Source organism: Ixodes scapularis, unplaced genomic scaffold (assembly GCF_016920785.2).
Source record: "Ixodes scapularis isolate PalLabHiFi unplaced genomic scaffold, ASM1692078v2 PGA_scaffold8__174_contigs__length_109621045, whole genome shotgun sequence".
In the NCBI taxonomy this organism is placed as follows: Eukaryota; Metazoa; Arthropoda; class Arachnida; order Ixodida; family Ixodidae; genus Ixodes; species Ixodes scapularis.
This window is the reverse complement of record NW_024609883.1, coordinates 53,885,247-54,029,425: the sequence shown is the minus strand read 5'-3', so window position 1 is coordinate 54,029,425 and position 144,179 is coordinate 53,885,247. Positions and strand designations below refer to the sequence as shown.

General features: G+C 45.7%; 1 protein-coding gene and 2 pseudogenes across 1 annotated transcript; all 3 read left to right on the top strand.

The window, feature by feature from the left end:
- Positions 1 to 58,753: 58,753 nt before the first annotated feature.
- LOC115322049 lies at positions 58,754 to 60,480 on the top strand (annotated as a pseudogene).
- Positions 60,481 to 98,355: 37,875 nt separating this feature from the next.
- LOC115332303 lies at positions 98,356 to 110,130 on the top strand (annotated as a pseudogene).
- A 22,288-nt stretch (positions 110,131 to 132,418) lies between these two features.
- On the top strand, positions 132,419 to 141,189 carry LOC121045531. Its single transcript, XM_042286987.1, has 6 exons — positions 132,419 to 132,425; positions 133,012 to 133,232; positions 135,522 to 135,588; positions 136,691 to 136,853; positions 140,486 to 140,609; positions 141,099 to 141,189. Exons 1-6 carry the CDS (start codon positions 132,419 to 132,421, stop codon positions 141,105 to 141,107), a joined length of 591 nt encoding a protein of 196 aa, XP_042142921.1. The 3' UTR covers positions 141,108 to 141,189.
- The last annotated feature ends 2,990 nt before the right edge of the window (positions 141,190 to 144,179 follow it).

Sequence of the window (144,179 nt, the reverse complement as noted above, 5' to 3'; positions counted from 1 at the left end):
CATTGAAGGCAGCGGAAGAAGGAACGAGTTAACTCTCCTGCTGCCTCGTTGGCTATCTCGTTGCCCTCGATCCCTTCGTGACCCGGGATCCAGCGTACCGAAGCTCGGATGTCGCGCATCCTTAGCTTGATGGCCGTTGTCGTAATATTTCTAATCGCCTTGCACGTTTCTTGATGCGTCTTCAGTGAACGAATGGCGTCTTGGGAGTCTGTGAACATGATGATGCTCGTGACGCATTGGGCTCCTTGTCCTAGTGCATTCAGGGCCTCTTCAATGGCCGTGATCTCAGCCTCTTGCGCTGTTCTGCAGTACGGTGCATGTTTTGTGCGAGTAGTTTTCGGGTTTTCGACGTACCACGCAAGAGCAGCATTTCCTCGTTCACTGAAGGCTGCGTCGGTGTAGCAGACGATGGTATGTGAGTCGTTACATTCGATGATGCCTTTTACTTCCTCGGCGTGCTTCATTGCCTTGTGTCGCCGTCTTCGTTTTTTTCGCCGTTCATTTTTCATGGTATAGGGGCCGATTGGGCTATGTGGATCGTTTCCCATGGTGGTAGTGGGTCTGGTATTGGTGCATTGTTTTGGAGTTTCCAACCAAGTAGTTTGGCGATTTCTCTGCCTTGCTTGCTGTGTTGCATCTCGACTCTTCGTGCTTGTTCTCGCGTGGAGGCCAAGTCTTTCAGCGACAGAAATGGCACGCATTTGTGTAGTTCTTCCCTACTTGTCTAGCACTGTCGTCGACAGCATTCTTTTTTTCTTTCAGAGCTAGTCGTAAAAAAGAAATGTCGTAAATATCGCCAAATGCCCCAACGAAACAAAATGTTCAAAAAAAAAAAAAAAAGTAAGCCTCCACTGCAGATTGAACCCACGACCGCTTGCGTATGAGGCAGACATTTTAACCGCTAAGCCACGCTACAGCTTTTTTTTTTTTTTTTTGTCTTTTAAATCTAAGCCACGCTACAGCTTCGGAAATCGCGTTTTGACAATTCGTTTTATACGAGACTTTCGGACGGCACCTAACGCGGAGTACCGTTGGTGGAGTACCGTCGGACGGCACTTGAACGCTCTGCGAAAGTGCCGTCGGATGGTACTGTAGTCACTACGAATCTTCTTTTGCAACAGGAGTGAGCGACGGCACCGGGCGAACGAAATTGGAAATCACTGTTTCGGGATGTCGACAAGGGGGATCGGTGGCCGAGTGGTCTAGCGCACGCCAGCTCGGAGCACGTGGAGCGAAAGCTCGCGCTGCAGAACCTAGGGATCCTGGGTTCGAGCCCCACCCCTGCCCGTTTCGATCTGGATGAGCATCGTACCGGCGTGCGGTCGTGTATCACTACTGCGTGGTGCACGTTAAAGACCCCAGGCTAGCGGTTGCACCGCACTGGCTAAATTTCTCATCTACAGCTGGGAGACTCGTCGCCCCTGTGAGGCAGACCAAGTTCTAGGCTGTATAAACACACACACAACCCCCAAAAATGTCGGCAATTGATACCCGACGAGCACAGGTGGCACGTGAACACAGACCAGCGACTACACCACCGAGCCGCCGAGCACCCGACCGCGTGCACACACTCGCCGACCGACCGACGTTTCAAAATGCAGTCGGCGACATCCAAAATAAAACGTGCTTACATCAAAGAACACCAAATAGAATCTGGACGTCCGTGACGTCACTGGCCACGCCCCTCTAAACTCCAAATCGATGCCGAAAATATGCACCCGTCCATTGCGCGGAGGAAAGGCCGCCGCTGTGTCTCACTAAAAGTGAGACACAGCGTCGACCAATCAGCAGTCCGCGACGTCACTCTATTGGAAACGACATTTAAAGCGTGAAATAGAAGCGTTCAATCTCGGCGTCTCGGTGACAATGAGGTCAATGGCAAATCAGTAGTAATTATCGCCACCGCGCAGTTTGCTCTGGTTTGAAGTGAACGTTCGTTTATTCTATCGTTGAATAAGGACGTGACGAAAACCTCACATTCGCCAAGTGTTATGTCACCAAGAGTTATACATTTGTACTCTAGCGACGCTTGAACGGCTTAAATAAGTCGAGTTGCATTTTTAGAGCTCACGACTAACGCTAGGGGTTTCGCGGCCTGTGGTTGGCCACGGGATGCTCGCCCATTCAAAAACCAATGATTGGCCAAACTCTTCCCAATGACCTTCGCAAAAATCGCCTTTTGCGCGCTGCCATCCTTGTCTGCTGGGCTGTGGAACGCCTTCTGAGCATGCGCTGTTGTTCTGCTGTGCGAAATATAGACCCTGGGCATACGTCCACAGTTCAGTGACTCAGCAATTTTTTGCCCGGGTCATAAGCGATGCAAAGGTCGATAATTACACGGCTCCGATGTGGCTCTGAACCTAGCGCCCCCACGCTGTGGTAGCAGCCGCGTGCTAGAGTTTTTTAGATGTCAGTCTATCCCGGCGAATGAAACATCCGAAGGAGAGTTTTGAAACATCCGAAGGAGAGAGCGCGCCAAGAATCTCGGAGGCCATGGATAGACGGAAGCGGAATAGGTGACCGGCGTTTGGCAGCAGCCGCAAGGCACTATGGGCATTTTCACTTCCGGTTCGTATCTAGCAGCCGACGCAGCACCATGGCGGCTATGTGTGTGTGAGTGTTGAACCCGATCTATTCGAGTCACCTCCAGCTACTGCTGGGTGAGTTACGAAGTTCTGAGCGTCTGATGTTACTTCTGCGGATATAAAGCATCGAGAACGGCCACGAAAGCGCGGAGCGAGTGCGGCCGGCGGCAAGCTGCACTAGCGCTGCGCTTTCCGGATCTTCGCATGTTTACTCAGGCTAGGTTAGCTATTTTGCTCTTCATTGGGTTTTGCTTATTTTTGGTGGTAATACGTTAGATCACATCGCCTACTGAAATAGGTGTGGATGTACGCCGTTGGACGCGGCTAGCTGAAATGCCCGATCGGAGCTTTAGCGTGCTTTTTACTCGCGCAATGGAAACGTCACTTCTGTACAGAAGTTAGTTTCGACGACATCGGATTACGCGATATTCTTTACTTTTGAATGCTCACATCTTTTTGGTACTTCAACTGAGTTGTCTCCCTGTATCGTAGCTGTCCCCCAAAAAGATTTTTTTTTTTTTTTATGATGTCGAATAAGAGAATGTGCATAAACGCGAACTGATCTTGATGTGGGTTCCGCAGGGTCGCACGACCGCTTCATTATCCGTCAAGATGTGGGTACTGCCGGCTTGCTTTTGTTTATTTGTATCATAGCATGCTGAGGATCAGGTTTATGTTGTTAATATCCTGTGGCCGAGTTTCAATGAGTGCTCTCAAGTTCTTCCACATTTTGAAAGGCGACCAAGCTATCAATCTTGAGAGTCCATACTCAGGGATACCTTCCAGAGACGCCGCTGTTGTTTGCCGCTCCACCTTTTCTATTTCGGTGGCCCCTTCTCATTGCGATTTGCCAGGCTTTTTCAGTATATAGAAGGCTACGGTTCTACTCGATTGCCTGACATACGATCAGGTACCTGTAAACGCGGTGCGCAAGTTCGTCTGCTTCTTTTGCGGGGGGTTGTGGTGACGTCAGGACGGCGAGCTCTGATTGGCTCCGATTGGAAGGATAGTGGGTAAGCCTCAATGCTATCATCTCGAGGTCTACCCACTATCCTTCAAATTGGAACCAATCAGAGCTCGGCGTTCTGACGTCACCGCAACAGGAGCAGACGGACTTGCGCTCCGCATAGCAACCTATAGCGCCATCAGAGGCGCCCACGGTCCGGGCGACGCAGAAGGACTGTTTTTGAACGACACCCATTTTGCGCAAACGTTTCCACAAGCCATATGTTCACCATAAAAACCACAATAGAATAATCACTTTCTACCGCAGGCAATGTGCATATACAATGTTCCATTGATTCCGACGATTCTGCTCACAGGAAAGCGCATCGAGCGCCACCACGCGGGTGCGACACGAAAAGGTGCTAGGCGTTCTAGGAAGCTTGTTGACTTGCTTTGATCTAGTAGTAACATTGGTTTTCTCAGAGAGGAACGCTCGTCCCATGACGTGTGGAAAATTTTAGGAGGAAATGCGTTGCATTCGGACTGAGCCAGCTTTGCTGCCGAACGACCAGTACGTTCTTATACTTTCAAGTTCCGTTGCTTCGATCGCCAAATTGCCATTCTTCTCGTTGGGAAAGCGTAAAGAGGCTGGTGTTAATTCTCAAAACACATTTTGCCTTAATGTCTCCTAATTAAACAGTAGGTAGGAAGAGCCACCGCCCGATTAAAATGGTTCAGTCCATGTATTCGTCCATCTGTTTCATCATTTCACTCCACCGAGCGTAGTTTGCGCTCGGTTGAAACAGCGGATTTCGCGATAACACAAATTGGCGTTACTTCTTTGTCTTGTTTGTTCCTGAGAAATCGCATAGAGTTCCTATGAGTCGGAGCCACAAAATGGCGGACGGAAGTAGTCATCCCCCGGTTGTCAGACTACGCTGCTGCTGTTGCCAGGCTGTCAAAATCTCCTTAGAAGGCCAAACTCTCTCAGTACACTCTAAGAAAAAAAGGTGTCGTCTTACACCCTTTTATCCCATATAATGCACCCCAAAACTTCAGTCCGACGTACAGAGCACTATAGCCGAACAGACGGCCCCAAATTTTACGAGGGGCTTGATGACGGTGCCATATAACTTATTAAATAGCTAAAGTACGTATCAAAGACCACAGAAAGAAAACACTGAGATTTTGCAGTAAAACAAAAAAAAAAAAAAAACGATTGTTTTTTGTTTTTTTTTTTTGTAGTCAGCAACACGTACACTAGCCATTATAATAAGTTGCACCACACGGCTATCAAGCTTCCCGTGAACGTTAGTATCGTCAGGTCGACGTCAGTGCGCTGTACGTTGAACTGAAGTTTTGTGGTGTCTTACGTGGGACAAAGGGTGTAAGGGTACACCCTTTTTTCTTAGAGTGTATAAACGGCTCTGGGTTAGGTGGTCGGGTGTGTTAGCGCGACGCAACGCGGAGCACGAGAAGCGGAAGGTCGAGCTGCAGAACCCAACGATCCTGGGTTTCCTTCCTGGGCCTTAGCCGTTTCGATCTGACGAGCATCGCATAACCGGCGCCGTGTATCACCACCGCGTAATGAAAGCTAAAGAGTTCAGGTTAACAGTGATACTGCACTGGCAGAACTTCTCATCTACCGCCGCGACACAAGACACCCGTTGCGGATGACTTACTTTCGGCTGTCTGAACGTACAGACCAAACGATAACATTAATTCTAAGCGCTTCGGCGAATTGTATGTGTTTCTAGTACATTTTTACTGCGTTCTTGTTTACACCTGTGAATTCAACGCGGAAGCCCCGGAGGCGAGCAACAGCGCAGTTACAGCTTTCCCATAAAAAAAAGTAGGCCGAATGGTAGAGGGGGAGACCGCGCGTAATTTTTACTCCTCTCCGCTTTTCCCTCTCTTCAACCATTATCGCTCCTGCACGCGATGGTCGTCTGCACAAATACAGCAGCGTCAAAGCTGCTTTAGCTTTGACAGTGCTGTATTTGGGCCGAACGCAATCGAAAGTCCAGAAATATTACACCGGTCCGTCGGCCTAGGAACATTTCCTTCGTATAAACTTGAGTCATAATAAGGTGGCCATTAGATAACAATTTACTGGCAACGTCGCAATTACGTGGCCATTAGAGAAAATTTAACTGACAATTTTACATTACTCAGAGCGCACTCATGAAACAGCCAGCACAAACATCTGGCTTATAATCGTCACGACTGCCAAACTGAAGAATTTTAACCAAAAGCAAAAGCATATAGAGTACTTGGTATGAAGTCAAGGTACCAAATTAAAGAAGGCACGTGACAGTGACATTAAAGATACCTTGGAACGTTTATTTATTGGCTTTTGCTAGATATCTGTTCAAAATGAATGCCCCAAGTTCATAATAGACAGCACGTCTGTGTTTTCGTATCGCACGCTGCAGGAAGTGTCGGACGAACAGTCATGCGCTTTCCTGCTGGCACGTGACGTCGTGTTCATCGCAAACACAAACATGGGCCGATGACGCTAGAGCACTTGCTGTGCTCTGGACATTTTCAGAGTTCGGTGATTTCAGTCAGCTTACTGATTGACTGCCAATAAACGTGAACTCAAATTTCTGCCTGCATTGTCTGAGAGGGGGGGGGGGGGGAATTGTAGAATTTACAAAATTTACAAAAAGTTGTCAGATTTAGCTATTTTAATGCAACAGTCTGACCAGCTAGACTGCAGGTGTGGCCAGGCTGACTCAGCCTAAGAGCCGCAAACAAAACCACAAAACTTCAAAGAGCCGGGGGAGGGGGCAACTTGTCCAGAGCAATAAATGAAACTCGAACTACTTTTATTGAATCCGATTCAAAAGCAGTCCGAATGTACGTAAGGTATACCAGTAGCACAAGACTACCAAACCGCTACCTGCCTTTCGATTTAAAACTCGTTTCAATTTTCTTTTTTGGGGAAGTGCTCATATGACCAATGACCGGGAGGGAGGCGGGGAAGGGGGGGGGGGGGGGGGGGGGAGGGAGCCGCGAGCCGCTCTTTCACACGCGAAGAACCGCATGCGGCTCGCGAGCCGCAGCTTGGCCACCCCTGAGCTAGAGTTTAACACAAACAAACACAATTTATTACATTTAGATAAAAAAAAAATTTAGCATTAGCTCTGTTTTTTTAGATTAAAAAATAGAGTATCATGCGGCGCACAAATTTCTTACGGGTTTGGTTAGACGGAATATTAGATTGGACGAGTCACGTAGCCAGCATTGGATCTAATTTACGCATATCGCGCTTAATTGGACTACTGAACAAACTCAAACGTGTATTACTAACTGGCTCTGATCGCAACTGTACTGCATAATTAATTTTCTAATTTCGGTCCTTTGCATCTGGCGAGCAGAAAACCTCGAAGGAATTATGACGTAACTTGCCCAGAGTTGCATCATGATATCCACGAACCAAGTGATTGGAATCACGCAGCCGAACGCTCCTTCATACTGGGCTTCTCCGCAATCGCCACGCTCACATGGCTGCGCGGCTATTGGCGACTCTAGGGAGCCTTCATGTGCGCTTTGCTAGGGTGATGCCACCCTTTGTAATACCACTCGCCGACAAACCAGCAGCCATTTTGGTTCTCGGCGATAATCCATGGAGCTTATAAGTTATAACCCTCCCGGAAACAAGCACCTTATCTCACAAGTTCGGAGCGGCGTTGTGGAACCCACGGAGGGAGGATCATTTTCCCCCTCGGATGGGAGGACCAATGGACACAAAGGCCACTTTCCGGCGCACGGGGAAACAATGAGAGGAACAAAATGGCGGTTGAAGAGGGTGTGGGAAAGGGAAACAGGCAGTTGGCATCACCATAGCCTCCTCTATACGGAGAAAGCCTGGCACATCGACGACGGAACAATAGGGCGCGCGGCCGCAGGAAAAAGGAGAGGAGGAGCGCGCCGAACGGTGACCAATATGGTAGCGCAGAGCAGAAAAAGGAAACCTAGACAGCGAGCGCTTGGGTCATGAGCGGCCGCTCCCCGAACCACGCTTGTTTTTGTGTTTTCGTCACTGTCGTTTTCGTACTCCGGGAGAAACGGGTCGCGGCGATTCGAAAGGGCGCAGGGAGAAACGGGAAAGGGTGGACGTTGAGTTTCTCCTCTCCACGATAGCGACAAGAAAAGAGAGAGAAAAAGAAAAGATTGTTTCTGCGTTTGGTCGCTCGCTCTTTTGTGGCGCTAGAAGCAAAGGTTCTCTCCGCTCCCGTTTCTCCACCCCTCCTTTCCCATTTACGGCGGCCGTCTTCTCACGCGACGCGCCAGGCTTTCTCCGTATAGAGGAGGCTATGGCATCACTTTATGCGAAGCGCACATGAAGACACCCTAGACGACTCCGGCGAGATCAACGCCGCGTAGCGGCCTCGCCCAGAAGTTAAAAAGAGGAGGTCGTTTCGACTCCGTCTGCTAGCGCTGCTTGGTTCTCGTAAACAGCATATAAACAAACTTAGTTTCCAGTAATTACTTTGATGCTTGCGCCGTGTCATTCCTACGCTCTGACTAGAAGGTTTCTACCGGCGAAAGATCGCTTTGCTTTCATATGTAACGCCGATTTTACGCTGCAGTGCAAGCAATTTTTAGTAAATCGCGTGCTGAACGACAAAAACGACCACCTTTCGTCCGCCATTTTGCCTGACCAGCGCGCCCCCTATCGTTCGCTGGAGTCGCGAATACTCTCATTCCCTCGCCTTCTAACTGCTCCATTGCTCATAGTCTGTCGAAACAAATGATCCAGACGACGCGAGCAACGCCGTAGACTTCATCGGTTCGAAACACGGGTTTGAAATCGAGGAAGTTGAAAACCAAAGCAGCTCAACCTATAGGCAGCAGAGACACGTTGAAAAGATGTCAAAAGAACGTCGGTAGCGTCAGTGACCACATGTCGAACTGGGAACGTCGAAAGTTTGGACGTTACGTTCCTTCGACGCAAAAAGGAATGCTTAATGTCCGGAAAAAAAAATCGATTGAACGTCGACACAACGTTCACTCAACGACCACGAAACGTCGAGTGTACGTCTTCATAGGATCGAGGAGCGTCTGACATGGACGAGATGTCTATCGATAATGTCATGCCAACGTTTGAAAGACGTAGAAGTTCCGTGTCACGTCATTAAAAAAAGGAAAATGCCGTAGGACGTCAAACTGACTGACGTAATATGAGTACGCCTGGTTGAATATGAAACGTACACCCAAAGTCTAGAAAATGTCTGAAACATACGTTACGTTTGCCGAAAACGTTACATCAACATACAAGGAACGCACACCCTAAAAGGGCCGTAGAAGGCCAGACCGACGTTTCACCCAAAACGTATACAGTAGATGTCTCGTTAATATGGACTCCGTTAATATGAATACCCCGCTGTATGGACACCTTTTTCCGGGACAAACTGGGTAAGTGCAGACATTATTGTGTCGTTGATATGAACAGCTCACATTATGGACGATTTTGTGGGAGAACGGAGGCGTCCATATTAATCGCTATATTTCATCCAGTACGTCGACTGAGGACAGTATACCAACGTGTTGCTAATATTTCCGCCACGTCCTATAAATCAAATGTGTGAAACAGGAAATCGACGTTTTAGTTTCCCAGCGTGATCCACGCGCAACTTAAATACAGCATCCTGGAAACATCATAATTTTTTTTATGGACGTAGCGAACCTATTTTCACGACATAAATTACACCCATTTCGTCCGGGAAAAGATACATTTTTTTTAAGGCAGCATAGAGGAGATACACGAGCAAAATGAGAAGCACAGAAGGAGCCAGGAACACCAAATGTTTTCGTGTCCTAACCTATTCAGAGATGATTGGATAAACCTAATTATTTCGTCGTCCTTGGCAGGGCGCGTGCCGATCCAACCCTGGGCCGATCAGACAGCGTCAAACGCGCACCATCATGGCGTCCACCATGTTTCTGTACATGTTCTGCCATCGCTGAACCAATCATAAGCAGACAAGGCGCTGCGTCAGCGCTCAGCTGGGCCTCGTGTCCAATCAGCGCGTCGAGGGAAGTTCTGCATCGGGTTCGGGTCCAATCGCTGAGTCGACGCCCTCCGAGTGCGATGTCGTCCCATGGCGCAAGAGCAGGTCGTCCACAGCCATACTCCATTTCACTTTGAGCCCGACCGCATCCGCGATCCGATCAAGACAACCGAGCAGTGGCAAAAGGGGATCGTCACTGTACTCATCGGAGAGTACGGAGTTTTAGGGAACCGTTTCTGGGCAGATCCGATACGGTTCGTTGGGCCCTCCGGCACAAACTGCGCATATGGGAGTCTTCTCCGGTAGCTCATGCGCAGTTGATACCGGACGGCCCAGAGTATCGCATCGGGTGCGCAAAAACGGTTCCCTAAAACTCTCTTTGGTACACGTTTGTAGCGAAAGCGCCGCGATTCTGCGCGATTTCTTTGTGCGTGATTAATTTAGATGGGAATAGCGAACCCATATATATATATATATATATATATATATATATATATATATATATAAAGAACGATCGGACTTAATGTGAAACGGAGAACACATATAGGCTTTGATTCTTTTAGGTGGTGTAAAGTTTAACCCGCGTCTTTGGATTGACACGTATCTACAAACAACCGAAATTTCGTTTTATCTCAAGTGAAAAGTGACAAAACTACTAAAGCATTATCAGAAAAAAGAGTAATTGAGTAAAAGCAATTTGATGGCTCCTGGTAGGTAGTATGTGTTACAGAAAGGGAAGATCTGATTACCGGATCGCCGAGAAGTTTACGTCGATCTTGCCGGCTTGGTAAGTTGCACTGAGCAGTGGCGCGTAATCACGTTCGTGTGCTCGCGACGTTTTGGGCGGAATAAAACCCAGGCTGCGTCGCTGCATGGTAGTGCCGACGAATCGGTCAACAGCTGCCGTGCTTTAACAGCTGGCGTGGCTGACAACATTAGAGAAACACGGGAATATGGAAACGCGTGCGTCAGGATATAGCCAGGTTCCCCCGGGCTAGAACACTGACGAAGAGCGCGTTGCCGTATTCTTGTGTTTCTTATGGGGCTTTAGCCACGCCCCGAAATCCAGCCTATACTCTATTATAAGATACACGTACATTTTGGCCTCCTTCGGGCCCCACCCCCGAACCCGATATCAGAAACAACCCCCCCCCCCCCAAAAAAAAAAAATATATATATACACACATATATATATATATATATATATATATATATATATATATATATATATATTACTTTTGGTTTAGTCACTGGCGTGAATTAATCTCGACCAAAACAATTACAGGCATGCGGCTCGTGCGGTTTTGAGGAGGCCTTTTTCCCGTGAAAGTCAATTGAGTGTTGAAATATCACGCACGCGAGGCATCACCATGGAGTTACCTTCTGCGGTTAATTTTTGAGCTGGATGCATATAGGTTCAGCAAAGGAAGTGTTGGTACGGTATCGCGTAACTAGCTACCGAGGCATGTCCTACTTCAACCTGTGTCGGCGTTTGTACCACCGTCTCGCCGTCACCTCAGAATAAATGGAACATACTCGACAAAAATTAGGTGTACGTATGGCGAGGGTAATCCATACCGTGTTTATTTGAGCCGAACGTCAAAGAAAGCAGCAAATAGAATCGACGAGTGTGTCACTGCGACGAGACCCTGTTGGAAAATATCGATGATGGAAAGATGATGGAAAAGGCTCATACAAGCGTAACCGTAATATGGGACATCCTATACAAGCGAAAAGGCAGCTCCAGTATAGTGGATTACGACGGAACGATACAGGTAGGCGGAACCATACAAGCGTGTCGTATTATGGGACGTCCTATACCGGCGTAGTGGATTATGGCGGAACCACATAGGCGGACGGAACCATACATGGACAACGTAATATGGGACATCCTATACCAGCGAAAAGGCGATACCGGCATGTTGGAGCCATATGGCTCCAACATGGTGGTTTCGCCTTTTCACTGTTGTACACGGCAATTTAGTTTTAAGCTTTACATATATGTTTAGAAAGGTCGTGAAAGCTAAATTAATGCGATTTGTGCAGGCGAGTTATATGGCCAGGCGTACGTAGTATAGGGACCTAGTCGTAACGATCAGTCAGATAATTAAATACAATTTGTTAATTAACTTTTTAATTAGTGAAAATGAAACTATGGTTTCTATTGGAAACTTGCTGAGTCACTGAAAACCACAAAATCAACTCTTTTTAGAAGGATATAATGCAGGGGTAGCATTTTACGCGTTCTGTAAAAATGCTTTATTTGGACGAGTTTCTAGGTTTCAGTTTCTTATCAGAGCTCATCTTTGCGCCCACGGTCCTGTTCCCCAGGGGCTTAGACGCGCAACACACGTGCGCCTTGCTTCCCTCCATCCTACGAGGGAGGCGAGGGGGCGGCTTCGCACTGCGGCCACCGGGCAGCAGGACCGTAGGTGCAAAGATGCGCTCTGGTAAGAAACCGAAGTCTGGAAACGCGTCCAAATTGACCATTTTTTTAGAACACCATAAAAAGCTGCTCTTGTCTTATATCTTCACAAAGAAAATTGATTTAGTGTGTTTTGATGATGCTTAGAAGTTTCTAATTGGAACCATGGGTCTATTTTCACTGATTAAAAATTTCAGGAACATACTATACTTAGAGAGAGGCTGAAGCGGTTTTGTATTTGAGAAAACACTTTTAAATCTTCTTCATTTGACCTCCAGAATCTCAAATATCAAAATTATTTGCCAATTTAATTAATCGAGGCTGCATAGAGTCATTTTTAAAGCGCTTTGAAAGCACTTCCCTAGAGAGCGACATCACAAGAGCAGCTTTCAAAATCTTTGTTCATGCATCTTCAGCGCCTATGAAAGCTATGCACGCACATGCTATTTTTTAAAGGGGCAGAAAAATGTGTCACGACTGGTGCCAATGCGGGAGAATATACCTAGAAAACTTGCGACTGGACGCGCGGCCCTTAAGCGACACACACTTGGCGGCTGAAAGGTCTTCTTGCGATGTCACTATTGGTAGGATGTTTTTTTTGTGTTTTCTCACGTTTAGTTATATCTTTGTGGAAAACGAACGGGATATTCAGATTCGCGGGATAAAACCACGCGAGAATGAACCTCCATCTAGTTTTCTGAAAGAAGTCTGGCACATCTCTGTAATAAGCCGACTGATCATTACAAATTAGCCTTTTATACCATGCCGCCCTGGCCATATAACTCACATGTACAGACTGCGTAAATGTAGCTTTTACAGCTTTTTTTTAAAAATCTGTAAAATATACAAAAAAAAACACTCTGTAGAATGTCCCCCAATACAATATGATTGTATGCTTCCTTTCTCGCTTGCATTGTTCAAGAAAGACTTGTGGATATCCAGCGTTTCATTGGAATGCCGGATGTCAATGAGTCTCTACATCAGTGAGTGGTTTCAAACAATTATGATGTTTGCACACCAGTAAGCTCTTATCTGAGGCTCACCAGGAGCACTAAGAGCAGAGGCAAAATGTCGTGACCTGGTAAATTTGGTTGCAGGTATTTATTTTTAGAAGAACTGCATGCAGCAAAGCTTAACTTTTCTCAAAAGAAGATAATTAAAAATTCAATACTGAACAATGGTGTCCCTTGAGCTGTCAGACCAAACTCCCACTCTTGTCACTCAAGAGTTCCTAACTTGTGCGTAGAGGATCAGCACAACCCAGATTTGTGCTGCAAGCGCACCTGCAATATAAAAGTTGAAAAAACATGAGATGAAATATGAGACGTTTACAATTCTCTGTAATGAGAAAATACAGTACAGCTCTCGAAGAGGAAGATGGGAGGGTATACCCCTCCTTCCCCTCCCCTCCTTCTCTTCTGCTCCCTCCGATTTAGGGGGAAATTTCCCCACTAAATTTAGCGGGTTAAGTTTCCCAATAAATTTAGCGCGGAAATTGATGTCACATAACCTCAACACAAATGCAGTTTTTCCGCTAAAAGTAGCGGGGAAAATGACGTCGCATGACCGTGTCACGTCATCCATAAAAACATTCAGTTTCTCAGCTAGACTTAGCGGAAATATTAACGTCACATCACCACAACATTAATTCAATTTCCTGCCAAGTTTAGTTAAACGGTTACGCCGACAGCGACGCCGCGATACGCGGAAACGGGTGCTAACAGCTGCGCTAAAAACTAAATGCATCAGGTGAAATAAAGTGAACATTAGATATACTGTAAGAAAAAGAAGAGAATCTAAGATACCGTTCTCAGATCCTTCCTTTTGTCCGTTCTCAAATGTTTTGATATCAAGAAATGTTTATCTCTTTATTCATACCCAGAGAACCCGTCCCAGTTTCAGCATGAATGCAATAAATCAATGCAGACCAGACCTAGTAAACTATAATGCACATAAAAATGAATGTTTGCCACATAGTCATGTATCAGTCAGTGGCTCAGATCTCAAAATACATTTGTATTGAGGAACATTCCTGAATAAAACTTCTGGGCTTCGAATTCAACAGTTTGTACTTCCATAAGGAACACTGTATGGCACTGATTTTTTTTTGTTTTTTGTGACACATCAGAAACAGCACAACACTGTCATCCTTGCATACCTAACAAGAATTTGTATTTTTTTTTTTATAGCATGGCATGTGCTATTCTAATGCCCATACAGCCTCCTTTAACAAAATTTCCTTTGTATAGCTTTTTATTGGTTCTTATTTAGCTCGCACGACAGATTCGGTACCTTGAATTCTCACTCGGCATCAACAGTTTTATATATTAATGTAATAGCGAAAGACAAGATGTATGGACTTGAGTACGGTTCAACAAGCACAGATGTTGAGAAAAGTACTGAGGAAAACTCAAATGTCAAAATAAAAATAAGCTGGAATGTGGATACAATTATGGACATGGTCATGAATACAGTTAGCAGATTCAATATAAAGAATATGTGTTAGACGCACGCTCAAAGAAACCTGTTGCATCATTATTCATTCAAATTACTTTGCAGAACCCAGCGCTGCAGTCTCAGGTGGAAGTTCGCTGGATGAGTCTACTGAAAATGAGTGTAGACGGAAAAAGCAGTTTGATCTGCGATAATGAGCATTACATAAGTGACATGTCATTATTACTGTTACAGTGCCGAATGTTCCAAACTGTCAGTCGCATCATTCTGTGAATTCCCTCCGTACATTACAGGGTTTGGCTCTTTCGAATGCTTTGCGAGAAAAATGATTAACTGGAAATATCTAGAGTAGTTCTAGAAAAACTATTTCCAGAATCTTATCTCAGCATTGCAAAGAATATAAAAAGTTTCTAAAGACAAGGTTAGTGCAGGAGTTGAATAAACTAAATACTTTGTTTTTCGAAACCATCTTGCCGTAGTAAACGTATGAAGTTCCCCTAGGTAGAGCTAGTCATTACGGATGATTGTGCCCATTGCATACCATAAAAATTTAATTTGCGACCTACAATATTTACAAACTCAATTAACTCTGAATAAGTGGACCACTTGGCATTAAAGATTGGCCTCACCATGACTGTCTGCCAACATCTACATAATAATTTTCATGAACCTATGTATTTCAAGAAAATATTTGGTGCGAGCTGCTTAAAACACAATAGCACTTTTTAACGAGTGCTGATTGTTGGGCAAGTTGGTACGGTACGTTAGAAAACATAATTGCGCTTTGAAGACGGGGACATAGGAAAGACAGACACCACCGAGTGCTAACTTTCAACTGATTTAATTCAAGAACCTCAGCGTAAAAACACACTGCGTCACCGCACCACATCTCAACCAATCCGTGGCCCTCCCACGGACCGCAAGTACGCCAACTCCTTATCCGCCAAGTCAATTGACGCCACACTGACACAACACGTGCCAGAACTATTTATAGCATCAGCCTCCATAATCTCTCTAACAGTCATATCTTTGTGCCTAGCAAGAACAGTAGACAAAGCAAATAATGGTTTGCACTCGCAGTGATGATCTGTCGTGTCACTGTCATGACTGAGGGTGCAAACAATTATTTGCTTCGTCTACCGTTCTTGAGAGGCACAAAGATAGGACTGTTAGCGAGATTATGGAGGCTGACACTATAAATAGTTCCGGCACAAGTTGTGTCAGTATGGCGTCAATTGACTTGGCGGATAAGGAGTTGGCATACTTGCAGTCCGTGGCAGAACGGATTGGTTGAGATGTGGTGTGGTGACAAAGTTCGTTTCTACGCTGAGGTTCTTGAATTAAATCAGTTGAATGTTAGCGCTCTGTTGTGTCTGTCCTTCCTATGTCCCCATCTTCCAAGCGCAATCATGTTTTCTATCACACTTTTTAACACTAATAGAAAGCCTGTAGTGGGCCACAACTTAAGCAGTTTTCACTTCATTATGAAGAGCAATTACACATATGTGAACCATGAATATAGGCCTGCACTGAATTTTTTTCTTAAGCTGAACGTGCAAGTTCCTGTTTTTTTATATTTCACATGTCCCGACTGCTGGGTGTGGTAGGGACATAAGATTGATGACACCAACGAAACACAATGATTATTTTAAGAATTTGTTTGGGTAAAGCACGAACAAGGCGATCTGCGGGAAGTTATTTCTGTGACACCGTCGAACCTACATCCGCGGGCTTTAAGTTCACATGTTAATCATGTCTGCAGACTCCTTTTTGTAATTGGAACTCCATCCAACCCAATATTTGAATATGTTTTTTTGCATTTTAGGCTTAGTAGTGCTTTTGCTGTTCTAGTAATAGGTAAGAAAAATGCTTATTTCAAGTGGCATACCTAACACCTGGTGGCACGAGGACTCCCCTGTCGTGACGCTGATCGAAAGTCATAGGCGGGGAGATACTGCGATGCTCTTGTTGCTGGGATTATCTCCCCCATGGCCCTGGCCAGACCACAGAAAAAGATTGAGTCCAAGCTTGTGGCCACTAGGATCTCCAGATCTTGAGGCACCCAAGTAGCTCAAAATAAAAACAAATCACAATCAAGTACTTGGCAGAGCTACATTAGAATGGCTAGCATATTCTTTCGTGATCAGCACATAGATCCTCTTATCTTAGTCACAGTCACCCCCAGGACAAGGCCACGTAGGCGTTAAAATGATGGGCACCGAATTAAGGCGAATGATCAAATGCATTCATTTAACCCTCTTTCGCCCCAACCTGAGAGACTTCTGTCAAATATTCACATTCAACTGTAAAGACTACAAATAAAACTACTACTGCAATGCAGAGCCGTATAGTCTGTTCTCAAATGTTTTGATTTTAAGAAATGTTTATATCTTTATTCATACCCAGAGAACCCCTCCCAGTTTCAGCATGAATGCAATAAATCAATGCAGACTTGACCTTGTAAACTATAATGCACATGAAAATGAAGGTTTGCCACATAGTCATGTATGAGTCAGTGGCTCAGATCTCTAAATACATTTGTATTGAGGAACATTCTTGAATAAAACTTCTGGGCTTTGAATTCGACAGTTTGTACTTCCATAAGGAACACTGTATGGCACTGATTTTTTTTGTGACACATCAGAAACAGCACAGCAGTGTCATCCTTGCATACCTAACAAGAATTAGTATTTTTTTTTTTTAGCATGGCATGTGCTATTTTAATGCTTATACAGCCTCCTTTAACAAAATTTCCTTTGTAGAGCTTTCTATTGGTTCTTATTTAACTCGCACGACAGATTCGGTACCTTGAATTCTCACTCGGCATCAACAGTTTTATATATTAATGTAATAGGAAAAGACAAGATGTATGGTCTTGAGTACGGCTCAACAAGCACAGATGTTGAGAAAAGTACTGAAGAAAACTCAAACGTCAAAATAAAAATAAGCTGGAATGTGGATACATTTAAGGACACGGTCATAAATACAGTAGCAGATTCAATGTGAAGAATATGTGTTAGACGCACACTCAAAGAAACCTGTTGCATCTATATTCATTCAAATTACTTCGCAGAACCCAGCGCTGCAGTCTCGGGTGCGAGTTCGCTGAATGAGTCCACTGAAAATGAGTGCAGACGGAAAAAGCAGTTTGATCTGCGAAAATGAGCATTACATAGGCAAATGACATGGCATTATTACTGTTACAGTGCCGAATGTTTCAAACTGCCAGTCGCATCATTCTGGAACTCCATCCGTATATTATAGGGTTTGGCTCTCTCGAATGCTTTGCGAGAAAAATTATCAACTGGAAATGTCTAGCGTAGTTCTAGAAAAACTACTTCCAGAATCCTAACTCAGCATCGTAAAGAATATAAAAAGTTTCTAGAGATAAGGTTAGTGCAGGAGTTGAATAAACTAAATACTTAGTTTTGCGAAACCATCTTGCCGTAGTAAACGTATAAAGTTCCCCTAGGTAGAGCTAGTCATTACGTATGATTGTGCCCATTGCATACCATAAAAATTTAATTTGCGACCTACAATATTTACAGACTCAACCAACTCTGAATAAGTGGAACACTTGGCACTAAAGATTGGTCTCACCATGACTGTCTGCAAACATCCACATAATAATTTCCATAAACCTATGCATTTCTAGAAAATATTTGGAGCGAGCTGTTTAAACTGCCATAACACTTTTTAACACTAATAGAAAGCCTGTAGTGGGCCACAACTTCAGCAGTTTTTACTTCATTATGAAGGGCAGTAACAAATATGTGAACCTTAAAACTAGGCCTGCACTGAATTGCTTTCTTAAGTTGAACGTGCTATGCTCGGTTCAATATATTATCTTTGCAGAGCTGACAATGTGCAAGTTCCCATTTTTTTATATTTCAAATCTCCCGACTGCTGGGTGGGGTAGGTACATAAGATTGATGACACCAACGTAACACAATGATTCTTTTAAGAATTTGTTTGGGTATGGCACTAGCGAAGCCATCTGCGGGAAGTTATTTCTGTGACTCCGTCGAACCTACATCCGTGGGCTTTAAGTTCACATGTGAATCATGTCTGCAGACGCCTTTTTGTAATTGGAACTCCATCCAACCCGAGATTTGAATGTTTTTTGCATTTTAGGCTTATCAGGGCTTTTGCTGTTTCACTTCAAGAATAGGTAAGAATGCTTATTTCGAGTAGCATACCTAACACTTGGTGGCATGAGCACGCCCTTGTCGTGATGCTAATCGAAAGTCACAGGCAGGGAGATACTGTGATGCTCTTGTTGCTGGGATTACCTCCCCCATGGTCCTGGCCGGACCACAGAAGAAGATTGAGTCCAAGCTTGTGGCCACTAGGATCCCCAGATCTTGAGGCAACCAAGTAGCTGGAAATAAAAACAAATCACAATCAAGTACTTGGCAGAGCTACATTAGAATGGCTAGCATATTCTTTCGTGATCAGCACATAGATCCTTTTGCTTTTATACTTTGTACTTGTACCTATTAAAAAACTGCTCCTTCACAGCCACAGTCATAGACACACCCCAGGACAAGGCCACACAGGCCTTGAAATGATGGGTACTGAATTAAGGCGAATGATCAAATGCATTCATTTAACCCTCTTTCACCCCAACCTGGGAGATTTCTGTCAAATATTCACATTTAACTCTAAAGACTATAAAAAAAACTACTATTGCAATGCAGAGCCGTATAGTGGGAGAGTTTAGCGAGTGGGTGTGGTGACAAAGGTGGCGGAAAGGAGGAAAGGGAGGAGAGCGCCGAAGGAGGGAGAGAGAAGGCAGCAAAAAGGAGACGACCACTATTTTGACGCAACGCTGTTGGCGCGGAGCACTGTTGAGGCTATGTGCAGTCTGCTACTGGCTTAATTCATTTTTGCCTTTATAAAACTTTGCGTTTAAACATGGAGAAACTTGTTTCTTTAGGTTTTTAAGCCACCGAGGAATAACACTATATTATTTTATTGCCAGAGCCTGCCAAATAAAAGCAAAGGGCAGGTGTCTGGATAGAAAGAGTTTAGTTGGCGCACCAAGAGGCTAACCAATAAAAATGGGTACCACTCTGCGCAAAATGCCTAAAAAGCGTGCATCTCAACTTGACACTAACAGCGGCACACAATATCTATTTTACTGACTAAAGGGTACTAGATCATTATTTCCAGCTAACTAGTCGAACTAGATATTCTTGCCGACTTGCTTTTTAGGAAAATTTTTAAATTTACAAGAACTATTAAGACAACAGCTAAAAAAAAGCAATGGCAAAACCAACAATCGAATTCGCCTGCTCTCCAGTAGCACGACATCTATAGAAGGCAGACCTGCAGAATGAGCAAGCAGTCTAAAAAAGAGTATGTCCCATGTATAATTTGTTTCCATGCTGCAAAGCAAGTGCTGGAAAGAGGTTTCACGACATTAACAAAATTTCTTGCAATCAGTTGAGAACAAGTTAGAGCAGCGAACTTGTCCTTGCCCTTGGCATAACGTCTTAGTGTTGCCCATGGAAACTCAAATAAATTTGTAAATAAAAACAAAAAAAAACTAACCTTTATAAAAAAAATCTAGCTTTCGCAAAGAAAAGTTATTTTGAACAAAATATGCGGGATACGGTTGTACAGCATCCATTTCTGTGCTGAACCAATTTTGAGGCAAATCTGCGACAATGAAAAGAAAACGCCCGAGTACATTAGGGAAAGACAGAAAGGATGCATACCTACAAGAAAAAAATTTAGAACGACCACGGGCAGGAACCTCTGGTGAGGCTCTCGGAGTGACTCCCTGCAATGGGCCTGTGCAGACCAGAGAACAAGATCGGTCAGAGCTTGCAGCCATAAGGTGCTTCATACCATGAAGTTCCAGAAGTAGCTGCAATTGGAAGCAAAGTGCATTTCATTTCTCTGCAGAATGGAGAGTTTAATAGCTAGTATGCATTCATAAGGTGATACAGTCACGAATGCAGATTTTTCAATGCAGCACTATATCACCAAATTGTTAACCGTGCCGGGCAACACTAAAAACCGAGAGCATTATTCCAAACTACCTCAGTTTAAAGTTAACCACGGCAGAAGCGGCAAGCCATGTGACCTTCAAGTTGGACGCCATGGTACGTCGAGCTTATAATCATGTGTCACACTGTTTTTGCTGCAATGGCTTGTAGTGTAAAAAGTGGTCCAGCTTAAAGAGATGCAAAGTATAGACGTTTGTGAGTGGGGCCCTGACCTAGTCTTGAGCTACATTGCGAGGAAGGACGTTTCAACCGGGATGTTTGCTGCCTGTATCCACACAACCAGCTTGTGGACAGCGATTGCTCGAGCCGAGTACATGTCCTCGACAGTGCCATTATTTGACAAGCAGTTTTATGAATGTTAAACATGACTGACTTACAGAGAGACTGCATCTCAACGACTAATGACTTGGGATACCTAACTGAATACTGATATATTAACTGAATGCAAAACAAATTACCTGGCAGGCATTAAATTTATCAACAAGGTGGGTCGACTCCGCATTAAGTTGGAGTCCATGCGTCAGGCACGTAGCCAGGATTTTGTTTCAGGGGGGGCCCACTCATAACAAAATGCTGTATGAGGGGGAGGGGGGAGAGGAGGACCCATGCAAAATGGAAGATATCGGGGGGGGGGGGGGGGGCCGGGCCTCATAAGCCTCCCCCTGGCTACGTGCCTGCGATACGTAATAGGACAATACAAACAAAGATATGCCTTACAATTCCTCTTGCACCCCCAAAATGATGTGTTTTTGAAGGTAAGATACACAATGTTCTTGATTCAGAAAGTGCCTCAGCTGTACAAATGCATATGCAGTAAGGGCACTCGCCAAGCCTATTCTCCTCAGCTCTGTGCAGGTTAAGCTAAGTTAGAGTATAGAGGTACACGCTCACTGACAGCATGAGGAAGGCAGGGAGAAGTCTCCGTTGTTCCACCACCAGCCCGTCTGCTACCTTCGATGACGTTTCAGCGCCTCATGAGCCTGGAGCGAGCACATCTGTCCAAAGTGGGGTAAAAAGCACAAGCACGTGCTGGAGGACGCCCAGCCATTCTCTTTTTGTCATCGGCTATTCTACATATTTTAGTATGACATATTTTTAAGTGAGAAAAAGTATTGCAAATATGCAGTCCAACTCTGACCATAATACAGAAGTCTGATAAAGATAACAGTTGCCATTCACCATTTTCCAAATAAGTGGTCCCATGTATTGGAACATCTACACATGTGGTGCGTGAGTGGGTTCAGGACTGAGACGCTAGAAAACGAAGCGCTCACAAGGCTTGTCTGGCCCTTCCAACCATGCGGGTACATTCATCGCAAATCCCCGATTTTTAGACAAAATGATTTAGAATGAGCAAATCTTGTCTACGCCCGAGGTAGAACATTGAATTGTGATTCCCCCATATTGTGCCAACCATCCTTCAACCTGCGGTACCACCTGCAAATGAACTATGTTGCGCTGCGGCACGCGTCCATGCTGCCTACTTCAGGGAAAACCACTGCTCGTGTTGAAGACAACATCCCACAGTGTACAGGCAACAATGTTTAACGAACTAAAACAAAATTGATATCATTCAATAGACACAGATAGGCTCACAAAGTGTCGACACCATGATTGTTGTTGTTGGTTTTACTCTTGCATACAAACAAAAGTGACTTCCTCTTTCCTCCGATGTACAGTAAAACCCCCTTATCTTCGTGGCCCCTATTTCTTCTCGAATCGGTCACAGAGCACATAATCGCAGCCACTGAGTTCTGCAAAATTAAAGGCCGCGAAAATTAAAGGTTTGCCAACATTAAAGAGTTTACTGTTCTTCCGTGTGTCACATGATGTTAACATTTCAAGGAGGCTGAAGGTATTAATTTAAGAAAAAATTGACCTATAAAAAAATGCCCTTCTCCAGGTTAGGCACGCGAGGTTCTTTTGCACTACCTATAAGGTGGCAAGTTTGTTTCGGCAGAGCTTTTGGTTAAACGGAGTCACAAAAGTAGCTATACTTGGAGTCAACTATTTTGTGCTGCATTATAAAGCTAGAGTAAATTCCACTGTGCTTCTGCACAGCACTGCTTGTTGCGAGAGCATATGTGGTTTAGTGTTGCATCCCATTTGCATGATCTAGAGAAACTAGCACTAGCAGAGTTGGAGCACTCAAAAAAAAAAAAAAAACACACAGCCGACTGTGGAAACATTAGAGATGCACACATGCGAACTGTGCATTTCTTAAAAGTGGATTCCAGCAAAGGTAAAGACAATATGTATACTTACGGCGGCCATACTTGCCTTTCCCAAGCATGACCACTTTTCCCTCGGTAGCACCATCCAGTAAGCAACAGCAACACGCCCATGAGACGCCGCCGACTCATGGATTGAATGACGACCCGCCTGAGGTCTTGGAAGGAGATCCGGAACACTGCTTTAGGCCAGATGTGGTATCTGGAGGGGGCAGGGACTAAAAGTAAAAATTAACAAATTTATCTGAAGCGCTACATTCCTATAGCATAAACTCTAGGATAGCAGTATCATTTTTTTTTTTGAGGTCAGTGATGCATTTTAATTAAACACAAATGGTTGGTTTATATGATGAACCAGCAGCCCCTATTTTCCTTAAGTGTAACGGAGTGTCTAACGTTACGTCCGACGGAACCCGAAATAAAAATTAAAGTTACGCCCAACGTAACTGTCAAGCATTCGAGTTGCGTCCGACGTAAACCAAAATAAAAATTAAAGTTACCGTATTTACTCGAAAATAGGTCGAAACCTATTTACTGGGTCCATAGAGAATTAAAAAAAAAGTAATTCAAATATAGGTCGACTTTTTTTTTATTTTTAAGAACAGGTGAAATTTTGGGCAAAAGAAAGAAACAAACCTTTATTTACATCACTCTCAGCTAAATCACGGGGCGATGCCAAAAACTTAATCACCGTCAGAACTTCTGGACATGTCATCGTCGTCCGAAGCTTCTTCAGCTGGGTAGACATCCTCGCGTATTCGCAGCAATACTTCACTGACACCGTTGTAAAATGACGACAGGAAACGAAAGAAGGTGCGAAGCGACGGAAGACAAACTACAAAGACGCAAGCAAAGCCGTCGTGTCGCCATGAGCAACACGCGAGCCGAGCCGCCTCAAGCAACTAACAAAACTTTTTTTTTTTTTTTTTTTTTTTTTTGTGTGCGCGTTTGCAAGGATGGAGGGTAAAGTGCGTGGCGCATCGCGTTCCTCTCCTTCCCCGTTGCCCAGCAAGGGCAACGCTAGAGGCGCGATGTCGACATCCGACGCCCGAGGAGCGGCACGGGCCACCGCGGGCGGCGAGCCATTTTGGTTACCAAAAGCTTTTTGAAACAAGAAGCGGCGCGGCTCTACGGCAACGCCGGCTCGGTGACTCGATAGCTTCATGCCTCCGGTAGGGTCGCAAAATTTGGTCGCGAATACAGGTGTCGAAATTCTTTAGTCACAATTTCCGAAAAAAAGAAAAAAAAAGGTCGACTTATATTCGAATAAACACGGCCGCGCGACGACACACATATTATGAAAGCGATTGGTGCGAGCGACCAAGGCGATGAGCGACGTTTTCTAGAAGCCCAAGAACCGAGCGGCGCAAGCAGCGGGAGTGAGAAATCTTCGTCGCTCGGCGCCGGCACTCGTAGCTTCTCGCCGTCGCTCGTCTCGTTGATCGCTATATTGCTTACATGCCGTTCAGAAAGGCGCTCTAAGTGCTTAACATTGCATTGGGACCAGCCTCGCATCCAACCGTAACCAGTCTTGACTTTCTTTAAAGCCGCACAGGTAGAAGTTAACATCGTACATACATCGTTTTCAAGCATGGCTCCTCGTTCATTGCTCGATTTACTCCTCGTTCATTGCTCGATTTACATTTGCGGTAAATGACAAACCGCAATGAAGCACAATTATTCTAGTTCAAAATTGTCACGAACACTTGGCACGCATGCTTACACAGTAGCGCACCAAACGTAATTTAAAAGTAGAACGAAAACGGGACGAGATTCGCTTACCGTTTCACGGAGACAGACGCCTTCGGATCCCAGGCCTAAAGAACTCGGAAGTCGCCGGCGATCCGGAGATCGGACGAGGCGAGCCGACCGCGCTGACCCAGGCCGACCACACCTGGTTGAACTATGAGAGGCGCCGTCGAGTTTAGAACCAGAGACGCAGTAGAAACGGACCGCAAAACATCTGTCCCGTAACCGTAAACGAGCCAACGAACCACATCGCGCTATCTTCGCCATTGTTCGCCATCTCCGCGACGACCGGAAGTGGAAGCCGCGAACATAGAAAAGCCGCGGCAGCGGAAGCACCGAAGCCACTGGGCGGAAGCCTTAAGTTTCGGTTTCGGTTTCGGTTTTCTCCAACGCCGGCTACGGTCGCTACGGTTGCGGGCTGGTGAGTTTGTGGCTGGTTGCGAGGACGCGAGGGGCCACGAAAAGACGCCGAGTTTGCCGAGTACGAGCAACGGGCCGTTTGCCGCTGTCGACCGGCGATGCGGTATCCGCGGCTTGGTGTTACGATCGGTTTCTTGCCGTGCACGTTAACTCAAAGCTCGAAGTTCCGCAGCTCCGTTCCGGCACCAGCCGCACCACGTTTTCCGGTGCATCGCACGTGGAGTCCTTTCGACGCATTCAGTGAAAGTAAAGATCGTGTCCGCTGTCTTCGGTGCTGTGGAAGAAGTTGCGAGACGGAAGAAGCATCAAAACCAAGGCGTTTAGGACTCCAGGCCGGGCCGCCGGTTCACTCTGAACGAGAGGCGGCGTGTGTGCCCACGCTTTGAGGAAGCCTCCGCGTTTCGCCGCGCCAGACCTCGCCGATCGCGACAGGACCAACCGGACCCCGAGTCCGAGAGGCTCTTGCGCAGCCAGGAACGGCATCGAAGTAGGAGCTGCTCGTTCTGCGCTACCATGCAGTGCTCTACAGTGCTCGGAGCTCTCGGGTGTCATTCGTGCTTGCACTAAAGCCATTGTGACCCCTTCGGACGCGCAAGTCGTACTTCGCAAAGGTTTGGACGGGGCCTACCTCACCGAGCAGCTCCGCTATATTCCGCTTACTTATGATCGCAACAAAAGCTTGCGTTTGTTCTCGGGAAAAAAAATTGCGGGACCGCTCTCCGCGCCGCTGACGAGGTTGGCCGCCGCCATGTTCTCAGCTGTTCACTCGCTCCTGCAGCGAGCGCCTTGCGATTATCCTTCCCGTTCCAAAATGCGATGCGCTTTGCGCATTATGCCGTTTACATGATCATATATTGAATGCGGCAACTGGATTCAGTGCGACTAAGTCGCATTCATGTAAACGCGGCTTATGTTCTTTTTCGACATACATGGTGTATGTACGATACCGGTGGTGAACGATGGACGTTTTTGGTGGAAGATGGCGGTCGTCTTTCTGCATGTATGATTTAGTTATACCGGTGGTCCTGTGGTGTAAGCGTTTTGTTGGAAAGAAGGCGGTCGCCTACGTCATCGGACGCAAAATCATACCAGCCACACGGAATCATATCGGCAAGCAAACTGGCTGCCAGTATAGACAGACCCGGAGCCATAGCGGTGCCGGTATCTCCAGTTATGCAGAACGCCAAACCAAACTAGCTGCATACATAATACCAAGAAATTATGGTGGTGTCATACCAGAATTGTAAAAGCGGCAGGTTTGTTTCTTGTACGTTTTTCCAATAGGGGAGCGTCCGCTACCGCAGCACAACACTTCGAAAATGACATCGGGAAGACGACAAGACAAGACTCACCTTCAGACCGTACAATCTAGGCCGAGGTTCAAGTTATCCATACTGAAAGGGTCGCTCCAACTAACAAGGCAGTCGGTCGTGGGCAGCCAGTGACGAGCGCCTCTTGCTCGTTGAGCTTGTCTACGGCCGTTGAAGTCAGTCGGATTGGTGTCGCATGCCTCCGGAGTTCGTCAACCCAGCGGTCTTCACCCAGCATTGTAGTTTCGAGTACGCATTTCTTTCCTTCCCTTCTTGAAGCCAGGAAGCGCTCGAAGAACATGTCGAAGCATGCCCGTTGTTTTCCACGTAGTCTACTACTGGCACACATCCTCAAGAAGCACACTTTGAAAAGAGAGAAGGGAAAACTTTCAGTTTCGCACCGCCCATGTCCGGGCAGTGGGCACTGGGGACTGGAGGACGAGATCCCTCAGGACTGTCTCGGGGCGGGGGGGGGGGGGGGGGGGGGGGGGGGGCACCGGTGGAATTAGCGGGAGCCTGGTGGGATGTCATTGTCGTGAATGCCTGAGACCCGCACGTGGAAGAATTGCAGCACTAGGCGAGGCCAAACCAAAGGGTAGGGCAGAGATGGGTGGGGGGAGCGGACCAGGTCTCTCAGGTGACAGTTTGAAGAGTGCGGAACTATCGGCTTGTTCAAAAATTAGTCTCTTTAGAAGGCTAGAAAGGCACATTATTACGTTGTTTTTTTTTTGTCTTGACACTAATGCCGCCGAAAACCAATTCATAATTCTAATTGAAACAAACTGCTTTAATTCTACCCTCTAACTGTAATGTAAATGACTCGATAATAGAGCGGTATCATCTGCATATTCAAAGATCTTACAGTATATCACTACCTGGGAAAAGTCATTAACATAGATATATTTATATAAAAAAGAGGCGAGAGCACAGAACCCTGGAGGTACGTCGGATTTCAAAGATAATTTAGCACTGCGCTGTCCAGATATCGAAGCCTGCTGCGTTCGGTTTGACAGTAGGTTTTTAAGCACGGAGTAAAATGGACCCCTGGCACCTAAGCTGAAGAGTTCACTCAAGAAACTTTATGTTGCACAGAGTCAAAAGTTTTGGAAACATCCAAGAAAAGAGCACACGTAACAGGATCAATTTCAAATGCAGTGTTTAGCTAATCGGAAAAATCCTAAAACAATTGTGTATTATTCGGGTGTTTCATATATTGAAATTGCGAGCAGGAAGTGTGCGTTGCTTTTATCGAAACGCGAGTTCCCGCGACAAGATGGAACGCAACAGACCGGCATTGAACGCCGAAACCTCGCCGTCGGAACGAGAGCGGTGAGCGCTCCCTAGCCCTAACGAGGATTAGCGGCGTAGTCCGAGGCTCCGAGCGCACGACCGGCGAGTGTGACAAAATGGTCGACGAAAACAGCGGAGGTTGCCATGGTGACGAGGTAGGCAACACTGGTTTGTCGGCAACAGGTATCACAAACGTTGTCGCCACCCTAAACAGCGGAGCGGCGGAAACATGTAGGCACCCTAGGTACACCCCTTGTGGCATATGTAACACCCAAGACAACAATTCGACGTTCAGTCCCCTGACGTGAACCGACGGTACCAACTTTCACGAGTGGCTTGGTAGTCGAGCGATACAACCTATTAAAATAGGTAATGTACGCATTAAAGGTTACAGTAAGACAATCAAGTTTTTTCTGGCCCTGCTGCAAAACCATACTGTTTTTTTTTTGTAGTCTTTGATACGACCATTAACTATTTAGTAGGTTACATCCAACAGCTATCAAGCCGTTCGTAAAAGTTGGTATCGCCAGCTCGACGTCAGTAGACTGAACGTCAAAATGTAGTTTTGGGGTGTTACATGTGGGACCAGGGGTGTACCCCTATGCACCCCCTTCAGCGCCTATCACTCGAGGCTCGCCTCAATCTCTACCAACGCCGTCCTTCTCTCGTGACCTGAACTGCTTCCTCCACATCCCGCACGTCACATAGACGTGGTGGGAGATGTCTACCAGTTTTTCATGGCCGACGGCAAATGTACGCAGGTGCCAAAATTGTACAAGGCGGAATGGGCTCAAGATGTCGCCGTTCATGCTGAAGATAACGCCAAATCTTGCCCCCTTCTACGAGACAATGAAATTCAAATTACGCCGTCAGTCGATATCTGTGACGCTTGTGGCTGTGTCAACAAGTTGGTCGCGGCTTTGTGTGAAAAGGTTGACGTTCTTTGCGGAAGAGCTTACGTGCGTGAAGGCAGATAACGCCTTGCTGGTACGTCTCGCCAGGAACACGAAGCTGCTGCGTGGCTTGACTGCTGAAAATGTAAATCAGGCACAATTATCTTCGAGGGTTTCCCAACAAAAGCGTGTCCTTGCAAGCTTCTCTATTGTCCGCAAAGATGTGATCGCACCATGAACGCTGCTCCGCAGGACACTCATGGTGCGACTGGGAGCTTAAACGGACATAATGGCGGGCCAGAACAGCCCTACCCGTCCGAAATTGCCTCAGCCAATCACCAATCATCGCGCCAAACGTTCGCGGATAACAGCAACAGAGGCTGATGGCTTCAGACTGGTCAAGCCTTCATCGGGATCGTGCAAGAAGTGTAAACTGGTTTCGGTTCAAAGACCGCAAAGGCGCAGAACACTTTTTTTCGCGCCTTCACCCGACCACCACGTGCAGTGATCTTGAAATTGTGCTTGCTCCCATTGTACAAGATAATATAAATTGACGGCGAAGCATGAAAGTTACTCGTCATTTCACATTTCTGTGAACAAAGATGATTTTAAAAAAAGAAAAAGAAAAGAATATTAACAACGTTTGTTCGATGGGTTCGTTTTTGAGACAATTCTTTGGTCTATTGTTGGCTAATGGAAATAATTCTACTGCAGTGCTCACATAAAAAAAAAGATCATCTATGAAGTGTTTCTTATTTTATCAAAACGTTCGTGGACTTCGTACGGAGGCCAATACATGTTTGAGCAATGTTGCAGTAAGTGATAATGACGTCATTTCAAAGAGCGAAACATGGTTAGACTGCTCCTTATCATCTGATTTCTGATGTCGGTGAACATCTGATGTCGGTGAACTTTGGAGGTGGTGCACTTATAGCCGTTACAAGAAATCTGCACGCTATATGACGTTTTGACCTCGAATGCAGCGGTGAATCAGTGGGTGGAAATAGCTTGTCAGGATGATTCCAGCTTGCTCGTTGGCGCATCTTAATTACTACCCACCGAGCCTCGATGTGAGTGACTTTTCGGAGCATATGCCTGCTTCGTGATAAACTTGACGTAGACAAATACCGTATTTTTATTCTGGGACATTTTAATGTCCCCGATATAAACTGGGGTTTAGGGCATCCTTCCTCATTTTCGGGTTGTGGCACATCCAAGGCAAATACACTACTCTATTTTGGGAACTGTCTAGGATTGAAGCAGTTAAATAGTTTTCAGAATACGGCGGGAAGTGCACTGAATCTCGCTCTAGTTAACTTTAATGTTGATAACCGCGTTCCGGTTGCTAACCCTCTTGTTCCTCCTAATGAGTGGTGCGTCCCATTCTTCGTTTCTCTCGAGGCTTCGTGCAAGAACGCAAAGGTTAAAAGTTATGACTCGTTCGCTTTTGATCGGGGTGATTATCTTGGTCTTTTTTTATTCTTGATTGGCGTTAATTGGGCACCAGCATATGAAGCTACAGACGTAGATTGCGCTGTGCAATTACTAACTAACGCCATTACAGAAGCGCTCGAACTGTTTGTTCCAAAAGAAGTCGTCATTCATCCCCTATCCCTATTGGTTCTCACACGAGCTTAGGTGTGGCTATCATAGGAAATGTAAGGTTATGTAAGCACAGTTCTGGTATATCAAGTTTTCGAAATCCCGGGCGTTAGCTAAGTTGTTAATAGAGCGGGATAAGAAATATTTATCGTAAGTCACTTGAGCGCCGCTTAAATTCCGTCCCCAAATGTCTCTGGCGGTATGTCAAACATCACGTAACAACGTCAACTTCTGCGATAAGCCTATGTGATGCATCCGGTAAAGTGCTGAATAAACTTTAATGCGTGTCTAATGCGGTCGCTCATTATTTTGAATCTACCTATACGTACTCGCAAAATCAAGCCACGCCACGCACGTCGGATGACAGAACCATGTTTTATGATAGCCGTATACGGTAGCATCTTTTCAATACACTAAAGTTTAAACTGCTATCAGGAGACTAAAGCCGAAGCTATCAGTGGCATTTGATGGTGTTCCAAACTTTATTTTTAAAGGTTGCTCCTCAATTTATACGCCATTATTAACACACATTTTTAATTTGTTCCTCCCAAACTTTATTTTTCCTAAGCTTTGGAAACATTCTGTCATTGCGCCTGTTCCCAAAGGTGGCAAGGATGGTGATGTAAAAATTACAGGCCGGTGCCCTTGCTCTGTGCGTTTGTGAAAGTTTTTCAAAATGGTCTTATTTGAGCATTTGACACATTTTTTAAACGTAAAATTAGCATTTCACAACATGGTTTCTTCGCTGGCAGGTCTGTTTAAACCAATTTGGTATCTTTTTTTTTTAATTGTGTTTCGTGTTTCGCCAATTGTCAATCAACGTGGGCAGGTTGACACTGTATTCTTGGATTTATCGAAGGCATTTGAATTAATTAATTTTTCAATTTTTGTTGTACATGCTGAAAACAGCTCAAACAACGAAGACGAAGTGAAGAAACATACACGACAGGACAAAGCTGTCGTGTATGTTTGAGCTGTTTTCATCATGTGTAACCTTTGCCAACTCGTCCAAATCGCTACCTTAGTACAACTCTTGTTCATAAATTACGACTATATAAAGTAAATAAACAGCTTTGCACACGTTTAGATAACTATATTACAGATAGAAAGAACTTTGTTCGAATATTGGGACATTGTCCTAGAACTTATGTATCATATTCGGGTGTGTCGCAGGGGTCCATATGTGGACCAGTTTTATTCAATGTATTTATTAATTCTCTCGGCTCTTCTGTCCGCCATTCAAATATTTTGCAATATGCGGATGATATCAAATTGTATAGACAAGTGTCATCAAAGCATCACTGTGAAATTATAAATAATTATGTCAATGCTGTGCATCAATGGTGCGACCGCAATTGGTTAAAACTGAATCCCATGAAAACTGTAGTTGTGTCTTATTCTAAGAAATCTTAAATTGTTATTATTTGTTACTTTCTTGACAACCTACCCCTGCGAAGGGTTGAGAGCACGAGATCTAGGTGTACGTATTGACTCAACTTCTTTCAATTATCATGTTTCTAACATTACGAATGCTGACTATCGAACACTATAGGTGTCATTTCCAGGATGACGCGTGAATTCTCTTCGTTAACTTGCATATTAATTTTATATTATTCTTTAATACGTAGAAAACTTGAGTTTAGTTAATTTTGGAATTGTATTGGTTCGGGAAACCAAGCAAAAATAAAAAAAGCGCGAAGACGTTTTTTTTTTTTCATTGTTTATAATCGATACATTAGTTGCAGAGCATATTATGATTATGAGAGACGTTTACGACGATGCGGTTGTTCTACACTATACTCAAAAAGACTTAAAGGTGATTTTAATTTTTTTGACATAAATGTTTTCAAAGTTTCTTTGATTGCTCAACCTTCACTTCAGCTGTTAGTATATATGCTCCGGGAGTGATTTTGACGGTTACTCCCACCTTCTCAATTGGAAAAATCAACCTTATCAGTCTCATGAACCGCATTCAACATTTCTGTGACACCATCAACAGACCCAACAATGACATTTTTAACTCAATTGTTCAGACGTTCAGGTCTTCTGTAAATAATACTGAATATTTAAGTATTTATTGTTTTTCCTTAAGAAGATATTTTTGCAGTTGAACCTGCGTTAAAACCTTGCAAGCTCTTTTTTTTTTTTGGAAAAGGGGGGGGGGGGGGCTGTTTGGAATGCGGGTATTGTTTTTTTGTGTTGTTATTTTTTCTGTACTAGCACTTTTGTTGCTGACTGTGCATTATTACTCGGGCAAACCACCGTTCATAAGCAAAAAAAACGAATGAATGAATGAATGAATGAATGAATGAATGGCTATTTTTGTTGAATCTAAAACCACATCACTGGTTATGTAACATTCTTATTCTTTGGACAAAATAGAACATCCTTAGTTTTCTCTACAATGATTTTAGGGCATTAGAGCGACTCAAACTATCAAGAGTTTGCCGAGTTTAATAGCCATATTTACTAATTCATGGCACCAGTTTCTTGCAAACAAATAAACTGGTATCATCGGCGTAGACAACAAATTTTACAAATTAAATGTACAAATGTACAAATTAAACAAAAAGGGTCCAGAATGCTTTCTTAAGGAGCAGCCAGTGGCGTACCAACTTGTTTTGAGTAGTGAGGCGAAACAGGCCCCCCCCCCCCCCCCCCCCCCCCCGGGCCGCACTATCTGCCCTGCCCAGGGGTGGCTGTTCCTGGGGTGGGGGGGGGGGGGGGACAAAACACATGCATTGCCCTCCCACTCTGAGAACGGGGGGGGGAGGGGGGGGATTGGGGGAGGGGGGCCCGGCTGGTACAGTCACGATCAGAAGTAATTGGAACACGGGAGCGGTGGCCCAACTAGAGTTCCTGTATAGCTACCTACGGTAGCAGAGTTGCGCATTCAGCCTCGGCGCGTGGCCGTAGCGCCGGCTTTCCCACACGAGCAGGATGCTTTGCTCCTCACGTGACTAAATTTGGCGAATAGCGGCGGCGCGCGCGCCGCCGCGCATGGAAAACAGGAGAGGAGGATAAGGAGGCGGAAAGCAGGGAAACATACGCCGGGGCAAGAGAAACGTCGGCGGAGCGACCGTAAAGGTGGCTTTCTTGCACGCCAACGGATGCTTTGCTCCTCACGTGATGGATCTCGGCGAATAGCGGCGTGGCGGCGCGGGGAAAACAAATGCGCAACTCTGGCTCCCGTAGGGAGCCTATACAGCAACTCTAGGCCCAACTGCATTGCAGCGCAATCTAGCCGCGCTCGTGGGAACTGATAGGAGAGTACGCGCATGCGTGCATGCCGGCGCCGATGGCCCCTCTGCTCCTCTCGATCTATTCCTTTATCGGAGGTTCTAATCGTTCCTTATCGCTTCTGGGACGCAACGCTACGTCCCCGATGGCGCTGCAAGTAGACAGCGGGCACGCTTTCCACCCTTGAAGGCATCTTGGTGCAGACAGAAACAGAAAGATTGCTGTCCCACTAAAATATTCTCTCTAATATCTTATGTCGACAAAAATAAAATAAAAACGCGGTTCGTTGCTTGGAACTTATGGCCTTTGTAAACTTCGCGTGTCATTTTCTGCAGCTGGCGTTGCTATCTACTCGAGAACAATATAAAGATATTTCTACGTAGCTATGCGTCACGCCCACTGATCTCTATTTCAGTAGGCTGGATCGCGGATGGGGAGCCCGTCGGTGTCGCCACCGGTGGCCATTGCTTGACACCAGGCAATACACGCAAGTCTATGAGAGAAACGCACAAACGTAAGCATATTGAAGCATGTACGCTGTGCTCGGAGGCGAGTATTTTATGGTATGCTTCGATCCTTATGTCGGGTGTTGGGAGATCGAATCGGTATTTGTCAAAAGTCCGGTTGACGAATAAAAAAATCAAACGTACCGGAGCACCTACGGCTGAGCTGGCAAGCTTGATCTCGTACTGGAGTAAACAAATTAACTTGCCGTCAATAAGACCGTCCTTAGGGAAGCCCAGAAGTTCACGAATGACAAAGAAGTTCCATCTGGACAGCTGCTTTGAGGGAGTGATCGAATTCCGCGTAGCAAACCCTTCGAACCTGTCGTCTGCTAAACCCAACTCAACGAAACCGCCACCGACTCCGCGGTAAATCTAGGTAACTCGCCTCATTGAGCTGCACTACAGCGGAGTCACTCTCGACCACAAAATATTTATTTATAAGAATTGCGGGGGCTGTCAGTTTTAATGTTTGTGCGAAAGCTATTTGACGGGCTTGTCGAAAAGTATCCAAAAAGTTTCAGTGCCGACAACAGATTAAAAACCGTGGAAAACGTCACTTTTCCTCGTTCATCCCATAGAGTCCCATGCATTGGCTGGTGTCAATCAATGGCCGCCGGTGGCGACACTCGGCCCCAGCTGCCGAGGCCGCGGTCCGCGATGCAGCCTACTACAATAGAGATCAGTGGCCACGCCATTAGCGTTTGCCGCGTCATTGAACCAGCACCGATCCGCTTCAGACGATTCTGATAGTGCACCCGTTTCCGCAGTTCGCGCTCGCAAGGAGCGTCATCGTAACGCTGTCGGACGCTATCAGCGCCATCACGTATCGTATCTGAGAAGCAGCGAAGGATTATCTTGATCTCCGGTAAAAGAAATAGAGCGGTGCAGAGGGACTGTCGGCGCCGGCATGAACGTATGCGCTTAGTCTCCTATCAGTTTCTACGAGCGTGGATAGATCGCGCTGCAATGCAGTTGGGCCACCGCTCCCGTGTTCCAATTACTTCTGATCGTGACTGTACGCCCATGGGAGCAGCAGATATAATGGGTTGAATATCTGAAAAATAACCATTTGTATTGACCTATTGCTTACGATGTGCAAAGGACGCAATGAGATTGGACGCTAGTCCATGAAATGTGTATATTTCTATTTTAATTAATAAAACGCTGATATAAAACGTTATATTCTTTATTGAAGTCAATAAAAATGCCAAGGGTAATTTATTTGTCTTCGAAACTTCTCACAATGTATTCTTTTTAGAAGAATGGATAGTTGGGCGAGTTGGTGGGAATTCATCGTAGGAAACAGTGCAAAAGAACAGACGAGGACGAAGAAAAAACACACGGGACGAGGGCTGACTATCAACTAAAATATTTTTATAGGAAAACATATGACAGCGACCATTCATCTTTGGCAGTACGCCCCCGTCTGCGTATCACGAGACAATTGATAGCAGCCTGATAGCACGTGTTAAACGCGATAAAAACCGATATGATGCTACCCCAAATCCAAAAATGCCACCTCACTATCCAGCAGTGCCAAAGACAGTTGGCTGACACAGGAGGCTCCCTCCTTTTTTATTTGGTATGCCTCTACTATTTCTCTAGAAACTTGGTCCCTGTGCTTGAAAAAAACTTCGGTGTCATTTAATCTTGGCTCACCCTTACAGTCGCGGCAATGCATCGCAAGATGAGAGTATGCCCACCCCTTCAATGAACGCTGTGCTCTCTTAAACGGATGTTCAAACAGCGTCTCATTTGACCAATATATACCCTTCCGCATGAGAAAGGTATCTTAAACACTGCTCCGATGGTGCATGATATGTACTGTGTGCCATGTTTTACGGTGCAACCCTGACTATTCGTTTTTTTTTTGTGGGCTTACTAACACGCCTTTACATGGCGGGCCAAATCTAACTCAGCTTGTTTTTGGCCGAAAAAAACTACATTCACTCCGTATCTTGCCGCGATCCCCTTTAACCCGTGTAAAATGCGGTGAACATAAGGGATGGAAGTCACCTTTTTGTTATTCACTTGCCGCTCAGCGCAGTTTGTTGCTGCATTCCCTATTGAAAATTCTTATTTGTATGAGAAATTTCTGTCTCCAATTAACACAAATCAATCATACAACATATACAAGAACAAATAATAACCATACAAGAAGCATATAAGAACTATATAAGACATATAAGAACATACAAGCACCATATATAAGAAACAGTGAGAAGTTTCTTATACGCTTCTTATATGGTTCTTATATGTTCTTATATATCTTGTATGGTTCATATCTGTTTATTGGACACGAGAAACTTGTCATACAAATGAATTTTTTCACTAGGTTGGCCCTGATACTCTTTACTCTTTCGAAGGCTGTGGTAATCACCGGATCTGGAAAACCTGCTTCTCGGAGCCTAGCTATTTGGTCTAAAACTCTCTCCTTCATTTTGTGCTCGCATGATTTTGATAGCGCATTCCGAACACATAATACAGCAATACCGTTTTCCATGAGCTTTGAATGGGCGGACTGAAAATCGCGCAAGGGCTTAGCGATCCTGGAATGGTGAGATCAACGAACATGTTCTTGCTTAACATCGATACTGAAATCCAAAAACCTAATCTAATAAGGTTTTTTTTTTTTTTTGGGGGGGGGGGGGGTTTGAACGTAAATGTTTGTCCTACTCCTTGTTCAGTGAAGGTCTTTAGCACGTTCTGGAGTGTCTGACTAAAATTGGGGTTTCCTACGAATACAAGATAATCATCCACTTATCTGAAAATCTTTCCAGTAAGTCCCTCTAAGTTGTAAGTACTCGATCGACTTTTCCAAGAAAAATGCTTCTCAGTTCATGCGTCACCATCGACCCAATTCACGCTCCAAATGTTTGAATCCAAACTTTGTCTTGCTATTCAATACAAGTGGTCTTTAAATAATAGGATAGAACCTCAAGAAAACCTTCGACTGTTACACAGCATTGAGATCTGAAGGCTATCTCCTCATTCAGGTCCAAAAAAAAATTCTGTACGCTCCTCATGAGGTCGTCGTGAGGCATAGAATATAGTACAGGTCTTCAACGTCTATGCTGAAAGCACTGCACCCTTTTGGGTTGTTTTCCTTCAGAAACTCAATGGCGGCCAAGGAACTCGGGATGCCGAAAGGGTCACCTATTACCAGCGAGTCTAGGTTCCTTTGTAACTACCCAGAGAAAGCATGGAGCCAGGTGCCTCTTTTTGATAGAATTGTTATGTTAACGGAGTAAACCTTTTCAATCATGAATTCACCCGGTTTTTGGAACATTTTTGCATAGAATAGTACGAAACTGAATATCAGGTTTGCGTGTTTTAGCCGCAAAAAATACTTCCAACACAAGGTTCTTCTGTTTCTTGACGCCTGCGGCCACTTTTTGGAGGTCAAGTCTATTGAAGAGTTCCTCGCTTGTGCCTTTACCTTTGAGGGTTTTTGGAGGCTCTGTCGAAAGTCTATCTGCACCGCCATTCACGATTGCATTTCTGAGAACATGCCTTCTGGCAGAATGACAAAGAACATGTCCTTATCTGTCACAAATGCACGCAGGTCATCGGAAGCCAGATATTCTATCACAAGTCCCAGCGCTCGGCCTCTCGTAGGCCTACCTTCAGGCCTTGCCAAAAAGTCCACGCACTCCGCATCTCTGTTTTCTTTCCTTCGGTACCTGGCGTGACACAGACCTGGATATTCCCAGTTTGTCACTGCCTCATAGTGAGGTGGCGTTTTTAGATTTGGGCTAGCATCATATCGGTGTTTATTGCGTTTAACAGATGCCATCACGCTGATATGAATTGTCTCGTGATACGCAGACGGCGGCGTACTACCAAAGATAAATGATCGTTTTTATATGTTTTCCTCTTAAAATATTTTAGTTTATAGTCAGCGCTCGCCCCGTGTATTTCTCCTTCATCCTCGTCTGTTTTTCGCGGGTGTAGGAAAAAATTACCCCGGAAAAAATGTTCCCGGAAAAAAGTTCCCGGACGAAATTTCGCCGAAAAAAAAAGGCCCCAAGTGTGAAGTAGGGGAAAATGTTCCCAAAGGATTTTCTATCTCTGGGTTTCCCCGATCCTCATGGCCCTCGGGCGGTCCGGTCATATATATCCTTGAGAAAAAAGGCACCCTGTGACAACTAGGAAAAAACCGCCCAAACAAATAAAGAAATATACGATTTCCCGAGGTACACACCGGGTCACTGTTAGCCCGAACACGCCATCAGCGCATTTTCACAATTTACTTAGAGTATTAGTGGGAACGAAATTTTACCGTCTGCATTATATCCCCAAACGAGCACTTTCAGTACCTATGATAACTTCAATGACAACCCTTCGTTTCTACAAAAAACAAAAAAAAAAAAAAACGCGATTGCTTGTTTGTGCTAACAGTGTCGCACTTTTTACCTATTTGCAAACGGTACACAAGTACTATCGAATTTCCCCAAGCCCAATAATTTCGTTTTGGCTAGAATTGTTATAATCGTTTATTTCACATTAGGAAAAAAAAAAACACAAAGAGCAATAATTTGGTTTTGGCGAACCATAACTAGGCTTCCAAAATACCCCCCAATCGATTACTTCGGTTGCTTTGTGTGACTTCCAGTCTCCCTTTCTACCTCTAGGTGGGTCAGGCCATTTGTGACCGGATAAGGACAGAACCGTCCGAAGGCCAGGAGAATCGGGGAAAACCCAGCGACAGAGAATCCTTTGGGGACATTTTTTCCTACTTTCCACCTGGGGCCTTTTTTTATGGGGACATTTTTTCCGGGGACGTTTTTTCCGGGGACATTTCTTCCGGAACCCGTTTTTTGCGCTGTTTCCTACGATGTATTATTTTTGTTCCAAAAAAGCAAGCTCCGCGAACTGGCCTTTACGAAAGCCAAATTGGTACGGTGTGATGAGAGCGTACTTATGTGAAACCTTTGTCAATCGTGAAAGCAAATGCTTTTCGAAACCTTTTGAAAACACCGAAAAATTTTATAGATAAAGCCCGAAGTCCCAAGTGGTTCTTTCCCCCTATTTTATAAAAGCCAGTAACTTTAGCAAGCTTTGTTTATTTTGGAAAGAATGTGCTGAGTTGGGCTACTTGGCACACATAACATAAAACACACAGCGCTTGTGTGTTCTATATGTTCATGATGAGAAACAGTAAAACACAAGGACACAGGAGTCCTTGTGTCTCTCTCCTGTTGTCCTGTCCTCTGTATGCTTCTTTTCATTATTTCGAAACACCCCGTGCTGCAGACAAAAATTAAGAACGTACGTTAAACAGAGGAAGATAACATCTAAGACTTATTTTAGTGGCTTTATCTGCATATGATCTGCGTCAAAACTTGTGCCGTTTTTGAATGACAAAAAAAAATTCCGTCAGTTTTGTATCTACGGCTGTCTAGCGAAAGATCGAATTCACGTTATCTTCAATATATCCATATGCGTTTTTGGCTATAAAAAACAAAAAAATCTACGTTAATAGTGCAGATCTTTTTCTATTTGATTTGTTGCTCTTGAACTATTTAAAACATCGTGAAGCGTTATCCAAGTGACGTCTGTTTACTTGGCTAAAGACATTAAGTAGTCAGCAAAGCACTTTGCTCTAGCACTCTTAAGTTTCTATGTCGCTCTCCATATGATTTCAATGTCTTGAAATTTTAAAGCGCCCTCGTTTTGACAAATATTTTATACACATAAGTTTCTTTTAATTTATCACGAATAGAAGCTTTGGAGTAACTCATGGTTTACGAATTCTACTCGACACCCTAACAGATTTATATAAAAAAAAACATTCTTTATATCATGATGTGTAAAACCCGAGACTGTGGTGAGAGAAGAAGAGGAATCTTTGAAGTCGAAGAAAAATGACACAGAGAAGACGTCTCTAAGCCAAAAATAGAAGACTCTCCAAGTAAAAAACGTTACCTACAGTACAACCTTGTCCTCAGGTTGTAATGTTTTTACCTGCATTTTGAACAAAGAGTGTGATGAGAGGAGAGAGAGAGAGAAAACGTTTATTGAAACAACAGGAACGGGGTAGGGGAGAAAAGAGTTAGGAGCTGTGGGCGGCCATCCTATTCCGGTAGGCCGCGTGCCGCGGCTGCCATCCTCGCCCGAGAGATCAGGGCCTCCTGGTCTTCGAGCTGGCAGCTCTGCAACACGCACTCCCACTGCTCAAGGGTAGGGGATCTGGGTGGTGGAGGGTTGGTGGGGCACGTCCAGACGAGATGAGCTGTGGTGTTGGGCTCATCGCATTGGGGGCAGTTCAGTGGGTAGTTAGCAGGAGAGATGTGGTGGAGATGGAGGTGATTGTAATACGTGCATGGTTTGAAGTCGGCGCCAGATGCGGGCGTCAGCGGTAGAAAGGGAAGGGTGGGGAGGGGGATAGGTGCGTCGGGTTGCTCTGTAGTGGTAGAGGATGTCAGCGTATGTTTGGGAGAGGGGCGTAAGGGAGTTGGCAATGCTGGCTGCGTTGTTGGCCTCTTCTGGGAATGCCCGGTGAAGAAGAGCTCGGGCGGTGGCGTGTGCCACCTCGTTCCCAGGGAGGGCAGTGTGGCTGGGTGTCCACACTATGCGGGCATGAGGGAGGGTGGGGCATTGAGTAAGGATGGCCAGGGTAAGAGCTGAGACTCGTCCGAGTGCAAAGCGACGGCAGGCAGCTTGTGAGTCAGACATTATTGTTATGCTGGGACTCGTGGCTTGGGTCATTGCGAGGGCAATGGCTGCTTCTTCGGCCGTGGTAGTAGACGCTGTGCAGACGGTTGCTGAGGTGAGGAAGGCATTGTCGATGCGGGCAACAGTAGCGACGTGAGCTGGTCGTTGAGGATAGGGAGAGGCGTCTGTATAGAGGGTGGTCGGGTCGCTGCCGTATTTTCTGATGAGGAGGCGTGTGCGATGCTGACGACGGCCGGCGTTGTATGTAGGGTGCATATGACGCGGAATGGGAAGGACATGGATGTTGCGTCGCATTGACGGAGGTATGCGTTGTGGCGAGTCCGGAGTTTGTACCACCTTCCGGCCTAGCGTTTTGAGCAAATGACGACCGGCGGGTGTGAGTTGTAGGCGCTGCAGTTGGTTTTGGAGATGGGCTTCAATAATCTCCGAGAGGGTGTTGTGTAGACCCAGTTTCAATAAGCGGTCGGCAGAAGTGAAGGTAGGCAGGCCGAGGGCTGTCTTATAAGATTTGCGGATTAGGACATCAATCTTGGCATGTTCTTGTGGTTTTAAAGTAAGATAGGGTGCCCCGTAGGTGATGCGGCTGATCAGCATTGCTTGGAGGATGCGGCAGTTATCTGTTTCTTTGAGTCCGTGTCGGCGAGAGCATATTCGTTGAATTAGGTGTGTAAGTTGGGAGACTGTCTGTATAAGTTTGGGGAGATACGCGGCCCCGGAGCCGTCGTGGTGGTAGTGAACTCCTAGGATGCGGAGGGTCTTGACGGTGGGGATGGCTCGCCCGTTGAGAGAAAGGGAAGGGTCCGGGGTAGGGTCTGGTGGGCGGCCCCGGGTTCGTGCTCGGAGGACGAGTAAGGCGGATTTTGATGGGGCGCAGCAGAGACCACAGGTTTGGAGATATTGGAACGTAGTGTCGATTGCCTGTTGAAGACTGTCTTGCTGTTGTCCGGGAGAGCCTGTGTTGGACCATATGGTGAGGTCGTCTGCGTATAAGGCGTGCGACACGTGGGGAATTTGTTCAAGCAAAGTCGGGAGTCCCATGAGCGCTATATTGAAAAGTAGTGGTGAGACTACTGAGCCTTGGGGAGTACCCTTTGCCGGTGTGTGAAAGGTCTCTGTCTGGTAAGGGCCAATGTGGAGAGTGGCAGTTCGTTCTGTCAAAAAGGCTCTCACGTAGTTATATGTGGCAGACCCGCAGGCCGTGGTTTGAAGCTGGCCGAGAATGGCTGTGTGAGTGACGTTATCGAACGCGCCTTGTATATCGAGAGCAAGGACGGAACTGGGATGTACTTTGCTGAGGCAGTCGAGAATCCGTTCTTTGAGTTGGAGGTGGACGTCTTGCGCTGATAGGTGAGTGCGGAACCCGAGCATGGTGTGAGGTAACTGATTGGTGTCTTCTAGGAAGTCCGTTAGACGGCGAGTCACCAGATATTCAAAAAGTTTGCCCACACAGGATGTGAGGGAGATCGGTCGTAAGTTGTCAAGAGTGATAGGTTTGTGCGGCTTGGGAAGTAGAGTGATATCTGCGTGGCGCCATTGAGGCGCCACGCAGATGAATGGGGAATGCGTGTAAAATATATATATTTTTATTTTTGCGATGTGAATGAAGAGTTTTAATGCTTATCGTGTTTCAAAGGTCAGTCGCAGCATAAGGATAGGTCTGGGAGGAAAGTTGGGGATGATATAGTATCAGAAATGACTGTGGACATGTTTGAGATGTTATTCGGTAGCTGATTCATATTATCACGAATGACAAGTGATGAGGCGATAACTGAAGAAACTAAACGTTTAATGGGGCGAACTTGTGCTCAAAAATAAAAAGGGAACAGAATAAAGCAGAGCGTCACGGGCGTCGAAGTCTGCGTGACAGCAGAATCGAACGCTGGGGCGAAAACTGACCCCGGCTTGCCACGTGGAGCCCCTTTCGTGCACGCGTGGGCTTCTGGAACAAACAATCGGCGTAGAAGGTTCGGCGTGTTGAACATTCTAACCTCGAATCAGTCAACACGGTTCTAGAATTTACCAGAACATTACGTTAGAATCAGCAAAAATGCGTCTTCGCGGCCGGGAATCGAACCCTGGCTTTCTGCGCGGAAGGCAGGCGCGATAACCGTTAGGTCACGAGCGCCCTGCCTGCTTGGTCAGCTGCGCTTTTTTTTTTTTTTTTATTGTCTTGGTCAGCTGCGCTCGTGGCAATATGTATCTAAGAGTCGAACCGGATTCGGTGCTTTGTAAACGAAGTGTATATATCCGGCAGATGGAGTTGTTGGTGTCTACTGGGGGTATATAAGGAGCGAGAGAAAGTAAACGACTCTTTTCGACGTCTTCTCCTGCGCCTATTCTCTTCGACTTCAAAGTTTCCTCATTTTCCCTCACCAAAGCATCGGATTGTAAACCTCATGATTAGCTATCACCATCTCGCCTGCACACTCGCCGTCTTTTCATTCTTTATATACCTCCCCGAATTTATTTGTGGTGTTCAATCCGGAAACGACCATTTAAGGTCTTCTAAACAAATTTTAAACCACTGCTCCTTGTGTACTCCGTTTGATGCATCGAAGAATTTTGAATATAAAGGTCGCTGACATAGTATTTTTTTCCTGAGCGGATCAAGTGCATCAACACTCTACAAAAATGGTATGCTGGACTAAAGCTGCGTTCACACTTCCGAAAAACTCTGACAGCGCCAATGAAGGTTCACAAACACATGGATGTTAGTGAACCTACATTGGAGCTGTCAGCAAAAGAGGTATCCTTCCTGCGGGAAAAAATGAGTCACGCAGTGAACGGGTAGATTACTGACACGGTTTACGGTTAGCGAGTGTGGTCCTTTGTTTGTGTGCAATCTTTTAAGATATTGTGCATGTTTTGTTCTGTCTTTGTTTCTTTTATTAAAACTCTTCAGTTGCGAGTACAGCATTGTCCTGCCGTGTATGCACTTCTTCGTGGTCCGTGTTTTCAGAGCTGTTTTCCCCATCATGTTTACCACCAACCAACTGGCCCAGTTCCCCGCCTTGTTACAATAACGAGAATATACTTCGAAATATGGAAAATAACTTCATCCACACGCCTATTTCGCTAATCTGCGTAGCTGGCAAACTCATGGAATAAATACTTTCATCCCAGATTATGACTCATCGATCCAGTAACAACCTTATCTTTTCGAACCAGCATGCATGGCTTCTAATGCGAGCATTCTTGTGAAACCCAGCTGTTTGAATTCATTCATGACCTCCATGTTTCTGTTCATTCCTCACGTCCCGTTGACGTTGCGTTTATTGATTTCGCGAAACCTTTTGACCGAGTACCCTACAACAGATTGTTATATAAATTGGGTACTATTAATGCGTACAAATTAGTTATTAAATGGATAGCGAGCTTTTTATCAAATCGGTCTCAATCTGTCGTGAATAATAAACACGTCTCCTCTCTCACACCGGTAAAGTCTGGCGTCCCACAAGGTTCAGTTCTTGCTCCGGTATTGTTCCGCCCTTATATAAATGGCCTTCCCGCTGAAATTCAGTCCACCATACGCCTTTTCGCGGATGATTCCGTCATTTATCGCCCCATATCCACTCCTCTAGATCTGTGCATGCTCCAGCGCTACCTTGAAATAATCAGCCAATGGTGTATCACTTGTTTGATGCAAATCAACATTACAAAAACAAAGTCTCTAACTTTCGCCACCAAATTAAATGTTGATCGCCACGCGTGCAATTGGAGAGAACTAGATTGAAAATGTCACATCAATCAAAATCTCGAAGCCGACCTTTCAGCTAACCTATCATGGAACCCTCACACTGAGCATATCACTGGCAAAGCGTCGAGAGCTATAAGATTCCTTAAACGTTCATTGTACCAGGCTAATAAAACAACTAAACTTTTTGCGTATATATATATACCTCTCTCGTAAGATCACAGATGGAGTACGCGTCCATTATTTGGCACCCTCATCAGATGTATCTACCAATAACATCGAGGCACTTCAAAATAAAACTAACAGGTTCATAGCTAAGGATTACTACCGATATTCAAGTGTGACTAACATAAAGCATTCCCTCAATCTTTCGCCACTTCATTGTTGTAGATATATTTCCCGCATGGTCCTTCTTCCACAACCTCTACCATGGTTCATCTGCTTTCAAAGATTCATACATCCAGGCTCCTCATCATGTCTCATCCCGCGTTGATCACCCCTTCAATGTACGCCACATTTTTGCTCGCACCAACCGCTGTATCCTCGATGAACATGGGCTACATTCGCAAGGTGGGCGCAAGTTTTCTCATGAAAATCGTTGCTTCAGTTTGAAACTTTTCGTAACTTAAGTTATCTTAATGCTCTTGATGTTATCTTAATGTTAAGTGGTAACATTGACTCGATTTTTCATCTACAATGCTTAGTTTAAGTTTCATTTCCGCCACCGGGTGTGGATGTAAATTGTCGCAAAGTTAGTTCTATCGGTTTTTCTTAATCGCCATCTTCTGCGCGATAGGCCTATGCATCCTTTATGTTGCCTTGGCCCGTGTGTAACGCTTTTGTGTCACATTCAAGCGTCAGGCGTTTTCATAAAATCCAGCCCATAAACACATTCTGTGTTACAAGAAGATTATGTGTTATTTTCAAGTTCCTCAAAATGCACAAATTGTTACACATGTGAAGTAAGGTTTCGCAAAAAGTAAAACATTCCTCCTCTTACAACTTTCCCCGTCGAGTGCCCACTTAGTTATTAACAACAATTATAAATATTGTGTGATCTTTTTTGTTACACTCTTTGTTAAATACAGCTGAATAGAGCTCTTTCGGCCTCATCTGTGAACTTTAAGCTCCGACATATAATTACTTCACCGCAGCGTTGCAAGCAACACAAGCAAGAGATGAAAAAAAAAAAAAAAGGTAACGGAAAGATCTCAAAAGCAGCTAACAGTATATCATGTCGTTTAAACTTGTGTCTTTAGTGAAACCAGTTTGAATGAGTAGCCCTAAATCGTTTTTGCGTGCGGTTCACAGAAAAACTGGTAGACCTTGTGACAAAACCTTTCTCCTCTTTAGCGTCCCCCCCCGCCCCCCCAAAAACACACACACACACACACGTACACACATACACAATCGCTGAATGTTTGTGAAAGAACGACTCTCAGCTAAAGGTCTCCAATATGTGTTTTACTTGCTGCGACTGAAGAGCTCATTGGCACACCGGTCTAGATATGCAATTTGCATTATATTTCAATGCTTAGAATCTTCGCTGAGGTATGACCACATATCACTAAACACTTAATTTACCGTGCTCAGCACTAGCTCTTTATGACAAAACCTTTCAAAGGAACGTAAGACTCACACGACTTTGAACATGGTGCCATCGAGTTTTCCAGCCACGAAGTAAATATTGTGTTCACTTGATGCTTTTTGTATGGAGTGCGCAGAAGAAACTAAGACAGTAAGACAGTTCTTTGAAACGATGTAACAATTCAAATTAGTTTAAATGACCTGATGTAATATGATCAGTTTTATGTGGTGCTTCTGCTTTTTATTTATGTTTAGGCTCCTGAGATTGCCCGGAACTTTGCAGTGAAGCTATTGTGCTGGAGCCTGTGGTTCACGGGCTCCAGCTCTGTGCGAAATATATTTAGATGTAAAACATAAAATAGCGCAAAAAAGACACGGACAAGAAGTATACAGCCTAGGACAGCGCCTGTCCTGTATACTTCTTGTCCTTGTCTTTTTTTGCGATATTTTGTTTTACTAAGATGAACCGACTAGCCCAACCAATGTGCGCTACTGAACTATATTCAGATGTATGTTAGAAGAAAAGAAACACAACCAAAAAGTTACACAATATTTAATGGTCCATTGTTAACAAATAGGAAACAAAAGAAAAAAGTTAAAATAAAATCAAAAATTTTCTTAAAAAAAAAAAGCGGAAACCCTCTTCAAAAATCTTACATTTGAGCATCCTAAAGGTATTGGAAGTGACCTACAATTTACCTCTGGTATCCAACAAGTGCGATATGTGCAAATAAGGATAAAGTTAATTTTTATAACGGCTTGACTAATACTATTTACCTCGGGAACCGGGCACCCAACAAAATTAAATGATGGAGATGAATCGGGTTCCAGTGCTCAACCCGACGCCCGCAAATTCCACACAGTAACGACACGCGTGCTAACCTGCTGTTTGGGGGATTCGTTAAGGCTTACTTGATTTTAACTTCATACGTACCTTATTGTCACATAATAGTCGATTATTCTAATAAAAAAATACCCTCCTGTCCCAGCTAGAAGTATTAATGGTTTGGCTTGTCTGTGATCAGAGGCGACCTAAGCGAAGCGTATAGTTCTTCATTTTAGCTCTGGGTTACGCTTTTGGGTACGTTACTTCCGGAATTGCGAGAAAGATGCATCAGGAAATACGTCATGATGAAGTACTTTTTAGCGATATCTACTCTTCTTACCAATGGCATTGTGATTCCCTGTAAGCCAACAATTGAGAGTTGAGTCAAAAAGCTGCATATTTAACATTTTGTCCCAAGAATATAACAAGAAAAATGTCAACCAATATTTATGCGCAGTGATTTTTAGCCTTATGAGCATTTACTAGAAAAGAATGAGAAAATTTAAATACCTTAAAAATATTACATAAAAATGTATAAATTTTCTTGTTTTCTTTAGCAAACTTAAAGGAAAAAAAAAGCAGTTTTAACTGATTTTCTCGAGAATAGAAGGAAAACAAAACAATGTTCATATCTAGTGATTTTCATGGTTCTGGACGACGATACATGCTTTTTTTTTGTCATAAAAAATCATATGAAGTTATTTACGAGTGAGGCAAAGTACATTATTGTGGTGTTTTACGCTCGATATCAACAAACTAAAGAGGACGGCTATGTGTCGTCAGTTCCACCATATGTATACTCGAATACATCTACGAAAGCTTCTCCTCCCAGACTGTTGGGACCTTCGTGGAACAGCAGGAGGTGCGCAACACTCTTTCCAGTGCTCAGGGGAGGTTTCGACAAGCCGAAAGTATGCCTCCCTCTTTTTCCCCCTGTTTAAACGAAATGATACGAGTTTCGTGGATGGGAAATTTCAGTTCAGTGTATATTGTTATCCATGCGCAGCTTATTGGTCGAGGCAGGTCGATATCTTGGAAACGCGCTGCCCATACGTTCGTAATCTGTGTCGGACTGTACACGGAGCGCAAGTTCGTTCGATTCTTTTGCAGGGGTTGTGGTAACGTCAGAACGCCAAGTTCTGATTGGTTCTGAATGAAGGATAGCAGACCTCACGGCAGCTTGCTTCGAGGTCTACCCACTATCCTTCAATCAGAGCCAATCTGAGCTCGGCATCTTTCTGACGTCATCGCAACTCCTGCAAAAGAAGCAGACGACTTGTTCCCCGCATTACTCCGTTCCCTCGTATTACGCACTATAGACACTGAGAGTTTAAGTAACGCTGGGCGTGGCAGTCACCGAAATTCTTATTATCGCAGACGATAAGCCGCGCGCTTATTGAACGCTCAGTGAACATTGATCATTTATTTTATTATTTTATTACGGCGTGCGTTTCCTGAATGGCAGAACAAATCAGCCTCGTAATCAAGTTGTTACTCTCCATTTAAAGAAGAAAAAAAAGTAATTACAATTAGGTATATAGTACAGATTGCCAGAAGATTCTTACACAACCCAGAAAGTTTCTGCTTCCATTTCTATTGAAACTCCGACAGAATATAAATTGTTTGGTTGATTAATAACATAGAGTGAGATACCGTCCGGAAATGTTGCGTTCAGACACTTTTGTCATATATTTAACTTCACGGGGTTCAAAATGTATCTCTTGTTTCGTACTGTATTTTCAAAAACCGAAAAGTAAACAACTTTTTTTAAAATTATGGTGGCACCTGGAATGACTTTGGCGTACAGCGAGCAGGAAACGGTTTTCAATGACGTATCAGCGATTAAACGGCGTGGCGGGTTTTTTCTGATACATTTGCGGCTTGGCTTTTATTGTTTTCAATGTTTTCAAAATAACAGCTGGAGCAGTATGCGATGCGTGTTTCTGACAACTGGCAAGCGGAATATTAGTCCACATACGGGCCAGCAACAAAGATGTAGTAGTTTTTTCTCTCTCAAATATGCGCATTATGAATCTACATTCGAAAGCATGCACTTTCGCTCTGTAAAGGTTTTAGAATACCAAATAATACCTAATTCTATAACAATTATTGCGCGGCTGAGATATAATCCTAGCATTTTTTTTTATTTGGAAAGGCTTTTACATATTTTCTTTTAATTTTTACATGTTTTAATATATCAGAAAACTTCATAACAAAACATAAGCAAAACAGCGGGCGCCAATGTACGTTCAACGAACTATAGCCCAAGGACCGGAAAGCGTTTCTTCTGACGCAGCTAGCACCGATTGGAGTTCGGTATTGTGAAAATGAACTTAAGGTGCTTAACGAACTTTGATTTATATAAACTAAAAATTGAAAAAAAAAGAAAAAATTCATCAGGAGAGTCATGGGTTTATGGTACATCAAACTCATACTAAAGTGTTTCACAATCATTGTTTAATGGAGGGATTCAAGTCACCTGCGTCCTTACAAATCCCACCAAAACGAATCACATTCTAAGCAGATGTAGGCCAGAAAAACTATTTTGTATGATGCCAAAATAAAAGAAAAATGTTTTCTCAACGAGTTTTTAGGATAATGCATTACATTATTTTGTAGTCATTTGTATTTTGAGCGCATGCACTGCTGATGATTTGGTAATGATGTACAAACAGTGAAATTCAAATTGAGCCAGAAACGAATGAAATGCTCAAAAATATAATTTAGGAACGTCATTATTCACTGCATTGCTGGTGTTACAGGTACATATGTGTCTGGATAACAACTGGCAACTGCCTCTAAAATTACTTTGTCTGACAGGTTCAATCATTACAAATACGGTTTTAACGTCACGACTCCTTGTTAACGACCCCACATGTTTTTCTTCCAAACGTTGTCGCGTTCACCATGGGACATCAACGAGTTGTAAATTAAACCCACGAAATTTATGTTTCCCCTAATTTCTTCATTTACATTATTACTTCTATCTCGCTTTAAGAAATAGTGTATTTCGTAAAGAAATAAAAATATCAAAAGTGACCGCTACACATGGGAAGCAATATTATAATTTGACCTCCTACACCTTATTATTTAATTTACATATACTTTTAAAGGTCGGTGGAAACAATGGTGTGTGAGTACGGAAACGAAAATTGAAATATTCAAATTTCGTTTGGAAATGAGTCGAGCATAACGGATAATAATCGTAAATGATAATCGCACGTTTGTATCTTGAACGACTGGCTGTATTTTTCGTTCCAAACGGTGCACTCGAGCAAGCGCTCGAAGAGAAGCGAGCGCGATGCGTCATGGGATATCCGGCGCAAACAAAAACAGAAAGAAAAGATTCCCCGCATTCGTGACGTAGCAAGGCTGGCGTGGCTATGAGCTTTGTCGCTGGTGGCGTTGTCAGCGTTGTGGTGGTGTTAATAGACCAGGGATGGGCAAAATACATGCAAATATGTATCGAAATACAAATACAAAATACTTCGTCAAATATGTATTTAATTACAAATCCAATTACATCTCCGAAAGCATTTGAGTACAATATACAAATACAACCAAATGTATATGGTCTCCCTCCAAATACTTTTCCAAATACATTTTCTCAAAATTTGCGTCAGCAACTTCACGGCACCTGCAACGGGTTTCCGGGTATCTCATTTTAATTTTGCATCGCACACTCAGGAGTTAGTGTGCGAGGCTCTAGTAACGTAATAGATATATAATCACAAAAAATGTAATCAGCTTGGACGTAAGAGGTGAAAAAAGTACAGAGCTTCAAGCAGCTTTTTTTGTCGATTACATTTTGGTATAGACCAACAAAGAACTGAGACGACCAAGACGCGCAGCACTAGCTAGATAATGTTTTATTGTTGCAACTCGGACCAGTTACGAAAATCTGGACGACCCGCGCATTCAGAATGTTCCAGGCAAAAATATGGAGGGAAATCAGGCTGGAAAGCATCACACGTTGTCACAGGCACTTATTTAGCCAGACTGCCTGTGAACGTTGATTTCGTCACTATTCTTGCCCTGAACTAGCACCGTAATCACGAAATCACTAAACGCTTGTACTTGATTGAGAGACACTCCATTCGGTGCAGAACGTAGTTTTCTTCCTGCTCTGGACAGTGACAATAAATTTGAGGGATGTATTTTCGCCCACAAAGTTGTATTTAATTACAATCGTATTTGAAATACCCACGTTTTAGTATTTAAATACACACGTCAAATACATTACCCAATTTGTAATTAAATACGAATTCAAAATTCACAAAGTATTTGAAATATGTATTTCAAATACTTGTACTTGAAATACTGCCCATCCCTGTAATAGACCATTCCATTTAGCGCTCTCAGGGCGGCGCCATTTTGTTAGACCGCAGCGCTCTCTCCACACATCCGGGAAGTTGAGCAGGTTCGGCGGGGTAAAACGAGAAACCAGGATGTTGCCGTTCTCCACCTTTGGGCTGTACCGGCGGGAACATCGAGCTCTCGCTCGTGGCTGCCGTTATGAGGTGGTTCGCGTTTTTAGAATATTTATGGCTACACCAAAATCAGCCTTTAGCGCTCTGCTGCTTTATTTGAGTAAATGATCAACTAGAGTATCTTTGTTCCGTTATTTCAGTAGCAGTGAGGTCAGCCGGCAACTCAACCGCTGCGTCTGTTGCGCCAGGAGTGCACGTTTTTATTTATTATTCCAGACTTCCATCCATATTCGCTAAAGGCCTACACCAGTACGAACTTCGTATTGTAAAATAGCTACAGCAACCAGATTTACTTTTCGCCGGAGCGACCGGCCACTCGGACACAGTTTTTCCTTTTTTTTTTATTCGCACGCAGGTAACATCGCACTTAGACTCGACTAGTCTTTTTATCGAGCATAGCATTACACGATAACTTGGATATCAAAATCCGCGAATCTTTGTTTGAAATTTACGAAATGACGCGATTTTAAACCGAGTTTGAACGCCAGCCGGATGTTAGGTACAGCCCACTTGGCGGAGCAGACGATGCACGGGTGAGAGGGGGAGGACATTTTTTTTCTCTCCGCAACCTAAGAACGAAGGGCGAGGGTAAGACGGGCCGGGGACGAGGAAGCAGACGGAACGCTAAAGAGAGAAGGAGGTTTCCCCCTCTCTTCTCCAGCATTCCGTCTGCTTCCTCCTCCCCGGCCCGCCTTACCCTCGTCCTTCGTTTTTAGGTTGCAACCGAGCCGTTCGAAGTACCCGTGTAGTGACGAGCGTGTGGCTGGCCCAAGGAGCACGTAGCTTCCACAGCACTGTCAGCTTAGGGGTGAACGGGATGGGAAAAGCAACTTTCGTACAAATTTTGAACGACGAGCTCACTTTCTAAGGGGAGAATGGCTGCGTCCGGGTACAAAAATGAGGGTCCGCCTTCTTGAACTGTTTGCTACAATGCGCGATTTGTGGGTTGAGTAGGAAAGCTGTGAAGGAAAATGTTGAATTCCAAAGAGTGGCGCTGCTCCGATGGAACTTGCTACGTTATGACTACGTAGCAAGTTCCCTAACGTTGCTAGATTACCTCCCAAATAGGCTCCACATGCATCTACCAGGTGCACATTGAAAGATCGTTTAATTAGCTTTAAAATTAGTTTTCTTGTGCCTTTCAACGAAAGGTATTTTTGAGGTTATGCTGCAACATGTAACGCAATAAAGCTAAAAAAATTAGCGCTAGAATTTCGTTTCCGCACCCCTTTAAAGAGCAACTCCGGTCGAAAACGAAGCCGAAATAAATGACTAGTGTCGCTTTTCTGGCACGAAATATGATCCCAGCCGAAATATTACGTCAAAGTGAAGTCGCGTAGTCCACTAAAACCGATTTTAAAGATGCGACTAGCTGCTCTTTAGCGGGCGGCAGGCGGGTTAGCCTTTAGTCAAGGAACACTGGCGCATCAGCCGCATGACGTTACGTCGCAGCCAACGTTACTAAAACACTAAGTTGGGAGACTCGCCGTCGAAACCTGGGCCGCTGGCGTCCACCGAGACCGAGCTAAATACGACAACAGCGCCACTCTTTTTCATTTTTCTGTACTGTGGTCACATTGAGCTTTTAGAAAGTATGTTTTTGTGTAAAAACAAACGGAAAATACTCTTTTTGTATGAAATCTATTGGAGTTTAGTACAAAATGAAGGGCGCGTGATGTTTTTATAATCTTTAGTTGGCGAGGTTTCGCGGCACAATTAATATTGTTTTTATAAAACCATGCCTCAGCGGTGCTTTCAGGTAGTGCGTCCCGACCACTGATCTCTATGACAGTTGCTGGATCGCGCTTCCCCGCACCGAAAATGAAGCCACCGTCGGCCATCTTACGAGATATGCCTCTAGCGCTGTCAAGCCTAGGCAGTTACCATGGTTACCGTGTGTAGGTCACGTGACAACAACGACAACCGCCGCCTTGACAACTAGGGGTGTCGCGAACTTTTGTCGAACCAGAATTTTGGTCGAACTTTCGGGATTTGACTGGGTCGAACCGGTTCGACGAACCTTAGAACTTTTCACCAGATTCGACCGGTTCGACTTTGCGGACAGTGTGGCCAGACCTTGATACAAGCATGTCTAGGTTTGGAATTTTTTTTTATGCAAAGGGTTATTTTATTTTGTGAACACTTGCAATTAAAAGAAACTAATTCTAATCAATGAAGAAGTTAACTTTATTTTTAGCAGTGTATTAACTGAAATAGCCAATCAGCGCTGCACTTAATTCATCTCTTAGCCATTATCATCCAGTCCGAAGCCAACTGGCCAGCCTGTCGCGCATGCGCACACGAGTCGAACCTCAATAGAAGGTTCGTCGAACTTTCCACTAAAAGTTCGAAAAAGTCGAACCTGGTCGAACTCGAACCGCGGCCGGTTCGCGACACCCCTATTGACAACGCTTCCGCGGAACCGGTAAGATGGCCGACCGGTGGCTTCAATCGCGCAATATCTCGAAGCGGGGAAGCGAGATGAGTGGTCCCGACCTAGGTGCATTTTAACTTCGGTAGTAACACGCGGCGCGTCCGCTGGGGAGACGGGGGTGGCACCCCTGTAACCCCTTCCGCTTTATCTGTTTCGGCGCCAAAATGACCGATTAAAGCCAAAATAGACGCCGCTTGCAGTTCCTCGAGTGGCCTCTGCGGGAGGAATGACGGCGGTTGTGTTCGCCTTTAGCTCGTTTCTCGAGGACAGATCGGGGCCACTTTTTCAGAGCAGTCTCTATGGCAGTTTCCCAACTGAGTGGTTTAGTAACGTTGGTCGCAGCCGTACGACTGACGATCAGTGTTGCCATTTCTGTAGCAGATAGTTTCGGTTTTGCCGTAGACGCCCGAAACCAAACTTTGTGCGTTTATATTTATAAAACTACACACAATAAAAAAAAAATTATACCTTGTAATTCAGGGACACTTCCTTAGCTGAAAACAGTCGTAATCCCAAGTTAAAAACATATTGACAGGTTGCCCTTTAATACAGATATGCTATTTCTAACTTGCAAGTTAGTTTTCGTGTACATAAGTATAAAGAAACTGACTTGTTAACAAAAAAAACCTAATTGCTGACGTCTCAAGAGAAATAACTCGTACTGGGGATATTTATTTACCCCACTAAAGCGTAAGACCTGCTAAACTATACAATATTAAACAGCAGTCTGTTGTTACGGTATTCCAGGAACTGCAGTCTTAGCAATCCAGCCGCACTTATAGCGCTGTTCTCCATCTGTTTATAATAACTGAACAATTTCTTGCCTAGAACATGTGTGTGCCCCAGGGCGGCAGTAGCACCATCACAAAGAACCGACACGAAGAAGTGTGGCGTCACTCTGAGACGCCACAGTGTTCCGTGACGTCTTGATGTCGCGTGATATGACGCAATACGGAGCGCAAGTTCGTCTGCTTCTTTTTGCAGGGGTTGTGATGACGTCAGAACGCCAAGATCTGATTGGTTCTGATTGAAAGATAGTGGGTAGACTTCAAAGCAAGCTGCCTGGAGGTCTACCCACTATCCCTCAATCAGAGCTCCTGCAAAAGATGCAGACGAACTTGCGCTTTGCATTGGCACTGTGAATTCAGGTGGCACCATGTGACGTCAGTCATGTGACCTCACGACTGCGCGTGACGTCACGCACATAGCCTGTGCCGAGTCCATTCGCAACAAATTCTACAGTGATAAAACTCACACTTTATTTGGTCGTGACGGAACGTCGTGACGTAAGGTTGGCCAATAGAAACCGAAACTCTGGCCAAGGGGTTCCTCGAAGACACCTCGCACGGCACTACGACGCTAGGATCGCTTTGATTTTTGCAAGAAGGCTATTGAACCCGATCCATATGCCGAGCGTCCTTCGACACGTTGGTTGGACACGAGGTTCAGCCGAACGCTGACGCAGCACTCGTGACGAATCTGTGTCTTCGCTCGATCTCACCGTGATGACGTCAGAATTCTTCACCACGGGCTTTGATTATTCTACAGTCGGTGGCAGGTTAAGAGTGCAGGACAAGCTGTTAAATGCCGACGACCAGACTCGAGATTCTGCAAGGCAGAAGATCCTCCTCACCATGGGGGAGGAGGAAACAGGCAACGGTGGACAGGGTAGAAGGGGGGAGAGGAGGAAGCGAGAGGGAAGTGGAAAGCGCGAACTGGGTCGCCGGTCTTTAAGAGTGCAGGACAAGCGCTGGAGAAGAGGCGAGAAGGAGCTCGCCTCCTCTCCAGCGTTTGCTCAACGAAAGTGGAAAGAGTTGAGGGCTCTGTAAGAGGAACTTGTCCTGCGCCCTCCACCTGCAACAGACAGTAGGTGGCGTTGGCTGAGCACCAGATGTAAAGGCCCCTGACGTCGTGTGTCATAGATGCACGAGGGGTTACACTTTCTTGGGGTAATGCCGGTTAGTTCAGACCTCCGCGGTGTAGTCAACTCTTCCAGGGATGAATGTTGTAATAAATTAAAATGCGGTAATATATTTTTTTTTGTTGTTCAAAAGGATTATTAAAAAAAGAGAAACAACACAATGCAGTCTTCTAAAAAAAATCACATATTTCGAGAACGATAACTTTCGAAAACTATACCTATGTAATATATCTTTCGACAATATAATGCCCCTCGTAGCTTGTTCATTTTTCACATATGGATTTATATTAGGCCAACACGGAACTTTAAAATGCATCTTTTGTTATGGTTCGTGAGCAAACTCGGCTTTATCTCATGTGTAGCGTATGGAATGCTAACTGTTTTCTTCATTTGTCAATAAGTTTTCTTTGTACATTGTTTGCGGTAATTAAGATTCGTACACTCTGGTTCGCTTTACGAATGCAATTTTGGGGATACAAAATTCGATTACACTGTATTTAGCTTTCGAGCGGTCTTAACAGTCTCTTCTTCCCCGGAACAATGAGTTTATCATCATTTTTAAGACTTGCCGTAGCCCCCCCCCCCCCCCCCCCCCCCTCCAAACACACACACCATAATTGCGTGACAGATTGTAACGTGAATGAAGATATAATATATACACATTTTTGAGTCCGACTCTAGTCACTGACATGGTGAAGACGGCAGGGAAGACATAATATAGTTATCCCACCTGCAGCGGGAGCTTATCCTTACCTTCCACAATGCTTCGGTGTCTTGTGCACTTCAAGCGCGCTCGCAGTTGAAGCACGGCGGAAGGCAGGCGCGTGCTATACTCGGTGTCACTAGTTGCATGCAATACAGGCGAAGGCAACGCCAGGCGAGGGGAGAAAGGGCGAGCACCAGGAAGGTTGGGGAGGTGGAAAGGAACCTCCTCTCCTCTTTAGCGTTTATAGAGCTATGCTTTTCTCCCTTCGCCCTCTCTTACTCTCCTTTCCTCTCCCACCTTCCTGGTGCTCGCCCTTTCTCTCTTCGCTTGGCGTTGCCTTCGCGTGCACTGCACGTTACTATAGTATGTTGCATGTTAAAAAGGTAGGGCGGGGGAAAGGAAGGTGGTAGAGAAGGAAACGGACGCAACGCTGGCGAAGGGAGGGGGCTTCCTCCTCTTCTTGCCAGTGTTGCATCCGCTTCCTCCTCTCCCACCCTTTTCTCCCTTGCCCTACCTTCTTGAGTTGTTACCGACTGGTGCGCCCCTGCCGCTCTCATTCTATCGGTGACTGTAAAATGCTACTTTCGGTGTATACAGCGCGCGGATCTGTGCTTAACCTTGCTTAAGTTTGGTCACGTGAGTTGTCCGCTTTAATTGTTCACTAAACCAAGCACCCGAAAATACTTTTTCCCTCACCTTTTCTATAGCAATGACTTCATATTTAAGAAACAGTCGGATTATCACTTGTTTTTAATAGAAGATTTAGATGCACTGTATATTATTTTTATCAATGTTCAGCATCAAGTTAATAGACCCTCTTCAAAAGACCTTCAAGCAGCATTGGCGGCCGCCATTGCTAAGGAGGGTCGACTTGGCTTTTAGTATGCTGTATGTCTAAGCTAGGTGGCGCAAGCTACCGCCCGTTACAAAGGGTATAGCCATTAACATCCATCCATCCATCCATATTAAGCACGAAGCTTGCGATTGGATATGAAAACTCGCCGAACGCCGACGCCTCCTCGTGTCCAGTACACGGCCAGATTACCTGCCTAAATATGGCGTATTAGGATAATTGGTGCAGCCAGCAGGCCACTAGATGGCGCGGAATTTCGAAAGTGGTCTATTGTTTTGATGCCAGGAGGACCGTTTCGTCAGATACTCGTTTACGTATTTATCGAGAATGACTTTCATCTTAGCACTAAAATTACATTTCTGTCATCAGCGCGCACAGGGGCGTCGGATGTGTTTGGGATAAAGGCATGTAGATCCCTCTACTCCAAAATGTGTTTGATTGAGGAAAAGGAAAGAGAAGGATTCCTCCCTCTTTTTTTTTTTTTAAATCAAACCCTGAAAGGCATTATCCCTAAATTCCAATTTAGTTGCGAGTTCCAAGTTATTTCTTAGGCATTGCATTTTTAAGATAATTTGATAACTTTTAATCCGACATCACGTATTATATAGTAATATAATTTATAATATAGTTCAGGACGGTTTGCTGAATCGCACCAAAGGTGCTTTGAACATTTAAGAACAACCCTAACCGTATATAGCTTCTTTAAAATGTTATCCCTGGTACTAGTTTTTATGTCTTTTTGCACTGAGTCTGAATATTTTTACTTTCTTGAAACTACACCGAGCAGCGTCCCTCCAATTACTTTTAGTGAAAATTTTATAATAGATATTAATTAATAAAAGTTAAAAAATGTTTGAGGGGATGAGACTTCAGATTACTTTTGCCTTTCCATATCGGGCCAACTCATGCGACTTTTAAGCCACACTGGAAATTTCTAGGGCGAACACGTTGATTATATAATGATGATCGAGTGGTGCTTGACGCAAGTTTTCGTTGGAACAACCTCGACAACTGTCGAGGTTGTTCCAGCGGCAGATGCGCTGTTTTGGATTCCAGTTAAACATTACGACCACTTAGCGTGCAACGCTTGTGTTAAGTGAGCGCGTTCAGTTAAACGACGATATACAGTTGACACTGGTACACTAGCCTTCCCACGCATACGCTGTGCTATTTTTCACGCGCGGCGTTTTAGTTTTGACAAGAAACTTGTCATACTGGAAACTTTTTGAACCCGGCTAAAGCAGGGCCTGGTGAGTCCACATCATCAGATTGTCGGCTAATGAAAGTGCGGTGTCAGCCAACAGCAATGTCGGAAAACAAATAAGCAAAAACTCCTGAACATCACAAGTTACGTCGTGAGTTCCATATGTTGTCAACGACTACAGTATGGCACTACAATACGACAAACAACTCTGTGGAAAACTTGTCTTTTAGTATGTTGTATGGAGAAGGACATCCGAGATGGAATTTAGATATCGTGTCGTACCAAAGGCTGCCAGGCAAGCTTCCTCCCTGAAGCAGAACGCAGACATTGAGACAAGAAGCGAGAGATCTTGTATCGGTTTCTGCATGCGTTCCATGGGGGAACCGGTAGCCGGATCTGTTAACGCACTACAGATCGGAGCACGTATAGGAGCGAAAGCTCGCGCTGCAGAACCCACTCCTGCTACTGGTGTTGTCCTGGTAAAAAAACACGAACGAAAATTAATAATAATAATTGGGCTGTGGGGACATTTATACAGAGTGTAGTTGGTCAGCCATTTAAAGTTGCGACGAGTCACACGCTGTAGATGAGCAATTTAGCCAGTGCAGTACAACCGCTAGCCAGGGGTCTTTAACGTGCACCACTCAGTAGTGGTGCCTTGGCTTGCCGCCGTATGCACGGGAGTGTGACGTTTAAAAACCTGGCCACAACGCTAGATGAAGTATTCAGCGAATTCGACCTACTAGGCAAGATTACAAAGGTTATCACGGACAGCTGGCCAAATTTCGTGAAAGCTTTTCGGCGAGTCTGTCTGACATACTTCTTTTTTTTAATTGTATTCCTTTCTACACGCCTATATATTGCTGCGCCTGCGCAGAATCTACGGTGAGGAGGAAGCCAACGATGAAAACGAAGATAATTGTGAGTCTGTGTATTTATTTTCGCTTATTTATAGCGTCGACGAAGGTAGGCCCCGCCTGCCACTATAGCAGCAGTGCTTTGCACACACTTTGAAGCTCATCGCTAACGTTGACGAGGCTCGTGCAGAGGCTGTTGATCAGAAATGCTCCAAAATTAAGCATTGTGGGTTCACCTAGTGTCAAAAGCCCTGGAACAAGCAGGGACAGACCACACAAGTAGCTGATCTGATCAAGGCCCACTGCGGAATCTAGTGCGTACCTCGACCAAATGTTACAAGGTGGAACTCTACCTTTGAGCCCATAAACTCTATCAACACGTTTCTAGAAAAGGAAACACGCCTAGATGTCCTCTTCTGCAAGCTAGGAATTCCTAGGCTGCTGCCATCTCAAGCGCCTAACTTCAAGGAGTATTGCGGGGTACGTCTAATTTAGGTAGTTCTGACTTCCTTGGTACAACGTTTGACTTTTCATTACAGGTCATGAAACCTGTCTGATGCGTCCCTAATGTCCTGCAAGGTGAGAACTACATTCGCAGCGGGTATGGTTCCGACGCTCTACGTTCTCACCAAGAAGATTGAGTATGACCAGGTGGCTGGTTTGCGCTACTGCGGACCTCTAGCTGCGTGTCTCCTGGCCGGAATTCAAAAGAGGTTAGCTTTGGTACGCGTAAATCGCAGAACTTGTTTTAGAGCACCGTAAAATGTAATATGTCGATCGTGAGAGCCAAAAGTGTAAAACCGTCAATTGAGCGGCTTTATGAACTGTGTGTCCCGCGCAGTAGTACGCTTCGAAACTTGTGGTTTGTGACTTCTGTTGTCCGCCGTGGGTGATCCCCCAGACGATTCGTTGTCTTTACTCAGCGGTGTTTATTACCCCCTAACTCACAGAGATCCCTGCCGAGATTAGACTTGTCTGCCTTCGCCACGCTCCCCTTGGTCGCAAAAAATCCCCCCCCCCCCCCCCCCCCCCCCCCCCAGACAGTGCGCGCCTTGCCGGGATAAATACGGGTATCGGGCCGTACGCCTACAAGTTTCACTCCCTCGGATCAAAGGCAACAGGCATTTTGCAAATACAATATAAATTTCGCTGGTGCAGGTTCTATGATGTGATGAATCAGAAGGACCTGCTGGCTGCCGCTGCACTGCTCCCGGGATTCAAGGTGTCGTGGATTCCGGATGAAGTCAAGCGAAATGCGGCCCTCGCAGCCGACAAAAGCGAGCTGACAGTCTGTTCGCGGCCTGGCGATTGACATCATCAGAACCCCACTTCCCCTACAAAAGCTAACGCTGCAGAAGATGAAAATTTCTTTGGAAACATGTTTGCAAATATACGTACCTCCTTGTCACGGGGGGATGATCAGCTATCGCGGTTTGTATTGGCGGAGCTAAGGAAAATGTTTCACTCTGGCGCACAAGCTGTTCCTCAAAGTAAACACGGCCGCACTACCGAATGCATCCCCTTGAACGCCTGTTTAGCGTAGGCACGGACGTGTTTATTGAGAAGCGAGGTAATTAAACATCAGATGTCGCTTCGAAATTCAGCTCTAGTTGAAGTACAACAGCGGCGTGTGATTCGGGTAACGGGGCAACTTGTTCACTGTGATTATTTGTATGTATTTATTTTATTTAATAATACTGCCACTCTCGCATTTAGCAATTTGGTATACAACATCCAAAACAGAATCAATTCAAAAAGAACGATATCAAACAGAAGAACACAATGTCTTTGCAAAACATTGAGGAGAAAATTCAAGCAGTCTAAACAAGACGCGCAATAAACATGTCTAGGACCTCTTGTTTAAGCATGTCACCAGAAAGCCCGTTTCACTCCACCACCGTTCGTAGAAAAAAAGAGTGTTAAACAAATATTGCTACACCTAAACGGGACCATGGAGAACCTATGCCTTTGCCTCGTGGAATAGCCCTCAGAAAAAGTCATATCATTATCACGATTAATTTCATAATGAACATGAATGATTATGTGTGGGATTTTTAGTTTGCATGCTCCATTTATTTCCACCGGTGGTGGAAGGCCAGATCTCTGTACTAGATTTGTAACTGCCTCCGATGCGAGTGAAAAATGAATCTAACGGCTTTATTTTGAACTCTGTCTAACTTCGTAGCATTTAATTTCGTAAAAGGCTCTTATATGATGTTAGCATATTGAAGCATTGGCCGAATAATTGTTTTACAAGCAAGTAATCTGGTGTCTGATGTAGAGTATTTTAAAGTTATTTTAAAATAGAATAATTTGCGAAGAGCATTAGGTGTAGCGTAGTCAATATTTTTTTTTCCAACTTTGTTGGTTGTTTATATGTGGTCCCAGATATTTGTATTCTAAGACCTGTGATAGGCGCTTGTTTCCGACAGCATACCTAAACTGAACGGGTTTCATTTTGTGAGTTATGAACATAAGAGTGCTTTTTTTTTTCATAATTAATACACATCTTCCATGAGTTACACCACTTCACAATCAATCCCATATCTTGATTGCACTGATGTTGATCGTTTCAATCATTCACTTTATAATAAAGGGCACAGTCATCAGCATATAACATCATTCCTACAAAAATATCATTTACGGTATAATAAATAAATAACAAAAATAAAAGAGATTCAAGAAAATATAATTGGGGAACCCCAGAATGAATAAAAAGTTTGTCAGAAGTGGTGTTGCCAATATCTACGTCTGTTGGAAAGATATTCTACTATCTAATTGACCAGCGGCTAATTTTTCAATATCCCGTGTAATTTACTTGTTAGTTTGTTATGCGAGACCTTGTCAAAGGTTTTCGCGAAATGCAAGAAAATAATATCAACTTAACTACCTCAGTTTATGGATGATGCAAAATTATGAGTGGATTCCACCAACTGCGTACTTGTAGAATAGTTACGCCAAAAGCCGTGTTGTATATCTGTTAAGACCGCATTTTCATCAAGGAACTCACAGATTTATTTACTGACATGTTCAAGAAGCTCGTATGATATACACGTAAGCGAAATTGGTCTATAGTTACGAGTGCGTTGTATGTTTCCAGATTTATTTAATCAGTCTAATCCTAGCGTTCTTAATCTTCAGAAAGTAAACTTTCAGATAATGTTTTTTTTTTTTTCAAATATAAGAAATCTTTACTTGGAGACCCACTCAGCGTAGCGCCTCAAAAATGCATTGTGCAAAAATCAGGCCCTATAAACTTTTTTTCATTTATGTTCAGCGACATGTTAAAAATACCACTCTCACATACGACCAAGTCTGGAATGCTTGGCAGATGTTCATGCATTTCATAACGGGGCACTAGTCCATCATCACTAGTAAATACCGATTTAAAGTGGTCATTAAATGCTTTAGAAATAATTGCACAATCAGTGATGGGGAGGTTTTTACTAAAAACGTATTAGGGGCAAGAGATGAAGGTGACATGTGTCTCCAAACCTTTTTCGGGGAAGATTTCATAAAATTACTCAGAATAATATTGAAGTACTTGTACTTGTCTGAATACATTTGCTCTTTCAATTTTGCGACTAACATTGATATTTTGCTCCTCATCTGAAGGGAACCAGTCGTTCGAAAAGCCCTCCCCGCCCGTTTGATTCAACGCTTCAGATGTATCGAATCACGTGATATCCAAGGATTGAAAAGTTAACTTTTTTTAATTTTTACAGGGAACAAATTTTGAAATGCAGTGCTGATCAACGCTCTTGAAACAGAACAACAGAAAATTTATATCGCAACAATCGCTCGAAGAAATTCCATAAAACCTATCAAACTGAAGTTCAAACACGTCAAGAACAGAGACGTCATCCGCATGTGCGAAATCTAGAACGCTTCATTTCTTGATATTAGATGAAAACTTATATTAGATAACGGGAGGATCACGGCGTTGTGGTGGGAGATACCATGAACAACTTCACAGTCGTAATTATTCCAAACATTGCCACTTAAACGAGATCCAGAATTGATGCAGATTCACCTTGTACTCTAGTAAATTCATCGACAATTCGACTCAGGTCAAAAGTAAAGACAATGTCTAAAATTCATGATTGTGCGCGCCGTCCACTGTTCCAGCTAAAAAGTTGGGCCAGTGATTATTAGCTAAATTAGAGTCTTTGCGCTTAATTACTTTCGTGCTTAGTTCTAGGTGTTGGGTTAAGTGCTCTCTAACGTTTTCTAAGGCAGAAAGGGTTGAATTAGGAGGCGTATTGTCTGTTCCAAGGAAATATGAAGTGTTGTTAAAACGTCCCTAGGTTGTGAATAAATTGTATTCGAATTTTCAAACTGAGGTGGTCTTTGTGTGCAAATGCAAGAGGCTGGTTCTTCTGTTAAATTCCGTGTCACCATATCATAAGTAAGCCTCATATATACTTTCGCGTTTTTGCTCGTTACTATTAAGGTGGAACCATAAAAAAGAAAAAGTAATTATGTCCAGTTTCTGCATGGACATACTCTTTTGTAGCCATATGGTGCTAATGCTCACCTTTAACATCGAAACAAGAAACGTTTTAGTTCGAAAAAAAAGTAACGCAAAAGTAGCGGGCGTTACTTTTTGTGGGTAACGGTGACGGTAACGCGTTCCTTTTATTTTCAGGTAACGTAGGTCGGTTGCGCGTTCCTCTTATTCGTAAGTAAGGAGTAGCGTATTTTGTTACTTTTTTTTTCGGTAGCACCTACACACGAGCTACGTTTGCATGGGTCATATTTGGGTCCGGACATTTCATAGAACGCCGTTTTATCGAATACCGTTTCATTAAAGCAGTTTCGTCACACGCCATTTCGTCGGACGCCGTTTCACCGAAGCCGTTTCATCGAACGTTGCCTAGTCGGGCAGTAGGCATTTTTTATCAAGGAAATAGTTTCTTTTGTCACTGGAAGGATATCAGACCTTTCATTTCCATTAGAGAGAGAGAGAGAGAGAGGAACTAATAATAAGTAATTTTATTTTGTCCGATACACCTTTCATTTTTTTTTCATAGTAACTAATGACCTGTGATGCTAATGTGGCCAATAATAAACGGGATCATCGCTTTGACATTTAATGAAACCTGGGATCCTCGGATGCAATGACGAAGGAACGTCCATTCAAGGATGTATCGTCCTCCTTAAAGAAACGTATTCTTTTTCAAGCACGAAGGTGTCGTTGAAGCAATAACATGTCTCCACGTCGCACCAAACAGAAAAAAAAAAAAAAGAAGTGTCTCCCCTATTTATATTTCGTAATCAGCAGGACCGTGATCCTGCCGGCTTTCCTACCTACGTTCTTAGAAATGAAGCTATTCGATAGAATTAAAACACAAGTAAATAGATAAAGACAAATTATTAAAAATACGCAGTGAAGTGTATAGGTCTATTCCTTTCCGCATGTGGTGATGTTAGGAATGGAAAATGTCCAAAAAGTTTTGAAGGCCAAAAAAAGACAAACTTTTTTTCCCGAAAGTTTTGCAAACATTGGAAACGTTGACTGAATAAGAACAATCCAAAAATAGTGCGAAAGATAGCGACAAAAGTCAAATACGGCAAGAGTTTTTTTTCTTCAAATAATGGTGGTGTAGTATCATATTAATGATTAAAGCGTTAATGCGAACTTTTGTCAATTTAGCAAATTCCTCGCTACTCACCTGGCAGCTGTCTGCAGAAGAAACCCGAGAGTAAATCCAAAAATATTCAATCCAATCGACCGGTAAATTGCTTTAGCTTTGCTAACCCTCGAGCGCAACGCGCCAAGTTCTCGGAACTCGGGAGCGGCGTTTGCTTGGCACTGTTCGAACTTTCCACTGCCATGGTGAGACCCCGTTCAAATACATGGGTGAACTTCGATCTGCTCAACAATGGTGAAGGACCAGCTGTATGTAGATTTTGTTGTGCCAAGTACGAATTACCAAACGCAACCCGTATAAGGTTTCACATTGCGAGATGATCAAAGTGACCTCTGGACATTCGACTTGCTACAGCTTCAGCCAAATAGGCAACATCGGAATCTAGAATTATGATTCTTCAAGAAGGTGCCCTTTAGTGAGAATTGTGTGGCCAGGACATCCACCACCGGAAAACGAAAGCGAAAACTCTCCAAGAGAAACGGATAGTCCTATCAACCAGCATACTTTGATGCAAGCGTTTGTTGGCAGAATGACACTGAAGTGGGCAAAGGAAACTTGGTGAGGCATTCGCAAAAGCAATATACAGGGTCTGTCCAAAAAGCATCGGGTCGACATTAATGATAAAAAACAAAAAAACATTGCAGATATACATATAATGAGCTAAATTCCTCAGAATAACATCCTTCTCCGTCAACATACCATTGCCAGCGCTTCTTCCACGTATGTTCTATGCATCGAGGCCCCCTGGAAGTCTGCAACCGGAATCTCGTTCAGACACTGCGTCGAAGCCGTTTCAACTCTCCACCGTCCCGTAAAGGCGTCCTTTCGGGCGTTGATTAATCCAAAGAAGTCGGCCGGGGCCAGGTCTGGACAGTAGGAAGGCTGAGGCATCGTTGCTACGTTGTGCTTGGCCAGCAACTCCCTTACGCGTAGTGACGCATGGCTCGGCGCATTTGACCAATTGGACACACTTTCTTCGGCTGCACATCGTCTGACAATGCACGCTGTATTTCTATACATTCAACTTTTCCGCAATCATTCTCACACTCAGACGTCGATCAGAGTCCAAACGATTTTTTACTTATGCCACATTTTCCTTATATAATTTCTTGTTATATGTAATCTTTGTAACTGCTGTGTTTCTGTAATGTGGCTGAATACCCGTTAAGACGCTCAAACAGCTTTTTACCTCAGCTCCCAGCTACTGATATGGTAAATAAAGCTTATTATGACATAACCCACGAAAGACGCACTAGATTTTTTTGTCGACGCATTGGCAATGGCAGAAAACACCAATTAGAAACAGAAGAAAAGTACATTGAGTGGTCGGCCCTAGTCGCAGCCAGTACCAGCGGCTACGCGATCTGGAAGAAGGGCCCTTAAGGGTACAATAAATGACCGAATGAATGGTACCAATTATATGTATAGGGTTTCGTGTTTTCGGAACTATGTTCCTTTGAATTCGTTTTTTTTTTTTCTGGGTTTAATCTTTCTGGGTTTATTTTTCTTCACAGTTTCGATGTTCTCTGTATCAATTCTTGCTATTAAACAAAATTTTTTGGAGGGGAGGGGGGCGGGGGGGGGGGGAGTAATGTTGAAGAAACTAAGACACAGGCATGAGATTCCCCAAATTTCAAGGAACATGCCCATGGCCCGAAGACTTGGGGAAGGTCCAATGTACCATTAAGAGCTGAAGCAAGACAAGTTATCAAAATGTGTGGTTCACAATCAAGAAGCGGCCTCGCTGACAGCTCAGTGGGAATTTGTTCCGAGCGAAAACAAAATGAAATGGTAGATACACGTTTTCTTTCCGTGAACCTCGGGTTCTTTCTTATTCAAGTCCAGCACCAATCCCGAGTTGATCAAACCCCCAATTTTTGGGGAGGGGGATCTATCGGTATGTATCAAAACTTTTAATCACGCGTTCTGATAACGGCTTGCAGTCCCGGTGCGAAAACAAAGGTTGCACTCTCGAATGAACGTACGTGGCTTGAGCATATCTCTTTGGTTTTGCATTAGATTCCAAAGTTTACCGATTTGATTCGCCCTAGTAAATCGCGGCAAACAAGCCACTGGTTCATTTTTATCGCGTGCCTATACATATATTACGATTACGTTTATATGCTAGTGTAGACTGCGTGGTATTCTAATGGGCAATATTCGTTTATGGGCCCTTAGATATTCACCAAATACCTTTTCTTTTAAATAGTCGATGTGCGCGAGCGCGCCCTCTTGTTTTGAAAGGATGCTTTTCTCTAAGGGCGTGGATGCGCAGCGGCGTATAGCTGAGAGCGTATCACGTCAGTTTTAAATAGTACTTGTTAATACGCATTGTTTTTCTTGTCGGCACGAAGTTGCTATCTGCAGACGAACCAACGTCCTAACGTTAACGGGAGTAAGACATGAATAGAGAGTTTTAGTAGACCGTTCCGATACCTCCGATACTGTCGATAATGATACCCGATAACGATACGATGCACGAGCAAAGGCTGCGGCGTCGTATTGGGTGTCGTTATCAGAGTCATCGGAACGATCTACTAATTCTCTCGAATGAAGTGAACACCGTTCCGAACTCCGTTCACCCCTAAACTGAGACTGCGATGGAAGCTACGTCCTCGTTGGACCAGTCATACGGCTCTCTTTCGCCACGTGATCACGCCCCCGCCCATGCCCACGCGCAGAAAGTCGCGTCGGGTGACGAGCCGGGGGGGGGGGGGGGGGGGGTTTGAACGTAAATTTTTGTCGTACTCCTTGTTCAGTGAAGGTCTTTAGCACGTTCTGGAGTGTCTGGCTAAAATTGGGTTTTTCTACGAATACAAGATAATCATCCACGTATCTGAAAATCTTTCCAGTAAGTCCCTCTAAGTTGTAAGTACTCGATCGACTTTTCCAAGAAAAATACTTCTCAGTTCAGGCGTCACCATCGACCCAATTCACGCTCCAAATGTTTGAATCCAAACTTTGTCTTGCTATTCAATACAAGTGGTCTTTAAATAATAGGATAGAACGTCAAGAAAACCTTCGACTGTTACACAGCATTGAGATCTGAAGGCTATCCCCTCATTCAGGTCCAAAAAAAAATTCCTGTACGCTCCTCATGAGGTCGTCGTGAGGCATAGAATATAGTACAGGTCTTCAACGTCTATGCTGAAAGCACTGCACCCTTTTGGGTTGTTTTCCTTCAGAAACTCAATGGCGGCCAAGGAACTCGGGATGCCGAAAGGGTCACCTATTACCAGCGAGTCTAGGTTCCTTTGTAACTACCCAGACAGAGCATGGAGCCAGGTGCCTGTTTTCGATAGAATTGTTATGTTAACGGAGTAAACCTTTTCAATCATGAATTCACCCGGTTTTTGGAACATTTTTGCATAGAATAGTACGAAACTGAATATCAGGTTTGCGTGTTTTAGCCGCAAAAAATACTTCCAACACAAGGTTCTTCTGTTTCTTGACGCCTGCGGCCACTTTTTGGAGGTCAAGTCTATTGAGGAGTTCCACGCTTGTGCCTTTACCTTTGAGGGTTTTTGGAGACTCTGTCGAAAGTCTTTCTGCACCGCCATTCACGATTGCATTTCTGAGAACATGCCTTCTGGCAGAATGTCAAAGAACATGTCCTTATCTGTCACCAATGCACGCAGTTCATCGGAAGCCAGATATTCTATCACAAGTCCCAGCGCTCGGCCTCTCGTATGCGCCTACCTTCAGGCCTTGCCAAAAAGTCCACGCACTCCGCATCTCTGTTTTCTTTCCTTCGGTACCTGGCGTGACACAGACCTGGATATCCCCAGTTTGTCACTGCCTCATAGTGAGGTGGCGTTTTTAGATTTGGGCTAGCATCATATCGGTGTTTATTGCGTTTAACAGGTGCCATCACGCTGATATGAATTGTCTCGTGATACGCAGACGGCGGCGTACTACCAAAGAGAAATGATCGTTTTTATATGTTTTCCTATTAAAATATTTTAGTTTATAGTCAGCGCTCGTCCCGTGTATTTCTCCTTCATCCTCGTCTGTTTTTCGCGGGTGTAGGAAAAAATTACCCCGGAAAAAATGTTCCCGGAAAAAAAGTTCCCGGACGAAATTTCGCCGAAAAAAAAGGCCCCAAGTGTGAAGTAGGGAAAAATGTTCCCAAAGGATTTTCTATCTCTGGGTTTCCCCGATCCTCATGGCCCTCGGGCGGTCCGGTCATATATATCCTTGAGGAAAAAGGCACCCTGTGACAACTAGGAAAAAACGGCCCAAACAAATAAAGAAATATACGATTCCCCGAGGTACACACCGGGGTCACTGTTAGCCCGAACACGCCATCAGCGCATTTTCACAATTTACTTAGAGTATTAGTGGGAACGAAATTTTACCGTCTGCATTATATCCCCAAACGAGCACTTTCAGTACCTATGATAACTTCAATGACAACCTTTCGTTTCTACAAAAAACAAAAACAAAAAAATAAAAACGCGATTGCTTGTTTGTGCTAACAGTGTCGCACTTTTTACCTATTTGCAAATGGTACACAAGTACTATCGAATTTCCCCAAGCCCAATAATTTCGTTTTGGCTAGAATTGTTATAATTGTTTATTTCACATTTGGAAAAAAAAAAAAACACAAAGAGCAATAATTTGGTTTTGGCGAACCATAACTAGGCTTCCAAAATACCCCCCCAATCGATTACTTCGGTTGCTTTGTGTGACTTCCAGTGTCCCTTTCTACCTCTAGGTGGGTCAGGCCATTTGTGACCGGATAAGGACAGAACCGTCCGAAGGCCAGGAGAATCGGAGAAAACCCAGCGACAGAGAATCCTTTGGGGACATTTTTTCCTACTTTCCACCTGGGGCCTTTTTTTATGGGGACATGTTTTCCGGGGACGTTTTTTCCGGGGAAATTTCTTCCGGAACCCGTTTTTTGCGCTGTTTCCTACGATGTATTATTTTTGTTCCAAAAAAGCAAGCTCCCCGAACTGGCCTTTACGAAAGCCAAATTGTTACGGTGTGATGAGAGCGTACTTATGTGAAACCTTTATCAATCGTGAAAGCAAATGCTTTTCGAAACCTTTTGAAAACACCGAAAAAATTTATAGATAAAGCCCGAAGTCCCAAGTGGTTCTTTCCCCCTATTTTATAAAAGCCAGTAACTTTAGCAAGCTTTGTTTATTTTGGAAAGAATGTGCTGAGTTGGGCTACTTGGCACACATAACATAAAACACACAGCGCTTGTGTGTTCTATATGTTCATGATGAAAAACAGTAAAACACAAGGACACAGGAGTCCTTGTGTCTCTCTCCTGTTGTCCTGTCCTCTGTATGCTTCTTTTCATTATTTCGAAACACCCCGTGCTGCAGACAAAAATTAAGAACGTACGTTAAACAGAGGAAGATAACATCTAAGACATATTTTAGTGGCTTTATCTGCATATGATCTGCGTCAAAACTTGCGCCGTTTTTGAATGACAAAAAAAATTCCGTCAGTTTTGTATCTACGGCTGTCTAGCGAAAGATCGAATTCACGTTATCTTCAATATATCCATATGCGTTTTTGGCTATAAAAAACAATAAAATCTACGTTAACAGTGCAGATCTTTTTCTATTTGATTTGTTGCTCTTGAACTATTTAAAACATCGTGAAGCGTTATCCAAGTGACGTCTGTTTACTTGGCTAAAGACATTAAGTAGTCAGCAAAGCACTTTGCTCTAGCACTCTTAAGTTTCTATGTCGCTCTCCATATGATTTCAATGTCTTGAAATTTTAAAGCGCCCTCGTTTTGACAAATATTTTATACACATAAGTTTCTTTAAATTTATCACGAATAGAAGCTTTGGAGTAACTCATGGTTTACGAATTCTACTCGACACCCTAACAGATTTATATATAAAAAAAAAATTCTTTATATCATGATGTGTAAAACCCGAGACTGTGGTGAGGGAAGAAGAGGAATCTTTGAAGTCGAAGAAAAATGACACAGAGAAGACGTCTCTAAGCCAAAAATAGAAGACTCTCCAAGTAAAAAACGTTACCTACAGTACAACCTTGTCCTCAGGTTGTAATGTTTTTACCTGCATTTTGAAGAAAGAGTGTGATGAGAGGAGAGAGAGAGAGAAAACGTTTATTGAAACAACAGGAACGGGGTAGGGGAGAAAAGAGTTTGGAGCTGTGGGCGGCCATCCTATTCCGGTAGGCCGCGTGCCGCGGCTGCCATCCTCGCCCGAGAGATCAGGGCCTCCTGGTCTTCGAGCTGGCAGCTCTGCAACACGCACTCCCACTGCTCAAGGGTAGGGGATCTGGGTGGTGGAGGGTTGGTGGGGCACGTCCAGACGAGATGAGCTGTGTTGTTGGGCTCATCGCATTGGGGGCAGTTCAGTGGGTAGTTAGCAGGAGAGATGTGGTGGAGATGGAGGTGATTGTAATACGTGTTGGTTTGAAGTCGGCGCCAGATGCGGGCGTCAGCGGTAGAAAGGGAAGGGTGGGGAGGGGGATAGGTGCGTCGGGTTGCTCTGTAGTGGTAGAGGATGTCAGCGTATGTTTGGGAGAGGGGCGTAAGGGAGTTGGCAATGCTGGCTGCGTTGTTGGCCTCTTCTGGGAATGCCCGGTGAAGGAGAGCTCGGGCGGTGGCGCGTGCCACCTCGTTCCCAGGGAGGGCAGTGTGGCTGGGTGTCCACACTATGCGGGCATGAGGGAGGGTGGGGCATTGAGTAAGGATGGCCAGGGTAAGAGCTGAGACTCGTCCGAGTGCAAAGCGACGGCAGGCAGCTTGTGAGTCAGACATTATTGTTATGCTGGGACTCGTGGCTTGGGTCATTGCGAGGGCAATGGCTGCTTCTTCGGCCGTGGTAGTAGACGCTGTGCAGACGGTTGCTGAGGTGAGGAAGGCATTGTCGATGCGGGCAACAGTAGCGACGTGAGCTGGTCGTTGAGGATAGGGAGAGGCGTCTGTATAGAGGGTGGTCGGGTCGCTGCCGTATTTTCTGATGAGGAGGCGGGTGCGATGCTGACGACGGCCGGCGTTGTATGTAGGGTGCATATGACGCGGAATGGGAAGGACATGGATGTTGCGTCGCATTGACGGAGGTATGCGTTGTGGCGAGTCCGGAGTTTGTACCACCTTCCGGCCTAGCGTTTTGAGCAAATGACGACCGGCGGGTGTGAGTTGTAGGCGCTGCAGTTGGTTTTGGAGATGGGCTTCAATAATCTCCGAGAGGGTGTTGTGTAGACCCAGTTTCAATAAGCGGTCGGTAGAAGTGAAGGTAGGCAGGCCGAGGGCTGTGTTATAAGATTTGCGGATTAGGACATCAATCTTGGCATGTTCTTGTGGTTTTAAAGTAAGATAGGGTGCCCCGTAGGTGATGCGGCTGATCAGCATTGCTTGAAGGATGCGGCAGTTATCTGTTTCCTTGAGTCCGTGTCGGCGAGAGCATATTCGTTGAATTAGGTGTGTAAGTTGGGAGACTGTCTGTATAAGTTTGGGGAGATACGCGGCCCCGGAGCCGTCGTGGTGGTAGTGAACTCCTAGGATGCGGAGGGTCTTGACGGTGGGGATGGCTCGCCCGTTGAGAGAAAGGGAAGGGTCCGGGGTAGGGTTTGGTGGGCGGCCCCGGGTTCGTGCTCGGAGGACGAGTAAGGCGGATTTTGATGGGGCGCAGCAGAGACCACAGGTTTGGAGATATTGGAGCGTAGTGTCGATTGCCTGTTGAAGACTGTCTTGCTGTTGTCCGGGAGAGCCTGTGTTGGACCATATGGTGAGTCGTCTGCGTATAAGGCGTGCGACACGTGGGGAATTTGTTCAAGCAAAGTCGGGAGTCCCATGAGCGCTATATTGAAAAGTAGTGGTGAGACTACTGAGCCTTGGGGAGTACCCTTTGCCGGTGTGTGAAAGGTCTCTGTCTGGTAAGGGCCAATGTGGAGAGTGGCAGTTCGTTCTGTCAAAAAGGCTCTCACGTAGTTATATGTGGCAGACCCGCAGCCCGTGGTTTGAAGCTGGCCGAGAATGGCTGTGTGAGTGACGTTATCGAACGCGCCTTGTATATCGAGAGCAAGGACGGAACTGGGATGTACTTTGCTGAGGCAGTCGAGAATCCGTTCTTTGAGTTGGAGGTGGACGTCTTGCGCTGATAGGTGAGTGCGGAACCCGAGCATGGTGTGAGGTAACTGATTGGTGTCTTCTAGGAAGTCCGTTAGACGGCGAGTCACCAGATGTTCAAAAAGTTTGCCCACACAGGATGTGAGGGAGATCGGTCGTAAGTTGTCAAGAGTGATAGGTTTGTGAGGCTTGGGAAGTAGAGTGATATCTGCGTGGCGCCATTGAGGCGCCACGCAGATGAATGGGGAATGCGTGTAAAATATATATCTTTTTATTTTTGCGATGTGAATGAAGAGTTTTAATGCTTATCGTGTTTCAAAGGTCAGTCGCAGCATAAGGATAGGTCTGGGAGGAAAGTTGGGGATGATATAGTATCAGAAATGACTGTGGACATGTTTGAGATGTTATTCGGTAGCTGATTCATATTATCACGAATGACAAGTGATGAGGCGATAACTGAAGAAACTAAACGTTTAATGGGGCGAACTTGTGCCCAAAAATAAAAAGGGAACAGAATAAAGCAGAGCGTCGCGGGCGTCGAAGTCTGCGTGACAGCAGAATCGAACGCTGGGGCGAAAACTGACCCCGGCTTGCCACGTGGAGCCCCTTTCGTGCACGCGTGGGCTTCTGGAACAAACAATCGGCGTAGAAGGTTCGGCGTGTTGAACATTCTAACCTCGAATCAGCCAACACGGTTCTCGAATTTACCAGAACATTACGTTAGAATCAGCAAAAATGCGTCTTCGCGGCCGGGAATCGAACCCTGGCTTTCTGCGCGGAAGGCAGGCGCGATAACCGTTAGGTCACGAGCGCCCTGCCTGCTTGGTCAGCTGCGCTTTTTTTTTTTTTTTTTTTTTTTATTGTCTTGGTCAGCTGCGCTCGTGGCAATATGTATCTAAGAGTCGAACCGAATTCGGTGCTTTGTAAACAAAGTGTATATATCCGGCAGATGGAGTTGTTGGTGTCTACTGGGGGTATATAAGGAGCGAGAGAAAGTAAACGACTCTTTTCGACGTCTTCTCCTGCGCCTATTCTCTTCGACTTCAAAGTTTCCTCATTTTCCCTCACCAAAGCATCGGATTGTAAACCTCATGATTAGCTATCACCATCTCGCCTGCACACTCGCCGTCTTTTCATTCTTTATATACCTCCCCGAATTTATTTGTGGTGTTCAATCCGGAAACGACCATTTAAGGTCTTCTAAACAAATTTTAAACCATTGCTCTTTGTGTACTCCGTTTGATGCATCGAAGAATTTTGAATATTGTGGTTCTCCTTAGGGCCACTGCCTTTGGGAGTACCACGTTCGCGGCGAGACGCTCTACCGCGAAGCGGGTTCGCACTCGCGTGGCATGCTGCTCGTTGAGCGCAAACAGACACCAGTCACGTTGGTAACGGTGATAAACTGTTTATTTACAATGAAACAAAATAACAACAACACAGCGGCTATAAGCTGGTGAACGCCGTCGGTGTGGAGATCGCCCACGGCCGAACGGTCGTTCACAAATGTTCAAAGTACGGGGTAAACGCTCACCGGTGCGCCGGAAGGGTCCCCGTTGTCGCCGCCGCCGAATCCCAGGAAGAAGAGCAGCGAGACTGCTGTCCGCTGGTTTTAAGATAACGGCGGGGGCGAAGTGGCCAATCAAGGAGCGACACGTCGATCTCCTTTGTGCGGGGGTTCGTCACGGAAATCGCCCCAAGGGGGAGAGGAGGAAGCCACTCACAGTGGTAAGCAGCGCCACCTCTCGCTACGTCGGCGCGGCCGCCACGACGTGCCAAAACGCTGACGCGACAGAATGTTGAGGGATCACAATCCCCACACTCCCCCCTCCTTAGCCAATAGTCACCCGCAAATGGGTGGACCAACACAAACACACAAGACTAAAATAATAAAAAAAAGAAAAAAAGGCCGCCAGCTGCTGCAACAACACGGGAAACAACAGCCCGGCTCATACGTTCAAAGTCCAAGAAGTCGTCCAACGGGAGCTCACCAGCGGCACAGCTCCCACCGGCAGTCGGTCGGCTGCGTCATCCCGTGACGGTCGCGCACGTAGCAAGTCACCTCCTGAGCGCCCAGGCCGGGGTAGGGCGTCGAGCCCAAAGTGACGATTGTCCCACAGCAGTAGTCCGTTAACGCTCAGACGTCGGACTTGAAGGGGAAACCAGGAGTTGCACGCACTCCGGAGCCATCTACCGCGCCGGGAGGGCGCCCTTGGACTTCTGGTGGTACACGTCCGTCTCGGGGTTCCAGTGCTCCCGGAGAGTGCGAAGTCGGCGACCTTGTAGCAGCCGTGTTTGTCGACGAGCACGTTCCGGGCGGCCAGGTCCCGTAGGATTGTCCCTCGGCTGCCGATGTAGTGCATTGCCCGCGAGACCTGCTGGGCGAACTGTGCCAGGTCCCTGGGGCCCTTGGACTTGTCACGGAACGAACGGGAACAGCTGGTCCCTGGTCGGCGAGCTTTTCGACCGCGGCGCGGGTCCCGAAGATGATGAGCCGGCAGTCCCTGGCCGGATGTCGATCCCGACGGCACACGAAAACGACGGGCTGCTGGTTTGGCTCGCGGCCGGCTGGGGTAGCGGGGCCGCCTGACGAGTCACGCGCAGCCGTGGTCCCTGGACGCCGCTGAACTGCCGCAGCCAGGAGACAGCAGCAGCTCACGAACGACGCGAAGCAAAGGCTGGAGGCCCTCTTCGTAGGTGCGGAACGTACTGCGGTAGAATGACCACTTGGTCTCCGACCGCTTGTGACGACGCTCGCACCGCGCTCTTGCGTTGACATGTGGCCCACGTGAGCGTAGGTGGCAATAACTGACAATGGCAGTTACGCGTACCCTTTCCCTCGGAAGCCGTGTTTGGGGGATTCCCCTACGGGTTCATCCGGGAGCGAACGCTGAGGTGACGTATGTAGGTCACTGCTTGCCAGTAAACAATGGTGTCTGGCGCGTTCGCGAAGGCAGCAGGTGTATTGTGCTTTGCACTTCCCTTAATGTGACATTTCGCCACTTACAGGGGCTGCCTCTACGAAAACTTCGGATAATAGTTCCTCCGTCTCCGCAGATTGTAGCGAGACGACTGTTGTTCGCTGCTGGCGTCGTCTCGCGCTGCGTGTGCATGTTTCTGCGGGGGCTGAGTTTGCTCGTTGGCCCCGTTTTCCCTCTCATGGTAGGGTTTCAGATCGCACACATGTACCGGCCCACCGACTTTTCTTGATTGCGAGTTTGTCAGCTTGTACACGAGTGGGGAGAGAAGTTCCTGCACTCGGTACGGGCCACACCACTTCGGAGCCAATGCGGCCGAGAAGCCTTTGCTGGCATCACTCAGAACATGGTTGCGTCTGAGGACAAGATCGCCCACATTGTAGCGGAGATCTCGATGCGAGCGGTCGTACTGAGCTTTTTGTTTCGCTCGCGCTACCCCGAGATTGCGACGCGCCTCTGAGAAGGCTTCCGTCATCCGAGTTTGTAGCTACCGCGCGTGGTCCGTTTGCGTCGGCTGCGCGTTGTCCACCCCGGCGCTCGTCCCTAGGACACGGTCCATGGGGTTCGGAAGCTCTCTCCCGAATGTGAGGAAAGCGGGGGTGAAGCCCGTCGAACGGTTGAGAGTGGTCCGAAGTGCGAACCCGATCTCGGGGATATATGCGTCCCAGTCACGGTGCCTTTCCGCGAAGGCGGCCAGCATTGGTTTGATGTTTCTGTTACATCGCTCCGTGATGTTCGACTGCGGGTGGTACGGCGTGGTTGTTCTGTGCTTTATGCCAAGGGCCTTGCACGCGTCCACGAATACCTTTCCGACGAAGTAGCTCGCTCGATCAGTCAAAAGAGCTTCGGGGAATCCAAAACGGGTGAAAACCTCCATGAGCTTCTCCGTGATCGCTCGGGCTGTCAGCTTACGGAGTGGAAAAAGTTCCGTCCATTTGCTGAAGTGGTCAGTTACAACCAGTAGATACTGGTGTCCTTTAGGGCTCCTCGGTAGGGGGCCGACCACGTCGCAGGCTGCCAGAGACCATGATTGCTGGCTCGGAATCGGTTGCATTAGGCCCGGGGGTTTGCCGCCTCTTGGTTTGAAGCTTTGGCAAGAGTGGCAGGTGCGGGCATAACGGAAAACGTCCCGTTTCATGCCCGGCCAGGTGGCGATGCGACATAACTTTGTGTAAGTCTTGGAGCCGCTCGCGTGTCCGGCCAAGTGCGAGTCGTGATAGTAGCGCAAAACTGCGTTTCTCAGACTGCGGGTTACCACTACCTTGAACGCCTCGTCGGAGTCGTTCTCGGAGGGTATGTACCTCAGCAAGAGCCCGTCATTGCTCAACAGATATGAATCCTCCGTGCCCGCACCAATACCAGATACGTCTCGGCACTCGGCGCCTACTACAATACCAGTAGTGTTGCGCCCGGCGGTCGCACCGCCCGCCTCCACGGCGTCCGACTCTTCCGCGAGTCCGTCGATCACCTTTCGACAAAACGGATCATTCTGCTGGGCTTTCAGAAGCTCTTCTTTGCTGAACACGATTCCCACGGCGCTCACTGCGTCTAGGTGGTTGATCGTCTCGTCCGGGGTGGTCAGATCTGCCGCCTCCCTTTGGGACTGAGTCACGGCTTCGCCTGACAATGTGGATGTCGTTGGTTCGGCCTGGGTCTTTGCGGAAATTTGTGTGCAGTCTACGGGGGCTCGTGACAATGCGTCCGCCACCACGTTTGTGCTGCCTTTCCGGTACCGCACGACGTAGTCGTATTTTTGCAGCATCAAAGCCCATCTTGCCAAGCGACCAGCGGGTTCGCGAAGTCGGGAGAGCCATATTAGGCTTTGGTGATCTGTTTCGATCACGAAAGTGGTCCCGTCGACATAAATGTCGAAGCGCCGGAGTGCAAAGACGATGGCCAAGCACTCTTGTTCGCATGTGCTGTAGTTCCTTTCAGCTGGCGTCAACGAGCGGCTGGCGAAGGCCACCGGTCGGAGCACACCTTCGTGCTGTTGGAGCAGGACCGCGCCCAAGCCAAGATTGCTGGCATCTGTTTGGATCAGGAAGGGCTTGTTCAAGTCGGGTAGCTTGAGTTCAGCTGTGTCCGCGAGCGCTCGGGAGGTGCGGCGAAAGGCCGCTTCCTGCTCGGGACCCCAGCTCCAACTCACGGACTTTCGCAATAGGCGTGTCAGTGGTGCTTGAAGCGTCGCGCAGTTTGGGATGAATTGGCGATAGAAGTTCACCATTCCCAGGTAGCGACGGAGGGAGCTCACGTCGGTTGGCGCCGGAAACTCCAGGATTGCCTGTAGTTTGTCGGGATGTGGCGCAAGGCGCCCGCGATCCAGTTCGAACCCGAGCAAGGCGATGCGGGTTTCGGCTATTTGAGCCTTTTCGGGGTTCAGGGTCATTCCCGCGGCTTTTAGCCGGTCGAGTACGTCCTCGAGATGACGTAGGTGATCTTCGAAGGTGTTGGAGTAGACGACAATGTCGTCGAGATAGGCCATTGCGTGTTTCCATTTGGCTTCTCCCAGTACTCGGTCGATCAATCGCTGGAACGTCATTGGCGCTCCGCACAGACCGAAGGGCATTCGTGTGAATTCGAAAAGCCCGCGGTGACAACAGAAGGCTGTTTTTGCCTCGTCACCTGGCTCCATCCGAACCTGGAGGTAGCCTCGGCTAGCGTCCAGGGTGGTGAAGTACCGCGCACTGCCCAAGTTGGACAGAATCGAGTCGATGCTCGGTAGCGGGTAGGCGTCCTTTCGTGTGACGTCGTTGAGACGGCGGTAGTCCACGCAAAGACGTGAGCTGCCGTCTTTCTTCGGGACCAGCACCACGGGGAATGCCCAGGGGCTGTTAGATCGCCGGACGACTCCGGTGTCGATCATTTCGTCCAGGGCACGGTCGATGGCTTTTCGTTTAGCCAAGCTTACGGGTCGAGCGTTCTGCCTTCTTGGCAGTTCGTCGCCCGTGTCAATGCGATGGCGCACTTCGTTTGTGCAGCCCGGTCGGTCCGTGAACATTGCGTCATAGCGGCGCAACAACGACGACAGTCGGGCTTTTTCTCGCCCTGACACGCTGCATGATTGCGTGAGCAGTGGGTGCGTCATTTCCCCGATGGGGGCGGCGCTCGCTGCCATCGGCGCTGGACTCGGTGTCTTGGGGTCAATGACCCGGTTTAGGGAGTCCCTCGCTTCCTCTCGACGGCTCGTCGCGTGCGCCAATGGTGGCGTTGGCGGTACGGCCGGGGGTTCGCAGAAGGGTTTCAGGGGTGCAAACGTGCCCTCCCGATAGCCTGCGCTGCTGACGTCGATTACAATGCCTGTTTTGGCAAGGAAGTCTCTGCCCAAAATAATGGGCACCGATAGGCCAGGGAGATGAACGAAGCGTTGTCGTCTTACTCGGTTCTCCCATCTCGCGACCAGCCGCGCGGTACCAGCCGAAAGGGCGGTTCCGCAGGCTAGGCGAAAGGCAGTGTTGCATTCTCGGAGTCGGACAGAATTCTGTCGGAGGTGAGTCAACACTTCGTCGCCGAACATCGAAGCGCTTGCTCCGGTGTCGAGGAGTGCCTTGAATGGCTTGCCGGCGATCGTCACAGAAATGAACGGGGCCGGCGTGCCGGTCGGGAAGCCTATTCTGTAGGCGGTCGGTAAAAGAGTGGCCATGGGACCCTCTGATTCTTTGTTAGCCACCCGTCCGTCCGTCCAAGGGCCGTTTACCGGTGGCTTTGCTGGTTTCCCGCGCGGTGCGATTCCGTGTTCGGCCGCTCCGGGCACTGGCGAGCGAGATGACCGGGGCGATTGCACCGAAAACATCTTCTGTCGTCGCCTCGCTGGGGGTTCCGCCGTGCGTTTTGGTTTTCGCCGGCTCTGTCGTAGCGTGCATCGGCTCGCTGAGATTGAGGGATCCTCGTTTCCTCCTGCCTCGCTGCCTCGTTGGGGCGCGAGTCGGTGGTTCTGAACTGCGGCGTCGGCCGGCTTGTTCGTCTACCGTAGGAGTACGGGTCGAGCGCACGATCTGAGATTGCGTACGTGTCTCGGCCCCGATCTTCCGCATAGTTTGCGGAATCGTAGCGCCTCGGTGTTCGAGATGGCGTGTCCCCGCTCCACGCGCAGCGCGGTTCGAGGGCCGCTGACGCTGGAGGCGGAGGCCGGTACGCACGGGCAGCGAGAATGTCTCCCTGAAGGCGCCGGGCCTCGGAGGCGAGCTCGTTCAGGTCGCGGAAACGGCTGCCTCGAAGATACGCAGCGAAAGTCGGATGGCTTTGGCGTATGACGCGTTCCACTCGCTCTGCATTGGGAGCTGAGGGTTCCGCGAGCTCGAAGAGCTCTTGCATGGCTCGTACGAACTCCAGCAGGGACTCGTCCGGATGCTGGGTTCGCTGTTCGAGCTCCCGCCGCATCCTTCTCTCGTAGTCGGCGGGAAGGAATTCGCGGCGGAACGCCTCTCGGAACTGATCGAGCGTTCCGGGTTGGTCACCGACAAGTCGGAACCAGCGGGCGGCTTCGTCGACGAGAGCGATTGGCAGAATGCGCTCAAGTATTTCACGATCGGACATTCCCATCGCGCGTTGGTACTTCCGTAAATCGTCAAGGAAGTCCGTAGCGCTCGCTTTGTCTGCGTAACCCCGATAAGTCGGGACGGGAATTCGGACCGGAGGTCGTTGGGCCTGTGGTGCTCGTGTTGTCGTTCGCAACGCACCTGTCAGGCTCTCAATCACACGTGCCGCGTTTTCGAGCAAGGTGTGATGAGGCGCCGCAGCGGTTTCTCCGTGGGGAGACCGGTAGGCTTCGCTTTGTGCCGGCGGCGGAGCACGTGCGTTCAGGGAAGATCCGGGAGCGATAGCGCCCGTCCGCAATGGCGTCGGAACCACGCTCGGCTGCAGGGGTGCGCCGTAGGACGCTTCTCGTTGGAGGGTTGGCATTTCGGCTTCCCGTTGAAGTGGGGGCCGCGCGAATGCGTCGGCCGCGGTCGCCAGCGTGAGCAAATCCGAGAAGTCGGTCTGCATCGTCACGGTAAGCGCTGGTTGCGCGAGGACTCGTCACTCGGCAGCAGTCGCCACACACAGACGTACCAGGGTTCTGGTCGTCAGCCCTTTTGTTGGGCGCCAAATTGTGGTTCTCCTTAGGGCCACTGCCTTTGGGAGTACCACGTTCGCGGCGAGACGCTCTACCGCGAAGCGGGTTCGCACTCGCGTGGCATGCTGCTCGTTGAGCGCAAACAGACACCAGTCACGTTGGTAACGGTGATAAACTGTTTATTTACAATGAAACAAAATAACAACAACACAGCGGCTATAAGCTGGTGAACGCCGTCGGTGTGGAGATCGCCCACGGCCGAACGGTCGTTCACAAATGTTCAAAGTACGGGGTAAACGCTCACCGGTGCGCCGGAAGGGTCCCCGTTGTCGCCGCCGCCGAATCCCAGGAAGAAGAGCAGCGAGACTGCTGTCCGCTGGTTTTAAGATAACGGCGGGGGCGAAGTGGCCAATCAAGGAGCGACACGTCGATCTCCTTTGTGCGGGGGTTCGTCACGGAAATCGCCCCAAGGGGGAGAGGAGGAAGCCACTCACAGTGGTAAGCAGCGCCACCTCTCGCTACGTCGGCGCGGCCGCCACGACGTGCCAAAACGCTGACGCGACAGAATGTTGAGGGATCACAATCCCCACAATATAAAGGTCACTGACATAGTATTTTTTTCCTGAGCGGATCAAGTGCATCAACACTCTACAAAAATGGTATGCTGGACTAAAGCTGCGTTCACACTTCCGAAAAACTCTGACAGCGCCAATGAAGGTTCACAAACACATGGATGTTAGTGAACCTACATTGGAGCTGTCAGCAAAAGAGGTATCCTTCCTGCGGGAAAAAATGAGTCACGCAGTGAACGGGTAGATTACTGACACGGTTTACGGTTAGCGAGTGTGGTCCTTTGTTTGTGTGCAATCTTTTAAGATATTGTGCATGTTTTGTTCTGTCTTTGTTTCTTTTATTAAAACTCTTCAGTTGCGAGTACAGCATTGTCCTGCCGTGTATGCACTTCTTCGTGGTCCGTGTTTTCAGAGCTGTTTTCCCCATCATGTTTACCACCAACCAACTGGCCCAGTTCCCCGCCTTGTTACAATAACGAGAATATACTTCGAAATATGGAAAATAACTTCATCCACACGCCTATTTCGCTAATCTGCGTAGCTGGCAAACTCATGGAATAAATACTTTCATCCCAGATTATGACTCATCGATCCAGTAACAACCTTATCTTTTCGAACCAGCATGACTTCTAATGCGAGCATTCTTGTGAAACCCAGCTGCTTGAATTCATTCATGACCTCCATGTTTCTGTTCATTCCTCACGTCCCGTTGACGTTGCGTTTATTGATTTCGCGAAACCTTTTGACCGAGTACCCTACAACAGATTGTTATATAAATTGGGTACTATTAATGCGTACAAATTAGTTATTAAATGGATAGCGAGCTTTTTATCAAATCGGTCTCAATCTGTCGTGAATAATAAACACGTCTCCTCTCTCACACCGGTAAAGTCTGGCGTCCCACAAGGTTCAGTTCTTGCTCCGGTATTGTTCCGCCCTTATATAAATGGCCTTCCCGCTGAAATTTAGTCCACCATACGCCTTTTCGCGGATGATTCCGTCATTTATCGCCCCATATCCACTCCTCTAGATCTGTGCATGCTCCAGCGCTACCTTGAAATAATCAGCCAATGGTGTATCACTTGGTTGATGCAAATCAACATTACAAAAACAAAGTCTCTAACTTTCGCCACCAAATTAAATGTTGATCGCCACGCGTGCAATTGGAGAGAACTAGATTGAAAATGTCACATCAATCAAAATCTCGAAGCCCACCTTTCAACTAACCTATCATGGAACCCTCACACTGAGCATATCACTGGCAAAGCGTCGAGAGCTATAAGATTTCTTAAACGTTCATTGTACCAGGCTAATAAAGCAACTAAACTTTTTGCGTATATATATATACCTCTCTCGTAAGATCACAGATGGAGTACGCGTCCATTATTTGGCACCCTCATCAGATGTATCTACCAATAACATCGAGGCACTTCAAAATAAAACTAACAGGTTCATAGCTAAGGATTACTACCGATATTCAAGTGTGACTAACATAAAGCATTCCCTCAATCTTTCGCCACTTCATTGTCGTAGATATATTTCCCGCATGGTCCTTCTTCCACAACCTCTACCATGGTTCATCTGCTTTCAGAGATTCATACATCCAGGCTCCTCATCATGTCTCATCCCGCGTTGATCACCCCTTCAAAGTACGCCACATTTTTGCTCGCACCAACCGCTGTATCCTCGATGAACATGGGCTACATTCGCAAGGTGGGCGCAAGTTTTCTCATGAAAATCGTTGCTTCAGCTTGAAACTTTTCGTAACTTAAGTTATCTTAATGCTCTTGATGTTATCTTAATGTTAAGTGGTAACATTGACTCGATTTTTTCATCTACAATGCTTAGTTTAAGTCTCATTTCCGCCACCGGGTGTGGATGTAAATTGTCGCAAAGTTAGTTCTATCGGTTTTTCTTAATCGCCATCTTCTGCGCGATAGGCCTATGCATCCTTTATGTTGCCTTGGCCCGTGTGTAACGCTTTTGTGTCACATTCAAGCGTCAGGCGTTTTCATAAAATCCAGCCCATAAACACATTCTGTGTTACAAGAAGATTATGTGTTATTTTCAAGTTCCTCAAAATGCACAAATTGTTACACATGTGAAGTAAGGTTTCGCAAAAAGTAAAACATTCCTCCTCTTACAACTTTCCCCGTCGAGTGCCCACTTAGTTATTAACAACAATTATAAATATTGTGTGATCTTTTTTGTTACACTCTTTGTTAAATACAGCTGAATAGAGCTCTTTCGGCCCCATCTGTGAACTTTAAGCTCCGACATATAATTACTTCACCGCAGCGTTGCAAGCAACACAAGCAAGAGATGAAAAAAAAAAAAAAGGTAACGGAAAGATCGCAAAAGCAGCTAACAGTATATCATGTCGTTTAAACTTGTGTCTTTAGTGAAACCAGTTTGAATGAGTAGCCCTAAATCGTTTTTGCGTGCGGTTCACAGAAAAACTGGTAGACCTTGTGACAAAACCTTTCTCCTCTTCCCCCCGCCCCCCCAAAAACACACACACACACACGTACACACATACACAATCGCTGAATGTTTGTGAAAGAACGTCTCTCAGCTAAAGGTCTCCAATATGTGTTTTACTTGCTGCGACTGAAGAGCTCATTGGCACACCGGTCTAGATATGCAATTTGCATTATATTTCAATGCTTAGAATCTTCGCTGAGGTATGACCACATATCGCTAAACATTTAATTTACCGTGCTCAGCACTCTTTATGACAAAACCTTTCAAAGGAACATAAGACTTACACTACTTTGAACATGGTGCCATCTAGTTTTCCAGCCACGAAGTAAATATTCTGTTCACTTGATGCTTTTTGTATGGAGTGCGCAGAAGAAACTAATAGTAAGACAGTAAGACAGTTCTTCGAAACGATGTAACAATTCAAATTAGTTTAAATGACCTGATGTAATATGATCAGTTTTATGTGGTGCTTCTGCTTTTTATTTATGTTTAGGCTCCTGAGATTGCCTGGAACTTTGCAGTGAAGCTGTTGTGCTGGAGCCTGTGGTTCACGGGCTCCAGCTCTGTGAGAAATATATTTAGATGTAAAACATAAAATAGCGCAAAAAAGACACGGACAAGAAGTATACAGCCTAGGACAGCGCCTGTCCTGTATAATTCTTGTCCTTGTCTTTTTTTGCGCTATTTTATGTTTTACTAAGATGAACCGACTAGCCCAACCAATGTACGCTACTGAACTATATTTAGATGTATGTTAGAAAAAAAAAAACACAACCAAAAAGTTACACAATATTTAATGGTCCATTGTTAACAAATAGGAAACAAAAGAAAAACGTTAAAATAAAATCAAAAATTTTCTTAAAAAAAAAGCGGAAACCCTCTTCAAAAATCTTACATTTAAGCATCCTAAAGGTATTGGAAGTGACCTACAATTTACTTCTGGTATCCAACAAGTGCGAGATGTGCAAATAAGGATAAAGTTAATTTTTATAACGGCTTGACTAATACTATTTACCTCGGGAACCGGGCACCCAACAAAAATAAATGATGGAGATGAATCGGGTTCCAGTGCTCAACCCGACGCCCGCAAATTCCACACAGTAACGACACGCGTGCTAACCTGCTGTTTGGGGGATTCGTTAACGCTTACTTGATTTTAACTTCATACGTACCTTATTGTCACATAATAGTCGATTATTCTAATAAAAAAATACCCTCCTGTCCCAGCTAGAAGTAATAATGGCTTGGCTTGTCTGTGATCAGAGGCGACCTAAGCGAAGCGTATAGTTCTTCATTTTAGCTCTGGGTTACGCTTTTGGGTACGTTACTTCCGGAATTGCGAGAAAGATGCATCAGGAAATACGTCATGATGAAGTACTTGTTAGCGAGATCTACTCTTCTTACCAATAGCATTGTGATGCCTTATAAGCCAATAACTGAGAGTTAAGCTAAAAAACTGCATTATAACATTTTGTCCCAAGAATATAACAATAAAATGTCAACCAATATTTATGCGCACTGATTTTTAACCTTATGAGCATTTACTATAAAATAATGAGAAAATTGAAATACCTTAAAAATATTACATAAAAATGTATCAAATTTCTTGTTTTTCTTTAGCAAACTTTAAAAAAAAAAAAAACTGTTTACACTGGTTTCCTCGAGAATACAGGGAAAACAAAACAATGTTCATTTTCTCTGATTTTCATGGTTCTGGACGACGATACATGCTTTTTTTGTCATAAAAAATCATATGAAGTTATTTACGAGTGAGGCAAAGTACATTATTGTGGTGTTTTACGCTCGATATCAACAAACTAAACACGACGGCTATGTGTCGTGAGTTCCACCATATGTATACTCGAATGCATCTACGAAAGCTTCTCCTCCAAGACTGTTGGGACCTTCGTGGAACAGCGGGAGGTGCGCAACACTCTTTCCAGTGCTCAGGGGAGGTTTCGACAAGCCGAAAGTATGCCTCCCTCTTTTTCCCCCTGTTTAAACGAAATGATACGAGTTTCGTGGATGGGAAATTTCAGTTCAGTGTATATTGTTATCCATGCGCAGCTTATTGGTCGAGGCAGGTCGATATCTTGGAAACGCGCTGCCCATACGTTCGTAATCTGTGTCGGACTGTACACGGAGCGCAAGTTCGTTCGATTCTTTTGCAGGGGTTGTGGTAACGTCAGAACGCCAAGTTCTGATTGGTTCTGAATGAAGGATAGCGGGTAGACCTCACGGCAGCTTGCTTCGAGGTCTACCCACTATCCTTCAATCAGAGCCAATCTGAGCTCGGCATCCTTCTGACGTCATTGCAACTCCTGCAAAGGAAGCAGACGACTTGTTCCCCGCATTACTCCGTTCCCTCGTATACGCACTATAGACACTGAGAGTTTAAGTAACGCTGGGCGTGGCAGTCACCGAAATTCTTATTATCGCAGACGATAAGCCGCGCGCTTATTGAACGCTCAGTGAACATTGATAATTTATTTTATTATTTTATTACGGCGTGCGTTTCCTGAATGGCAGAACAAATCAGCCTCGTAATCAAGTTGTTACTCTCCATTTAAAGAAGAAAAAAATAAGTAATTACAATTAGGTATATAGTACAGATTGCCAGAAGATTCTTACACAACCCAGAAAGTTTCTGCTTCCATTTATATTGAAACTCCGACAGAATATAAATTGTTTGGTTTATTAATAACTTAGAGTGAGATACCGTCTGGAAATGTTGCGTTCAGACACTTTTGTCATATATTTAACTTTACGGGGTTCAAAATGTATCTCTTGTTTCGTACTGTATTTTCAAAAACCGAAAAGTAAACAACTTTTTTAAAATTATGGTGGCACCTGGAATGACTTTGGCGTACAGCGAGCAGGAAACGGTTTTCAATGACGTATCAGCGATTAAACGGCGTGGCGGTTTTTCTCTGATACATTTGCGGCTTGGCTTTTACTGTTTTCAATGTTTTCAAAATAACAGCTGGAGCAGTATGCGATGCGTGTTTCTGACAACTGGCAAGCGGAATATTAGTCCACATACAGGCCAGCAACAAAGATGTAGTAGTTTTTTCCCTCTCAAATATGCGCATTATGAATCTACATTCGAAAGCATGCACTTTCGCTCTGTAAAGGTTTTAGAATACCAAATAATACCTAATTCTATAACAATTATTGCGCGGCTGAGATATAATCCTAGCATTTTTTTTTATTTGGAAAGGCTTTTACATATTTTCTTTTAATTTTTACATGTTTTAATATATCAGAAAACTTCATAACAAAACGTAAGCAAAACAGCGGGCGCCAATGTACGTTCAACGAACTATAGCCCAAGGACCGGAAAGCGTTTCTTCTGACGCAGCTAGCACCGATTGGAGTTCGGTATTGTGAAAATAAACTTAAGGTGCTTAACGAACTTTGATTTATATAAACTAAAAATTGAAAAAAAAAGAAAAAAATCATCAGGAGAGTCATGGGTTTATGGTACATCAAACTCATACTAAAGTGTTTCACAATCATTGTTTAATGGAGGGATTCAAGTCACCTGCGTCCTTACAAATCCCACCAACACGAATCACATTCTAAGCAGATGTAGGCCAGAAAAACTATTTTGTATGATGCCAAAATAAAAAAAAAAAGTTTTCTCAACGAGTTTTTAGGATAATGCATTACATTATTTTGTAGTCATTTGTATTTTGAGCTCATGCACTGCTGATGATTTGGTAATGATGTACAAACAGTGAAATTCAAATTGAGCCAGAAACGAATGAAATGCTCAAAAATATAATTTTGGGAACGTCATTATTCACTGCATTGCTGGTGTTACATGTACATATGTGTCTGGATAACAACTGGCAACTGCCTCTAAAATTACTTTGTCTGACAGGTTCAATCATTAGAAATACGGTTTTAACGTCACGACTCCTTGTTAACGACCCCACATGTTTTTCTTCCAAAAGTTGTCGCGTTCACCGTGGGACATCAACGAGTTGTAAATTAAACCCACGAAATTTATGTTTCCCCTAATTTCTTCATTTACATTATTACTTCTATCTCGCTTTAAGAAATAGTGTATTTCGTAAAGAAATAAAAATATCAAAAGTGACCGCTACACATGGAAAGCAATATTATAATTTGACCTCCTACACCTTATTATTTCATTTACATATACTTTTAAAGGTCGGTGGAAACAATGGTGTGTGAGTACGGAAACGAAAATTGAAATATTCAAATTTCGTTTGGAAATGAGTCGAGCATAACGGATAATAATCGTAAATGATAATCGCACGTTTGTATTTTGAACGACTGGCTGTATTTTTCGTTCCAAACGGTGCACTCGAGCAAGCGCTCGAAGAGAAGCGAGCGCGATGCGTCATGGGATATCCGGCGCAAACAAAAACAGAAAGAAAAGATTCCCCGCATTTGTGACGTAGCAAGGCTGGCGTGGCTATGAGCTTTGTCGCTGGTGGCGTTGTCAGCGTTGTGGAGGTGTTAATAGACCAGGGATGGGCAAAATACATGCAAATATGTATCGAAATACAAGTACAAAATACTTCGTCAAATATGTATTTAATTACAAATCCAATTACATCTCCAAAAGCATTTGAGTACAATATACAAATACAACCAAATGTATATGGTCTCCCTCCAAATACTTTTCCAAATAAATTCCTCAAAATTTGCGTCAGCAACTTCACGGCACCTGCAACGGGTTTCCGGGTATCTCATTTTAATTTTGCATCGCACACTCAGGAGTTAGTGTGCGAGGCTCTAGTAACGTAATAGATATATAATCACAAAAAATGTAATCAGCTTGGACGTAAGAGGTGAAAAAAGTACAGAGCTTCAAGCAGCTTTTTTTGTCGATTACATTTTGGTATAGACCAACAAAGAACTGAGACGACCAAGACGCGCAGCACTAGCTAGATAATTTTTTATTGTTGCAACTCGGACCAGTTACGAAAATCTGGACGACCCGCGCATTTAGAATGTTCCAGGCAAAAATATGGAGGGAAATCAGGCTGGAAACCATCACAAGTTGTCACAGGCACTTATTTAGCCAGACTGCCTGTGAACGTTGATTTCGTCACTATTCTTGCCCTGGACTAGCACCGTAATCACGAAATCACTAAACGCTTGTACTTGATTGAGAGACACTTCATTCGGTGCAGAACGTAGTTTTCTTCCTGCTCTGGACAGTGACAATAAATTTGAGGGATGTATTTTCGCCCACAAAGTTGTATTTAATTACAATCGTATTTGAAATACCCACGTTTTAGTATTTAAATACACACGTCAAATACATTACCCAATTTGTAATTAAATACGAATTCAAAATACGCAAAGTATTTGAAATATGTATTTCAAATACTTGTACTTGAAATACTGCCCATCCCTGTAATAGACCATTCCATTTAGCGCTCTCAGGGCGGCGCCATTTTGTTAGACCGCAGCGTTCTCTCCACACATCCGGGAAGTTGAGCAGGTTCGGCCATAGAGTTATTATAATGTACGCTAGAGGTTCAACTGGCGCTAGTGTGCTGTTGCAAATTGAAGCAGACAGCAAGCAGTCCGATATTGACTTCCGGTAATGTATTTCTATGGAAAAAAGCGAGTGCATTTTCTATCTGCGCTCGATTATAAGAGCAAATATCACGAACAAATCGTACGTACTAGGCACATTAGAACATTTCCCAGTCACGCAGATGAAATAATTGGTCAGTTACGGCGTTTTTATTTTAAAATCGTGGCATGAAAAGCGGTGCTAAAACTGTTAGGTACATGTATTTATGCGCACTGTCGGACACTGTTAGCGCGAACACGGCGTCAACGCTTTCCAGCATGGGGGATATACGTGCCAAACGAACGAAGGACATGTGGAAAACCAAGAGAGACGACAAAAACTACGCAGTAACACTGGATAAGTAACTCCTTGTGCTTGCATACGATCAAAATAAATTGAAAGTCACGTAATATAGTCCGATTTGCAATAAATAAGTACTGCTTTATTCTTTCTGCTCATGAGTATGTGCGAAGATGATTGTTCTGTGCTCAAATCATCACCACGCGCTCCAAATTTTTGCAAATAGGGGGAAGCCAGAGAACAGGTGCGGGATAAAAACTGCCCGACATAGGAAATATTAAGAAAACACACATTTCGCAGCCCACGTACTTTATTTTTTACGTTTCGAACGTTTTTTCAGCCACTTGTAAAAATGCACGACCGGGTCATTTTCTTATAGTGAGAGGACAGGCATATTAGCAATATATAAGCACCAACAGAATGCTGGTGGACTTTTAACACACTCTACATTCCTTTCGATCGTTATTTTGCCTAGAATCGTCGGTCGTTTCTACATACCTGCCATGGAACAGAGGTTTGGGCCTGGAATATAGCGAAGTTTAACATCGTTCAGTGGTAGAAGAAAAATGCTGTAACTAAAGCAATTACACTTTCACAATGGTAATTAAGGTACATACTATCCGGTACAACCGAAATAACAAGCGTTATTCATGTTATTTTCCGGCGACGAGACAAAATTCACGCGCGTTTTCCCATAGGAATACACAGGAAGACTGGAAAAGTAGACTGCATGCTGTCTGCTTCAATTTGCAACCGGAAGTCCCATAGACACTAGCGCCAGCTGAGCCTCTAGCGTTTATTGTAATAACTCTATGGGTTCGGCGGGGTAAAACGAGAAACCAGGATGTTGCCGTTCTCCACCTTTGGGCTGTACCGGCGGGAACATCGAGCTCTCGCTCGTGGCTGCCGTTATGAAGTGGTTCGCGTTTTTAGAATATTTATGGCTACACCAAAATCAGCCTTTAGCGCTCTGCTGTTTTATTTCAGTAAATGATCAACTAGCGTATCTTTGTTCCGTTATTTCAATAGCAGTGAGGTCAGCCGGCAACTCAACCGCTGCGTCTATTGCGCCAGGAGTGCACGTTTTTATTTATTATTCCAGACTTCCACCCATATTCGCTAAAGGCCTACATCAGTACGAACTTCGTATTGTAAAATAGCTACAGCAACCAGATTTACTTTTCGCCGGAACGACCGGCCACTCGGACACAGTTTTTCCTTTTTTTTTTTTATTCGCACGCAGGTAACATCGCACTTAGACTCGACTAGTCTTTTTATCGAGCATAGCATTACACGATAACTTGGATAATAAAATCCGCACATCTTTGTTTGAAATTTACGAAATGACGCGATTTTAAACCGAGTTTGAACGCCAGCCGGATGTTAGGTACAGCCCACTTGGCAGAGCAGACGATGCACGGGTGAGAGGGGGAGGACATTTTTTTTCTCTCCGCAACCTAAGAACGAAGGGCGAGGGTAAGACGGGCCGGGGAGGAGGAAGCAGACGGGACGCTAAAGAGAGAAGGAGGTTTCCCCCTCTCTTCTCCAGCATTCCGTCTGCTTCCTCCTCCCCGGCCCGCCTTACCCTCGTCCTTCGTTTTTAGGTTGCAACCGAGCCGTTCGAAGTACCCGTGTAGTGACGAGCGTGTGGCTGGCCCAAGGAGCACGTAGCTTCCACAGCACTGTCAGCTTAGGGGTGAACGGGATGGGAAAAGCAACTTTCGTACAAATTTTGAACGACGAGCTCACTTTCTAAGGGGAGAATGGCTGCGTCCGGGTACAAAAATGAGGGTCCGCCTTCTTGAACTGTTTGCTACAATGCGCGATTTGTGGGTTGAGTAGGAAAGCTGTGAAGGAAAATGTTGAATTCCAAAGAGTGGCGCTGCTCCGATGGAACTTGCTACGTTATGACTACGTAGCAAGTTCCCCAACGTTGCTAGATTACCTCCCAAATAGGCTCCACATGCATCTACCAGGTGCACATTGAAAGATCGTTTAATTAGCTTTAAAATTAGTTTTCTTGTGCCTTTCAACGAAAGGTATTTTTGAGGTTATGCTGCAACATGTAACGCATTAAAGCTAAAAAAATTAGCGCTAGAATTTCGTTTCCGCACCCCTTTAAAGAGCAACGCCGGTCAAAAACGAAGCCGAAATAAATGACTGGTGTCGCTTTTCTGGCACGAAATATGATCCCAGCCGAAATATTACGTCAAAGTGAAGTCTTTGACGTAATATCCACTAAAACCGATTTTAAATGTATGTCCACTAAGTATGTCCACTAAACCGAAAAAGTATGTCCACTAAAACCGATTTTAAAGATGCGACTAGCTGCTCTTTAGCGGGCGGCAGGCGGGTTAGCCTTTAGTCAAGGAACACTGGCGCATCAGCCGCATGACGTTACGTCGCAGCCAACGTTACTAAAACACTAAGTCGGGAGACTCGCCGTCGAAACCTGGGCCGCTGGCGTCCACCGAGACCGAGCTAAATACGACAACAGCGCAACTCCTTATCATTTTTCTGTACTGTGGTCACATTGAGCTTTTAGAAAGTATGTTTTTGTGTAAAAACAAACGGAAAAGACTCTTTTTGTATGAAATCTATTGGAGTTTAGTACAAAATGAAGGGCGCGTGATGTTTTTATAATCTTTAGTTGGCGAGGTTTTGCGGCACAATTAATATTGTTTTTATAAAACCATGCCTCAGCGATGCTTTCAAGTAATGCGTCCCGACCACTGATCTCTATGACAATTGCTGGATCGCGCTTCCCCGCACCGAAAATGAAGCCACCGTCGGCCATCTTACGAGATATGCTCTAGCGCTGTCAAGCCTAGGCAATTACCATGGTTACCGTGTGTAGGTCACGTGACAACAGAGACAACCGCCGCCTTGACAACTAGGGGTGTCGCGAACTTTTGTCGAACCAGAAATTTGGTCTAACTTTCGGGATTCGACTGGGTCGAACCGGTTCGACGAACCTTCGAACTTTTCACCAGATTCGACCGGTTCGACTTTGTGGAAAGTGTGGCCAGACCTTGATACAAGCATGTCTAGGTTTGGAAATTTTTTTTATGCAAAGGGTTATTTTATTTTGTGAACACTTGCAATTAAAAGAAACTAATTCTAATCAATGAAGAAGTTAATAACTTTATTTTTAGTAGTGTATTAACTGAAATAGCCAATCAGCGCTGCACTTAATTCATCTCTTAGCCATTATCATCCAATCAGAAGCCAACTGACCAGCCTGTCGCGCATGCGCACACGAGTCGAACCTCAATAGAAGGTTCGTCGAACTTTCCACTAAAAGTTCGAAAAAGTCGAACCTGGTCGAACTCGAACCGCGGAACCGGTAAGATGGCCGACCGGTGGCTTCAATCGCGCAATATGTCGAAGCGGGGAAGCGCGATCCAGCAATTGTCATAGAGATGAGTGGTCCCGACCTAGGTGCATTTTAACTTCGGTAGTAACACGCGGCGCGTCCGCTGGGGAGACGGGGGTGGCACCCCTGTAACCTCTTCCGCTTTATCTGTTTCGGCGCCAAAATGACCGATTAAAGCCAAAATAGACGCCACGTGCAGTTCCTCGAGTGGCCGCCGCGGGAGGAATGACGGCGGTTGTGTTCGCCTTTAGCTCGTTTCTCGAGGACAGATCGGGGCCACTTTTTCAGAGCAGTCTCTATGGCAGTTTCCCAACTGAGTGGTTCAGTAACGTTGGTCGCAGCCGTACGACTGACGATCAGTGTTGCCATTTCTGTAGCAGATAGTTTCGGTTTTGCCGTAGACGCCCGAAACCAAACTTTGTGCGTTTATATTTATAAAACTACACACAATATCGAGAAAAAAATTATACCTTGTAATTCAGGGACACTTCCTTAGCTGAAAACAGTCGTAATCCCAAGTTAAAAACATATTGACAGGTTGCCCTTTAATACAGATATGCTATTTCTAACTTGCAATTTAGTTTTCGTGTACATAAGTATAAAGAAACTGACTTGTTAACAAAAAAAAACCTAATTGCTGACGTCTCAAGAGAAATAACTCGTACTGGGGATATTTATTTACCCCACTAAAGCGCAAGACCTGCTAAACTATACAATATTAAACAGCAGTCTGTTGTTACGGTATTCCAGGAACTGCAGTCTTAGCAATCCAGCCGCACTTATAGCGCTGTTCTCCATCTGTTTATAGTAATAAGTGAACAATTTCTTGCCTAGAACATGTGTGTGCCCCAGGGCGGCAGTAGCACCATCACAAAGAACCGACACGAAGAAGTGTGGCGTCACTCTGAGACGCCACAGTGTTCCGTGACGTCTTGATGTCGCGTGATATGACGCAATACGGAGCGCAAGTTCGTCTGCTTCTTTTTGCAGGGGTTGTGATGACGTCAGAACGCCAAGATCTGATTGGTTCTGATTGAAAGATAGTGGGTAGACTTCAAAGCAAGCTGCCTGGAGGTCTACCCACTATCCCTCAATCAGAGCTCCTGCAAAAGATGCAGACGAACTTGCGCTTTGCATTGGCACTGTGAATTCAGGTGGCACCATGTGACGTCAGTCATGTTTCCTCACGACTGCGCGTGACGTCACGCTCATAGCCTGTGCCGAGTTCATTCGCAACAAATTCTACAGTGATAAAACTCACACTTTATTTGGTCGTGACGGAACGTCGTGACGTAAGGTTGGCCAATAGAAACCGAAACTCTGGCCAAGGGGTTCCTCGAAGACACCTCCCACGGCACTACGACGCTAGGATCGCTTTGATTTTTGCAAGAAGGCTATTGAACCCGATCCATATGCCGAGCGTCCTTCGACACGTTGGTTGGACACGAGGTTCAGCCGAACGCTGACGCAGCACTCGTGACGAATCTGTGTCTTCGCTCGATCTCACCGTGATGACGTCAGAATTCTTCACCACGGGCTTTGATTATTCTACAGTCGGTGGCAGGTTAAGAGTGCAGGACAAGCTGTTAAATGCCGACGACCAGACTCGAGATTCTTCAAGGCAAAAGATCCTCCTCACCATGGGGGAGGAGGAAACAGGCAACGGTGGGCAGTGTAGAAGAGGGAGAGGAGGAAGGGAAAGAAAAGTGGAAAGCGCGAACTGGGTCGCCGGTCTTTAAGAGTGCAGGACAAGCGCTGGAGAAGAGGCGAGAAGGAGCTCGCCTCCTCTCCAGCGTTTGCTCTACGAAAGTGGAAAGAGTTGAGGGCTCTGTAAGAGGAACTTGTCCTGCGCCCTCCACCTGCAACAGACAGTAGGTGGCGTTGGCTGAGCACCAGATGTGGAGGCCCCTGACGTCGTGTGTCATAGATGGACGAGGGGTTACACTTTCTTGGGGTAATGCCGGTTAGTTCCGACTTCCGCGGTGTAGTCAACTCTTCCAGGGATGAATGTTGTAATAAATTAAAATACGGTAATATATTTTTGTTTTGTTCAAAAGGATTATTAAAAAAAGAGAAACAACACAATGCAGTCTTCTAAAAAAAATCACATATTTCGAGAACGATAACTTTCGAAAACTATACCTATGTAATATATCTTTCGACAATATAATGCCTCTCGTAGCTTGTTCATTTTTCACATATAGATTTATATTAGGCCAACACGGAACTTTAAAATGCATCTTTTGTTATGGTTCGTGAGCAAACTCGGCTTTATCTCATGTGTAGCGTATGGAATGCTAACTGTTTTCTTCATTTGTCAATAAGTTTTCTTTGTACATTGTTTGCGGTAATTAAGATTCGTACACTCTGGTTTGCTTTACGAATGCAATTTTGGGGATACAAAATTCGACCACACTGTATTTAGCTTTCGAACGGTCTTAACAGTCTCTTCTTCCCCGGAACAATGAGTTTATCATCATTTTTAAGACTTGCCGTAGCCTCCCCCCCTCCCCCCCCCCCCCCCCCCCTCCAAACACACACACCATAATTGCGTGACAGATTGTAACATGGATCAAGATATAATATATACACATTTTTGAGTCCGACTCTAGTTACTGACATGGTGGAGACGGCAAGGAAGACATAATATAGTTATCCCACCTGCAGCGGGAGCTTATCCCTACCTTTCACAATGCTTCAGTGTCTTGTGCACTTCAAGCGCGCGCGCAGTTGAAGCACGGCGGAAGGCAGGCGCGTGCTATACTCGGTGTCACTAGTTGCGTGCAATACAGGCGAAGGCAACGCCAGGCGAGGGGAGAAAGGGCGAGCACCAGGAAGGTTGGGGAGGTGGAAAGGAACCTCCTCTCCTCTTTAGCGTTTATAGAGCTCTGCTTTTCTCCCTTCGCCCTCTCTTACTCTCCTTTCCTCTCCCACCTTCCTGGTGCTCGCCCTTTCTCTCTTCGCTTGGCGTTGCCTTCGCGTGCAATGCTGCATGTTAAAAAGGTAGTGCGGGGGAAAGGAAGGTGGTAGAGAAGGAAACGGACGCAACGCTGGCGAAGGGAGGGGGCTTCCTCCTCTTCTTGCCAGTGTTGCATCCGCTTCCTCCTCTCCCACCTTTTTCTCCCTTGCCCTACCTTCTTGAGTTGTTACCGACTGGTGCGCCCCTGCCGCTCTCATTCTATCGGTGACTGTAAAATGCTACTTTCGGTGTATACAGCGCGCGGATCTGTGCTTAACCTTGCTTAAGTTTGGTCGCGTGAGTTGTCCGCTTTAATTGTTCACTAAACCAAGCTCCTGAAAATACTTTTTCCCTCACCTTTTCTATAGCAATGACTTCATATTTAAGAAACAGTCGGATCATCACTTGTTTTTAATAGAAGATTTAGATGCACTGTATCTTATTTTTATCAATGTTCAGCATCAAGTTAATAGACCCTTTTCAAAAGACCTTCAAGCAGCATTGGCGGCCGCCATTGCTAAGGAGGGTCGACTTGGCTTTTAGTATGCTGTATGTCTAAGCTAGGTGGCGCAAGCTACCGCCCGTTACAAAGGGTATAGCCATTAACATCCATCCATCCAAAGCACGAAGCTTGCGATTGGATATAAAAACTCGCCGAACGCCGACGCCTCCTCGTGTCCAGTACACGGCCAGATTACCTGCCTAAATATGGCGTATTAGGATAATTGGTGCAGCCAGGAGGCCACTAGATGGCGCGGAATTTCGAAAGTGGTCTATTGTTTTGATGCCAGGAGGACCGTTTCGTCAGATACTCGTTTACGTATTTATCGAGAATGACTTTCATCTTAGCACTAAAATTACATTTCTGTCATCAGCGCGCACAGGGGCGTCGGATGTGTTTGGGATAAAGGCATGTAGATCCCTTTACTCCAAAATGTGTATGATTGAGGAAAAGGAAAGAGAAGGATTCCTCCCTCCTTTTTTTTTTAAATCGAACCCTGAAAGACATTATCCCTAAATTCCAATTTAGTTGCGAGTTCCAAGTTATTTCTTAGGCATTGCATTTTTTAAGATAATTTGATAACTTTTAATCCGACATCACGTATTATATAGTAATACAATTTATAATATAGTTCAGGACGGTTTGCTGAATCGCACCAAAGGTGCTTTGAACATTTAAGAACAACCCTAACCGTATATAGCTTCTTTAAAATGTTATCCCTGGTACTAGTTTTTATGTCTTTTTGCACTGAGTCTGAAGATTTTTACTTTCTTGAAACTACACCGAGCAGCGTCCCTCCAATTACTTTTCGTGAAAATTTTATAATAGATATTGATTAATAAAAGTTAAAAAATGTTTGAGGGGATGAGACTTCAGATTACTTTTGCCTTTCCATATCGGGCCAACTCATGCGACTTTTAAGCCACACTGGAAATTTCTAGGGCGAACACGTTGATTATATAATGATGATCAAGTGGTGCTTGACGCAAGTTTTCGTTGGAACAACCTCGACAACTGTCGAGGTTGTTCCAGCGGCAGATGCGCTGTTTTGGATTCCAGTTAAACATTACGACCACTTAGCGGGCAACGCTTGTGTTAAGTGAGCGCGTTCAGTTGAACGACGATATACAGTTGACACTGGTACACTAGCCTTCCCACGCATACGCTGTGCTATTTTTCACGCGCGGCGTTTTAGTTTTGACAAGAAACTTGTCATACTGGAAACTTTTTGAACCCGGCTAAAGCAGGGCCTGGTGAGTCCACATCATCAGATTGTCGGCTAATGAAAGTGCGGTGTCAGCCAACAGCAATGTCGAAAAACAAATAAGCAAAAACTCCTGAACATCACAAGTTACGTCGTGAGTTCCATATGTTGTCAACGACTACAGTATGGCACTACAATACGCAAACAACTCTGTGGAAAACTTGTCTTTTAGTATGTTGTATGGAGAAGGACATCCGAGATGGAATTTAGATATAGTGTCGTACCAAAGGCTGCCAGGCAAGCTTCCTCCCTGAAGCAGAACGCAGACATTGAGACAAGAAGCGAGAGATCTTGTATCGGTTTCTGCATGCGTTCCATGGGGGAACCGGTAGCCGGATCTGTTAACGCACTACAGATCGGAGCACGTATAGGAGCGAAAGCTCGCGCTGCAGAACCCACTCCTGCTACGGGTGTTGTCCTGGTAAAAAAACACGAACGAAAATTAATAATAATAATTGGGCTGTGGGGATATTTATACAGAGTGTAGTTGGTCAGCCATTTAAAGTTGCGACGAGTCACACGCTGTAGATGAGCAATTTAGCCAGTGCAGTACAACCGCTAGCCTGGGGTCTTTAACGTGCACCACTCAGTAGTGATGCCTTGGCTTGCCGCCGTATGCACGGGAGTGTGACGTTTAAAAAGATGGCCACAACGCTAGATGAAGTATTCAGCGAATTCGACCTACTAGGCAAGATTACAAAGGTTATCACGGACAGCTGGTCAAATTTTGTGAAAGCTTTTCGGCGAGTCTGTCTGACATACTTCTTTTTTTAATTGTATTCTTTTCTACACGCCTATATATTGCTGCGCCTGCGCAGAATCTACGGTGAGGAGGAAGCCAACGATGAAAACGAAGATAATTGTGCCTGTGTATTTATTTTCGCTTATTTATAGCGTCGACGAAGGTAGGCCCCGCCTGCCACTATAGCGGCAGTGCTTTGCACACACTTTGAAGCTCATCGCTAACGTTGACGAGGCTCGTGCAGAGGCTGTTGATCAGAAATGCACCAAAATTAAGCAATGTGGGTTCACCTAGTGTCAAAAGCCCTGGAACAAGCAGGGACAGACCACACAAGCAGCTGATCTGATCGAGGCCCACTGCGGAATCTAGTGCGTATTTCGACCAAATGTTACAAAGTGGAACTCTACCTATGAGCCCATAAGCTCTATCAACACGTTTCTAGAAAAGGAAACACGCCTAGACGTCCTCTTCTGCAAGCTAGGAATTCCTAGGCTGCTGCCATCTCAAGCGCCTAACTTCACGGAGTATTGCGGGGTACATCCAATTTAGGTAGTTCTGACTTCCTTGGTACAACGTTTGACTTTTCATTACAGGTCATGAAACCTGTCTGATGAGTCCCTAATGTCCTGCAAGGTGAAAACTACATTCGCAGCGGGTATCTGGTTCCGACGCTCTACGTTCTCATCAAGAAGATTGAGTATGACCAGGGGCCCTAAACTCGTGAAACACAAAGCTTGAGCCGAAAGTTCGCGGAGCGCGCCGATTGGACGTCGGCGAAAAAAGCGCGAAGTCATCGTCGTGATAAGCCAATCGGTGCGCTCCGTCAACTTCCGCCCCAACTTTGTGTTTGACGAGTTTAGCGACCCAGGAGCCCTAAACTCGTCAGACACAAAGTTGTAGCCAAAAGTTCGCGGAGCGCGCCGATTGGACGTCGACGAGAAAAACGCCAAGTCATCGTCGTGATTGTCCAATCGACGCACTCCGTCAACTTCGGCTCCAACTTTTTGTTTGACGAGTTTAGGGCCCCAGGTGGCTGGCTTGCGCTACTGCGGACCTTTAGCTGCCTGTCTCCTGGCCGGAATTCACAAGAGGTTAGCTTCGGTACGCGTAAATCGCAGAACTTGTTTTAGAGCACCGTAAAATGTAATGTCGATCGTGAGAGCCAAAAGGGTAAAACCGTCAATTGAGCGGCTTTATGAACTGTGTGTCCCGCGCAGTAGTACGCTTCGAAACTTGTGGCTTGTGACTTCTGTTGTCCGCCGTGGGTGATCCCCCAGACGATTCGTTGTCTTTACTCAGCGGTGTTTATTACCACCTAACTCACAGAGATCCCTGCCGAGATTAGACTTGTCTGCCTTCGCCACGCTCCCCTTGGTCGCGAAAAATCCCCCCCCCCCCCCCCTAGACAGTGCGCGCCTTGCCGGGATGAATACGGGTATCGGGCCGTACGCCTACAAGTTTCACTCCTTCGAATCAGGGGCAACAGGCATTTTGCAAATACAATATAAATTTGGCTGGTGCAGGTCCTATGATGTGATGAATCAGAAGGACCTGCTGGCTGCCGCTGCACTCCTCCCGGGATTCAAGGTGTCGTGGATTCCGGATGAAGTCAAGCGAAAAGCGGCCCTCGCAGCCGACAAAAGCGAGCTGGCAGTCTGTTCGCGGCCTGGCGATTGACATCATCAGAACCCCGCTTCCCCTACAAAAGCTAACGCTGCAGAAGATGAAAATTTCTTTGGAAACATGTTTGCAAATATACGTACCTCCTTGTCACGGGGGGATGATCAGCTATCGCGGTTTGTATTGGCGGAGCTAAGGAAAATGTTTCAGTCTGGCGCACAAGCTGTTCCTCAAAGTAAACACGGCCGCACTACCGAGTGCATCCCCTTGAACGCCTGTTTAGCGTAGACACGGACGTGTTTATCGAGAAGCGAGGTAATTAAAGGGAAGCTGAAGAGCTTTTCGAAAAAAATGAGTTAATGGCTGATTCTGACGCGTTTGTGCCTGCTGAGTCCAAATATCACAACCATTTGACTCAAAATAATCCCTAAACGCGAAAAAAAGCAAAGAAATCAGAAGCGATCGCCGCAGCGGCACGCGATTGGCTAGCCACGCGTGACGCGCCACTACGTCATAAAAGGACCATCTCGATTCTCGTTTGCTCCGTCGCTTGCGGAAGTAGCCGGGCGCCGGGTCTTCTGCTCTTGTAAATCGGGTTCGGCTTCTGATTTTTCGAAATCTTTCGGTGGATCCGAAAGAGGAATGTGTCCAGACGACCCTCGACGTGACATAGTACGCGTTTCTGCCTTTGGCGAAGTAGGAAAATGACCCCCCGCAGTAATAAACACAGAGACTAGGAACCGCTTGCGCGGACGCGAGCGACATGGCCGGCTTTGTACCTTCAGGAACGTACTGACCGCTACTTATTGTAACCTAAAACGTTGACAATAAACGGAGTGCTATTGACGGGACGCCTCAAGCCGGATTAGGGTGACCCTTCCCAAAACGGTCGACAGAGGACAGGAATTCTGCACACATCGGCCTTCGTGCTTGCCAGCTGCTGGACGCGTGAGCGTGCAGACTGCATTGTTCATCAAGGCAGAAGTGGTTTGAAGGGATAGTACAATCGGCTTCGGGCAACGGGAGAGCTTCCCCTGAGATGAGACGGGTGATAAGATTGGGTCGCCGTTCTGCCAACGCCATGTCCTTGGGCACTATGCGTATAACTGCGCAAAAGGTCCATCCTTGTCATAGCAGTACCCTCTGTTGCATTTAGTTTGTTTGCCGCAAACTAAAGCGGAGATGTGTGCCTGCACCCCTTAATTTTATGTCGAATTCGTTAAAGCTTCCTTGGCCTCTACATTCGCATACTTTTACCAAGATTTGTTGACTGCATCACACCGCCACCAGGCATTATCATCGTCCGATCGCATTTCTACTGCACAAAGAATTGTGGCATTACACAAACTTTATACGGAAAACACTGCTTAACTTGTAAAAAAAGAACTCAATTCAGAACAGAAGGCAACATGCTTTGTATCTACACAAGGCTCTCCTGAAGAGAATATGAACCTTTGGAAGAAAAATTTAACACAATTTAGGTTTACGTTTAAAAATTATGTGACCTCAAATAAAGTCAGCAACTGTAAAAAAAAAAAAAAAAGTTTATGCTAAAACAAGTTGCACCGTGAAAGTCGCATTATGAATTGCATGACTACTTATTAGAGCAAGCCCTCCTCTCCCAAGTGACTGGGTAGCCGAGTAGATTAAAAGCAAAAGAAAATAATCTTGGGCCCCAAGATTGTTGTCTTTTGTTTCCCAGATTTCCCGGACCTAAGTCGGTCTGGAAAATATGGTCACTTCAACATTATAAGAAACCAACACTAAACACTAATATAAGGCGGTTAACACAAGAGAGCGAATAGAAACCCGCTATTCGGCTAAATGATCGCGGCTTTTCTAGCACACTGCACAATTCTAATAACGTAATAGTTTTTTTCTAGAACAGTCGACCTACAATACCTAGCCGGTTACGTTTCCTCTTGGCTTGTGACTTTTAATGCGCTGAATCGCCTTTGTACTTTCAAAGATGGTCGGCAGAGCGTCCGATTCAGGCGAGCCTTCTTCAGACCCAAACCCATACGGTCATAGTTTTCATATGCGCCGTCCGAAACACATTTTGAACAAAAAACGGTGTACTTGCTCAAACCCACCCACCCCATTAAAATCTCGGTGACGAAGTGGAAAAGACAGTAAGCGGGAAGAACATTTGCGACGAGCGCTGTTCGTGAAAGTTGGCGGCTACACAGGAGTACGGCATCGTGCAACACAGCACGAGTCACTTGGTTCGGTGCCACGAGAATTCCGCAAACCCGTGAACAAACAAGAAAACAATCAACACGTCAGGCGATTGAGTCAATAGCATGACCACTGAAGGGATAAAAGCAAGCGCTATGCAGCGACAGAACGACGACGGCTCGAAAAGACACTAGCAGCTACGAGGAAAGTGCGGCCATCCGCGGCGGGGTCCCCCAGTCGGTCCTTTTGTGACGCCGGCTGTCGGGCTCCCTCCTCTCTCCCCTTTCCCTCTGCTTCGGAGAGGCGCGGCTTCGGCGCTCCTTTGAAGGCGCTTTTCCGGTTAACCCGCGCAGAAAATGACCAAACGAATACGATATTCGTGATGGGTGAGGTCTCGTTAACTAGGTTCAGGTGTTTTTTCTCATATTTAAAACCGCTTCAGCTTCCCTTTAAACATCAAATGTCGCTTCGAAATTCAGCTCTAGTTGAAGTACAACAGCGGCGTGTGATTCGGGTAACGGGGCAACTTGTTCACTGTGATTATTTGTATGTATTTATTTTATTTAATAATACTGCCAATCTCGCATTTAGCAATTTGGTATACAACATCCAGAACAGAATCAGTTCAAAAAGAACGATATCAAACAGAAGAACACAATGTCTTTGCAAAACATTGAGGGGAAAATTCAAGCAGTCTAAACAAGACGCGCAATAAACATGTCTAGGACCTCTTGTTTAAGCATGTCACCAGAAAGCCCGTTTCACTCCACCACCGTTCGTAGAAAAAAAGAGTGTTAAACAAATATTGCTATACCTAAACGGGACCATGGAGAACCTATGCCTTTGTCTCGTGGAATAGCCCTCAGAAAAAGTCATATCATTATCACGATTAATTTTATAATGAACATGAATGATTATGTGTGGGATTTTTAGTCTGCATACTGTCACAGGTGGTGAGTCGTGACCAATAAACAAGAAATAAACAGAAATAAATAAACGTTTAATGTGGCGAACTTGTGCCAAAAATAAAGAAGGAAACAGAAGAAAGCAGAGCGTCGCGGGCGTCGAAGTCGGCGTGTCAGCAGAATCGAGCGCTGGGGCGAGACTGACTCGACAAGGTCGCGGGCGGCCTCTTATCTAGAGTGCGTCGCTATCTCGAAGATTCGGCGAAAGCGGCTCGAGCGTCGCGTGATCGGGGCGAGAATGAACACGCACTTTCTAGAAAACAAAAGCAGGAATAAATGATAGAAGCTACGTGCGGTACATGAATAAACGGGAACTTTCTGGAGGTCCGTGACCGAGCGTTGCTTTCTCAGCCCTGCGCGCGGCATTACTCCCCCCTTTAAAAGTGCATCGCCCCGATGCAGTGTGAAACAAAACAAAATAAAAAAGAACGATAAACTAAAGAGTCTTTTGGAGCACATAAGGTCCACAGTCCTATCGAGCGTAGTACGGCTTCAGGCGCACGACGTGGACGACTTCTGGTCGTGGAGGGCGGCGTGATGAAGTCCGTGTTCCATCGGGCATCACCTCGTAGTTCAGCTGGCCGAGGCGACGAAGTACCTTGTATGGTCCAAAGTACCGTTTCAGCAGTTTCTCACTGAGGCCGCGGCGACGGATGGGCGTCCACACCCACACCCTGTCTCCGGGCTGGAAGTGAACGTCCCTGCGACGAAGGTTGTAGCGGCCCGTGTCGACGCGTTGCTGGTCTTGAATCATGAGTCGGGCGAGCTGGCGGACTTCTTCGGCGCGTTGAGCAACCGCCTGGGCGTCGTCGCTCTCATTGTCAGATGGCTCATGAGGCAGCATTGCGTCCAGCATGGTCGTTACCTTCCGACCATGTACCAGCTGGAAAGGGGTGAATCCAGTGGTCTCCTGAACCGCCGTATTGTAGGCGAACGTGACGTAGGGCAACACCTCGTCCCACGTCTTGTGCTCTACGTCGACGTACATAGAGATCATATCGGCGATTGTCTTGTTGAGTCGCTCGGTCAGTCCGTTGGTCTGCGGGTGGTATGCAGTGGTTCGACGATGGCCGGTGCCACTGAGACGAAGGATCTCTTGCGTCAGCTGGGCCATGAACGAAGATCCGCGATCTGTAATCAGAACCTCGGGAGCGCCGTGCCGGAGGACGATGGACTCGACAAAAAATTTGGCGACTTCCACAGCAGTCCCTGAAGGAAGGGCTTTCGTTTCGGCGTACCGAGTGAGATAATCTGTGGCGACGATGATCCAGCGGTTCCCCGACGTCGAAGGCGGAAAAGGACCAAGTAGGTCCATTCCGATCTGCTGGAAGGGTGTAGTTGGAGGAGAAATGGGCTGCAGAAGTCCGGCCGGCCTCGTCGGCGGTTTCTTGCGTCGCTGGCACTCGTGGCATGATCGTGTGTATAGGTGGACGGTCTTGGGGAGCTTCGGCCAGTAATACTTTTCACGAATACGGGCCAGTGTCCGGCTGTAACCAAGGTGTCCGGATGTCGGGTCGTCATGGCAGGCTTGGAAGATCTCCTCTCGAAGGTCACTCGGGATTACCAGCAATCAAGGTGTGTTGTTGTTGCCGAAGTTCTCTTTGTAGAGTACACCTTGTCGGATGGCGAAGGTCGGCAGTACTCGTGAGAAGACACGTGGCACGGTACTCCTGCCCCCTTCCAGGTGCTCGATTAATGCGCGCAGCTCAGGATCGTCCCGTTGACGTCGTGCCATATCGTCGGTGTTCACTGCTCCTAGAAAGCACTCGTCGTCATTGTCGTCGCTGCAGCCAGAAGGGGTTTCGACGGGGGCTCTGGACAGGCAGTCGGCGTCGCTGTGCTTGCGGCCTGACTTATAGACCACTGTCATGTTGAACTCTTGTAGTCGAAGACTCCATCGAGCGAGGCGTCCTGACGGGTCCTTCAACTTCGCAAGCCAGCAGAGCGAGTGGTGGTCCGTGACTACACGGAACGGGCTGCCGTACAAGTACGGACGAAACTTCGTTATTGCCCAGACTACCGCAAGGCATTCTTTCTCAGTTGTGGAGTAATTTTTCTCCGCCTTGGACAATGTCCGACTTGCGTAGGCGATGACTCGCTCGATGCCTTCTTGCACTTGGACTAGTACTGCGCCCAGTCCCGCGTTACTTGCGTCCGTGTGAATTTCTGTTTCCGCATCCTGGTCGAAATGTCCAAGCACAGGAGGAGTCTGGAGTCGTCGTTTCAGTTCGTCGAATGCCTGCTGTTGCTCCTCGGCCCATTCGAACTTCTTGGCGCCCTTCGTGAGATTCGTAAGTGGTGCGGAAATCCTTGCGAAATCCCGAACGAAGCGTCGATAATAGGCACAAAGTCCAAGGAATCTTCGCACGGCCTTCTTATCTGTCGGCTCTGGAAATGCCGCGACGGCGCGAGTCTTCTCGGGGTCTGGGCGGACGCCTTCGTTACTAACCACGTGGCCAAGGAACTTCAGTTCGTCATAGGCGAACCGGCACTTTGACGCCTTGAGTGTGAGTCCGGCGGTCTGAATGGCTTGAAGAACAGCTCGGAGTCGTCTCAAGTGCTCGTCGAAGTCAGCTGAAAATACTACGACGTCGTCAAGGTAGACGAGACAACTCTGCCACTTCAGCCCTGCCAGTACGGTGTCCATGACACGCTGGAAAGTTGCTGGCGCCGTGCATAGTCCGAAGGGCATCACCTTGAACTCGTACAGTCCATCCGGCGTGACGAAGGCTGTCTTCTCTCGGTCCCGTTCGTCGACCTCGATTTGCCAGTAGCCGCTCTTCAGGTCCATCGATGAAAAGTATCGAGAGTGGCGCAGCCGGTCTAGAGTGTCGTCGATGCGGGGGAGTGGGTAGACGTCTTTCTTCGTAGCCGTGTTGAGCTGCCGGTAATCCACGCAGAACCGAAGAGTTCCGTCCTTCTTCTTAACCAGCACGACTGGAGAGGCCCATGGACTGCTTGAAGGTTGGATTATGTCGTCATTCAGCATCTCTTGAACTTGCTGATGGATCACCTCCCTTTCCTTAGCGGAGACTCTGTACGGCGATCGATGCACAGGGCGCGCGTCGTCCTCAGTAACGATGCGGTGCTTGGCAACCGCGGTCTGGCGCACCTTCGACGACGTCGCAAAGCAGTCGCGGTATTCGGCGAGGAGGTTAACCAGCTCACGCCGTTTAGGGTCCGGAAGCTTAGGGTCAATGTCGAGCTGCGCTGGCGACGTACACTCTTGCTGGGGCGGCGAGGATTCGTCAGTGATCGCAGTGATTTCGGCGGGGTTTCGGAGTTTCTCGACGTGGCCCACGGCTGTACCTTTCGTGAGGTGTTGCGTTTCGTTTCGGAAGTTCGTCACGAGGGCCACAGTCCGCCCATCCTGAAGTTCAGCTACTCCCCTTGCGACGCCTATGCCTCTTCCCAGGAGCAATTGGAGGCTTCCCTCGAGAAGAACTTCGCCACAGGAAGCTTCATCGATCCCGACAAGTACGAAAACACTCGACCGCGGTGGTAGGTTTACGTGGTTTGCGAGGACTCGGACCGTGGGTGACGTCGCTTCGGGTTCCTCCGCTGGTGGAGCAGGTTTTCGTAGCGTCAGCAGGTTTGTTCCGAGGTCGATGACGGCGCCATACTCGCAGAGAAAGTCCATTCCGAGGATAACGTCCCTCGAACAGTCTTGCAGAACGACGAACTTGATAGGGCACGTTTCACCGTGGATCTCGACGCGAGCAGTGCATCTCCCGACTGGTGTGATGAGATGTCCTCCGGCGGTTCGTATTTGGGGTCCTTCCCACGGCGTCATGACCTTTCGAAGGCGGCGGGAGAGCCTCCCACTCAAGATCTGAGTAGTCTGCTCCGGTGTCCACGAGTGCCGATGCGTCGTGACCGTCGATGACGACGTTTAGGTTGTTGGACACCGTTGCAGGGGCGTCGTAGCGATGCGTGGCGTCGGGAGAGTGGGAGCGCTCCGGCGTTCTTGGAGGCTCTTTACGTCGGTCGTCTTCGGCAACTCCACCTCCAGGGGTTGCCGCGCCTAGTTTCCCCGGCGAGGAGCGAGGGGCGACAGGCTTTCACGTCGGGGTCGGTGCATCGGCGAAGCTGGACGTCGTGGCGATGGCGACCGGAACTCTCGGCGGGACGCAGGCTCGGGGGACTGGGGTCGTCGCAGGTACTCGTCGATCTCCCGAGGGCGTTCACCACACCGGGGGCGCGGGTCGTTTGGGTGGAATCCGCGCAGCCCGAGTCGTCGGTATGGGCATCGGCGGTACACATGGTCGGCTTCCCCGCAGTGATAGCAGAGCGGGCGTCGGTCGGCCGTTCGCCACACGTCGGTCTTCCTCGACGAGGGTTGCTCCGGGCGAACGTCGTGGACTTGTCCTTCCTGGCGTCGAGGATACTGTGGCATCGGAGGGTCTCGTCGGGGTGGCGCCGTGGTCTGGCGGTTAGCTTGCGGCGATCTTCGGGCCATGGCGGCGTAGCTCAAAGTAGGCTCCTCTGGCGTCGTCGTTTTGATCGGAATCTCAGGTTGGAAGGCTCGGTGGACTTCCTCTCGGACGACCTCGGCGAGCGACAGGGAGGACGAGCGATCCGTAGCGGGGAGCATCTTGCGGATTTCTTCCCGGACGACTTCACGGATGATGTCACGGATGCCTGGGAGGTCGGTACCAAGGTCGTATCCGGATGTCGCCATAGTCACGCCAGGGTGCCGCTCGTAGTGTCTGGCGCGTGCTAGTAGCGCACGCTCCATATTCGTCGCCTCCGTGACGAACCCGTCGACAGTTGTCGGAGGATTGCGAATGAGACCTCCGAATATCTCGCTTTTGACACCCCTCATCAGGTGTCGCAGCTTCTTCTCCTCTGTAGCCTGAGGATCGGCGCGGGCGCTCAGGCGAAGAACATCCTCAACGAAGCTGGTGATGCTCTCGTCGGGGCCTTGAGTCCTGGTACGCAGTAAGTCTTCGGCTCTCTCTCGGCGGTGCTGGTTGACAAATGTCGCCTTCAGCTGGCTCTTGAAAATGTCCCAGGATGTCAATGAAGACTCGTGATTTTCATACCAGCTTCTGGCAGTCCCCTCGAGCGAGAAGTACACGTTTTGCAGCCGTTGCTCGTTGGTCCAGCTATTGTGGCGGGCGACGCGTTCGAATTGGTCGATCCAATCTTCAACGTCTTCGTGGAGTTCGCCGTGGAACGGAGCCGGTGTCCGAGGAGCGACGGGTAGGTAGACGACGGCAGGAGCGGCGGGGGTCTGCGACTGGTTGGCCATCGTCGGCTGCCTGGTCCTGGGTGGTAGAAGTCCGTATTCCGGGTTTAGCCCTTGGGTGCGGCGACTTGATCGAGTCTCGATCTGGTCTTCGTTGGGTCCTCGGGAGCTTGGATTCGGACTTGTACTGCGGGAACTCGGAGGGCTGCGCTGCACGAACATGCGGTACCCCGCACCTCCACCAGAATGTCACAGGTGGTGAGTCGTGACCAATAAACAAGAAATAAACAGAAATAAATAAACGTTTAATGTGGCGAACTTGTGCCAAAAATAAAGAAGGAAACAGAAGAAAGCAGAGCGTCGCGGGCGTCGAAGTCGGCGTGTCAGCAGAATCGAGCGCTGGGGCGAGACTGACTCGACAAGGTCGCGGGCGGCCTCTTATCTAGAGTGCGTCGCTATCTCGAAGATTCGGCGAAAGCGGCTCGAGCGTCGCGTGATCGGGGCGAGAATGAACACGCACTTTCTAGAAAACAAAAGCAGGAATAAATGATAGAAGCTACGTGCGGTACATGAATAAACGGGAACTTTCTGGAGGTCCGTGACCGAGCGTTGCTTTCTCAGCCCTGCGCGCGGCGTCAACTTCCGCCCCAACTTTGTGTTTGACGAGTTTAGCGACCCAGGAGCCCTAAACTCGTCAGACACAAAGTTGTAGCCAAAAGTTCGCGGAGCGCGCCGATTGGACGTCGACGAGAAAAACGCCAAGTCATCGTCGTGATTGTCCAATCGACGCACTCCGTCAACTTCGGCTCCAACTTTTTGTTTGACGAGTTTAGGGCCCCAGGTGGCTGGCTTGCGCTACTGCGGACCTTTAGCTGCCTGTCTCCTGGCCGGAATTCACAAGAGGTTAGCTTCGGTACGCGTAAATCGCAGAACTTGTTTTAGAGCACCGTAAAATGTAATGTCGATCGTGAGAGCCAAAAGGGTAAAACCGTCAATTGAGCGGCTTTATGAACTGTGTGTCCCGCGCAGTAGTACGCTTCGAAACTTGTGGCTTGTGACTTCTGTTGTCCGCCGTGGGTGATCCCCCAGACGATTCGTTGTCTTTACTCAGCGGTGTTTATTACCACCTAACTCACAGAGATCCCTGCCGAGATTAGACTTGTCTGCCTTCGCCACGCTCCCCTTGGTCGCGAAAAATCCCCCCCCCCCCCCCCCTAGACAGTGCGCGCCTTGCCGGGATGAATACGGGTATCGGGCCGTACGCCTACAAGTTTCACTCCTTCGAATCAGGGGCAACAGGCATTTTGCAAATACAATATAAATTTGGCTGGTGCAGGTCCTATGATGTGATGAATCAGAAGGACCTGCTGGCTGCCGCTGCACTCCTCCCGGGATTCAAGGTGTCGTGGATTCCGGATGAAGTCAAGCGAAATGCGGCCCTCGCAGCCGACAAAAGCGAGCTGACAGTCTGTTCGCGGCCTGGCGATTGACATCATCAGAACCCCGCTTCCCCTACAAAAGCTAACGCTGCAGAAGATGAAAATTTCTTTGGAAACATGTTTGCAAATATACGTACCTCCTTGTCACGGGGGGATGATCAGCTATCGCGGTTTGTATTGGCGGAGCTAAGGAAAATGTTTCAGTCTGGCGCACAAGCTGTTCCTCAAAGTAAACACGGCCGCACTACCGAGTGCATCCCCTTGAACGCCTGTTTAGCGTAGACACGGACGTGTTTATCGAGAAGCGAGGTAATTAAACATCAAATGTCGCTTCGAAATTCAGCTCTAGTTGAAGTACAACAGCGGCGTGTGATTCGGGTAACGGGGCAACTTGTTCACTGTGATTATTTGTATGTATTTATTTTATTTAATAATACTGCCAATCTCGCATTTAGCAATTTGGTATACAACATCCAAAACAGAATCAATTCAAAAAGAACGATATCAAACAGAAGAACACAATGTCTTTGCAAAACATTGAGGAAAAAATTCAAGAAGTCTAAACAAGACGCGCAATAAACATGTCTAGGACCTCTTGTTTAAGCATGTCACCAGAAAGCCCGTTTCACTCCACCACCATTCGTAGAAAAAAAGAGTGTTAAACAAATATTGCTATACCTAAACGGGACCATGGAGAACCTATGCCTTTGTCTCGTGAAATAGCCCTCAGAAAAAGTCATATCATTATCACGATTAATTTTATAATGAACATGAATGATTATGTGTGGGATTTTTAGTCTGCATACTCCATTTATTTCCACCGGTTATGGAAGGCCAGATCTCTGTACTAGATTTGTAATTGCCTCCGATGCGTGTGAAAGATGAATCTAACGGCTTTATTTTGAACTCTGTCTAACTTCGTAGCATTTAATTTCGTAAAAGGTTCTTATATGATGTTAGCATATTGAAGCATTGGCCGAATAATTGTTTTACAAGCAAGTAATCTGGTGTCTGATGTAGAGTATTTTAAAGTTATTTTAAAATAGAATAATTTGCGAAGAGTATTAGGTGTAGCGTAGTCAATATTTTTTTTCCAACTTTGTTGGTTGTTTATATGTGGTCCCAGATATTTGTATTCTAAGACCTGTGATAGGCGCTTGTTTTCGACAGAATACCTAAACTGAACGGGTTTCATTTTGTGAGTTATGGACATAAGAGCGCTTTCTTTTTTTCATAATTAATACACATCTTCCATGAGTTACACCACTTCACAATCAATCCCATATCTTGATTGCACTGATGTTGATCGTTTCAATCATTCACTTTATAGTAAAGGGCACAGTCATCAGCATATAACATCATTCCTACAAAAATATCATTTACGGTATAATAAATAAATAACAAAAATAAAAGAGATTCAAGAAAAGATCATTGGGGAACCCCAGAATGAATAAAAGGTTTGTCAGAAGTGGTGTTGCTATTATCTACGTCTGTTGGAAAGATATTCTACTATCTAATTGACGAGCGGCTAATTTTTCGATATCCCGCGTAATTTACTTGTTAGTTTGTTATGCGAGACCTTGTCAAAGGCTTTCGCGAAATGCAAGAAAGTAATATCAACTTTACTACCTCCGTTTAATGATGATGCAAAATTATGAGTGGATTCCACCAACTGCGTACTTTGTAGAATAGTTACGCCAAAAGCCGTGTTGTATATCTGTTAAGACCGCATTTTCATCAAGGAACTCACAGATATATTTACTGACATGTTCAAGAAGCTCGTATGATATACAAGTAAGCGAAATTGCTATATAGTTACGAGTGCGTTGTATGTTTCCAGATTTATTTAATCAGTCTAATCCTAGCGTTTTTCAATCTTCAGAAAGTAAACTTTCAGATAATGTTTTTTTTTGTTTTTTTCAAATATAAGAAATTATTACTTGGAGACCCACTCAGCGTAGCGCCTCAAAAATGCATTGTGCAAAAATCAGGCCCTATAAACTTCTTTTCATTTATGTTCAGCAACATGTTAAAAATACCACTCTCACATATGACCAAGCCTGGAATGCTTGGCAGATGTTCATGCATTTCATAACGGGGCACTTGTCCATCATCACTAGTAAATACCGATTTAAAGTGGTCATTAAATGCTTTAGAAATAATTGCACAATCAGTGAGGGGGAGGTTTTTACTAAAAACGTATTAGGGGCAAGAGATGAAGGTGACATGTGTCTCCAACACTTTTCCGGGGAAGATTTCATAAAATTACTCAGAATAACATTGAAGTACTTGTACTTGTCTGAATACATTTGCTCTTTCAATTTTGCCACTAACATTGATATTTTGCTCCTGATCTGAAGGGAACCAGTCGTTCGAAAAGCCCTCCCCGCCCGTTTGATTCAACGCTTCAGATGTATCGAATCACGTGATATCCAAGGATTGAAAAGTTAACATTTTTTATTTTTACTGGGAACAAAATTTGAGATGCAGTGCTGAACAACGTTCTTGAAACAGAACAACAGAAAATTTATATCGCAACAATCGCTCGAAGAAATTCCATAAAACCTATCAAACTGAAGTTCAAACACGTCAAGAACAGAGACGTCATCCGCATGTGCGAAATCTAGAACGTTTCATTTCTTGATATTAGACGAAAACTTATATTAGATAACGGGAGGATCACGGCGTTGTGGTGGGAGATACCATAAACAACTTCACAGTCGTAATTATTCCCAACATTGCCACTTGAACGAGATCAAAAATTGATGCAGATTCACCTTGTACTCTAGTAAATTCATCGACAATTCGACTCGGGTCAAAAGTAAAGACAATGTCTAAAATTCATGATTGTGCGCGCCGTCCACTGTGCCAGCTATAAAGTTGGGCCAGTGATTATTAGCTAAATTAGAGTCTTTGCGCTTAATTACTTTCGTGCTTAGTTCTAGGTGTTGGGTTAAGTGCTCTCTAACGTTTTCTAAGGCAGAAAGGGTTGAATTAGGAGGCGTATTGTCTGTTCCAAGGAAATATGAAGTGTTGTTAAAACGTCCCTAGGTTGTGAATAAATTGTATTCAAATTTTCAAACTGAGGTGGTCTTTGTGTGCAAATGCAAGAGGCCGGTTCTTCTGTTAAGTTCCGTCTCACCATATCATAAGTAAGCCTCATATATACTTTCGCGTTTTTGCTCGTTACTATTAAGGTGGAACCATAAAAAAGAAAAAGTAATTATGTCCTGTTTCTGCATGGACATACTCTTTTGTAGCTATGGTGCTTATGCGTACCTTTAACATCGAAACAAGAAACGTTTTAGCTCGAAAATAAAAAAAAAGTAACGCAAAAGTAGCGGGCGTTACTTTTTGTGGGTAACGGTGACGGTAACGCGTTCCTTTTCTTTTCAGGTAACGTAGGTCGGTTGCGCGTTCCTCTTATTCTTAAGTAAGGAGTAGCGTATTTTGTTACTTTTTTTTTTCGGTAGCACCTACTGGCTACGTTTGCATGGGTCATATTTGGGTCCGGACATTTCATAGAACGCCGTTTTATCGAATACCGTTTCATTAAAGCAGTTTCGTCACACGCCATTTCGTTGGACGCCGTTTCACCGAAGCCGTTTCATCGAACGTTGCCTAGTCGGGCAGTAGGCATTTTTTATCAAGGAAATAGTTTCTTTTGTCACTGGAAGGATATTAGACCTTTCATTTCCGTTAGAGAGAGTGAGAGCGGAACTAATAATAAGTAATTTTATTTTGTCCGATACACCTTCCATTTTTCTTCATAGTAACTGATGACCTGTGATGCTAATGTGGCCAATAATAAACGGGATCATCGCTTTGACATTTAATAAAACCTGGGATCCTCGGATGCAAGGACGAAGGAACGTCCATTCAAGGATGTATCGTCTTCCTTAAAGAGACGTATTCTTTTTCAAGCACGAAGGTGTCGTTGAAGCAATAACATGTCTCCACGTCGCATCAAACAAAAAAAAGAAGACGTGTCTCCCCTATTTATATTTCGTAATCAGCAGGACCGTGATCCTGCCGACTTTCCTACCTACGTTCTTAGAAATGAAGCTATTCGATAGAATTAAAACACAAGTAAATATAAAGACAAAATATTAAAAATACGCAGTGAAGTGTTTCGCGCCTCCAGCTCGTCGCTCGCCTTCCCGCGGCGGAAACGGGAAGCGCTCTAGTGAGGGTCCCCCGATCGTCCTGTTCAGCGGGCACGGCGGAACTGCTCGCGATCATGGCTCGCGAAATGCCGTTTCCCAATGCAAACAACATTCTTCACTGTCCCGACGTGGTGCCGCAGCCGGTATGGGATTTCACCTTATTAGAGAGTTTGAGTATTGCCTATAGAAGCAAACGCAAGCGCAGAGGGTTTGCGTTAGAATGGCCTGCTCCACGTTGCGCGTGAGCATCGTTGCCATGCTCCGGTCCAAGACCGCAATTTTGACCTCCGCGCGCGCGGCGTGGAACATACAAAGCTAACGCGAACACACAGCGCTTGCGTTTGCTCCTATATGCAATACGAAAACTCACTACTGTTTCACCATTTTCCAACACCAACGAAACGTGCTGCAGTGAGCAGACGCGCAAGCAGGTAGGCGTTCCTTCCAACTGGAAAGGCTGAGATTGGCAAAACGACGGCGAGCAAATACGAAAGGAAATGAATGTTAATAAAAAAGAGTAATAATTAGAAAAATAATTCATTTTTTTCCTGGGGGGGGGGGGGGGGGTGATTTGGTCGGGAAGGATATTGGCGGCGACTTTGAAAGTTTTGCCGATTGTCAAAAGTCGCTAGTTTAATTGATAGCATCCTCAATTAATCTAATTTTACATGAATTTCTCACATTAGCCAGGATGTTGTCATTCATTTTAGACTTTATTTATTTTATAACTTGGTAATTGAAAATGCTGCAATTGGCACCAGTCATGATAATTAGCACACTTTAGATTGCCATACTTGTTCGCGCGTTTGAAATTAGATCAAAAGCAACTAATTACTTTAGAGCTTAAAAATTTTGTATTAAAATATATGAATATTAATATTTATATTATTATTAATCCAAATCGCGGCATTGTATGCCTCTAATTAACGCTACGATCACGAAAATATGCCATTTAACCATAATCGTCTTTTCTGAAAGGTGTCATTTTGTTGTCTCTTTAGTACATGAAGACCTCTGACATCGTTATCAAGATAGACAAACAGTCAAACACTGGATTCAATATAAACTCATATGCGTCACGCCTTGCTTTAAAAGCTCGCACACTTCAGCTGCCTGACTCGGATTCCGTCTTTGAATTTTTCTAGTGAGAACAGCGTCTCTTAATTCTTACGTTTTGTGAACATATCGTATAAATTGGGTTTATTCTGTTATTCTTGTGCTGGGAAAGATATTAAAGCAATTAATCTTCTAAATACCCCCCCCCCCCCCAAAAAAAAAAAAGCCATTGATAGGCCCACGGTTCTTTGTTTCATATGACAATTATGTGAGCGAGAAAAGGGAGAAAGGACGCACAAATATCAGCACAGAATTTTTCAACAAGTACAGCATTCTTCGTTACCTCTAAGGTGTACGAAAGACCCTGTCTTTAAAGGGATGAAGGTTTCCGCGAACGACTTCTTTAATTAAATAATTACGGTGTGAGACAGATTTTGAGTTACGAAAGAGTGTGAAATTAAGATCGATACCGAGAAACTAAATCCAAAATAAAGGTTAGTTTCGGTTTTGCTCCGGAATTAAAATGTACCTCCTGGCCTAAATATTACGCCAAATACCGTTTTTGTTTTCAGGATAAATAGGTGACCTACGCTAATAACACCCTAGTATTACCAGAAATAATTTGTGTCGCTCAGTGAAGCCAGCAAACTAGACAGGCTCAGCAGCGGCACGCATCTCCAACCCTCACTAAACCGATCATTTTGGAAAACGAGTGGCGCCACCTATAGTGAATTGGAGTCGCGAATAGGTCTATTCCTTTCCGCATGTGGTGATGTTAGGAATGGAAAATGTTCAAAAAATTTGAAGGTCAAAAAACGACAAACTTTTTTTCCCGAAAGTTTTGCAAACATTGGAAAAGTTGACTGAATAAGAACAATTAAAAAATAGTGCGAAAAATAGCGACAAAAGTCAAATACGGCAAGAGTTTTTTTTTTTTTTTTCAAATAATGGTGGTGTAGTATCATATTATATTAATGATTAAAGCGTTAATGCGAACTTTTGTCAATTTAGCAAATTCCTCGCTACTCACCTGGCAACTGTCTGCAGAAGAAACCCGAGGGTAAATCCAAAAATATTCAATCCAATCGACCGGTAATTGCTTTAGCTTTGCTAACCCTCGAGCGCAACGCGCCAAACCCTCGGAACTCGGGAGCGGCGTTTGCTTGGCACTGTTCGAACTTTCCACTGCCATGGTGAGACCCCGTTCAAATACATGGGTGAACTTCGATCTGCTCAACAATGGTGAAGGACCAGCTGTATGTAGATTTTGTTGTGCCAAGTACGAATTACCAAACGCAACCCGTATAAGGCTTCGCATTGCGAGATGATCAAAGTGGCCTCTGGACATTCGACTTGCTGCAGCATCAGCCAAATAGGCAAGATCGGAATCTAGAATTATGATTCTTCAAGAAGGTGCCCTTTAGTGAAAATTGTGTGGCCAGGGCATCCACCAGCGGAAAACAAAAGTGCAAACTCTCTAAGAGAAACGGATAGTCCTATCAACCAGCATATTTTGATGCAAGCGTTTGTTGACAGAATGACATCGAAGTGCCGAAGGAAACTTGGTGAGGCACTCGCTGGAGCGATAGGGTCTGTCCAAAAAGCATCGGATCTACATTAATGATAAAACAAGAAACATTGCAGATATACATATAATGAGCTAAATTCCTCAAAATAACATCCTTCTCCGTCAACATACCATTGCCAGCGCTTCTTCCACGCATGTTCTATGCATCGAGTCCCCCTGGAAGTCTGCAACCGGAATTTCGTTCAGACACTGCGTCGAAGCCGTTTCAACTCTACACCGTCCCGTAAAGGCGTCCTTTCGGGCGTTGATTCATTCAAAGAAGTCGGCCGAGGCCAGGTCTGGACAGTATTGAGGCAGCGTTGCCACGTTGTGCTTGGCCAGCAACTCCCTGACGCGTAGTGACGCGTGACGCGGCTCATTTGACCAATTGGGCACACTTTCTTCAGCTGCACATCGTCTGACAATGCACGCTGTATTTCTGTACATTCAACTTTTCCGCAATCATTCTGACACTCAGATGTCGATCAGCGCCCAAAAGTTCTTCCACTTTTGCCACATTTTCCTTGTATAATTTCTTGTTATATGTAATCTTTGTAACTGCTGTGTTTCTGTAATGGGGCTGAATAGCCGTTAAGACGCTTGAACAGCTTTTTACCTCAGCTCCCACCATACTTATATGGCAAATAAAGCTTATTTTGATATAACCCACGAAAGTCGCACTAGATTTTTCTGTCGACGCATTGGAAATGGCAGAAAACACCAATTAGAAACAAAAGCAAAGTTCACTTCTCCTAGTCGCAGCCAGAACCAGCGGCTATGCGATCTGCTACCAATCATGTAGGGTTTCGTGTTTTCGGAACTATGTTTCTTTGAATTCGTATTTTTCTTTTCTTTTTTGGGTTTAGTTTTCTGGGTTTATTTTTCTTCGCAGTTTCGGTGTTTTCTGTATCATTTTTTGCTATTAAACAAAAATTTATGGAGGGGAGGGGGCGGGGAGGGGGAGTAATGCTAGAGAAGCTAAGACACAGGCATGAGATTCCCCAAATTTCAAGGAACATGCCCATGGCCCGAAAGCTCGGAGAAGGTCCATGTACCGATAAGAACTGAAGCAAGACAAGTTGTAAAAATGTATGGTTCGGAATCAAGAAGCGGCCTCGCTGACAGCTCAGTGGGAATTTGTTCCGGGCGGAAACAAAACAAAATGGTAGATACGCGTTTTCTTTCCGCGAACCTTGGGTTCTTTCTTATTCAAGTCCAGCACTAATCCCGAGTTGATCAAACCCCCAATTTTCGGAGAGGGGGATCTATCGGTATGTATCAAAACTTATAATCACGCGTTCTGATAACGGTTTGCAGTCCCCCTGCGAAAACAAAGGTTGCACTCTCCAATGAACATACGTGGCTTGAGCATATCTCTTTAGTTTTGCATTGGATTCCAGAGTTTACCGATTTGATTCGCCCTCGTAAATCGCGACAAACAAGCCAGTGCTTCATTTTTATCGCGTGCCTATACATATATTATGATTACGTTTATATGCTAGTGTAGACTGCGTGGTATTCTAATGGCAATATTCGTTTATGGGCCCTTAGATATTCACCAAGTACCTTTTCTTTTAAATAGTCGATGTGCGCGAGCGCGCCCTCTTGCTCTGAAAGGATGCTTTTCCCTAAGCGCGTGGATGCGTAGCGGCGTATAGCTGAGAGCGTATCACGTCAGTTTTAAATAATACTTGTTAATACGCATTGTTTTTCTTGTCGACACGAAGTTGCTATTTGCAGACGAACCAACGTCCTAACGTTAACGGGAGTAAGACATGAATAGAGAGTTTTAGTAGACCGTTCCGATATCTCCGATATTGCCGATAATGATACCCGATAACGATACGATACACGAGCAAAGGCTGCGGCGTCGTATCGGGTGTCGTTATCGGAGTCATCGGAATGATCTTCTAAATCTCCCTAATGAAGTGAACACCGTTCCGAACTCCGTTCACCCCTAAACTGAGACGGCGATGGAAGCTACGTCCTCGTTGGACCAGTCATACGGCTCTCTTTCGCCACGTGATCACGCCCCCGCCCATGCCCACGCGCAGAAAGCCGCGTCGGGTGACGAGAGGGTCTTGGCTGATAGGCCCGGCAGGCACGTGTACCTCTCCCACCGCAGTCTCAGCCGAGGGGTGGACGGAGTATGGACCCTTTCTAGAGTTCCTGTATAGACCCTTTCAGGCAACATTTCATGGGCGCCGCCATCTTGACGTCACGTGACCCTGCCGCCATAGCCGCCCTTCAGTTTCTCGCCGTTCCTCCGCGTTGTGTGCTGCACCGGCCACTACCGGAGCTTTGTTTCGCGTTCTTTTACGTTCCGCGTTGAAATCGTGTTGTTTTCTTCAGGTTTTTTTTCGATATTTCGGCCTTTCATTTAATCATTTTATGTCTATATTTTAACATTAGCTCTTGTATTTCCTTATTTATGAAATGGAATCGGACAGCGATTGGATCGACGATACAAGATTGTGGCTTCAGAAACCATGTAAGTTCATCGCATTCTAACGTTTTTCTCGCTAATAAAGGGCAGTCAACAGCATCGCGACATATGCAATTTTCACCTGACGCAGAAAGGCTATCCAGTCGTGCTTCTTGCTGCATGTGCGCGCTCGTTTCCGTAAAGCCGACCCGCGTGTAAGCGATTTAGCCTGCGACGAGACGAGCGACGGCGACAATGACGAGAGTCAGCGACGAAGATTTCTCACTGTCGCCTGTTACATCGCTCGGTTTTTTGGGTTTCGTAGCTCACCGTCTTGGTCGCTTGCTCCCGTCACTTTCATGCGGTTTGCCTCGTCGCGCGACCGCCCGAGCAACAGCGAAGCGGGTCACCGTCGCTTGTCTCGTAGCTCGCCGAATCGCTTGCTTGCGGTTTATACTTAATATCGAGGCGCCAATGGTTCAATGCTGTGTGCATCAAAATTAATTGAGTATAAACCGCATGTAAGCGATTTGGCGAGCGACCAGATAAGCGACGGCAACCCGCTTCGCTGTCGCTCAGTCAGTCGCGCGACGAGGCAAACCGCATGGAAGCGACGGAGCAAGCGACCAAGACGGTGAGCGACGTTTTCTAGAAATTCCAAAACCGAGCGATGCGACGGGCGACAGTGAGAAATCTCCGTTGCTCGTCTCGTCGCACGCTAAATCGCTTACATGCGGGTCGGCTTTACGGAAACGAGCGCGCACATGCAGCGAGAAGCACGACTGTGATAGCCTTACTGCGTCAGTTGCAATTTACATATGTCGCAATAGTGTTACTGCCATTTATTAGCGACAAAAACGTAAGAATGGCATGAACTTACATGGTCATTGAAGCCTCATAATCTTGTATCGTCGACCCATTCCCTGTCCGATTCCATTCCATAAATAAGAAAATACAAGAGTTATGTCGAAATATAAATATCAAATGATTAAATGAAAGTCCTAAATATCGAACAGACCTAAAGAAAATACAAGATCTCAACGCGAAACGTAAAAGAACACGAATACGAAGCTCCGGTAGTGGCCTGCGCAGCACACAACGCGGAGCAACGGCGCAAAGCTGAAGGTCGGCTATGGCGGCCCGGAAAGCGCGCGAAGGGCGCGCCGACTGGTGGCAGTTCGAGTAACTGACTCGCTGAAAGCGTCTATATGCTAACTACGGTAGCAGAGTTGCGCATTCAGCCTCGGCGGGTGGCCGTAGCGCCGGCTTTCCCGCACGCCCTAAAAGCTTTGCTCCTCACGTGACTAAATTTGGCGAATAGGGGCGCCGCGCGCGCCGTCGCGCATGGAAAACAGGACAGGAGGAGAAAGAGGGCGAAAGCAAGGGAACATACGCCGGGGCGCGAGAAACGTCGGCGGAGCGACCGTAAAGGTGGCTTTCTTGCACGGCGCCGGATGCTTTGCTCCTCACGTGATGGATCTCGGCGAATAGCGGCGTGGCGGCGCGGGGAAAACAAATGCGCAACTCTGCTCCCCCTTCTGGGGAACTACACAGGAACTCTAACCTTTTCGATAAATGAGCGCCACCTGTCGCACAGGAAGGCAACCAGCCCCTGACGCCATCTTGAAGGATACCGCGTCGCTGAAGCTGCAGTCTGAGCACGTTTCAATGTTGCAATATTAATCACAATACGTTCGCCTTTTGTTGTGCAAAAGTCGGGTGGAGAGTTGTTTGGTTTCCTGAATTAGTGAACAAACTGGATTTTTTCTTCTTCTGCCGCAATGTCTAGACTGAAAGTCAGTCACAATCGGGGTGGCGACTGTCTGTTCGACGTGGCGATGGCCCGTTAGACTCGGAGATTTGGAAGTGAGCCTGATACTACAGATAGAGTTCCTATTGCTATTCAAGTGCGCGGCTATCGGTTTTGAAAACGACTTTATTTGTGTGAAGGCTTTATTCACAGAGGCGGAAGATAGATAAAACTACGGACTCACGTGTTTGTCTGGGATATTTCAACAGCTGATAAATTACCGCATTCAGGCTAATAAGCACAATTCAAAGTGACGTTATCACAATATTTTTTGCAGTTAATCCGGCTAACAATTGTCTTCCAACGATTGATCGTTTTAGCAACGAAATTCGACAAGGCATGGTAAAATTATTCGGTCGTGTATGCGGCTTACTGAACAATAAATTAATATTAACTTCTTGCAAAACATTGTAAGGTAGGTACTTCATTCGTGGGCGTGCAAATGTTAGAATCTGTGGCAGAAAAGCAGCCCAATGAGAATTGCTATATAATCAAATCTGGCTTTTACACAACCGGTTTGAGCAGATGAAGTGCTAGCGCCATCCAAGCAAACGGAAAGGGACAATGCTTTTGCCAAACCACTTCTAGACATGAAGCTTACCTGCCTCGCCTGCCGTCTGCAAATTGCTATAGACCTTTTTCACAAGGGCGCCGCCATCTTGAAATATCGTCACTTCCATTATGGGCGAAGACATTGTTTTGCCGTCGCCACGCCTAAAAAATACATTTAGGATGTAAACGTAACTGTAACTCATTCTCGTTTTGTCTCCCCTCTATTTGTTTTTTTTTTTTTTTTCAATTTGCAGGTTGAAAAGTTATATTATTTTTCGTCGCCCCTACCGGATATGCCTCCCAGGTGGCTGGGGATGAGAGTAGGCGAAAAGAGGTCTATAGTTCGTTGCAACTCAAAAAGGTAGGGCGAGGGAAATTAAGGCCGGGGAAGGGGAAGCAGACGGGACGCTAAAGAGAGGAGGAGGTTTCCCCCTCTCTTTTCCAGCGTTCCGTCTGCTTCCTTCTCCTCGGCCTTCCTTTCCCTCGTCCTATTAAATGGCAACGATCTATAGCGAGTTCAGCATTCAGAGGACCTGCGAGGGCAGCGACAAGCAATCGATGGTCCCATGGTCACCGGATCGCCGACAACTGTGCACTTCATGTTACATAAGCTGGAGACTGATGGGGAATGGACTCTAGAATAACAAAATGATACAGCCGCAAGCCTTTCAACTTGTGTAGCCACGAACACTCACTTATCTTTCACAACAAAGTGGCTGCGAGCGTATCACCGAAACACACAAAGAGCGTTCGAGGCACTAATCCCCTCTCAGTTTAATAAATTAATGGTACCACTCAGGTCTCTCGTTTTTATTTTCAAGCACGTGGTAAAGAAACGGCAGTTGTGTTCCACCCACGACCTACTCACCACACCACGAAACTCGTACTGAGGCGACAATAATAAACCGGGAGCATCCGTCCGCTGCCCAATGTACCCAAACAGATATACTCTTTTTTTTTTTCCACTTTTGTCAGACTTTTTGAAGCGGGTCTATAGTTGCTATCACTGAAAAAAGAAATGTTTCAGCCAATTGCTTTGTTTCTGCGGTCCATAGGTATTTTCCGTGGAGTCGTCGACATCATTAATTGTGGAACTCCCGGTGTAAGGGAAAATATCGTTTTTTCCTCGCCACGTAACTAGCTAGAAGGTGTTCACGATTTTATCGCGACTGTCAATTCTTCTTCTTTTGCCTTTTCTGTATTATTTTATTCAATCCGGGTTGCAATATCTTGTTTGTTTTTTTCATCGCCTATGCTGTATGTGTGAACCACGTTGCTGGCGACGAAATAAACAGAAAATGTCTATACACGCTTTGCAGCAGCTGTGCATGGGCGCCGCCATAACCGACCTTCAGTTTTTGTTTCCTCTCCTTCCCTTTACTTCACTTCATTTTTACCATAGCAGGTCAAGTTATTGCCATCTTAGATTTTGTTATGTCCTTCTCCCCAGCATTGGTTTTGTGGATCGCTCGTCAACATCCGTTTCAGTGACCTGGTATCTCGGTAAGACAAGAGGTCAGCAGTGGCGGCTGTAATCTGACGAGTGTGTTAACCGTCTATACACAAGGAGGCTATATGCACCAACGTTGGGACCAACTCAACTCTATTACGTCACGCCACGGCCTTGGCACTTCAGGCGCACTTCCGGTCTGGGTGTGGACGGAAGTTGCTATGCGGGACGGGCATTCCTGTGCTGTTCCGGAAGAAACCAGACTAAAACCTGCTTTCTCCGTTAACGGTGTGAATATCTATTTTCAAGTGTTTTCTGTCTGCCCGGTTCTTCCAAGAAAGTGGATAGGTACCGTGATAAGAGAAGCCCAGACGCCGTCGGACCACGATTGCTTGCGCGGGAAGCATTTTGGGTTGAATTTACGGAGACTTGTGGTCGTTAGATTTTTTTGTTGTTCCAACATGAACTAGAAAAATCTGTTAAGTAGTCCCAACCACCCGCGAACCACGTTCAGTGCGTCTTCCGTTCAAACTGCCATCTGATCGTTCAAACTGTCGTCTGCTCTTTCAAACTGGTCTGCTTCAAACTGTCATCCGCACGTTGAAACGACAGCGGCCCTTAGACGAAACGTTGACCCGGTAATGGATTTTCCGCAAATGTCGGGCGCCATCTATCCGCAAGCAGGAGAAACGATTTTGGTGGTCCACCTTGCTTCCGGTTCTGCCAGCTACAAGCTATGTTGGCTGTCTGAACAAAATCTATAAAAGCATTCGCCGTTTGTTGTTGTTTTCTTCTCTCTATCCAGCGCGAATAACGAGTAAATCTATTTGTAAGGAATGCTTGGATTAAGGACGACTTTCTCCGTTTGTACGTTTTATTGAATGAATGGACGACGGATTTCGCTGTGGCGCCCGCCGTGAACGACGGCATGATTGAAGCTCTATTCGATCAATGAGAAAGTACAGAGGGCTACCTTAAACTCGGTTGAATGTTTCATCCAGTATCGGCAGTAAATTTAGGAAATGTTCAAAATCAAGTTACAGTTAAGGCAAGTCTTTCGAATAGCGAGCTATTTGTAACCTGCTCGCATATTTTCACTGCCAAGAAGTACTCTCATAGATGTCAAGGCTCACTCTAAAATCGGCCGAGAAACTCGGCGCCTGCGCATACCAATCTCAGATTTTCATCAAACGTGTATTTTTGTGGTAGATTTCAGCTTATGAAACTTCGAAGCGCAGCTCCATTCCAGTGAAAAATGGGACCAACAAACTTGCAAGGGTCAACGGCGTACGCGTTCAGGGTCGAATTCTCCACCAAAAAATATACATATTTGATCAATATTTGGTATTTCTACGCGCAGCTGCCGATTTCAGAGCAAGCATCGGCCTCTATGTCACCTCACTTCAGGCTACAGCTGTGCGTCACTGTAAATACAAAAAAAAAAAAAAAAAAAAAAATTAATTGTTAACATTTGTTGATTTCGAGTCTCGCGCCTGTAGACAATGTTGCAAACTAATTTGTTTATTCCATACAGAAACAGTCGCTCCCATTTGTCTTCCCGGGTGTGCACATAGCAACAAACTGTGCATCATAGCAGGTTTGCCTCAATTCTTCATGATTATCTGGTAACCGTGGGCGATTGCAATATTCAGAACAATCAGAAAGCAGGTAGGCGGTTTGCGTAGCAACGCGAGATCGTCACTTTAGCAAGCAAAACCAAAACGATGCGCCAGGCGAAGGCTCCCTCATAGAAACGCGAACTCCGAGGCGCTCGCTCTGCGTGGCACATAGGCAACACGACAGCATACTATAATCAATCTGCTGACTTGAATTTACGCACCGATAAAAAATGAAGAAACAAACACATGAACTTTCTCCTTGAAGTGGCAACTGCAAACGCCGGAGTGCTTTGAAGGCTGCCTTTACGAGCCGTCCCCTTATTGGTTCGCCAGATCGCTCGAATCCACGGCTGCCGCGTCGTCGGGTGCATGCTAGTAGAAGGATACCTGAAGAAACCTAAACCGCTACAACGCTTGATGTCGCTGCTGGAGTCGACAAAGGGGGCAGCGTTGGGGCACCTCGAAAAACTTGGAAACGCTAGACCCCTGCTGCTTCACGCAGTCCCCAAGCCACGCACCACACCATTTAAAATGGCGGACTGAGGTCTGCTGCTGCTGCGCTCGCGACATGGAAACTCCGGAAAAGGCCCATTGCGATAAGAAGTAAGCGCAGGCCTCAAGGCTTTTAAGTTTTACGTTTGTTTGGGGAAAGTAGTCTCGATGTAAACAGTAGATACAGGGGCATGTTGATTATTGTTACTAGTGGCCGTCACTGACCTGTCACGCCTGATTCACTTGGACCGATTCTGCTTGCGATTTACGGTAGCCACGCCAAGCATCGCAGCTGCCGTCCACGCTTTTTTCAGCCCGAGAGACGTCGCGATTGAAAATAGCGAGCACAGTCTCATCGTGTGAATCAGGCTTTAGGGTCCATTCTACAGCGTTTATACGCGGGATGAACAGCCGCACGTCACATTATCTACGCGCGGTTTTGAAGTGTTGTACGAGCCTCTTTAATTTTGCTTAGACCCTTAAAATAGTAAGACATTGCTAGCAAGACGTAGAATCAACAATTGCAGCATGAAAAAGAACACGGGGACTGACATGGACGCCAACATCACATTCCAATGGTTTCCTGATGCGGGACGGTGCGCTTCTTGCCCACAGCCCATCGCGCATGCGCGGCGCTGCCGGTGTGTCACTAGGGACGCTCCGGTTCGTTCGTGAACACGAGTTGGTGCAACGAGGCGCGGCCGCCGAAACGGAAAAGGTGGAGCAGCTGACAACGGATGAGAGAAGAGCCACGTGACTGGTGCCCCGCTGCGGGGGGGCACCAGAAACACACTTCTCCCGAGCGAACAAGAGTGTTTGGGGTCCTGGCCGCTGCAAAAGCTGTGCGCTGACGTCCAGGTGACCGAGAAATGGCTCTTTGATGCGCTGCGCTACTCGATCCTCGCGCTCCAAATCTGCGACCGGGCACTCTATGGCTCCCTCGTCGAGCTGCCAGGCTTTGTGAGTATAGAGGATGCTATGGCTGGTGTATCTTACCGCAAAGACACATTTAAAACCTGTACAAACATCAGGCCACCCCCGCAGGTCGGTGCGGACATAAGGTTTATAGAGATTTTGAAGACGAAAATACGAGGGTTTCCAAGGGCTTTCAGGCCCTCTCCGGAAATTTTCAATAACAGGATGTAATGTTGTCCAGCCGTTTTATAACTGTACAACGTTTTCGGCATATTGAAAATGAAGAAAGGGTAAAACCACAGGCGAGCTGGTGAAGAACTTCCATCGTAACAACACAGGGGGAAAAAAAACGGACAAAACAACAAGTCTGCGTGGACGTTCTCATCGACTCTGTGGCGCCTAGGGCATGTGGATGGCTGTGTGCGCGAGAAGGGCTGCTGACGTGGACTGGACGGGAGGAAGCGGCTTGACCTTCGGGACTGTGGATGTCGGGTGGGGGCACCGGGGGGGCTCGCCTTTTTAAACGAGTGTCTGAAAAATAAACGTTCAGCTGTGTTTGAGACGTTGTGTTGTGTTCGTCCCCTTCTGTGTTCCTGTGTCTCGGGTTTTATTAACATGAATCATCACCAGCTCGCTTGTTTTTTAAGTATTATTTAAGTCTTAAACACAGCTTCTAATTTATTTGAAAAGAAAAAAAAAATACACCACGACCCTCATCTCCAAAGCCGAAACAGCGATGGACATTGCACCCCTCGGTCACCGAATGCTCAGACTGACCCGAATGACACATGCTGCCTCCCTTCTTTTCACACCAAACCAAAAACTGACCCTGACGATTTCAACTCAGATAAGACCAGCCACACATGATAGCAGGCATCTCAAACACAAACTCTGCTAACGTCAACCCCCCCCCCCCCGCCCCCCCCCCCCCCCCCTTGCGCCCACTACCACAAAAAAAAAATCGAAGAACACATGTTTCTTATTTGTTCACACCAAACCAAAACAGGCCCAGACGACCTCAATCCAGAGAAGGCCAGTCACACATGATAACAGGCATCTCAAACACAAACCCTGCTAACGCTGCCCCCCCCCCCCCCCCCCCTTGCAAGAAAAGAAAAAAAAACTTTAGAGACACAGAAAGCGATTTAGTTCACTATCAAATGCCAAAGACGGTGTGCTTACGCAGTTGCCTCGTGCCAAAATACGCATGGTCTCCCTCACAACTCTGCTACCATTTTCTTTCTCAATATGCAAAACCTGGGTCCCCCCCCCCCTCCCCTTTTTCTGGCTGACAGTCATTACAGTCTACAACATGTTGAGCTATTTCCAAGAGCTGCACCTTATGCTTTACCGCCCTTTTATGTTTCAGCAACCTTTCATTCAAACAGCGACCAGTTTGCCCCACATAAGACATCCCACACCGGAACAGAATGTCGTGCAGCACTCCTACCTGACAAGTTACATCGGGGTTTCGGGGTTTTTTATGCCAACCCTGACGACCGCCTGAAAAGGGGGTCCATATCAGAAGAGCGAATGACATTTTAGCGAACGGCGACATTTGAGCGAATGGTCGTTTTAGCGAATAACGGGGGCGCGCGTTAACCCATCCGTCGCGCTGCGCTTTACGCCGCTTCGCGGCGACAGTCTGCGGCAACTCATTACAAAAATATTAACTCACTGGGCCCACCCGAAAACGCCGCTTCGCGGCGTCCAACTATTCGCTAAAGTGTCGTTCGATGAAACGTGGGCGTTCGCTAAAACGTCATTCGATCAAGTGAGTGCCTCCCCTGAAAAGGGGGTTAAACTTTCTAATTTATGTTGAGCTTTGAGAACTAAATTTACTCCGAACGTCTTGGCCACTGACTTTAAATTATGAGATAGTTTATGTTAGTAAGGCACACAGACGACATTCTTCACCACCGGTTTTTCCACGGGAGACGAACTAAACTTTCCTAGCACTTTGAGCATAACACTAGCAATTACATCCTGGTGATGGCCCGGTTCCAAAACACGCAACTTCTGCAACTCGCATTGCCTCTCCAGCCCGATGCACACAGGACTTTTTACACGCGTTATCTATACCACAGACGCAATTACACCCCTTTTAATCATCTCCGAGTGACAGCTGTCAGCCACCGACAAGGGTTTTGCCGATTTGGCGGCTGACAGCTGTCACTTGAAGAGGGCTGCTTACTATCCTTTTGCCATAGCCCACCAAACTTTTCTGTCGGAAATAAAATACACTGTTAAAAAAAACCGTAAAATTACGGGGAGCGCCGACGGGACCAGAGCCGCTCGCGAGCCGTCGTTGCCGTTTCGCCGTAAACCCCTCCACCGCACCCGAACGAACAGACATAGCCGGCGCGCTGCGCAGGCGCAGTCAATGCAGCCCTTTTATTCGGAGAGGTGGAAGGTCACGTGAACTTCTTTCCCGCGCTCCCGTGGGACGCTGTCCGCGTGAAGGCACCCCTGGCGCATGCGCAGTGAGCATGTCGAGGCAGATCCCGCGCAATTCGGCGACTATGTGGACGTGTTTTTGGTTCGCCGCACTCAAACCTGCAGATTTCACGGTAAGTGCATTACATCCCCTTCCTTGAACTGTTTGATGAATACCTGTCACACCACTGTTTTCTTAGATGAGTCGAGCAGTTGTCTGGATTCACTATTATGCATTGCTCGCCACAAGCGTGTGCAGACGATGTGCGCCTCGCGCTGGAGGTGCGTAGCGTTTAGAGTAACGGGGTCTTTGCCTTGTTGCTTTCGAGTGTTACTCTAGCATTATCACGACACGTAGTGTGTCGGTGTTCTACGTTTTTCTTGCTCCCTTCTTAGTTAAATATTATTCGGCTACGTGAAACGCTCTTGGATTAGCGCTCCGCTGGAAAGGCAGAGGTCCCTGGTATGGTTCGAGGACCATGCACGCCGATTTTTTCGGTAGCTGCTTGTTCGACATAACGTGCTGTTCATGTGCAATTTGTTTCGAAACATGCAAAGCGACACAGTGCAATGAGGTTTCAAGTGCCCACAATAATATACTATATACGTTTGACCGAAGTGTAAAAAACTAGTGCCAAAATTCCTGTTTTTTTTTTTGTTCGTTTGTGCCGAGCCGACATTTAGCTTCCGTGCACTCTCATATTGTTACGGTAGACTTGTGTGGATTTAGGAAACTTTAAATTGATCGATTCGACCTTCGTGTCTAACACTGCCAGTACTCAAATGCTTTGCAGTACGTCTTTAAGTCCGCGGTCTTTTTTTTTTTTTTTTTTTTGAGTTCGTTGAGTTTAGTTTTCTCCATTCCTTGGTGCGCTACTGTGTAGCGACGGCGCCGGACTCTACGTAATGAGTCATGACTGAAACACATTTCCGAAAAGCGGTCAAATTGTATGAAGAAATCGCAAACGAAAATCAGACAGCAACTCCTATTGCCTTTTTTTTTTTTTTTTTTTTTTTTTTCTTCGGCGGGGAAACCCGGAGGGGGACGGAGCGATGTCGCAACGTTACTTCGGGAGTTCCGTCCGTTCCGTCCCTCTCCGGGTTTTCTACGCTATGGCGCAGCCGCGGCAGCCGCCGAGGCTGGTTGAGTGTTTCCGCGGTTTTTGATCAGCTTTGTACGAAGACTGATTTTCGCCGATCTTTGTCGTGTTACGTGTATGTGGTGAACGGAGCATTGCGGAGACTGAGAATTATGTGGGCTGTTCGCTGTGTTGTGGCATTCGGGCAAAGCAAGATCGCGGTGAGTTTGCTCGTGTACAGTCGGCGGTAAAAGTTTGCGGGGCGCGGGAGCGTCAGCCGAAATGACTGGTTGCGCCTTCTGCGGCGCGCGGCCGCTCGCAAGATTCACGCTTCGAGAATGTGCTTCCTTTCGTGCTCGAAGCCATGACTTTTTCGCTCGCTTCCGCCCGACGTGCACGAGATAACCGGGGACCGGCGCAAGGTGCCGCTATGACAGCCCTCACGCCGCGCGTCTGCCTCAGCCACCGTGGTGGGTGACGAAACTCGCGCATGCTACAGATAACATTTCGCGGCACCTTGCGCCAGTCCCAGTTATATATCGTGCGTGTCGAACGGAAGCGAGCGAAAAAAGCATGACCGCGAACAAGAAAGGAAGCGCGTGCGCATAGCGTGAGTCTTGGAGCAGCAACGTGCGTGAGAAGGCGCAGCCAGTCTTTTCGGCAGGCGCTCCCGTGCCCCGCAAACTTTTGCTCCCGACTGTACGTCGGCCGATGCTCGTGTCGGTGCACATCTCAATCTCAACTAAACATCGAGCGCCGATTGTGGCTGACTCCATGCATGTAAGAACGAATTAATCTACCAGGAACTTCGTGAATAAGAACGAGGCAAGCGTGTGGCAGTAGAAGGATGTCGTGACCGGTGGCATACGTACACTGGTTTCCGCACGTTGCTTCTGTTTACTTTATCTGTTGTAATAGCAGTCTTTGTACCGGTGCGTGAAGGCCTCGGTTGCTTCGAAAACCAAAGCTGATACAGCCAGTCTCTTTTTATCCGATGATTCTGTCAAGTCCTAATCACGGCGTCATATATATATGAGTGCACGTTTGGTGTTGTTTGCATTAATTTTACTGCGGAGGACGTTGCCTTTTGCGCGGGATCAGTCTTCTCGTGTAACTTGTCTCCCAAATTTGCGTGCAACAATTTTTGCACCCTCCGATTTCCGTTCTATATTCGGTTTCTTTTCTTGTAAATGTGTTTCAGCCTTAACATTTTGCCGCGGCGCAGCTCTGTTCAGAGAACAAACGGTCTCAGCACAGCAGGGTGCACGAAGCGCGTCGTGTGTTTAGAGAAAAAGAAAATGAAATTGGGCAAGAAATGATTTGTTAACTGCACCGTAATAAGTGGCTGCCAGCAGTGGAAAAAAAAAAAAAGAGAGATATGTTGCCTTATAGTTGGAGTTAAGTCATCTGCCTTATTGTAGTATTTGAGGTAGAAAGGAGAACAAACTAGATGCCTGGGCCGGCTTGCAAGAAACAGCGTCTCGGTTGAGACTGCTCAAAGAAAGCGCTGCCAAGGCTCGGGCGCGCGAGCGTCTAGGACTCGGTTTAAGCTCTAGCACTAGCCTTGACAGCGCTTTCTTTGAGCAGTCTCAACCGAGACTCTGCTTCATGCAAGCCGGCCCACATATCTAGAAAACCAATTTTCTGCCCCAAAAGGTGGTAAAAAAAATGTGTCACATTACTGTGCAATTGCGGGGCGTTAGCGTGAAACATTTTCGCGGTAGACTGCAACGCAAACAAAAAATGGAAAAGAGCAAGAAAAAAAAAAAACAGTAAGTCCAGCGCGAAATGCTAGGGAAAGGAAGGTGGGAGTGGAGGAAGCAGATGGATAGCTGGCAAGGAGAGGAGGAATTTCCCTTGCCAGCGTTGTTTACTTACTCCTTTCCATGTTCCTTTCCCTTGCCCTTGGCAGCAGTTTAAATCAAATAGCGCTGCGTCGTCCTGGCTTTCATTCCACTGCTCAAGCTATGAATGACAAGGCGCTATACCATTCCAGCCGAGCTCTGTTCACCTGACCTCTCAAGCTAGATGCACAGAAGCGAAAACCTAGCCAACCTAGCCGAACGTTTCACATGACAATTACTGCGGCCATTCATATCACTGCCCAATATTAGCATGCTAGACTGTAGCTCCTCATGGCTCGGGCAACCTAAAAGAACACGGAAACATAGTTTTGTATGTTAAGACTGGACGACAAGACGACACGCACGCTGCAGGTGTAGACAGGCAGGTGCAGGTGTTCTATCTTTCTGGTGTAAATAGAAACATTGCCTTCAGATTAACACAGAACATTGAGGATGGCTGTTTTGTACTTCAGTTTAAACACAATGTTAGTTTTGAAACTTGATAAAAGCTCACGTTAAGTGCTTTATAATCCTTACTGTGTTAATTTCTAGATAGGTGTATGTTTATGCTGTGTGTCATTATCTTCACAAGCACAGTTGATTTAATGTTCACTGACTTCAGTTGTGGCAGGAATAAAAAAATTTGGGGTCAAGGATTAATATCTTTGGATTAGGACTTCGCCATGATTGCTTCGAATATTGGTAATGTTTCAGGTACCTTTATAAAAATGCAAAGATCATGTGTTTAAGTACAAAATCGTGGAGAGAAAAATGTTTTTTTGCAGATCTTGGGACTTAAAGTAGACCTTCTATCCGAAAAAAGAAAGCCAAATTGTTCAGCTCTCATGTCGTCTGAGGATATTGTATTTCTCAGGGTCCCAACAAACATGTTCAATATTAAATCAACTTAAAATAAATCAAGCACTCCTTTTTGGTTATAGATGAGACATCACTGCAAAGGATGCCAGAAAAAGTTTACATCATTGGACACGTTCTTCAAGCACACATTATATCATGAAACATCATCAAGAGGTGTTCCATGCAGCGTTGTCGGCTGTGAGGCTGCATTCAAAAATTACAACTCATTGCGAAGCCACATCACAAGGTGTCATTCTCCGCTTGCACCTCGTAATGCAACTAACTTCCAATCCTGCCGGACATGCAGTGTTAGTTCCTGCAGTGAAGAGGTGAGCCCTGGAAAGGCTTTTATCGAGCACCTCAAAAACATCTCACCGGCAACCCGCCAACTGTTGTAACTTGTCCAATTGATGCGTGTGATAGCCAGCTTAGGACATGGGGTTCACTCATGACCCATCTTTCCATATGCCATGGGAATGGAAAAAAAAAATCAGTGGTGACAGAGCCAGTAGAGCAGGATGAAATAGTGACGTCATGCTGTAGCAAGGATGACAATGGTCTGGAGAATATTAGGGAAAAACCAGACGTTGAGAGTGAAGTGCCTTCAGTCATTGATGATGTGGATCCCACTCACTTAGATCAAGACTCTTTCCTTTTTAAAAAGGCAGAATATGTTCAGTTCTTTGCAAGAGTCACTCACTCCTAAAACAAACATACACTATTATGCTCATAAAAAGGTGCTTTGAACGACGAATACGATTGCTACTTTCACCATACAGTGGTCCTTGCAGATTTCTTTCCTTCAATATTTTGCTTTTCCCAAAAAGGTATTTTGATTACAAAGATTTTGGATATGAGGAGTCAGTGATAACATGAATTTTTTAAGGCTTACAGCTGTCTGTCTGGACGGAACATTGAGCCTGCCCAAAGATGTCCTCCTCCTCGTGACATTCCTATGTTCAAGCCCCAAAAATGATGCTGTGCTCGAGTGGAGCCTCAAAATCAACAAGGCCGAGGCAGAGTTCAAAGATCAAAACGCAGCAGCTGTCTGCCTCCTCCCATTGCTTGCATCCTACTTTCAAGAAAACCTCGGAGAGCTCTTCCAGTTACATCAGGTAGGAGCATTCATAATAACCAGGTTATTTGTTTCCAAAGACACATCCTCATGACCTTGTTGAAAATAACTTCCTGGAAGTCTCACACAGGCAGTCAGCATTCCACTGAGAAACTATGCATCTGGAAATACTAAACTTTTCTTCATTTTTTGAAATTTTCAGCTATATCAGTCTTCCTGTATACCGTAACATACCGGTCATGCACCTATGTCCGAATAGGCGCCTGCCTAGTGATTTTTAACCATTGGAGCAATGCCTTGTACTCTTTCTGCAGTTTCGCTTTCTGAGCGACCATCCCCCCACTTTTTCAGAATTGTCTGCAAAATCTTTGTGAACGCTTTCTTGGTATCTGACGACAATGCTGATAATGAGCACGTAAAAAGTGAAATTACTATTGCTCTACGAGGAGCCAAACCTTCCTTAATCTTTTCCTGGCTGAGGTGGCTCAACTTATTATACTTCACATTAGAGTGCAATGGGAAGATATGCAACTCTAGGCTGGGTCATCTTATAGTATGTTCTACATAAATATTTCACTAAACCAAAGGGGGAGCGGCGGTGGGCACCCACTCTTGTACCACTTGCTTCTAATGGGTTCACATGATGTTTTGCATTTTTGGGATCGAGTGTTAGAGTTAACACAAAAATTATGCTAGAGAATTAACTAGTGACAAACGTTTGTACTTCCACTTCGACTCCTAAGTTAGGATCATTTGTTTTTAATATTAGCAGCTTCCTTGTCCCGCAGGTGTAACAATGAGGCTTTGTGACAGATATCAGCAGATACATTGCTGCTTATTTAACATTGTTTTTTAGTTGTTATTGAGCGTTAGGACAACAAATGTTTGTAGTTAAAAATGTCCTTATTAGTGAGAAAATAACAAGAACCGCATCCTTTGATCTCAGCAAACGCTATCTCCTGTAGGTGGGATGAAGGGTTAAAGGAAATAAGGGTGAGATGAAAATAAAGTGGGTGAGACGAACCTCTTTCACATAAGTGAGGGGTGAATGGAGAATAGCCTTTTGGTATTCCCGAATACCCGTGGGATTAACGGACTCTTTCAAGGTTTGGGGTTCTTGCATGTGTGGGCAGTACCAGGAGTGCGCTTCTGTGACTGTGACCTCGCAGTGGGCGCATAGGCTCTTGTCTTTTTCCTGTGTATGGCGGCTTATGCACCATGTTCTTGTGGGTGTTACATTTTGTTGTTTCCTTGGAAACCATAGTGGTGTGGGTCCGTTGTCTTTTCAGGCGAACCTCTTCCCACCTGGTATAATTACCATCTGGGAGTGGGTCTAAGTCTTCTTTGAGTAGAGCCGTGAGGTGTTTTCAGTGGGCCTGTTGTTTGGCTTCCTGGGAGAATAGGGGATCCATTGTGTCTTTTTCAATGAAGGCGGCGCTGTTGTCACCAAGGATAGTAAGGATAAGGGAAGACAGGAACTCGCATGCGGTGGCAAACACTGTTTTATTTACTTGGGAATGGTTTGGTGTACCAGGAAGCAGTGGATTTAAAGTTGTCGGCCTTCCTGCCAGAGTCCTTTGAATGTGCCCCACACTCGTCGTGTGTTATCTCGGAGCTTGCACCTCAGTTGTTTACGGAGCTTCTGGGTGTATTTTTTATCTTCACCGTGCTTGCATTGAAATTGGCTTGAAGTTTTCAGTCCTTATTTCTCCTGTAACATTGTTGGGCTTGCAGTCTGATAGCACACAAGTTGAGGAGATGAAGGTCGGGGTCTGGATCGTCTTGTTTGGCTTGGTACTTCTGAGTGGATGTGGCTTTCATTATTCGCTCACCTAGACACTTTTTCAGGTGCTAGGTTAATGAAGCTGATCTGTCATTTAGTGTTGGGGTGTCTTTCTGTCATTAATTCTATTTCGACGGGTAGGTGCTTGCTTCCCAAGGCGTCGGAGCAGTTCGCACTCGGGCTTGGATGTTGTGTATGGCCCATGTCAAGTCTTGTGGTGTCGTTCTCAGTGCGACGTTTGCCAATGCGAATGGCAGTCTGTTTTTCTTTGAGAATTCATAGATAGGCCTGCTTGGCGGGTGTGAAGACATTGCACTCTCTGTCATTGTCTCGCTTGTATCCCCATATTCGTGCATCTGCGGTAAAGTCGCCGGCCACGATAAGTTCTTCGGGCATCATTCTTTGCGATCCGCCTTACGTCGTCTTGCTTGTGTCCCACAGTTCTACATTCTGTGGGAATAAATATAGACCCATAGATGTATGGTACCTTCACTAGCATTTCGTGCATTTCTCAATTAACCACACATGTTTTCTGACTTTTCTTAGGTGACAACAGAAATCACAGAGGAGTTTCGTAACAGTCTGCCTGCTTCTCCTGTAATTGTTGCACTGGGTGAGCTTCATGTGTCTTTTCCTTGCATGCTTTGTATTTTTGAAGGTGCTTTCTTTTTTAATTTGTGTTGAATTTTGGAACAACAACCTAGACCGTTTTATCGTGGGTAGTGCCATTTTGAGAGTGAGAGAGAGAAGAGGGGTCAGTGCAGATGACTCCTAGTGACTCAATTGTAGTGGGATACTGTAGTGGTGTAACCAGAGTGCTGGAATACTGCAGTGGTGTAACCAAAGGGTGGTGTGCCGATTTTGACCAGAGCTAGATAGATGACCACATTGTTTGGTTTCGGCAGCCTTATCAAGCACCAATGTAAAGCACATGTCCTGGTATTATACCATACTTTGACAATCAATGTTTGATTGATCCAGCAAGAAAAAGAGAAGTTTTTATTTTGGTTTGTGAGTGAAGGTGCCACAAAACGGCATACAGCCCAAACAGCAGGTGCCTGTGAGGCATTGGATTGTTTGGGCCTGCATTCTGTGTCTTGTCCAACCCAAACAGCCAAATTTTCTGCTCGTAGAATGTGTGGTCGCATGCGGTTTCCAGTCATTTAATTTCTAGCTAAAGCAATTTAAACGAAACCGACGACTGGCATTGCACGTTGGCATCAGACTTCCATGCTACTGATTCTGTTCACAAACTCAACAAAAAGTGTTTGATTCTACATGCTCATATACAAATTTTTTGTTTTGTTCAAACCTTCAGGAGCACTTTGCATAACTTAATGTCATTACTGGGTATGGTAGCTCAACACTATTTAGTGCGACCCTTATTTGGCTTGGCATATAAGGTGTGCCTTATCTGTGATTGTGATGCATCTCAGTCTCAGATCTCAGATATGCGTCACAATCCTATATCGGTGTGCCTACCTATTCAGTGTCCCTGCTGGTAATACCTCTATAGAAGTTTCCAGATGAGAATATGACAATGGTATTTTTTTCTTCATTTAATGCGTGAGCGTTAAAAGCCCTATTAGAGAAAAAGCCGGCGTAGTGGTGTCGGTCGCATGACTTTTCTGGTCACTTGACTAGATAGGTCGATACATCTGATACTAACACATTTTCTCAGCATTAATTACATTAATCGCTTGTTTCTTTCCTAGGCCGCTCACTTTTCGAATGCAGCTGCCAGCTGTTTGTGGACCATGAGGTGATGGTGGAAGATGTGGGCTTTCTGCAAGCTGTGGAGCTCCTTTTCGCCCTTTATTATTGTTTAAACATCCAGTATGCCAAAGGTGCGGGAACCACACTTGAGTTCATTCAGAGGTATGGTTTATTTCCTTCATAATTTTGAGCCTCATGAGAGGCAATAAAGAGCAACTCTGCTGAATTTTGGCTGAGAAAACAATTAGTTCTCTTTATAATCATCTAGGAAGGCTACAACTGAAATCTTTCTGTATATAAAATTGGACCCTCAAAGTTTGACAAGCGCTAATCTGCTAATTTTAGCGAGCGATGTGCAGGCTAGCCAACTTTGGCACTTCCTTCAGATGTGACGTCATGTTGATGTCTGTTGTATACACCGGCTTTTTTCTCTTTCAACGCCATCACATGTCCAGTCAGTTCAGACAACATCTGCTGAATTTTGGCTGAGAAAACAATTAGTTCTCTTTATAATCATCTAGGAAGGCTACAACTGAAATCTTTCTGTATATAAAATTGGACCCTCAAAGTTTGACAAGCGCTAATCTGCTAATTTTAGCGAGCGATGTGCAGGCTAGCCAACTTTGCCACTTCCTTCAGATGTGACGTCATGTTGATGTCTGTTGTATACACCGGCTTTTTTCTCTTTCAACGCCATCACATGTCCAGTCAGTTCAGACAACACTACCTAGAGTTGACCCAGTGAGTGGGGTAAATCACGTAATCATGCATCTGCCATGGACATGAGTGTGCATGCAACTGACGTCGCTGCTTGCCCTTTGCCGAAGTTTCGGTTTCAATTTGCGACTTGAGTTATAAATAGCAAAGTTGCACAAACAATATTCTACTTTTCGTGAAACAATGTAGAGTTGTTCATGAGTGCTTTTCAAAGTAAGGTCATCCACTATGTTGAAATTTTCTAAATTGAGTAGAGTTGCCCTTTAATTTGTCACTGGCTACCCACATTTCCAAGCTCAATTTCAGAGTCCATTATTAAACCGCAATAGGGTGTTGTATTCTTGGACCACAGAATGAATAAAACGTGCTCGGGACGAAGGAGACGACAAACATTTCTTTCAACTAAGAACAACAGGAATGAACTTAAGAGCACTCCGTGCAATTCAGACTGCCAAGAAAATGGAGAGAAAGGGAGGCAGGAAGATAAAAAGGAAAGTGTAAAGTTAGAATTGTAACTCATGCTGTTACTTCACTCTTTTTCTTATTTCCTTCCTTACAATTTTTGACACTTACCTTTCTCTCTTTCTGCCTCCCTTTCTCTCAATTTCCTTGGCGGTCTGAATTGAAGGAAGTGCTTTTAAGCTCATTCATGTTGTTAATTAAAAGAAATGTTTGTCGTCCTTCGTCCGGGTATGTTTTGTTCTTTCTGTGGTCTGTGAATTTTACCAACACACTCTTCAGTTACTTTAAAGGTTGTTATATCTTGCATAATAATTCGATTTAAAAATTTCACCTAATGTTACAATGTGACTATGTTTGATCCTATCCCAGAAATCACAAATCAATATGTCAATATATCTACTATTCCTATTGTTTTATCTTTACTGAATGTGTCATTTACTTATAATTCTATTTGGCATTCAGTTAGAAGGCAGAGTCATAAGCAGTATACATCATTAAATTATTTTTCGCTGGAAACAAATTGGAGCCTCAAAATATGTTTAATATACTCAGCTAATTATTTATTTAAGAGTTTCTTTACTGCACCACACTATTCTGTATCACTCTAAAAGTGTCTAGAAGTGATATGTGCAGATGATCTCTAATTCATCTAATTCATAACTAAATTTGACTGATATACAACCTTTTCACAACTTTTTGAAGCTTTATTTCTGCATGTTTTAGTAGCATGTGGTTCATGTTTGATTTTGTACCTGAATACCTTTTTCTCGTCTTTATACATGTTTATCAATCGTATGTTCTTTCGACAGTGGCTGGCCAAAATGTGGCTTCCTAAAAAAAGAGAATGATTCTCTTACAACATTCCTTTTGCCATGTCTGGTGCTTTTAAGCAATCATTAACAGCTAGTTGAGTATTTTAGGTCATTCAACTGTCTGCAATACTAATTATGCAAATGAGTGCTTGCTTAATTACGAGTAGAAATGCAGAGGAGGAATTGCTTTGTGACTGTGTAGGACAACAGACAAATTTTAATGCTGTATTGTAATAAAAGAAATAAGCACGAAGCAGGGATGGGCAAAATACATGCAAATATGTATCGAAATACAAATACAAAATGCTTCGTCAAAAATGTATTTAATTACAAATCTAATTACTTTTGCAAAAAAGTATTTAAGTACAAGATACAAATACAGACAGAAAAGTAGTTGGTCTCTTCCAAATACATTCCTTAAAATTTGCGTCAGCGACTTCAGGGCACCTGCAACAGGTTTCTGGGTATCTCATTTTAATTTTGCATCGCACACTCGGGAGTTAGTGCTCGAGGCTCTAGTAACGTAATACAAATATAATCACAAAAAAAAAATGTAATCAGCTTGGACGTAATAGGTAAAAAAAGTACAGAGCTTCTAGCAGTTTTTTTTTTTTTTTTGATTACATTTTGATATAGACAATCAAAGGACCGAGACGACCAAGACGTGCAGCACTAGCTACAGATTTTTTTATTGTTGCAACTCGCACCAGTTACAAACATCTGGATGACCCGCGCATTTAGAATGTTCGAGGCAAAAGTATGGATGGAAATCAGGCTGGAAAGCATCACAAGTTGTCACTGTCACTTATTTAGCCAGTCTGCCTGTGAACGTCGATTTCATCACTATTCTTTCCCTGGACTAGCATCGTAATTACAAAGTCACAAAACGCTTGTGCTTGATTGAGAGACACTGCATTCGGTGCAGAACATAGTTTTCTTCCTGCTCTGGACAGTGACAATAAATTTGAGGGATGTATTTTCGCCCACAAAATTGTATTTAATTACAATTGTATTTGAAATACACACGTTTTAGTATTTAAATACACACATCAAATACATTACAGAATTTTTAATTAAATACAAATGCAAAATACACAAAGTATTTGAAATACGTAGTTCAAATACTTGTATTTGAAATACTGCCCATCCCTGGCGCGAAGTATGTACTTGTTCTTCTGTTTATGTCGCTGCTATAAAATTTACTTTTGTTTGCTTCCAAAGCTTCTCCCAAATGACTCAAATCAATTACATCGCTGTCTGTTCAATATCTTTTTAAATCAACATGTTTTTAGTGTTTTGTAGGTCTAAAAGTTACATATATGAATCCTACCCCTTAAGATGTGCCACATGGGGCTTATAACTTCTGAAATATTCCGAGTTCTGTATCCCCATCGCATCTGAGTGAGGGAAGCCTTGAGTGCCAGATTTTCTCCTCTGTCAGAAAAATGACACATTATTACAATATTTTTTTGTTGTTCCCTCATTGTTTTATTTTCCTCAAAATCTAGGCATGAATTTGTACCTTGACATATTTTCTTTAAGTGCACAGTGCACAGTCTGCTGGCCTAAATGTAGGTTTTGCTCAGCTTGTTATGGCTTAATTGTTATTTCAGGAACCTTCAACACACTTATACATTTGAACTGTGCACCTATGTGACTTTGGTGGCAAAGCTTAGGGCTTTCGACATTAGTTGTGCATGTAAAATATCAGCAAGTACTGATCCCAAATCCTTCACTGCAATTTTTTTTCACTTGTCTGGTTTCTGACCAAATACTTATGGGCCAATCTGCTACTTGTTTCAGATACCAGGTTGGTATCAAACAACATGATGGGTCACGACAGGAGGCCGGGAGGTCGAAAGGAGCTCGGGCAAGAGCAATCAAAGCCGCCACAGATCTTGCTGCTTTTGAGAAAAAATGGAACAGTGTGAGTACATATTTGATTTGGCATGTGTACGATGTGGTATCAAAAGGTTTCCAGTCTTGTCTTGTATTAAAAAGAAAAGCAAATGGCGGCACAACACTGCATTCACAGGGGTCGAGGGCAGCAACCTTGATCTGTCATGGTGCTGAGTGGCTCTTTGTGGCAATGCACAGGCGAGTTGGTGCATGATTATAACTGGTAGCAGCATGCAAAAACACACGGACAAAGGGACGAATGCACAGGACTTCGGTGTTTCCTTTTCATTAAACATTTAGTTGAAGTTCAGCGCTCGCCTTGTGCATTTCCTCCCTTTGTCCTTGTGTTTTTGCGCGCTGCTACCAGAGGCTTAGAGCATCGCTCTGTGAGCTTGGGAGCCCCTGCTGTACAGGTTTTTGTGACTTCATGTGCGTGCGCCTCTGCAATTTGTGCAAGTGGTTGTGGTCCTCCCGTAGCCTTTTCAATCATCTGAATATGAATTTGTTTTATTTTCAGCTCATCTGATGATCGATCGGATGCCATGAAGGTTTCTTTATAATTATGTTCTTTTACGGTTTACAATATAGTTCTTCAATTTCAAAACTGCCTCCGTTTTGTCTTGTCCCTTTTTTCAGACACACTACACTTGTTTATAAGGATTTGTCGTTATATTACGGAACTGTACTGCGCTAACTCATGATGCCAGACGTTATCTGTAACCCTCCGTAATACTACCAAGGCCGTAGCTGAGAGTTCACATTATTGTTACCGTACAGCGAGCACACAGCGATAGAAGTGCAGTACGCAAGTACGGGATTAAAGCTGCAAACTAAACTTGAGGTATGCAAGCCGTCAAGCGTTCCGACGGTATTGAAGGCGTAAGGGAAGGGTACAGTAACTGAACTGTTACCGTTACAATACGGCAATGGAAGTGCAGTATGAAAATACGGGACTGAAACCGTACCCTTCCCTTACGCCTTCAATACCGTCTGAACACTCGACGGCTTGGATACCTGGAGCTAAGTTTGCGGCTTTAGTCCTGTACTTGCGTACTGCGCTTCTATTGCTGTATGTCTGCTGTACAGAAATGATAATGTAAACTGTCAGCTACGGCTTTGGTGGTATTACGGAGGGTTACAGATAATGTCTGGCATCATGAGTTAGCGCAGTACGGTTCTGTAATATAACGACACTTTTTTTAACAGTGTATACTCAATCAAATCATGATGGCGGGCAAGTGCGCGTGTAAAAAAGAGAAAAAAAAAATGTGCGGCCCTGCGGGGCAGTGGATGGAGGGAGGTGATGGAATTGTATTTAGAACCTCCCTTGTGGAATCCCCGGAAACGGGGCCTCAAGATATACAAATGCCTATTCCATGGGCGGAGAAACAGCAACTCACGAGGATATTCACGGGTCAAAGTGTGGCTCACCAATAAGTCTAACCCCCCCCCCTCCCCCTACTCCCACAAGATCAGAAGGAAACAGATTGAGAATATAGCTTGCGTTTTGGCAGCCTTGTGCCACCATGCGTACAGTGGACTGACTATCCGTAAAAATTATAGCGCACCAGGATCATTAACCACTTAACCTTGCTACAAGGCACCGGCGTCTTCAAGAATACTTCTAAGGTGTCCATTTCCAGGTGCTTTCTTCACGGATGTGAACGCACATGAAGAAACATGATAAGTCACTTCATAAATAAAATTCTCTGTAGCCACAAATACAAAAAAAAAAGCTGCTACGTTTGTTTTATTCTGGTTCTTCACTTAAATGTTTTTTTGTTGTTTTTTTCTTCGTTTATTGGTGTCTGGAATCTCCCGGTCGGTGCCTTCAGAGCGCTGTGGAGGCTATAAGCCAATGGCCCGACAAAAAAAAAAAAAAAAAATAACGCAAAAATTTTGTGTTGGGAGGTAAGTAAAGTACTACTTTAAGTAGGTATATAGAACTTGGTCTTTACTTGAAGTACATCCTTTGAGTGTGTACTTGCACTTAAAGTATTTTTCTCTCTTATACTTCCCGAGAAAAGTACAAATCCCGACTACAGAACACATTTCCCAAGTTTCGTGAAACCCTTCTGTTATAGTAGCCGGGCGCACACCTTTCCCACAATGGCGCAGCCATCCTGAACGTTTTCACTCGTGGTATGCGGTAAAACATCGTTTTGATCCCTCCACGCCACTAGAATTTGTTCACAAAAAATACGTGATTGTCAGACGTACTTGTTTTGCCTCACCAACATTTTCTCGCATATTCCAGGTTGAAATGTTGTATTATCTTTTCGTCCCGCATACCAGATACAGAACCCACGTGACTGAGAAGGAGAGGAAACAGAAAACATCGACAAGGTGGCGGCTCCGTATAGACACAATGCAGGGTTGGGCAGAAATACTCAAAAATGTATTTGGAAATACATATATTGGAATACATTGAAATAGTAGCTAAAATACTGATACTAAAATATGTCTGTAAAAATGTATCGCGATACTTATCGGAAATGCATTTTAAATTGAGGCAAAAAGTATTTCAAAATACAGATAGGGGAATACATTTTAGGGAGGGCAGAAATACAAATACAGAAATACTGATACTGCAATACATTTTTCAAATTTGTTTGAGACCCCAACTGAGTTGAAGCTTGAAGTGGAAGTTTTTCATCCCAAAATTACTTTCCCATAGGCTTGGCATTTTGCCTTGGAGGTAGTGGTTTCGGACGACGAGGAGTCTTCAATGGGCTCAATAAAACGTTCCCTGAAATCCTGTCTGTCTGACGAGGGATGCGAAAAGACTTTGACCTCCAAATAAATTCTATGTCACCCTCATAAATCTCATCATAAAGTCACCAAGCCCCTGTCCAATAAGGACTCCCCTGTCATTATTGATCACATGACGTCACGGTGGAATGAACTGGTTTTCTTTATCTGTAAGTGGGGCCTTGATCATGAAACTTTACCACGCTGCTGTATGATAGGACAATACGTACCTTCGTTGTACGTTACCTCGTTGAAGACCGTGCTGGCAGTGTCATTTGGAATTTTCGAGAATAGTGGACCACCTGAAGCATCCTGGAACACATGTCTTATCTACTGTTACGGTTAAAAAGCGATAGGGTGGCAGCCCTGTTGTGAAGGCTCTTTCTGCCGGCCCTCCGCCACCGACACATGAATTGCAGTCCTTAAGTTTCGCCTAGCATCATCCAAACAGAAACCTCGAGGATTGCGACCTGATATTGCCGGCACAGGTGCGAGTTCTCTGAAAAACGGCGCTCTCGAGACGAGTCACAGGTGTACAAAGTCTGGGATCGGCCCAGCGAGGCCACGTCCGGCCTCCTTCCTGGGTTTCGGATCATCAGAGCAGCGGGTCACGTTCATGTAGGCTGATTACATACCCTTGAGCAGTGCAATATTACGGGTGCAGCCGCAGACACATTCGGATATGTGTTGCTTGAACATCACTGCGTGAGTCATCCTACTATTTCAAGTCAACCACTGCCAGGCTCGTGATGTAACGGACTGTGACTCAGCTTTGCCGGCTGGGTGTTCTGTGTACGCTAAGGCGAGATAGACGGTTAGCAGCGGGCATTAGATGCCAGCAAACAAT

Bases quoted from the DNA above. Each gene is read 5' to 3' on its own strand.
- LOC121045531 (XM_042286987.1), top strand. The intron at 133,233-135,521 runs GTAGGAGCATTC...GACTTTTCTTAG, and splicing joins AGCTCTTCCAGTTACATCAG to GTGACAACAGAAATCACAGA. The intron at 135,589-136,690 runs GTGAGCTTCATG...TTTCTTTCCTAG, and splicing joins TCCTGTAATTGTTGCACTGG to GCCGCTCACTTTTCGAATGC.